Source organism: Miniopterus schreibersii, assembly GCF_964146895.1.
Source record: "Miniopterus schreibersii genome assembly, chromosome: 17".
Classification (NCBI taxonomy): domain Eukaryota; kingdom Metazoa; phylum Chordata; class Mammalia; order Chiroptera; family Miniopteridae; genus Miniopterus; species Miniopterus schreibersii.
In genome coordinates this window covers 16375621-16519799 of record NC_138117.1, presented here as the reverse complement: position 1 = coordinate 16519799, position 144179 = coordinate 16375621, and positions in this window count along the sequence as shown.

The window sequence follows — 144179 nt, the reverse complement described above, 5'->3', positions numbered from 1 at the left end:
TTAGAGTTGTCATGACAATGAAATAAATAACATATGTAAATACGGTGCCTAAATCTAACTAAATATGGCAGATGCTCAGAAAATGTTAGTCCGATTTACTGGGGCCCAGTCATTGAGGAGAAGTGAGCACCATTCCCAGGGGAACATATAGACGTTTGGAATTACATTCGAGGCGGAGTAGTAGGTGACCGGCCTTTAGGGCCGAGAGTACCTCTCTGCCTTGTGTTTAGAAGTTCCCCAAAGTTACTCAGCTGGGACCTTCACAGAGGAAATGTGGATGCAGAGAACTTGTTTAATATTTTTATTCAGGAGGAGAATAGAGAAAACTGTTGATGTATTAGATGTGAGAGGTTGGGGGTAAATTGACATAATTTCTAATTTTTTGCATCTCTTTCTAACTGACTTAGTCCTTCAGCCTTAAAGGGCAAATTAATAACAGTTTAAGTTTGTTTCAGCTCTCTGTCATACTGATTATGCAGTGTGTGAAATTTCTATACTTGTAAATGAGACGATTTTAGGGAGTATGAAAACAGAGCATTCAGGCTCTGAGGAGCCCTGCACCAGGCCAGGATGGGGGAGATGTAACCAGACAGCTGCACGTGTGAGAGGGATTAGCGACTTCAGTTGACTGCCAGCCCAACATGAGTCACCAGTGCATCGAGGCTGCCAAGAGAATAATTTGATCCTGGGCTGAATTAACAGGACTACAGTGTCCAGACCAAAGGGAGTGATCCTCCTGCTGTCTCGACATGAATCAGACCACACCTAATCTACTGCAACTCTTGGTCACCCCAAGTACCCCATTTCTTTATGGTGTATGAAGAGGGGTTTGCTGTATTACAGAAATGGATTGTCTAATGTTTGTATTAAAAAACTTAATTCTTTACCTTATCTCTATTCTAGAATTAACCACACATATTGTACTGTTATTTTATATGTGGATGTCTGTATCTTTGAAGGCTAAGAACATGTCTTTGTATTTTGTATCTGGTTCTACCTTTTCAAGAAAATAGATAAGCTTCTAGAAGCAGTGCCTACTGTATTGAGCTTAAACATTGTAGCCAAACAGACCTGAATGCAAATCCTTTTTAAATTATTATGAATTAAAAAAATTAGGCAGTCTCTCTGCTCTTCTAATGCCCAGTTCTATATTTGGAGGTGAGAGTGTTTTTCTTCATAAGGCTCTGTACCCCCAACCTAACGGACACAAACCCATAGACATATACCATTTCTATATTTTTCACACACAAAACAGTAAGCATGGCCCAACTGGTGTGGTTCAGCAGTTGAGCATTGACCTAGGATCCAGGAGATCATAGTTCGATTCCCAGTCAGGGCACAAGCCTGGTTTTCAGGCCTGATTCCCAGCAGGGGGCACGCAGGGGGCAGCAGATCAATGACTCTCTTTCTTCACTGATGTTTCTCTATCTCCCTCTGAAATCAATAACAATATATTTTTAAAAAACAGTAAGCATGGAATCCTGGGAGTTATGTCTCCATAATAAAGGAATTTTGGAAGCTAGCTAGGTAAGGAACAGGGTGATGCAGAGATGAAGATCCCTGATGTCTAGTAAGATAACACAGGCAGAGTGGTAATCAGGTACTAAAGATAAGAGAAAATCCCTTTTCAAATCAGCTGACTTAGAGCAGATGAATTTATGCCTAGAAATGGGTTCAACTATAAAACTTTCAAATTATCCCCCCAACCATCCCTTTCTACGCCAGCTATTAATCTGAACCCAAGATTGAACTAACAGCCAGATGAGCAGTGCAAGAAGCCAAGGGCAATTCACACGGAGATTTGCTGGCAAATGCCATGTCTGGATATATCTCTCCTTCTTTCAAAATCAATAAAAAACAAAAAACCAGTCTCAACACCAGAAACCATGGGGCCAATAAACATAGGAAAGATTATGTTATTCTGAACACTCAGAAGAAAGGTCTACCTCTAAAATGTATTTTATATAGGAAGCAAAGGAAATTTTAAAATAAAATCTGAAAACGAGATGTGACAGATTCTGTAAAGAAATTGGAGCAAAAATTCTAGAGCAATAACATCTGAGAGAAAGAAATAACAGAATGAGAAAAAAGACCCCCCACTTAGATAATAAAGGAAACAAAGTGAAATATGCAAAGAAAATAAGGACAATTATATTAAAACACAATATAAACAGTAGAGAGTAAAAGAAATATTCAGGAATTTTGTTTGATCAGAGCGGTTCTGACCAGGGTAAATCAGTGATGAGGGAGACAAATGTAAGAAAACCTCATTAAAGGAAGAAAAAATAATTTTTAAAAAAGGAGAAAAATGATAAAAGTGAAGATGATGGCCATGGAGGACATTGGAGACTCAGAATTACAGATATTCACACAGAAGGTAACAGAATGATCTTAAGTGAGTTGAAATAATTATAATACAATTAAAGAAAATTTTATTTTACTGATAAAGTTTTTCCAAAACACCTCCATAAGCCTGCATTAGATGTCTAAGAAAATTAGATGTACCTGTTTCCTTGGGATGTAGATTTATTGCAGCAGCAAGTGAACAAAAATGCTATGGTAGCTTTACTTTGTATGGTAGATGATTTATAATATTTCAAATTTCTGTGTTTATTTCCATTTTTTATACTTTAATCTTCACTATAATTCTTTTTGTTTGGAAAGTCAACCCTCAGCAACTCCCCAACCTTACTGGTATATACATCCTCATATATTTTGCCAAAGAAAAACTTGGCACTAAAAAATACCAACAATAACAAAGTATGCCAAAAAAAAAATCAGTCTTTCTGTGTTAGGTGCTTTAGAAGAAATGAACATAATTCCAATGATGACTTTCCACATGAGAAAATGTATAAGAAAAGAAGAAAATACCTATAAAAAGTAACATGTGTCACTCTGAGTCTGGGCTCTTCTTCTGTTGTTTCTTTGCTCTACCAATCATTGCACAAATACTACTCTGTTTATTTTTTTATTTCTATAATTTTTTTGCTGATTATATATACATATATATGTATATATGTACATATATATGACTTCATAACCAGTAATATCTCTAAACTCTCATGAATTATATTTTGTAGATTACTTTGTGTGTTCTAAATAGATTATTATATTATCTGTGACAACTGCACTTTTGTATCCTTCCAATTCTTATAATTTTATTTATTTTTCTTCTTTTGTGAAATGGGTAGGACCTGAAGTAGAAGATTAAATTAAAAGTGATAGTATGCTTCTAATGTATCATCATTAAATAAAATATTTGCTCTAAAATTGTGCTACTCTGAAAAAATAAAGTAACATCCAAAAATCAGTGATGCAGCCAGACAGTGTTTTGAGAGGCCGGTGAAGGGGAAGGTTGAAAGGAGATTTGGATCGGGGCAGAGCTTGGTTTCCTGCTCAGGCTGAGCAGGGATTGCTCACGCAGGCCCGCCAGGACTGAGAGATAAGCTAAGCGAGATAAAGTGGGACCAGGTCTGCGTGGGTCCCACTGGTTCCTAGACAGGATGTTTCTCTTTCTAGGAAAGGTCTGGAGATAAATGTTAAGACTGAGCCCTTACAGTTCACAAAGAGATTTCAGAATATTATCTAAGTTTATACTACTAACTAAAAATTAGTAAGGACGTACTGACACAGTGGTTAAAAGAAGAAATCCACTTGGAAGGTCAAGGACAACCCAGTAGAACAGCTAATGTTTATGCAAGGTTTGCGGCATGCCAAATGCTGTTCCGAGAACATCGTATGTACTGACTCATTCATTTCACCTTCTCAACAATTTTATGTGTGTACTATTAGCATTCCTAATGTAGGGGAGAGGAAGTTGAAGTAAGGAACTTGTCCAAACTTTCCAGCTTTTACGTAACAGACAGGAGATTGCGCCCCGGAACGGAGGCACTCCATGCAGGGGAAAGTAGGAAAAAACCTTGAACCTTGAAATTGTTCTCTAAGAGAACCTTGAAATTGTTCTTTAAGAGAACCTTGAAATTGTTCTCTTTAAAGAGAAGTCACGTTCTCAGCCTCAAAGGGAGACAGCTCTAGACAATAGGTAGGAGATGGTGCCTCCTCCAGGGCTGGGAGAAATCAGAGGACTCTCGAGTGCTACCAGGGACAGAGCAGTGAGGGGTCTAGTATTTCTCAGGGAGGAGTCTAGACTAGCCAGGTTCAAAGAAACTTGAAGGCAAGAAAGTCTCTCTGTTATTTTTCATCAAGTCTGGTTTGTCTGCTATAATTTTTACAGCTTTGTCTGGTTTTCTATAAAAATAATTTTATAACTGCTTACATGTGGGTTGTGGAGGCATAGCTTTTATTGTCCTTGGTGTGTTTCTGCATTCTCTTTAATACTACAGTGACAATGTAGTGCTTCTGTAAATAGAAAGAAAAACATCTTTTTAAAAATAAGCAGTTGAATTATGTGAAGCAAATGAGAAAACAAAAATTATGCATAGGAAAAACAAAATATGCATTTATAAAACTTTTTTTCTACTTTTTCTATATGATGTAAGTTTTCCATAAAGAGCATATATTACACTTATAATAGCAAAAAAGTAGATGTTTTTATATCAAATATTTTTATTTAAGCTTCAGATGAATCACTATTTCCAAAATGCCCCCTCCCCCCATTTAGACACGAACTTCCTGCACTCTGCATAGATAGGTAGACTATAAGTGAGACACATGCACTTTAATCTATGTCAATATGTCCTTTGAACCTAGTCAGCATTAATGGGTTTTGTCAGCTGGTGCGCCTTCCTTTTTTAATATTCACAGCACTCTTGTGTGCACACACACACACACACACACTCACCTGCATGGGCTTTATTGATCACAGTCTGCTTATAGATTGATCAGTGGATTCGAAATAAGGGAGCAACGCTTTCTTATTGCCTTTTCACATTAGAACTAGATTTTTTTCTCAACACCGAATATAAATATCTTTAAACATACTGGAAAGCTAAAAGATTTTTACAGTGAATATCCATAGACCCGCCTCTTAGTGTTAATAATTAGCACTGTGCTATTCCTGCTGTATCACACAGCTGTCCATCTATCCATCCAACAATCGATCATATTTATTTGATGCATGTCAAAGTTAGTCGCAGACGTCAGTACATTTTCCCCTAAATACTTCAGCAGGCATATCAATGTAACTAATTTTTAGGTTTTTTGTGTCTTTTTTAAATTGAGACTTCTTAAAAAATAAGTTCGAGGGAAAGGTAGAGATTTTCCATATACAGTGGTTTCTCGGTTTTTCAACGTCTCCGTTGACGAAAATTTGGGGTTACGAACGCCCTAAACCCAGAGGAAATGCTTCAGTTTTCGAACCTGCCTCTGAGGTCGAACATGCCCCACGGCCTCTGCTGAGGGCAACATCCTGAGGCCCAGCTGTCGGCTGTGGATCCCTCGTTTTTCGAATGGTTCAGAACTCGAATGGTCTTCCAGAACGGGTTACGTTAGAAAATCGAGGGACCACTGTACCCCCTGACACCCCCCTACCCCTCCCACATCGCCATATGCCAGCCTTCCCCGTATGGACACCCCCTGCCTGAGTGGCACATTTGTTACAACTGATGAACCTACGTTGACACATCGTAATACAACGTCTGTAGCTTAGGTTACAGTTCACTCTTGCTGTTGTACATTTTATGGGTTTGGAGAAATGTTACGGGGACATGTACCCAACATTATAGCATCACAGAGAGTATTTTCTCTGCCCTAAAATCTTCTGTGCTCTGTCTACTCATCCCTCCCTTCCCCAAGCCCTGGAAACACTAATCTTTTTACTATCTCCATAGTTTTGCCTTTTCTGGAATCACACTATGTAGTATGTGGCCTTGTGGGATGGCTTCTTTCACTTAGTAATTATGTATAAGGTCTCTGCATTTTTGTCTGGCTTAATAGCTCATTTTTTTAGGCACGAACAATATTCCATTGTGTGGCTGTGTTACAGCTTGTTTATCTGTTCACCTACTGAAGGATATCGTGGTTGACACCAAGTTTTTAGCAATTATGAATAAAGCTGTTATAAATATCCATGTGCAGGTTTTCAGGTTTTTGTGCAGATATGTTTTCAACTTCCGTGGCTGAATACTAAGGAATTGCCTCTGGACCACATGGCCGGAATATTTTGAGATTTGTGAGAAACCACCAGTCTTTAAAAGTGGCTGTACCATTTTGCATTTTTGCTAACAATGAATGGGGGCCTATTGCTCCACATCCTTGCCAACATTGGCTTTGTCAGTGTTCCAGATTTTGTTCATTCTAATAAATGAACTTTTAGAAAAAGATAATGCATGCTTTCTCTAAAGCACAAATTTAAAAATTAGAGGAAAAGGTCTATTTCCTGGCCATGTATTCCAATTTAGACTCATTAAATATTGTAATTTTAAATAAATTTTTGCTTCCTAGTTTTGATTGACATCCATATACCTGTATAATAGTAACTCTTTGCCCCTGCGGTAAAAGAAATTCCTGAATTATTCCAGAATTCCAGACAAAGCACTCCTGGTCATAGACAGCTTTCTACACGACAGGGTAAGGGATGCAAGGGGAAACCAGCCTATAAATGCAGGTCTCACACCTCTGAGACACATCCAGGATGCCCTACGCCTCTTACTGCAACTCCCAGACATTTCCTTCCAGACCCTGGAGTCAGTATGTTACCAGGATGTACTGAGTTGTATTAAACTGTTTGGAAAAAACCCCCACAAAAAAACAAGTGGAAGGCACAGAGGTTTTTAATAAATTGGGGGAACATGATGCAAAATTTTTTTGAAACAAAAGATTTTTAGCAAAATCAAACCACTGACTAAGATTAAAATTAAGGAGAAAAAATTATGGGCCAAGATGCTCAGAAGAAGCTTCATGAGGCAGGATGTATATAACCTGGAAGGGAAGCAGGATTCAGACAATAGAAGGGAAGAAAGGGAAGGACATTTTTGGCAGCATCCACAATGTAAACAATGATGCTATTTGGGGGAAAGCAGGTGTACTTCGTGGCTAGAGTGGAGTCCTTTGTCTTTTTTTTTTAGATACCATAATCCCTTAAGCTCCCATTAAGCTCTTTCCCATCAGAAAGTCTCAGGTCACCATCATTCTAGTATTTCCTTGGCCCTCTGATTAATCTCATGCTTGTTTTCCCATTGATCTGAGATTGCATTTATACCTTTACCTTTTAGTCAGCTCTGGGCACAGCTCATGTTATTTAAGTTGGTAGCATTTTATTTTATTGAACAACATGGTGGGCATTTATAACATTAGAAAAATCACTGTACAACATGATAATTGTTGACACTGCCGCATCCTTTTGGTCTATGAAAATGTTAGGTCTCCTGGATAAAAGACTTCAGCTGGGTGTAGTTAAAAGTACACTGAACTGGGAGTCAGAAAACCTGTATCCTCTACTTATTTTTGCAACTAATTCATATGAGACCATGGTCAAATCACTTAAATTTTCTCCGTGGTTGTAATGTAAAAGTGGTCAGAAGGGGCTCTCTATAAAATAGCTTCAAGCCCCAGACTGAAATGTCATCATTAAAGACTTGTTGGGAGTGAGACTGGAAGCCTAGAAATGTTTTCAGCTTTTAAGACTTGCCTTAGGAAGCAAATTTTCCTTTGTGGGGAATGTGGTAGATGATAAAAGCAAATGATTGAATTTCTGAAGATGATTGAGGTCATGAAAGAACTCCCTAATAGGAGCCTCAAATCTGTGTATGTCTATGTTTGTGTGTGTGAGTGCACGCATTGGCATTGGAGGGAGATTTATATCAGGATGTGGCAATTAAGAAAATACATCTAGTGTGTTTTTCCATGCTAGTTTTTTGAAAAATCATACATATAACACAAAACAAATAAAACAGAACAACCACCATAAAGAACTGCAAAAGACAACTAGTAGGATTTAGCAAAAAAATAAAAATAAAAATGCAATGCCTCTTTAACTTAGTACCTACACAACACTCTCCCACATCTGTAGCAAGAATCTTGAATAATGAGAACCAATATTGGAAACAAAAGCTAGGAGTATCTGTGAGAAAAACATCAGTACCGATCAGCTGACATCAATTGAGCACTTACATGCCAGGACATTTGCTAGGTGTTGAGGTGGACCTATGAAAAAGGACACTGATCTTGAGGCTCTCTAAAATTTGCTTTTGGCTCTGAAATTCTATGAAAACAAAGACCTCTCTTTAGAATTTCACTTCTGGGCTGAGTTTTCTCAGATGTTAAATGAAATACAAATAGGCCACTACCTGAAGGCCTCCTCCAGAAAATCTCAGTTGGGCTGTTTCCCTGGTGGAGAAGAGGAGACGACAAAGTTGGCTTTGGAAGATGTATTGGGAGTGTTAGTAATGGAAAAGTAAACGTCCTCAAGAATTCAGGCCTTGGGAGGCTTTGTGAGGTGGTTACCGACTGCTTGTGGAAAAAAATCAAGGCCTCTCCTAAGTTCTACATCACACATGAAAAATAGAGACATTGCTTTATTATTAGCAGGAGCAGTTCTTGTCACCACTCAAAGCTAACATGATAAATAGGACTTTTTTGGTTTTCTTTTCCTTTTTCATTGCTTCTTTTGAAGCAAATTCTAACTTTGTGGGGTTTTTTAAAATATATTTTTATTGATTTTTTTGGAGAGAAAGGAAGAAAGAGGGAAAGAGAGAAACATCGATGAGAGAAACATGTGTCAGCTGCTTCCTGTACACCCCCTATTGGGGATCGAGCCCCCAAACCTGGCATGTGCCGTGACTGGGAATCAAACCGGTGACCTCTCGGTGCACAGGACTATGCTCACCCAATTGAGCCACACCAGCCAGGGCACAATTTTTAACTTTGAATACAATGTCCTGTCTTATCACACAAACACACAAAGTGTGCTGACCACCAAAACAGTTCCAAATGAGATCCAGTTAAAAAGTCTTTGTGTCAGTTAAGAAGCTTCCAGAGTAGGAGGGCTCTGTAAAAGACCCTTGACAATAATATACCTTGGGTTTAAAATAATCAACTGTGGCATGCTGTATCTGTTGCTTCCCAATAGAAATAGCTCATACCAGCTGTTTCTTTCCACTCCCATCAGCCCTAAATGAGTAAATATGAGACAAACGGCTGGCTGTTTGGTCATCTTGTTGGCATCTAGATTCTACATTGGTCTCTCTCAGTTAGAAAAATATTTGGTGTATCCTGGTTCAACCTGCCGCACTCGTATTTACAGTCCGAAAACACAGTCCTCTTTCTTAAAATATCCTGAAATGAGTAGTGCAAAAAGGCCAGAAATACCATGGGCCAAGGGTTAACACAGACTCCAGCTTTTGTTCACTGTGCACTCAGCTTTCTTCCTTGGCAGTTCTTAACCCTCTCCCCAAGCCATGGCCTTACCAGCACCTACCTGCCAGCAGATCTGTGACCTACGGTGTGTGTGTTTCATTTCACAGACACCGGGGAAGTTTAGGTGAACTTGGAGGGGCTTTGCTTAATGGGGAAGAGAAGATTCCAGACTCTTCTCCACAGGCCTCTGCTTTGAAGTTGACAGCCTGTCCGGAATAGAGTGTATGGCATTTACAGTCTCTCCTGACAGTTGCAGCCTCTGAGAAAATAAATAAACCTCATGTGGGCACTTTCTTCCCTCCTTATCTGCTGCCAGCAAGGGCTGTTTAGTGGGGCTCACATTTGTGGTCGCATGAGTCTGTGGAAAACCCTGCCGTCTGGCTAGAGAGCGGGATGGTTGTTTACGTTACGACGGAAGACAGGATAGGATCATTCAAATAAACTCCCTGATTTCCTGTCACTTCCTTTCTTTATCTAGTGTGGCTTACACGTCTCCACAAAAAGGACCCTTCGGGCTGGCTGCTCTGTCTGGTTCTGTCATCTGGATCAATTCTTTCCTCTAAAACAAATAATTAGAGTGTAGCGAGCCCTCCTCTTCTAATTTTAAACTTCTTTGGTGGACTCTGTAAATTCATGCGCTTAAGGAGGAAATAGCTCCTTGTTACTGAGGCTATTACAATCATTTAGGAACCCAGGCCTTATTTGCCACTGGAATAATTTTTTGAAATAAAAAAAGTATAACTCCAATGATACTTTAAGCCTCAAGAATCCCAAGTATATTATGACAATGGATAGAACGGTTATAATGACAAAATAAAACACTATTTTTCTAGCAGAGAAATGAAGTAACACCTCTTTCCTTCTACTCCAAACCGGGAGCCATTCTTAGGCTTTTTTACAGGTTGCATTGTGTGTGTCCATTAGTATACTTACTTGTGTGTGCTTGTGTATGCATGTGCTGTGTCTCAGCACTCTATCTGCATGTCTCTCATCAGTGCCCTTCCCTAAGGAGCTCAATGCTGTTCCCAGCCTACCCCCACCTGGCATGATTCTTCTATGATTGGAATGACAGCTGTAACCCATGGTACACAGGCACAAGTAGAATAACCTCTCTCTTCTAGATGTGTTCTGCTCTTCCTACTTACTTTCCTGGATGGTGACATCCTGTCTACCCAAGGCTAAGATCACCATACTCACCAGCAGAGTGTACTTTTCACTGCTGGCTGCATCCTTTGTTGGTTTCCATAGTTTCCCATTCTGGCTTATTTTAGCATCTTTCTCCTTCTCAACAGTGCTTTTCTTGAGAGTCTATCTTGCTCTTATCTGATCCTGGGAGAGTTCAAACTATAATTGTTAGAGGAGTTTAGAGAAGGCAGTGGTCAGGGAGGAGAAGGTGTCAGGGAGGCCTGGAACTTGAGTCGAACCTTGAAGTATGAGTGGGATTTTTTGTATTCTTCCAAATCCCCAGGTTTTTCAAAACCCATCAGGTTACAGCCCTGTAGAACGTTAGAGCTAAAGGAAACTATGTGGTCCTGATAAAAATCATCCTCCATGTCAGATGGCACGATTTTAAAAAGTATCTAGTTTAGAATAAATCTATGAAAGAAGAGATGCTCTCCCCATGCTGGCGGCGGTGAGCTGCTGGAACATATCTTTGGGCAGAGCTGACACATCGCACAGCTCAGGTATCATTGTCACGTGCCCAGGTAAGGGGACCTGCCTAGAGTTGGGCCATGCCAACTCTTCAAGACCACACACAGAGGTCCTCCTGCAGGGGCACCTGGTGCCTCTCCAGTTTATGACAAGGAAGCGGGCCTGTGTGTCAGAGAATCCCTGCTTCTCCTGGGCAATGAACAGATATAAAACTGTGACATTTGTAGACGGATCTGTTTGGCTTCTGTTTCCTGTATCCTTGTTTTGTCCGCTTTCTTGACTCCAAATCTTCCTTTTCTCCCCCATATCCTAGCTGGTATATCTTCAGCAACCACCTAAGATATCTATTTTTTCCCCACATCTTTTTATCTCCAGACTAATCTTGAGTGTTCTAAATATTCTTGGCCATGCAGAGATTGTTCTGTTTTGTTTTGTTCAACATTGTAATCCTAGGATGAAGAACTGGGTGCTATCTAGTAAATATTAAATATTTACTTAATAAATGACTGATGTTAACTTCCTTTCTCTCTGGTTCTCCAGTTTCTTGGTTAGAAATAGATGTGATAATGGTGAACCAGGTCTTACTTTCTATGACATCCTAGACTGAGGATTGTTTTTTCTCCACTCTAACAAGAATTCCCACATTTCTAGCTTCTTTTAACTGGTTCCACTTTCTAAAGAAGAATCTCTGGAAGTGAAATCTTGAAATTTGAATATATATATATATATTTCCTAGGTGAACTTTATATAAAAATTTATAAAAATTTTATAATGATTGAATAGAAAGATGGCAGAAATAGAAACTGGAATTAAAGCATAGTAATTAACATAGAATATATGGTAAACCATAAAATATGTTGAAAAAATATGCAACAGAGAGGTGTCTTTATAGTTTAGTAGAGCTTACTTTAACTAAAGATAAAATATGATAAAATATGAGCACTTTGAAAATATTAAAAAGGCCATATCTCTTCAAGGTACAAATAATAACCAATTCACTGCCAGAGACTTTCTTATCTGAGGGGGAATGTTTGCAGTATTAAGTGGGAGAAACCCTGTAGAACTGCTGATTTTAATATCTAAATAATATTTTCACAGCACCCCCTAGACCAAAAGAAATACCTAAAAGTTCCCTTTATCAGTTAGTCAGATCCAAGCAACTTAAGTATTTCTGTCTTAACAACTTAGCAGCCACTTGAAAGAAAAATAATGCCTACATTGAATTAAAAAATATTTTTATTTCATTCTTAAATGGTCACAATGGCATACTAATGAGGTATGTGCACTTGTCAGGCGTGGCACAACTTCTCAAAGCTGGGATTCAGATTGGACACCCTCACCCGCATCTCCTGTCCCACACTGAGTTTTTGCTCAGTGTTTGCTCTTTATATATATAGCAACCATGGGAAACCCAGCTTTGCAAATTTATGAAGTCATTGAAATGAATATAGTATAATCTAATGGAAAAGCTGAATTTTCTGGAGCTAGAGTTTTGGTTGGTTATTTTTTTAGTGTCTGACAGATATACAATATCACTGTGTTTCCCTTGAAGTTTTAAAATACATCATTGGACTCCTATAAGCTTGTTGGGACACCTCAGGACACCTCCATGCATACTTTAGAAGCTCCAGGTCTAAATCATGATTGCAATTTAATCAATCTAGACAAAGCTAAATAAATTAAAACTTTTTTCCTGCAGTGCAATAGTTCTAGGACTTACACAAGTTCCTTAACATCTCCAAGTCTCACTTTTCACATTCCTATAATGAGAACAATAATACAACGCTCCGGCTATTTGTCCAGTGTCCAATAAGTCAAATGTCAGCTGGTTTTATTATTATTCTTCCGAATGACAGAACTAAGAAAAGGTATACGTGTAGTGCATAAGAGGGAGTGATTCATTCTCCCTGAGGTAGTCTGGGCAACTACAAAAGTAGTGACGCCCAGTAGAATTTCAAAGGACAAAGAAAAAAATGTTTAGCTGAACAGATTCTGGAAGGACATTGTAAGCAGAGGTGATGTATTCAGAGAAGTGGCTGGAAAACAAGTCCAAGAACGGAGTGTGGCAAGACTTGTTTTTTGTTTGTTCTAAACTTTGTGTTGAAATATGCTGTTTCATATATATATATATATGAAAGTAAAAAAATAAATTGTAAATATACCAATGTATGAGTTTTCATAAGTTGAACACACTTGTGTAGCCAGCCCCAAGATCAAGAAAAAAATGATTAGAACCACAGAAGCTCCCCCTCCAAGTGGTTCTCCTGAGGGAGGGCAGTAGATTCATTTTATACGAATTAAATGACACCATAGATTTAGTTTGCTCGTTTTTGAACTTTGTATAAGTGAAATCACAATATCTGTGACTTTCTCGGTCAGGTTTATTTTCTACATCACTTTGTGAGTTTTCCTATATTGTTAAAATGAGTTGTAATTTGTTTGCTTTCATGCTGGATCCTATTATTCCGTTGGGTAATTGCACGGAATTTTCCCCATTCTACCGTTGATGGCGTTTGGGTAGTTCAAATTCAGGACGATTACAAATAGTGGGATTAACATGGTATAAATCTTTTAGTGAACATAGACCTGCATTTCATTTGTGTCTGCATACCCTGGAATGGAATTAGTGCTATACTTACATTCATCTTTAGTAAGTAAACTATATTTGCTTTTTTTGTGTGTGTGGGGGGGGGTGTCTATATGCCTTGGAGTGGGATTACTTGTATACCTTTTTTCTTTTTTTAAATTTTTATTGATTTCGGAGAGAGGAAGGGAGAGTGGGAGAGAGAAACATCAGTGATGGGAGTCATTGCTCGGCTGCCTCCTGCACGCCCCCTACTGGGGATCCAGCCCGAAACCCGGGCCTGTGCCCTGACTGGGAGTCGAACCTCAGTCTCCTGGATCTTAGGTGAATGCTCAACCCCTGAGCCACGCCGGCCAGGCATTTGTATACCTATTTTCAACCCCAGTAAATGCTAGCAAATGGTTTTCCAATGTGGTTCTACCAATTTACACCCCTACCAGCAATGTATGAGAGTTTCCCTTATCACATTTGTGTGCTTTGCAGTTTTCATCTTAGCCTAAATTTTTTTCCCCAGTCACATTTTTCTGCTTTATTAGATATGAATCATTATATGCCTGTGACTTAGGAAGTTGAGGGGACATGTCACTGGACAGTGATTAAAACACATGAATCTAACCTAAATTTTTAGTGGATGTGTGGTGCAGTGTTCTGCATTTACAGTGCTTGCCATCTGTCCTGGGCAGCACAGCCTCTGTGCCTGAGTTTGGTTGCTTGTGAAACAGGGATAATATGAGCACTGTATTTTTGAGAAATAAATGCAATAATCCATGCAAAGTTTTTGGTGCAGTGCTGGGCACAGCGTACACCATCACAAATGTTACAATCCACTCATCATCATCATCACCATCATCATCATCATCGCCATCATCGTTGTTATCAGGAAGGATTGTTGAGCATTCAGCAGAGAGAAAGCAGTTTCCTAGGCAAAGGCAGCAAGGCAGAAGAGCCCTCTGTGTTGGAAAAACAGTGAGAACTTTCCTCTCTCACTCCAGGGATGTTTAGTCAGGCGGGGGGAGGGGGGAGACAGAAATGTTTGACTAGCAACTCACTCAATTGTTCCATTTCAAAAAGAGGGTGATTAAGTGCCCATTTCATTGAGTAGATTATGCATCCCGACTGGGAAGCAAATAGTCAGTTATTTAAAACAGTCTGCGTCATGGGTGCCTCTTTCATGAGAATGAAGTCTGAACAGTGGCTCACTGTGCAGAGGACAGGCCTGCTTTCTGTCTGACCAGCGGGCCTTTTTCTTCCTTTCCTTTCCAGATAAATAAGCATTATTGGGAAACCCATGGAGAGCACCGTTTCTTTGTAGATTAGAATATTTCCGCGTCCCTTAGCATCGAGAGTGGCCGGGGCTGCTTCCGACGGCAACCTCTTGTCTCCCTGGATTTCGCCGGAGCAGCGCGCAGAGGCTTCCAGGGCGAAGCCGGATTCGGCCCAGCTGTGCTGAGCCGCCCAGCAGCAAGCTCGTGCTCTCCAGAGCAGTTTCCCCAAATTGTGGTTGGGTGGGCTTAGCATTTTCAAACTCGCTGTTTTGTTTCATGTGTTGGCCCTGTGCTTTTAGGAGGAATGGACTCTCGAGCTCACTTCTCCCGCCTCCCTTCTGGTCTCTGGCTTGTGAGCCCTGAGAGTGAATGGTGGCTCTGGCTGGAAGGGCGGCTTCGTGTAGGAAGCTTGGGGGCCAGTGTTGCAGCAAACATCTGCACAGATCTTTCCTTGCTTCAGGATATTGTGACCAATCATCTGGCCCCCTACCAACTGGCTGGCCTCTTATTCTGTGCATAGTGTAACACAGCTGTTGAAGGTTGTTTCCACTGAAGCCAGAAAGAAATCCTCATCTGTGGGAAGACAGGAAAGTGATGATGAGCTTGGGGAAAGGACTTTTTTTCTTTTCCTATTAGCCTAGGACCTTGGTATCCCCAGTGTGGCCTCCAAAGAAAGAGAGTGGGTACATTACAGTGCAGTGTCTCAAAGTAAAAGGTTTGGGCTCCAACCACCGCTCTTCTGCCAATCAACTGTGTGGCCTTGGGCAAGTTACATAACCAGTCGTAGCTTATTTCGTCATCTGCAAAATTGGAACAGTCCTGGCTTCAGATGGCTGATGGAAAGGCTTCAGTGAGGTAATGCAAGTAAAGCACACAGTGGCTGGCATAGAGCTAGAGTTCAATAACCAATGTCTATTATATTTTATGTTATCTTTCCCCACCTTCCCCCTGTCTGGCCAACTATCTTGCATTTTTGGCCACAGCTGTTTCTTTTCCACCAAGTCTTACTAGGTACTTCTTCTGACCTATCCAGTAGCAACTTCCACTGTCTTTATTGTAGCCTTTTTTATGCCATATTATAAATGTAATTGTATATTTGGTGTGTGTTTTTTTCTCTAAACGAGCCCAAGAGTACCTCGTTTGTCATTGTATCTCTGTGTATTGTTTATCACAATGGATATCAAATTGTAAACAGTCAATAAATATTAAATTTTATTATTATTAGACACAACATTATCTGCCAATAAAAAGATAAAAAGAAAGCAGACTTTCCTAGATCTTTTCCAGTACCAGCAGACCCCGCATTGCGCCCATTTAACCTGCACAGCAGGGTATATTAGGATGATATTTGCACCTGATGTTCCTGGACTTCTGCACTCCCTCGAGTCTACTGGTGGGTACTTCATCCTGGCCATCTCAGTATTTGACTGCCCAAAGTTATGGCCTATTGACTCAATCAACTATTGCTGTATAACGCTACCAAATATTCCGTGGCTTAAAAAGTCATGGATTATTATAGCTCACACAAGTCTAAGTTGGCTGTCCTAATCACTAGTGCTTAGCAGTTGTCTGGCATAGAGTAAAAAATAAATGTTTATTGAAATGAATCAATGATACTTGAAATGTGTTTATGAAGCTAGGCTCCCCCCAAACAGTGAGCTCACCAAGAGGGTGAATAACTTATCCTGGTTTGCTGAAGCCTTCCCGGGTTTTGGCGCCAAAATCCTGTGTTCTGAGAACTTTCTTCCTCTCAGTCCTGGGCAAGCTGAGATTGCTGGTCACCCTAATTTCTAAGAGCTCTGTTAGTCCAAACTCACAAACCCAAATGCGTTCAGAGACTGTCAGATAATGACAATGAGAAGTAGGTAACCTGGCTGAAGGTAAACTGGAAACCCTCCAGAAAGTATTCAAACGTGAACAAAACCTGTCAAGGACCGAATTAGCTTGATGGCCAGCATTGCAGCCTGTGACATGGCAGTGCCTGGCCAAAGATAACAGAAGAAGGACCAGGGACAATTCCACTTTATATTCAGCCATTTAAAAAAAATCACAACCATTAATTTTGAGATTACTAAGAGTTTGTTTAACATCTCTGAGCTTCTGTTCTCATATATATGAAATTAATACTTTAAAGTAGCTGCTGGATATACAGAATTGTGGGAATTAAATTAGATCTAAAACACAGAGTATTAATATTTCTTATGTTTTCAAAAAATAATATATGTAGCAGAAGGTACGTTGAACTGGGAATTTGAAATCTGGTTTTCCCTCTAGCTGTGTAGTCTTGAGGAATTCCTTTAAAATCTTCAGGTCTCAGTTTTCTCATCAGGTTGACAACTAATTGCAAGGGTGCATTATATTATTAGGATCTGATTACCTGAAGAGTGCTTTTTGGAAGGAAAGTTGGTGCTAAGGATTAAGAACTCAAGTTTAGGGACCAGAGAAACCCAGGCTCTGATCCTGGCTCTGTGACCTGATAGATGTGTAACTTTCAGCAAATTACTTAACCTCTTCCTGACTAAACTTCCTACAAATACGGGGATTTTAATTATGCTCATCTCATGTGGTTGTTGACATCAAGAGAACCAAATAAAATAATCTATGTAAAGAGATTATCATAGAAAATGAAAATAAATATTAGTTTATTGCTATTGCTAAAATTCCCGTGATTATTTAACATGTACAAATAATCAAAGTCTAGTTAAATCATATTTTCGGTTTTGAAAAGAGAATGCTTATCAGTTTTGAATTCAAACTCTTTCCCTCAGTTTCCTGTACCTTAGGCAAAAGGAAAATTTAACTTTTTTAAATGCAATGTTTTCAATCATCCCAGACTGTATACAAAACTCCAGGGTCCCAGAAATGAACTTGTCCCTCAGCTTTTTAAAAATCCACAGCCTCAGTCTCTCTTGCAGTTACAGGAATTCCTTTTCTAGGACTTTAGCTCCTTTTCCCCTGAGCAGTTCTCTTCTCTTCCATGCACTAAAAAGAAAAAAGAAAAAAATCTTCCCAAGACTGTCCTCCACCCAGTTCCCCTCTGAGTCCCTTCCTCTCTTCACTTACAAGTCAGAACTGGCAACTCAATTTTGAAATAAAATCTGAGATTAAACGTTAATCTCTAAATGCTGCCAATTTCCTGGTAATGGAACTAATAGGCATTTCAGCTCAGCTTTTAATTTTTAAAAACTTGTTTCCCTTCTTCCAGAACTGATGTTTTCAAACACATTAAAATTGAATTTAATTTGGCATTTAAAGTAACTTAAAGGGTATTGTGCATGCGTGTGTGCATGTGTGTGAGCTTGTGAGTGCATTAGTGTGTATTAGGGATTTCCTACAAGTCTACTTCGAGACAACATTTTAAGTTTCTTTTGAAGGCACTTAAGTGGTTCCAGCTGCTTAAGACTCAGAGCTGCAGAGAGACCTTTCCATTTTAGGTGACCTTCAAATGAAGTTCGCTAATGGAGCAAATTTGTCTTCACCCTCCACAGGAGTTTGTTAAGAGACCAGCCATGTGTGCCCTGTGTAATGGACAAATCAGCACCAAATTAAACTACTTTCATTACTGTGAGCTAATTATGTAGGAACAGAGATGGACTTATTATGCAAGTGTCTTTGGGCATGTGAAGGCCAAATGACATTGTTTGGACAAAAGCTTTGCAGTACTTGGATGGAGACAGTGGGTGGATGATTATATTATCACAGGATATATGATGGGCAGCGGTGCCAGGCTCAAAACAACTGTTCCATAGCTATCATCACCATGGTCACATTGCAAGTACAAAATTGTCCATCAAAACCTTGTATTTGCCCAGTCAGTGTGAGCATTGACCTATGAACCAGGAGGTCATGGTTCGATTCCCTGTCAGGGCACGGGCCTGGGTTTCGGGCTCCATCCCCAGTAGGGGGCATGCAGGAGGCAGCCAATAAGTGACTCTCATCATTGATCTTTCTATCTCTCTATCCCTCTCCCTTCCTCTCTCTGAAATCAATAAAAACATATTAAAAAACACAACATCTTGCATTTGAAATGTCATTTGGTGTTATTCATATTAATTGGGATTTGATTGATTTTAGGGGGCTTTATTCTGATTTAATTTGTAAATTAATTTTGGTTTTGCAATTAGAAAAGAACTACAAGCATAGAAAATATATATCTAGTTTTATATTTGTACATGTTTATATAACATAACAAAAATATTTAAATCAACAGTGGGGTTTCAAAATACTTCTTTCTTCTATGTCTCATCATATCAGACATCACTTAAGTTTTAGAAACTGGTGTGAAGTGTCACTGAAAGAGCTAAAGAGGAAAGTAGTTATGGATGAGCAGAGAACAGAACAGTGAGTAAGGGCATGGGCTTTGGTGTCAGCTGTACTTGAATTACAGTCCCCCTTCTACGCTAAACAAATCATGGGACTTTACTTTTCTAATCCTTTGTTTTTCCCAGTTAAAATGGAAACAACAACAGTAATTATCTTCTATTGTTGATCTAATGATTCATTGAGATAACCCTTATAAAGTGCTTCACCTTTTAGGAGGCAGTATGGGGATATAGTGAAGGATGTGGACTCTGGAGGGAGATGATCTGGGCTTCAATTATGGCAATGCCACTTGCTAACCACATGGAAAGTTACTTGACCTCCTTGCACCTTAGTTTTCTCATCTGCAAAACAGGAATAATAATAGTGCCGATCTCATGGGTTGCTTATAAGGAAAACTGAGTCAACTAATGCAAAGCATATGGGGCATGGCATTAGTAAGCACACTATAAATGTTTCCTATTACTATTAGCACAGTGTTTGATATATAGGCCTTGATAAAGGTTAGCTGATTCTAGGGCAGGATTTAGCTTCGTTTTGGGACCAGACCAAAAGCCATTCACTTTGGAGGGATTAGGACTATGATCATATGAAATGATCATCCAGGCTGGAAAATTAGACATTAAAGGGAATCAAGCCTGAATTAATGAGCAGTGAGAATACAGATATGGCTGACAAGTAAAAGATAGGTCCACGGACATTGAAAAGATAAAAGTTGGACATAAAGTCTAAGGTAATTTTGAATGGAAGAGAGTGAGCTTCAGATTTGCCCATAGTGGAGTCTCCTAGAGGAGTCATCTCAAGAAAAGAGAATTGCCCGGCCGGGCGTGGCTCAGCGGGGTTGAACGTTGACCTGGGATCCAGGCGATGGGGTTCGATTCCTGGTCAGGGCACATGCCTGGCTTGCAGGCTCGATCAATGACTCTCTCATCATTGATGTTTCTATCTCTCTCTCTCCCTCTCCTTTCCTTTCTCTGAAATCAATAAAGATATATTAAAAAAAAAAGAAAAAGAGAATCAAGGAAACCACGTTTTAGGAAGAATGGCTCTCTGAGTGCCTCTCCTTCTGGTTGTCCCACTCTAGCTCATATACAGTCATGTCAATATTTTTGGAGAGAAGAGTGCTAGGGGGAACAACTGAAAAGCACTATTCACAGGGAATTTTGAAAGTCAATGGGCCATGCCTTGGTATCCATGTAGAAGAACAGCCAGTGACTGAAAGCAAGAACGATGTACACTTTGGTACCTTGGGGACTTCAGCAGAAGATGACGATGCCCATATCTTGAGGCAAAGGAAACAGATTCATTAGGAAGAGATTAATGTAAATGAGGGGAAATATCAAATATCACATCCTATCTGACTGAATTTGTTCATGAGTATATCAGAGATACTACCCCAGGACTCTCAGAACTACCAGGAGTAGACTCTCCTGGTGGTTGACCTTCTGCATTGCAGGAAACCCGATTGGGTAACTCTCAGGAGTTATTTCTAGCAACTAAACCAGAAGAGTGAATGAGTGAATAAAGACACAGAAAGGTGAGGTTAGAGAGAGAATGTTGCAACTCCCCATTCTAGATTATGAAAAAGAAGTGCAAGCTTTCCAGATAAGCACTGCCACTAGACTAGCTTTTATAGCCATTTAAAGGCCCTTTATTGACTCCTGATCCTCCAGATTCTTCAGACATAGTGGCGGGTAAAGAGCTATATCCCTACACTTAATGAGGAGACTGTATACTCAGTTACCAGATTTGATTTCTCAGGGTTTTGCTGATTTTATTTTCTTTCAGAGCCCTGAGATGATCTTTGTTTTATTCTCCCCCCTGGGTCCTCTCTCCTGGAGAAAAGATGAGGTCCTGAAAACTATGTAATTGATGGAAAATTAACAGGATTATATCAAACTGAAAGGTAAAGTTGACAAGGGAATAAACTAGTTTCTGTTCATCACATTAGGGACAATTAGTTACACCACGAGCTTAAAGCCAAAACAGTGATATATTGTTCTTAGGTGCTTTCTCTTCTAGGACCATTAAAAGGTAATCAAAACAGGAGTCCCAAATGACCTAAAATAAGTTAATACCTGTAAATTAAATGAATAAGCCATTAAGTTAAGAACAGTAATATCTAACTGGTATATCCACTTCTACTAATTGCAGCCTCCTTTTATTGAGGGCCTACTGTGTTCTGGGCATTGTTTATCAGCTCATAGATTATTTACAACAGCCCTAAGAGCTATGTCTTCTTAGTCTTGATTAACAATGAAGTAACTGTGGCTAGGAGAGTTTTATTGAAAAAATATTTCTTGAGCAGCTGATCTCTGTCTGTTACTGAGGATACTGATCTGAAAAAGACAAAGACAGCCTCTGCCTTTATGGAGTTTTTCTATCAAAGTTGGGTCATAACATCTCCAATGGTATACAGTCAATAAGTGGCAGAACCAGGAGTTAGAACTTCAAGATCTGGGTTAATACTTTCAGTGAAAAAATTTAGGCAAGACTAATAAGAGGAACTTGACTTTGTGTTGCCTTTATTTTCCCTTTTTATTTTTTCTTTCCCAGAATGTTTATTTCAGTTTTATTGAGGGTGTTTTCCAGATGATTTTCTTTCCCTCCCCCTGGCAAGTTGCTGTCATGAGTCACAAGCAAATCTTTTACAAAAGTAACTGCCAATGGCTGGTGGTTCCACCCTTGTTCATCTCTGATTGGCTGGTCTCATGGGTCCCTTTAGACCAGCAAAGAACAATGCCTTGAGCCAAACTTCCAGAACATTCTGAAAGCATCACCTTCAATGTAGATTGTGGCTAAGCCTGAGAAAGGTATAGGAGTATCGCATGGAGACCTAACGTGCTTCATGCAGCAACTGGCTGCAGTTGGCACAATGCTGGGGGAGAGGAGAGACCACCACTGTTCAGCTGCCCAGGAACCGGGGGAGGGTTGTTCATAAATAGCTGGTTGAAATTCCAGGCTCAAAGAGCTCCTTACCCAAACAACAACAAAGGCACTAATAAGCATTTACTCACCTAGAGCATTTGCCATTTGTGAGGATTTTCCACGTCCTCTATGTAATTTAATCTTCAAAACAACTCTGATGTAACAGATAAGTCTTCATTAATCACTTGTACAAAGTTCTAACTTCAAGCTTAGAAAGGCCTACCATTTTCCCCAAGATTAAAAAAATTATAAAAACCAGAAGTTTTCTTAAACTGAGGTCTTCTAGTTAAGGCTATTGTCTTTTCACTAGTGCAGTGGTTTTTGAAAGGTGGTTCCTGGACCAGCAGTATGAACATCATTTGGAAATGTGTTAGAAATGTAATTTCTCCAACCCCTTCAAAAACCCACTGGTCGGAAATTCGGAAACAGTGGGCCAGCATTCTGTTTCACCAAGCTTTTCAGGTGTATCAGATCACCTCCAAATCTGAGAACTACCCTAATGCTTGCCTCCCAAAGGAGGCTTGACATTTCTGACTCATCAGAGGCTATAAATTCAGAAGGCCTGAGATAAGTGTTGGATGGGTCAATTATACCTGACTGAAAGAAATAACCAATACATTGCCCAGCCAGGCATGGCTCAGCGGTTGAGCATCGATCCAGGAGATTGAGGTTCGATTCCCAGTCAGGGCACATGCCCAGGTAGCAGGCTTGATCCCCAGTCGGGGGCGTGCAAGAGGCAGCCGATCAATGACAACTCTCTCATCATTGATGTTTCTATCTCTCTCTCTCTCCCTCTCCCTTCCTCTCTCTGAAATCAATAAAGATATACTAAAAAAGAAATAACCAACATATTTATATAAAAAGTAATGTACAATAAGTAGTTCCCCCTTGTCCGTGGTTTCATTTTCTGCAGTTTTAGTTATCTGCAGTCAACTATGGTCCAGAAATATTAAATGGAAAATTATAAAAATAAACAATTCATAAGTTTTAAATTGCATGCCTTTCTGAGTAGCATGTTGAAATCTCCCGCCATCCCACTCCATCCTGTTTGGGACATGAATCATCCTTCTTCCTGCGAATCCACACTGTGCATACAGTACAAGATATTTTGAAAGAAAGACCACATTCACGTAACTTTTATTACAGTATATTGTTGTAACTGTTGTATTTTATTATTATTTTTGTTAATCTCTTACTGTGCCTAATTTATAAATTAAGCTTTATTATAGGTATGTAGGTATAGGAAAAAATAGTAGACATATATAGCGTTTGGTACTATCCACAGCTTTAGACATCCACTGGAGGGGTCTTGGATTGCATCCCCCACAGTTAACAGGGGAAGCACTATATATAGTAGATGATCCCTAAAGGATTCAAAACCAAGTGGCAGCACTATCTAATATAAAATTAACCAATAGATTTGAATTCAAGTTCAAAATCTGACCTTTCGTTTATAGTTATCTGGAGTATGATGCTGAGAAGTTTTGGGGTCACACCAGGAAAAAGATCTGTGATTAATTAGCAAATATGCACAGTCAGGGGAGTGGGGCCCACATATGTGTCACACTTAGTCTCAGGAAAGGGGATATTAGGTGTGTATGTTAATCTCAGCTCAGCCCTTCCATTTCTGGATGACCACGGGCAAACCAACAGTAATAAAAGCTGGTAGCAGTTTGTACTTTTACATGCATCTTCTGACTTGATCCATCTAAGAGCTCTGGGAGGGGCAGAGTCAAGATTATTATTCTCATTTGATAGGTGAGGAAAACTGAGACTGAAAATATGAGGTTTTCCCAATGCCTGCTAATAAGTTTGCAGGTGTAAAATTCGAATCCTGTTTTGTATTTTTGGTTCTTCCTACCAAACTCGATGCCTCCTTTCAGTTACTGGTGTTTCAATGTCCTTATTTGCAAACAGAACTTAAAATACTTTTCCTCTATACTTCGCAGCAAGCTACTCATTTAAATATTCTGAAAATTGGAAGTGTTTGAAATATACATAAGATTTCACGTACTTACATAGTTCAGCATTTTCTATGCCAGGTACAACAGGCTTGGAGGCAGAGATACTAAAGCAAAGAGAATGTTTTGATTAGAGTGAAGCAGTAGTTTTCAAAAGAGGTCATTTTGCCTCCAGGGAGACGTTTGGAAATGTCTGGGTCCATTTCTGGCTGTCACAACTTGGGTGGAGTGTTGTTACTGGCATCTAAGGGTGCTGTAAGTGTTCTACAATGCTTACATTATGCCTAACGTCCACAACATAACACACAAAGCATAATGCTTAATGCCCACAACAAAGAATTATCTGGCTCAAGATGTCAATATGACAAGATGCCAAGGCTGAGAACCGGGATTAGAGTAAACGAGAAACACACTGTTTAATTAGAGTTTTATTGTTGTTAGAGAAAGTCTATGCTTTCTCCATGAACAGAAAAGAGTTCTGTTTTGTTGCTCCCCAAACCTGGTTTCCGCTGTTCCCAGTCAGTAAGGTCCCCGGCAGTGCTCTGCGTCTTCATACCCCAAGTCTTTCCCTTACCACCTGTGTGACTTGTAACTTAGTTCAAATAGGGCTAATCAGATCAACTTCATAAAGTTAAACTGAAGATTAAATGAGATGCATAGAAACACTTAAAACAGTCTCTGACTTATAGTAAGAGCTTAATAAATATCAATAAACTTTTTTTAAAAAGTAGTTTTGGCCTACAATGCTGCCTCTACCACATCTCCCTGTGTTCATCGTGGTTTCTCTCCACTAATATAAGAATTGATTCTTTAAATCCAGTGTATTAAAAGCTCAATATTAATTTTAAAAGCCTAGTGTCATGTGAGCATTTAACAATTAATTACATTCAATAACTATAAATACGTGTTCAATTTGACAACATAAAAGTTTTAAAATTTCATTTACTTAAAAAGAACATCTATATGCAGAGCATATTTTCATGATTATCCACATCCTTAGTTCCCTTTCCTGTAAGAAAAGAACTGATACATTTGCCATGTGGCATTAATAAGAAAGGAAGAGAAAAACACAGTTCCCTTTCATAATCAGGAACAAATCACACTCTTTGCCTTTGACAATTGCCTCCCACTTCCCAAACTAGGAAGAACTGAAGAAAGCCGAGGTATAAATGTCATTTAAGTAGACTATGAAATCCTAAATCTGCTGTTTTCCCTCCATTTTTTTCTCTCCTGGTATTTCTCCAGTGGTGTGGCTCCGAAGCTGCCCACCTATCACTCAAGAAGTGGGTGGGACTGTGGGGATGGGGTACTACCCTGACTTGGGGTAAGAGCTGGTGAAAATGAGATTTTTAAATTATGGGTTTGTATGTATACATGTATCGCTATCTGATTCAAACATTAAATTCTTTGGGTTGTGATATTATTTCATTATACTAGCTTCTGACATCTGTTCAAAAGCATGTTTTCAAAATATCACTGTTGATTGGGTAGTACTGAGGAAGTGTCCTAAACTATGTTTGCCACTTTCCCTCATTACCATAATCTTATATCTACCCTATGTACACTTTACAGAAGAAAATTTGCCTCAAATCTGTCTGCTGATACAGAATATATTGAATAAATATGAGAAAATATTAAGCTTTGAATAGGAATTAAATGGAATGAGGTAAAGGGAGAAGGAGCCAGGCTTACGACATATGACTTATGGGACACTCATTGCTAGCCCCATTTTACAGATGAGCAAACTGAGACCTGGTAAGATGAGAAGACATATGCAACATCATACAGTGGCAGGGGCAGAACTGAGGCCCAGGTCGCTCAACTTGTAATATAGGGTTTGTGTTCACTCTTTACCACTACTGGTATTATGGTGATGGGTTGTTTCTGTGCATAAGGTCCCAATCAATATGATTCAGACATTCCCACTTTTTTTTTGGCCTTACTCCCAAAGGCCAAAAAATTTGCCATCAAACCCATAAACGTGGAGCCCTGGCTGGGTGGCTCAGTTGTTGGAGCATTGTCCTGTACACCAAAATGTTGTGGGCTTGATTCCCTCAGGGCACATAGCTAGGTTGTGGGTTCAGTCTCCAGTTGGGGCACATACAGGAGGCAGCTGATCGATGTTTCTCTCTCACATTGATGTTTCTCTCTCACTCTCCCTCTCGCTCTCAAAATCAATAAACATGTCATCAGGTATAGATTAAAAAACACACAAAACTACTAATGTGGAGGTCTACCTGTCAAGGAGCCAGAGAACACTGATATTTCAGTGAACTGCAGAAACTGGACAGGAAATGCACCAACCCTGTTATTTCAGAAAAAATGGAATCAGAGATAGAAGATATAGAAAGTACTAGGAGAGTCTTATACTCTTACACTTACATACTTATTTGCACATGTGTCTGGTGTGCACATGCACATGTATGTGTAAGTGCTTACTTGGAATTGTAGGATTGGGCTTTCTCATGTTGAAGGGCCTAGCGGGAATGGTATTAGTCATTTCCTTGTCAGCAAATGGAGATTTATGTTCGTTGGTTCATTCTCAGATTTTGGTGTCGGAATGTCTATTTTTTGGAATTTTACATGTGGGAAATTTCAGTAAGGGTGGGGAAGGATCACATTCAATCGATTTTTAAAGAGGGAAAATTTCTCTCTCTCTTCCTCTTTTTTTTTTTTTTTAAAGCTTCTTCAAGTTTTGCTAAGTTCTTTTTCTTGTAACTTTGGGTGGAGATCAAACTGCCAAATGGGAGTGACAAGGAGCAGGAGACTGTCACCATCTTTGAGCTGCCCAAACATCTGGCTAATTGTGCAAAACCTGCTCACACTTAACCATAAGGCTTCAGCAGAAAGCCCTGGGATGAGAAAACTTTCATCTAACATGTGGACGCTTACTTTCCAGGAAGCTAATGGCTCAGGTTCAAATTAAGTAATAGAACCACCCTGCGTTATTACATCTTTCAAGGAAGGGAGAAAGCCAGCAGTTGGTCTCTTTGCTGAGCTTTGAAGACAGTAATTCTTGATTATTCAAAACCTGTCTTCCCTACTCACAGCAACAACTGAAGTGGAATACAGTAGTAAACAGTAAATAGTACATTTGTGTGGACTATTTAGGTGATTGGTTAAAGAGTCTATGCACAGTCAGAAGCGTCAGGAGCAAACGCCTCCTCCAGTACCCATTCTTGCCCCCTGTTGCAATTTGTTGAGTATTAGTACATCCAAGCATTTTACAAATATTCCCTTGTTTAATACAACAACCATACAAAATAGATAGTATTACCTTTATTCTATCCATGAGGAAATTGAGACTCAAAGTAGTTAAATTTTGGGGGTGACATATTACTACTGATTATCTAACCGAGCAGGTCCATCTGATACCTTGACCTGAGATTTTCAAAACATTAGACCAAGTGAACCAGATCCAAGGTATATAAAAAAGAAATGCTGGGTTTCAGAAGAAAGACCTCTCCTGCTCTGAAATATTATTTTATCTATTCACTTTTGTATTTAATTAATTTCTCCCTAATGACATAACCTCTCATTGACAACATTCTGTCCAGACTCATCAGAAGTTCATCACTGATTCTCAGACCCTAGCCTCGCCCTTATTGCCCATCACCAAATTTTCTGTGTTGACAGTACCACCACTCTAACAGATCCTCACGCTGGAAATCCTGGCTCACTGTTTCCTTTTGTCACCAGGTTCAATGAATTACCATGGCCCATTCCCATTTGATCCTACCCTCCCCTGTTTCCGCCACCTGAGTCTGGACCCACATTTTCTCAAACCTGAATTACTGCACCAGCTCACTTCTGGCCCATTTGATGCCAACTCCCCTAAACCTAAAACATTAAGTGATTCCTGAAGGTGTTTTGTAAACTATAAAGACTAGAAAAGTATTATCTATGTTCTTTTGTGCTATGAACTTCCTCTGCTCAGATACTTGTAAAGAGTTCCCATGACTGTCCAAGCTCCTGCTAATTTATTCTATCCTTGTTTTATTTTTAAAAAGCATTTAGTAAGCTTTCATTAAAACACAAAGTATTCAGAAGAAATAAAAGAAATCCCATGGTTTCACTGCCCAGAACACATCTATTGACTTGGGGTAAATCAAAGCAACACATAAGGGTATATAATATCTTAGGAGCTTGCAATGTGGTGGGCACTATTTTTAGTGGCTTAGGTACATTTATTCTTAATCCTTCTAACAAGCCTATGAATAAAGTATTATTATTATTATTTTTTAATGTCTTTATTGATTTGAGAGAGAGGAAGGGAGAGAGAGAGAGAAACATCAGTGACTATAGAGTCGTCATTGATCGGCTGCCCCCTGCATGCCCTCAACTGGGGATGGAGCCTGCAACCCAGGCATGTGCTCTGACCAGGACTCGAACCACAATCTCTTGGATCATAGGTCGATGATGAGCAACCGCTGAGCCACGAAGGCTGGGCTAAGGTACTATTATTATCCCCACTTTACAGTTGTGGAAACTGGCACAGAGGTAACTAACTTACCTTACTTGTACCGCAATTCAAACTGGAGCAGACTGGTACCAAAGGCTGTACTTTTAAACACCGTGCTATATACTCCCATAGCTAGAAACTTCACACTGAACAGAAAAAGTATAAGGCAGAAAGGGAACACATTCTCCTTTCCCCAGAGCCCCTCTTCTTGAAGGAAATTACTATTGAAATTTTCTTATATATGCTTCCAGAAAAAAAAAATCATGCCCATTCCAACTTATAAATAACCTATTACTTTTACACAAAATGGAGCATAACATTTACTTTATGTGCACCTTAACTTTGTTATGTAATAATTTATCTGGTAAATATTTTCATTAGATTATTTATTTTAACAGCTAAATAGGACTCCTTTGTGTGTCCACACCAACATTTATTAGGCCAGCTCTTCAGCAATGGGTATATTAGCTTCTCTAAGCTTTGCTATTACAGCTAAAGTTACAGAGAACATCTTTGAATATAAATACAATTGCACATTTTACTGGTATATTGGTAGGGTAAATTTAAAACAGTGGAAATATTGGATTAAACATTACTATACATTGTAGGTAGATGTTGCCAAATTGCCCTCCAAAAAGGTTGTACTATTTACATTCCCCAAAATAATATGAGAAAGCCTGTTTTCCATATTCCCATACACTGTTAGCACTAGATTTTATCAGACACTAATTTTTCCCCCTACTGTGTCAGGTTAAAATTCCACTGACTTCCAAATTTTTTCTGATGCCAATCAGCCTCTATCCCTTTTCTCACTCCCCGGGCTCCACTATGACTTCGTTTATTGGATTGTTAGGATGGTCCTTGTGGTAGGCTGCATAATAACCCCCAAAGATATCTAAGCCCTAATCCTTAGAACCTCTGAATGTTACTTTAAATGGCAAAAAGGGCTTAAGTTAAGGATCTTCACGTGGGACGACTATCCTGGATTATTCCAGTGGGCCCTAAATGTAATCACAAGTGTCCTCTCATGAGAGAGAAGCAGAGAGAAGCAAGAAGTTGAAGTGATGTGTCAGGAATGCAAGAGGAGAGCAGGGAGCTTGTAGAAGCTGGAAAAAGGAAGGAAACGGATTCTCCACGAGAGCCTCCATAAGGACCAGCCCTGCCAACGTCTTGACTTCAGCCTGGTGAAACTGATTTTGGACTTTGTCTTTAAAGCTAAAGAGAGTAAATTTGCATCATTTCAAGCCACCGAGTTGTAGTAATGTGTTACAGCAACCATAAAAACTAATAAAGTCCTTCTTTCTCTTTGAACCATTTAAAATCCTTGAGAATTTGTGTTACACCTTTCTTAGGGTCTTTTCTAGATACAGGCATACTTAGGAGATATTGAGAGTTTGGTTTCAGATCACCCCAATAAAGCAAATATTGCAATAAAGTGAGTCACAGTGTATTTTTTGGTTTTCCAGTGTGTATGTTTACACTATACTGCAGTCTATTAAGTGTGCAATAGCATTTTGTCTAAAGCACAATGTACGTGACTTAATTAAAAATACTTGATTGTTACAAAATGGAGTCAATGGGCTGCTGGGTTGGGGAAAGAACTTAGAAAAGCAAGAGTAGAGGCAAGGAGAGCTGTTAGGAGACCATTACAGCCATCCTGGGGACAGGGGGTGGTGGCTCACACTAGCATGCTGCTAGTGTGGATAGTGAGAAGACAGTAGATTTGCGATATACCTCGGAGAGAAAGCCAACAGGATTTGTGAGTCAAGGATATTCCAAGGTGTTCAGGGAGAGCAGTTGGATGGATGGAGTTACCATCAACTGATGTGGGAACCACTCAGAAGGAGATGGCAAGATGAGGAAGAGTTCAGATCGGGGTATGGGGTGATTTATTTAGTATGGTACTCTGTTCTCAGTTACCAAAGAGTTTACTTTTTGTGTGTGACAAAAGGTAGACAAAGAAAGGGACACAAAGATAGACAGGCAGATAGGAAAGTGGACAAATTTAAGAAGAAAGGAAAGTAGTAGCTAACCAACTAATTGTTTATGAATCGGTTAGAGGATTTGTGCATACGATAGATAAATGAACAAGATCTATAAAACAATATGGCTCTAAATTTTAGTTTGAGGCTCTATGTTAGCTGATGTTTTAATCTGAGTATCACTTTATAATGCCAAAGGATATCACAGATCCTGCTCCACAACATTAACACAATAGATTTGTCACTTTAAAATTAGTTGATTGGCAAAGAATATACTGAAGAAAAGCTGCTATGAAGCCAATTCCTTTTTAAATGAACCTGTATTCATTTAACTGTGTCTATAAATTTTAAAAAGCATTTTACATGTAGGAGCCTTCCTACAATCTAGTCATAATGTTTGATACACAGGTAGAATCACCCACCTCTTCAATGTCTCATGTTACACGTATGTGTTTTTTATCCAAAATCCACAGACTGGAATTTATAAGTGAATGTTTGTCTAAAAAAGGTTCTAAAATGAAAGGTGTTCCAGAGAAAGTCAATTAAGAATTAGCCAAAGCAAACAGTCATTCTGTACAGCTAACCAAAATCAACAGCCGTGAGGAAAGTGTGTGTAGCTCGATAAGTTTTAGCAGCCTCCTTCTGTCTTCAAAGACACCTACTTTGGATGAAAGTTTTATTTGTCATTGTGAAATACAGTGTTTCAGCAAAAGTCCTGTAGGCCAAGACTAGGTTGAGGTTCTAGGATCTCTCACTATGCAATGGAAAAACAGGGAAATTATAAAAGGAACTATAGCATGGTTGGATAGGTTATTTGACCATATCCTGATTGGATGGCTCCTCTAACAGACATAATAAACAAGTCCAGTGGATTATTGTTCTCTGCAAAAAATACTATAAATTATGCCTCCATGTTCCTCATTTGTATCCTTTCAGCTTTATCTTTTTGCCTTCAGAAAGCCTTCCTTTGTCAATTTACCATTTCCTATTCTTGACATTCAACATCTTCCTAGTACACTTTTCTAAAGCCCTTGTTCTTGGCCCAAACAGTACCGGACAGAGGGGATAAAAAAAAAAAAAATAGTGCATTGTCCCAACACTCAAGGCCCAGTAGACGCACAAAGGAGAGATGGTTCCTTTCTACCTGGAAGACTGGGATTTGGGAAAGGTTTCATGCAGAAGGTGGTGCTTAGGTTAGTAGGTACTTAGAGCATAGATATTTATGAAGTGAATGAAACAGAAGGAGAAACTATAACTAACATTTATAATCACAATAACTTGGCATCTTTTAAAAAATATTGAATTTATTGGGATGACACTGGTTAATAAAGTTATATAGGTTTCAGGTGTGCAATTCTATAGCACATCATCTGTATACTGTATTGTGTATTCACCAACCCAAGTCAAGTCTCCTTCTATCACCATTTATACCCCTGTAGCCTCTTCTATCTCCCTTCAACACCCTTTCCCTCTGGCAATCACCAAACTCTTTGTTGTCTATGTCTATAATTTTTTTTTCTTTGCTTAATCCCTTTACCTTTTTTCACCCAGCCCCCCAGGCATGTTAAGGCTTAACCTGTAAGCTAAGGGGAGCTGTTTAAAAGTTTAGAGTAATGGAACCTTACACTCAGATTTGGTGTTCAAAAATGTCACTCTGAAGCAGTGTAGTGGGTGACCTGGAGAGAGTCAAGACTACAGGCAAGGAGATAACTGCCATATTTTAGGGAATTATGAATGCCTGGGCTGAGAAAGTCACTGTGGAGAGAGGTAAGAGAATGTTAAGCCACACTTACCGCCCTGGCTGGTGTGGCTCAGGTGGTTGAGCCAGAGGTCGAAGGGTTCAATTCCCTGGTCAGGGCACATGACCGGGTTAGACTCAATTCCCAGTAGGGGGCATGCAGGAGGCAGCCAATCATGTTTCTCAATCCCTCTTTCTTCCTCTCTCTCGAAAATCAATAAAAACATATTTTTTAAAAAAGCACTTACCCTCCAATTAAATATTAGGAGAAAATGGAGAGTTATTTAAAATGACTCCTGTTTTGAGTGAATGGATAAATGGTTATATCATCAGTCTACCTAGGGAGCACAGGAGATGAACCATACTTCACAAGAAAGATGACTTCATTTGGGGGTAAGAACTTTAAAAATATGTTTTAAGTACATGCTATATGACAGACACTCATTCAAGCAATCAATATCTGTTCCATAATAAATGTGTGAACAGGATCCTGCTCCACAGAGAAGCCTGACAGTGATGGTGTCCATGTGGAAGTGTTCAGAAAGCACGCATCTGTGCAGGGCTGCCAGGGAATCGTGAGGGGAGCCTTGGCCCCAGTTCCCTGCCTGTGAGTCAGCGTCAGGTCCTACGTGGCCATTGACATGATTGGAGGGAACGAGAATTCCCAGGAAGAAGTGAGTGAGCACAGAGGCTTGGGGCATGGCGACACGTAAACAAATGATAATAATGAACTGTTGAGATTCCGGCATGGACGGCCATGCCTAAACTGCTGTGGAGAGCATGAGAAAAGAGTCATTGCCTGAGCCTCTATTCGTCGGTGAAGGCTTTATCAGAGAGGAAGTGTTTGCACAGACGAGTAGAAGTTTCTGGGTGCCCAAGAGGAAAAGAGATTTCTAGGCAGAAGGATCCACTTCACAAAGGAGGGAGAGGGCACCTTGGGGACAGTGGGGGTGGAGAGGGTCAGGGGGTTGTTTCGCTGTGGAGGGGTGGGTGGTGTGTGAGAGAGGGAGCTGAAGTCATGAAATAACCGAGGGCCAGTCCAGGCACAAATGGACAAACCTCTGCTATTGAACACACATCGCTCAAGTGCCTGGCTTTGTCCTGCATGCCAAAGCGACTTTGTGTTTGTTATGTGACTTTATGCTTCTTTCTTTCTTCCATGTTTTGTTTTCTTTAATGTATTTTATTGATTTCAGAGAGAGGAAGGGAGAGGGAGAGAGAGAGAAACATCAATGATGAGAGTCATTGATTGGCTGCCTCCTGTACGCCCCCTGCTGGGGATCGAGCCTGAAACCAGGGCACATGCCCTGACTAAGAATTGAACCGAGATCGCCCGGATCCTAGGTTGATGCTTAATCACTGAGCCACGCCAGCTGCCCCCCCCACCTTCTTTTAAATGTTGCCTCCCAGGTGATCTAAGTGCTCTTTGAGGGCAGCTTTCTTTTCATCCCTCACCCCCCTTTCCCTCATGCCTTACAGCCTCCTTGCCCTCAGTTTGATTTCAGAGGCTGATCTAAAAAGAAAAGGAAATATTATTTCTCGGATTTAAAGACACTCATAGACTTGGCAGTCCCACCACAAATTACCAAAGATGAGTAGATGGTTTCTGTGGGATTTTGGGTGCAATTCTTTTAGATAAAGAACACTCTTGTTTGGCTAACTAGTCACATAGGACAAATCCTGGCAGTGAAAGGAGCCTCAGCTTTAACTTTCTTCTAACTCAGGATGAGTCAAATAGCAGAGATATAATGAAAGGCAGTGACATTTAAAAAAAAAAATTGATTTTAGAGAGAGGAAGGGAGAGAGAGAGAGAGAAACATCAATGTGAGAGAGAAACATCAATCGGTTTCCTCCAGCACAGATAGAACCCACAACCTGGGTAGGTGCCCTGACCAGGAATCAAACCTGCCACCATTTGGTGTACGGGACAATACTCCAACCAACTGAGCCACACCGGCCAGGGCGGCACTGACATTTAAGAGTTAAATTTGGCTAGCGATGTGACCTAGGAGTGTGTGTGTGTGTGTGTGTGTGTGTGTCTGTCTGTCTGTCTGTCTGTCTTTATGACATTGACATGCTCAGGTAGTGATACTAATGAGAATACACTGCTAAAGAAACAGAGTAAAAACTTTTCACATTTAAATCTCTAATCGTTAATAAAAAGAAGGCTGGGAGAGGCTGGTAAGTTTTACCTCATAAAGCAATTACCCTAACTTTGGCACAGACAGTCCAGAAATTATTCACCACCCAGCCATGAAGCTGGGATTGTTAGTCTTACAAAGAAATCCTCCTGCCTTACCTCACCAACAGCAGCTCTAGCTACCTAACAAGTCCTTTCTCAGCCATCACCATGCCTTGCCATTTCCTCATACATGAAAAAGGAGACACTGGTCAATTTTCATAATTGTGCAGTTTTGTGGCAATGACATTGCAACCCCTCCACCACTTCACTAAACAATCAGAAAATGTCACTCCAAATAGCTAAATACCCCTTTCCTACTGTCCACTCTTCCCCCTCCCCCATAAATGCTTGTCTTAAATTTGCATTATTTAGGAAGATATATAGATCAAGGCAACATTTTACAGGTAAAGAAACTGAGACCAAGACAGATGCAAGGAATTACTCAAGGTCACCAGTCTGTGGCAGAACTGCACAGACCCAGGGCCTCATTCCATGGCATTTCCCTTCCTGTAGGTTCATTCCTTCTGCCTGAGCAGGAAGTTAGGGCTGCATGTAACTGTTCCCAAATAAGACCAGTTTACATATCTGTCTATAGATAGTCTCATCTCTCACAGCCCCATCCTCTCAAACTTCCCCCTTTTTCTTCCATGTAAAATTACATACCTCTAGGTTATGCCCTTTTCAGGGAATGCAGATAAGTCAGATTCAGGGTGGGAAGGCAGATGGGTGGGTAAATACGGTCTGAGAAGAAGAGGAAACAGATTTGACCATGCCAACTTTCCCACGTGGAAGTTATTATTACAGATGATAAGAGTCTCCTCTGAGGCAGAAAGTGGCCTGGGAATGCGGGAGGGAGAAGAGGGGAAGAGGCGTCAGGTTATCAGTGATTTTAAGTTCCCCTTCCCCGGTGAAGTTTGCATTTTGAAAATGCTAGTTCGTTGTCAGTAGGATGCTCACAGGGCCTTTTTTCTTTACTGTGGCATAAAACAAGCCAAAGACAGATATATGAAAGTGAACTGGACAGGGCTTGTCTCATTTTGGCTCAGCCAACTCCCTCTGGCTTCCCCCCTTTGCAGCTGGAGAAAGATGCCAAATGTATGTTTTCTTAAATGCCAAGGAGCAGCAATTTGCACAGTGTCTCTCCTATGTTAAAGTTATCCACTCTACGCTGTAAATAGGGAGGGGAAAATATCCTAGAAATTAGGAGCTGGCTGCCGGAGGATATCTCCTGGGAACTTTTCCTTAATGAGCAGAAATTGTAAGAATTGTGCACTAGACCAGAAACAGGTTACTGCAGTTCTACCACTAACTTTGCAACACTATTGCCTGAGGGATGGTTTAGGATGGACATCTCCATGGAATGGGAAGCTAGATCTTCTGTTCCCATCTGCCTCTGAAGCTGCCCGGGGTCATCACCCTGCTGCTATGCTAGCTTGCTGAATGTAGCATATCTCAGACACTCCAGTGACAGGAAATTCACTACATACTGAAGCGGTTCACAACACCTAGTGACATTTTTGACTGTCAGAAGTTCCCCATTAGGTTCAGCCAAAATTTGTCCTCTGGGTTCTTCTTACTGTTCCTTATTTTTCCAGGGAGATTTTCTTCTGGAATTTAGAGCCCATGTGTTTGGACTGAGGAAGATCTGCTGTGATGTACAGTTCCACTGTACACCTCCAACAATACACCTCCAACAATAATGAAAGTGAGAACAGTATTTAACTTTCTCTGAGAGTCACTTAATGATGTCCTTTGAAGGCTGCATGTTATATAGCTAGGTAGTAAATAAAAATTTTTTTTTTGGAAATTCTGATCTTTCACAGGTTTTCTGAATTCTGAATGTGTAATGTAGGAATTCTCAGTTAAATTTTCAGAGGGGGAATTAAGATCTTTCCTCGTCCATAACATATTCCACCATGTCTACTATATATCCCAATAAAGATGTACAGTTATGAAGTTGTTGCCAATATGCTACATTTCTTTCTTGCATGGTGCCTCAGGGTATTTGCATCAAGTAAATAGGCAGCTATGCTTAATTTGAAAAATCAGCTTTTTTGAAGTATAACTGACATACAACGACTCACCCAAGGTTAAAGTGTACAATCTGATAATTTTTGACATGCCTACACCCATGAAACCATTCCCACAATCAAGATAGCTTCCTCACCTCCCTCTGCAATCCTTCCTAAATACACCTCCACCCCTACCCTCAGCAGCCACTGCTCTGCCTTTTGTCGCTATCAATTGGTTTTCATTTTCTAAAATTCTGTACAAATAGGATTATACCATATGCATTATTTTTGGTCTGGCTTCTGTAATTCAGTATAAATATTTTAAGATGCATCCATGTTTATTGCTAAGTAGTGTTTTAATGCGTGGATATACCATTCACCTATTAGTGGACAACTGCAGGGTTTCCACTTTGGGGCTCTTACAAATAAAGCTACTATGAGTGTTCGGGTACAATCTTTGTGTACACATATATCTTCATTTCCCCTTAGTAGAGATCAAAGAATGGAAAGACTGAGCAATAGTGTAGAAATATTACTTATTCATTGACTGAGTAGTCAGTGCACCTTAATCACATCACCAAACTCAGTGGCAGCTTCACAATGCCTCAGTGACTTAACATTATGAGACACTTAAAACTTGTTGAATAAATGAATCAATTCACTTCTGGATAATTTGAATCTCATCTTCTTTGTTCCAATCAAAAGCTCAATAAAATACATTTAACTGTTTATAAAGAAGACTCAAAGCAGTTAACAAATTTACCTTCCATTCAAAGCTTGCAAACGGCAAAGGTGAGATTCAAAGCTACTTTAATTTGTCGGTAGAACTCCCTCCCCGTCTCTCCAGGCCTTTCATGCTTCACTGAGGTTTATGCAGGAGGTGTAATTTTTGTCAGTCTTTAATAGCTGGGCAGTATTAGTAAGAGCAAAGAAGAAATGCCAAACATGTGGAAATATGAAATTGTGAGATGTGTTTGGGAAACTCTAAAAGGACTAGCCTGACAATAGTGAAGGCCTGGGGGGGGGGGGCACAGTGTGGGGGAGGCCGTTGATGGGGGAGAAAAAGACAGACATCTGTAATAATTTCAACACTAAACATACGCCTTTAAAAAGTGAATGTCATAAAGGAATCTTGTTTAATCACTTGAGATAATCCATGTAAATCACTCAGCATAAATTATGACACAAATGAAAAAGTGCTCATGAAAAAAGAAAAGAAAAGAATTAGCCTGAAAAAGTGAAGATTTCTGTAGGTAAGTAGTGGGCCTTCAGGCTGGGACCAGCATCCCAGGTGTAGGAGTTGTCACCTTTTCCTCTGGGAAGGAGAGAGCTGCTACAGCTTCCTGAGCTCACACAAGATCCCTGAAGCAATTCGGTCAGTGGTCTGGATGGACAGAGGAAGGGTGATTAGTCAAGTATCCATTGAAATAACCTGATTATGTGCAAGTGAGAATTTGAAAATGAGATGGCAAAAATAATGGAAAGGGAGGTGTTCATGTAAGACGCACTCAAAGGAAAAATGATCTATATTCTGTAACTAATTAGGTATCATTAATTCTTGAATATTTTTCCTAACTTGTTCTTCTCTTATGGGGAATAAGCCCTATTTTATCCCAAGGGTTGAACCATAATTTTCTCTGTTAAGTTAAAGAGAAAGGATTGGCTGATGTGTCTTTATTAGTAGTTACAGTCTTGTTAGCATAAACAGATCTTTTTAGCTGATTACAGCCTGGTAGTTTTCTTTGGCTCATTCAAATAGAGATATAAATATAGGATGGCTGAAAGATGAAACTGGATGTAAGTAAGCTCCAAATCATTCCCTGAAAGATGCTGCTAAAAATTTACATTAGATGGATGTATTGACATTTTCTCCTTTGCTCCCCAAAGAACTGCTCATCAAATTTCAGTTGTTTGAGGGTCCTCCATTGTTTGGTACCAGTGATTTAAGGTTTAGCAACATGAAGTTGATGTTTAAAATGTGCGGTTCATGTTTAAACTTGAATTTTGGTTGGAAGGAGGGACTTCAGAAAACACTAGTGTGTAACTAACTGAAACTCAGCCTTCAAGGAAAAGAATACGAAACTGAAAGGCTGTGAAGCTGGGAAAGTCTTAAGAAGAATCTCTGGATAGAGGTTTATAATATTATCTTTCCCTAAGGACCCAAGAAATGGAAAATAAATTAGTTTTTCTATGAGTAGCTTTTGGCAAAGCACCATAAATGCACTTCATTAAAAATATCTCAGTGCCTCAAACCCACAGGCTGGAATATGTAATACATATGTTGAGGGGCTAATGGGGGCTTATGTGAGAGTGATCCCTGGGAGACCCCATGAGAAAGATACTCATGGAAACAGACCTTCCCGCTTTCTTACATGGGCCTTAAAAATTCAGTGAAAGAGTCATTTAACTGCCATGATGCTGGTTCTATTTGTTACTGTTTCTTTCTGTGCCTTCATTTCTCCCCCTTGAATGAAGGGAAATACTCCCTTTATCAGCCGAGTCATGGGTGTTCTTGGTTTCTGCACCACATTACGATCTTGGAGGCTGGAATTCTGGGTCTGTGCCAGACAGGGTGGGTATGGTTAAGGAGCAGTCTGGGTGGGGAGAGAATCATTATTGAGTAGCTGTCATGTCAGAGACCATGAGTTAAATGCTGTTACACAATCGATCTCTTCATTTTCTCAATAATCCAAGGATAAGGGAACAGTGTAACAGTGTGAAAGCTGCCCCATCTAGTAGGCCAAAGATTTGAAGTCTGAGGCCAACAGATGGAAGCAGAAGCTGTTGGTGCCCATCCGTACCCCTCCATCTGTGAGCAAGCCAGCCATTGCCCTGCCTGAGATGTGATAGCACCAAGGTAAGCAAGAGTCCCAGACAGCCCCCTCCGCACATGAAGCAGACAGCTGATGATGGCTGATGGAGAATAGTGTAAAAATACTTTGCCTCCAGTACCTTCTGCATGGGAGGGCTCTGAGCCTCATATATTATTGATTCTCAAAGGTGTCTGGTGGGATAAGGCCCCTGCTATGCACAGTGGTAATACACACTTTATTGGTTATCTTCTCTGTCATATTTCCCCATCCCACTATGAATATTTCTTGCAATCGTGTTTCACATCAATTGTCTGGCTCATGATAACTTTCTGGGGAAACCAAAACTAGGAAACACTCCAAAGCCAAACTGAATTCTCAAGGGCAATGAAAATAACCTGTTAGACACGTTTACGTGCACTGCCTTTCAGCATCCTTTCATTTTCCTTTCTCCTTCTGGATGCCTCTGTCTCCATCCTTCGGGTGACCATGCATCTTCCTCGTGCCAGCTGCCTCCCCCTTTCTCATTTCTCTCTCAGACAAACAAAACCCTGACTTGTCTCAACGAGGTACTGGGGACATTCCAATCCCACCAAAGCAAGTCAACTTCAGACATGAGTGATAGCTTTCCACTCTGCCAAATAAATTTGTATTTCAAAACAACCTTTTATGCAAATGGATCTCTAATGAATGCTGGATCAGGGATTCAAAAGAAATGAAGACCTTCAGGCTTTGTGAAATATAATGGTTAAGGAAACTGAGAAGGAAGGAGGGAATTTCCTGAAGCTGGACCAGACATTGCCAGGAAAAGAACATGGTCTGAGCCCTGCAACACAAATAAGACTGAACTGGGCTGTCAAGAGAGGGCAGGGTATTTCCAGCAGAAAGACTATTTCTGAACTTAATTTTAAAAATAACTTTACACTTATCTAAGGGTTTCAAAGGTAGGACAGAGAGTTTCTGTGCATCCAGGTTCCCCTATAGTCAATATCTTCTTTTTTCCATAGTACATTTATCAAAACTAAGAAATTAATAAAAGCACAGTACCACTCACTGACTAAAGACTATTCAGATTTCAACAGTTTTTTCAATAATGTCCCTTTTTTTCTGTTCCAGGGCACAATCCAAGGTACCACATTGCATTTAATGATTGTTTCTCCTTAGAGTCCTTCAGGCTAGGGCAATTTCAGTGTTTCAGAAAGACCCTTGAACTTTCACAATTCAAGCAATTGTAGGTGCTTCCATATTACAAAACCCATTTTATAGATAAGAAAACTGGGGTTTAGAAATAAGAAGTGAATGTTGAAGGTCACACATAACTGGAACTAAGACTAAGCCATGCCTGGCCAGGCAACCATGTGTGGGCCGCTCCACCAGGCCACATTCCTACCACTTCTTCGCCTCATTTTTACTCTTTCCCCACCCCCTCTCTTATCGTTTCTCTCTTAATCTTTTCCTCTGTCTGTTCACTTTCTCCCTGTCTAGGACCTCTCTCCTACCATGTGTAGGATGGAAAGGCTATGCAGAAGATGAAATAATGTCTCCTAGTTTATCAAGTCTGTGGCGTAGCCTGAAGTCATTCTCGTCGATCCTCAAGCAGACTGGATGAACAGAAACCCTGGGAAAAGGATGGCAGGACTGGGAGCTTTGCTTTTCATTGCAACTAAAAAGAAGACATTTTCTCAGACCAGTGGAGGCCTCAGGCCGGATGACTTTCAATCATCAAAAGCTTTCTTTCACTATTGGTCACATATCTCCTTTTTTCTCAAGCTCTTGTGCCTTTATTAATTTTGGCCCGGAGTTTTCTTTCTCTAGGTGGGTAAAAATCAAGGAATTGCTGCTCCCCACCTGGAGTGCTAGACTGTAACTATGTCCTGGAGGAGAATGGCTCATTTCCAAGGTGACCATCGGCAGCCAAGCATTGTAATGCATGTGGCTTTTTACCATGGGAGAATATAAATCATGCTTCACACCTGGCCCTGTCTGTTTATTAGGAGTTATTTGCAAAGCACTCTGCTTACCCTTGCATTCTGCAGTTAATAACACTTTCTTTCCTGGAACAAATTTCCCCTAAAGCTGAGATTATAGAGGGTCCTTATGAGCTTAATTCATGAATGCAGCTCAGAGACAAAACCTGATCCACGTAACTAATGCTGAAAAGGCTATTGACGCAATGTTAAAAGAACTTAGAGACCTCCACTCCGAGCCTCAAAAACTATGGTCAGAAACTATACGGTGTCCATGCAACTGGAAGAGAGGCAATATCTCAGCATGGGGTACAGATGACATCACTTTTTGCGCCTGGGGTGTCTTCTTCCAATTTTTCATTCTCTCCTCCCTAGCCTGTGATAGACATGTAACAAGATGCTGACAGAAAATAAGAGACAGGGATGGGGGTGTGTTGGAGAAAAGCGGTGGTGATAAGAAGCAGACCTTCTACTGAGAATTAGCCCCTAGTATTAATCCAGCCAAATTCCTTCATTGAGAGAAGAGAAAACTAAGGTTTTAAGAAGGTACTGACTTATGCAAAGGTAATACTCATTAGAGGCAGAGGCAGAACCAGAACTAGGGTTTTCGGTCTGCAGAATTTATTGCTGCCTTCCAGGAACTGTGCTACTACAATATATAAGAAGTTGTTGTCTCCTTTGAGCTTAGTTCAGTGAGGTCCAAAACTGGGCACTTACCAAAGACTAGTAGAGGAAGTATGGCAGTCTTTATAATATTAGTATCTTACTTTCTTCCCAAGTTAAAGCATATATTAGTATCCCTATGCTGCAGGAAGGTAAAGTGTTTTTACCCTAGGCTATACCAATAGTTAACATGACCAGGTCTTATAAATTGAAGCACAGTGCTCATATCACTAAAATATGGTCTCTCCAATGCACCATCTAAGTATCTTTATGTCTAAGTTTCACAAGGGAAACAAAGTTGTCTGCCTGAGTCACTGCTGTATATCTAATATCAAAAACTAGTACTGTAGCCCCCCCATAGCACTGTCCTTTGTAGATCATGTCATAGTACGGCTTCCACAAGGTTTGTGTGCCTATTTAATCAGTGTGTAACTCTATCAGTGTGCATTAAAGGTCTTAAGTCCTTGGATGAAATTTGCTTTGCTCTTCCTTGTATGTCTAACTCAGAGCAGAATGCCTGATCTGTTGTATGCACACAATATAATTTGGTAAGATGACCATGGACTAGGGTGGCAAAAAGAACATCAAATTTCAAGAACATCAAATTTCAAGACAGAAGACCTGTATTTTAAATCCAGCTTTAACCAAAGTTATACATCCATGGGTCAGTAAATTAGCATTTCAATGTTCAGAGTTCTCATCCAAAGAAAACCACAATAGTAACAGCCAGTCAACAGATATTTTTCTGTATTCACTTCTGTGGGTCAGGTCCTAGGCTAAGAGCTGGAGACAGGGCTTCAAAAGGACAGAACATGCCTTAGCCTCAAGGATTAGTCTTACTGATTATTTTTCAGGAAGTTTGTGAAGATTAAATGAGACCTTCCATTCATTTAACAAATATTTTTTGAGTACCTACTATGTTCTAGGCACTGGGGATATAGTAGGGAATTTAATCAAGTCCCTACCCTCATGGGGCTTATGTGTTAGTGGAAGAAGCAAGCAGGCAGGAAAATAAATAAATTATAAAATAAGTTAAATATGGCCCTTCTTTCAAGAAATGGAATCCCTTTCTCACCGTTTGTGACTTGATTAATAGAATATAGCAGTTCCGTTGGAGTTTAAAAGCCTGGACCTCAAGGAGCTTCACCACCCTCTTGAAACAGTGCTCTGAGCCAGTCACGTAAGGCAGCCGCTGTAGCCTCCTGGAGGATGGGAGGCTGCATAGAGGACAACTAATGTGTCCCGCTGACATCTAGCGTCAAATGCCAGACATGTGAGTGAGGCCGCCTCCTGGCCAAATTGATCCCCCCAACTGAATGTCGCTGCTTGAATGAGCCCAAGCAAACCAACAGAATCATGAACAATCCATCGTTGTTCCCAGTCAGCAAGCTTTGGGGTGGTTTGTTATGCAGCAATAGCCAACACACAGCATGACATACTGAGCTCCGGGTAATCACAGGGAGGAGCGTGGGGACGACAGGGCCAGCAAGGGAGACTTGCTATTTCATACAGACGGTTAGAGAGGTCCCACAGAGAAGAGCTTTTCGAGCAGAGGGAACAGCAAAGGCGAGGGCGCCGAGGCAAGAACATCGTGCACAGAGTATGGGGAACTGCAAGGATGTCCACACATCTGCAGTAAAGTGTGTGTGTGAGAGAGAGAGGGAGGGAGGGAGAGAGAGAAGCCATCAGAATATGGGGGCCAGAATGTATAGGATCCTGCAGCCCATTGTAAGGACTCTGGCTTTTATTCTGCCTGAACTAGGAGGGGTTAGTATCTGTCTAGGACTCTGCAAGAAATTCAGGTACACGAGACTTGACAATATGGCCTCTGCTCGATATATCTAGGGGCAGGAGAACAAAGTTACCCCAGTCCTTTGTGGAAAGTACGTGAAGAAGCTTCTGAAAGTGCTATAGAGCAGAGGTCAGAGCAACTAACCCTTCCTGAGCTTGTCAGAGCAGCTTGTCAATAAAAGGGACTTTGGAGCTGATGGTGAGTGAGAGGTAAGAAAAACTTGTTGAGTCAAAAAGAGAACATTTTAGCTGGAAAAAAATTCCTGTGAAAAGGAAGCAGGGCCTGGGTCAAGCGGTCAAGACAATGGGGGAGAGAAGAGCATTAGGTAAAAATGTGTACTGTAGTAGATGATTAAGGAACAATGCTCTGTGATGAAACATCCTTGGCTCTAAAAGTTCCTGTTTTGGACCTAAGCTCTAGGAGAAACAGGAAATTGTCTCTCCTGTTCACCAGTCCATCCCCAGTGCTCGCCACACAATATAACACTTATAAGGCACTCAATTACTGCTGGTGAGCCAACTGAACAAATTGGTTTAACTATGTTAGTATCTTTTCCAAACTTACTAGCTTACAAATCCCCCCACCCTCATCAATAATGCTGCTAGCATAACTTAAAACATATTTGGATGAGCAAATTGGAAGAATGCTGTTGGAATACCGGGTTTTAGGTAAGGTAGAGTATGGGTGATAAGATGGAGAGCTGAGTTGGGTCACATTGAAAAGTTAATGGTCTTAGGTTTTATACTATGTGTAAATGAGAACCTTTTTTTTCTTAAGAAAAAGCAGCAGAAATATATGATGCATTTTTTTTTTCTTTTGAAGATAACCACTGGAATGTATTTTCAGGAAATGGAAATGGAGACCTGGGCACTCTCTAGAAGTTACCAATTCATCTCAAGGATGAGTTTATGAAGGTATAAACTCATAAGGGTATTGAGGCTGAGCATAATTTTGAAGTTCTGAGTTTTTATATAATACATATAAAAGTATTAGAAACATAGAAACATAGGATAAATATGTTTTAGTAAAAAGGGTAATTTAATAGCTAGTGTCAGAATCCGATGCATATATTGCCTTGCAGATCTTTATATGTAGCCACAAAATACATTAATTTCCTACTTTCAGCATCATTTTATTTGACCTTGGGCAATGCACATAAACTTTCCTGGGTGTCAGCAGCCTCAATCATCAAGTAGTATTAGTAAAAGCCAGATTATAAGAGTTTAAGGCAAAGCAATAGCCGAGGGGGCTAAATTGGACCTCCAAACTTTTTGTTTGTTTTCTGTTTGAAGATTATGGATGTGTGTGTGTGTGTTTGCATGTGTGTTTCTAATTCAATTATATGTTATCATTTTAAAATAAAAGAGCATTTTCATATAAAATTTAGATTCTAAATTTAGATTCTTAGGTTCTCTTAAAATATCAGAAGTACCAATGCTGAGCCAGCATTCTCAACAAGGAAGCATCCTACCCCCAAATATCTCTTAGTTAGGTCCAGTATAATGGCACAGAGACAGCTTCTGTGGGTACCCAGCCAACAATTAGGGAATATATATCTCTATCTATCTATGTATCTTGAGAAATTTCTTGGAATAAGTCAGGGGTATTTCACAGAATATAAAGGCAGGAAATAAAACTGGGCATCATGAGGGACAAAGCCTAGGGATTACAAAATTAAGAACCACAGTGAGTGTCTTGAATACTCTGTTTTGAGCATCCATCTCGATATGTGCTCTCTCTGTCCATGATTTTATTTCCTGACTTGAAAGGGATAAACCAAGCTAATTAGGATTCTGAGTTTCAATTTCAAATTCTCAAGGAATCTGGCTGGCCCATCTTGGGTCAGGGGTATTCCAGGAGAAGTTTTAAGTTGCCCCAAATTCTCTCACTTAAAACTATCAGGGCAGACCCTTGGGGTGCATAAGTGAAGAGGTTTCATTAAGAAAGGGAATGAGTGTAGGAAGGAGACATTTGGCATCTTTTGTGTATACAAAGATTTTAATACTTAAAAAGAATGTGCATGGTATGATGTTTAGAGCTGAGTTTTATTTCACTGTAAAAACAAATTAGGAAGTGGCCACAATGACTCTTCTCTTCTTGAGTCATTGTGGTTAAGACCTTCTGGGAGTTGAAATGTGTCATAAACTTTTGGAATCCAAGACCTTTCATGTTTCCTTAAATGTGGACATAGGTGAGTTTTATCATTTGTGTGGTTGGTAAAGGAGAGAAGACTATGTGTGTGTGTTTTGCTCTCATCTGGATAGTGCCATTTGGGCTTGTCTGGAAATAAGATCAGATTCTCAGCAGTGGGAATGCTTTTTGCATGTGCATAATCAAGACTTCTGGGAATGCTGCATTTTGTTTATGGAATTCTGACTTTTATCTGACTTTTATGTATATCTCAGTCTCAGACCTATAAAAAAAAAAAAACACATAAGATAAGAAAGACCCAGAGCCAGAATTATCAAACAGTTCCCTGTCTTTGGTGTCATTCTGTAGTAGTGAGAATGTACACTGTCTATTCAGAGGTTTAGCTCCATGGTGCATTTGGCTCAATATTCTCACCTTTGATTTAAAAAGTGAATCAATAAATAAAACCTTGTAATTGAAGGGTATTTGATTCACGTGCATAGTTTCATTTGTACTCAGATAAATCAAGTAGGGTTTCTTAATAATCAATTATAGTCAAGAGGATTGGATTTCTTCTATATCTTTCTAGAATAAGAAATGGTGTCTCTTATTCAAGCAAATGATCTAAACTTCTTCCTGTAAACTGGTGAGTGTGACTTTTATGTGGGTTCTTCATTTGGTGAGACAAATAATTCTGTCCACAAAGGGCAATGTGAAATTAAACAAACCATATAAATATGTGAAACACCCTTCATGAAACCCAATAATGTAATTCTATCCCTATGGAATTAAAGGCAGACAAATGGAATCACATAAACATCCCTGGAAAATGAGTAAAGAAGATATTTCCATTTCCACTCTTGGTGTCAATGCCCAACTTAAGTCAAAGTTGTGTGAGAATATTCTAGAAAAGCTATAAAAAATATCCCAAGGCATATAGTGTTTCCCAATAACAAGCAGTCTGTTTTCTGATCCCTGTTTAAGAAGACTGATGATCATCATTTAGGGTAGTGCTAAACACTTCTAGTGATAAAATTAGCTTGTTCATCCTTTGCTATTTGACCAGACAGTTTCTATGAATGAAATCACCAGACCCTAAGGTGAACCTCAGGTTTTCAAAATTGAGATGCAACTGTAGGACTGCAAAGCCTATTGAAGCACCTCCCCCGACTCTTCATCCACCATCAATAGAGCATTCTTTCCACAGATTCCTAAATCTACAATTAACTTAATCATGAAGCCCAAGGCTAACTTGGTATCTAATATGCTCCTTTTCTTTTTAAAAGTAGGTTTTTTCCAAAAATATACGACTTTAAGTGGCTTGAGCTGAATCCTATTTGACTTGTCATGATAATTTTTCCAGAGCATTTTTAGCTTGATCATGTTTATTACACTAAAAGACAACTAATTCACCAGTTGTGCAGAAATGGGGTAGAGAGATTAAAAATAATTTCTACTGGTTTTAAATATAGCTTTTCCCAGAAGTCATTGTGAGAAGAAGTCTATAAATACTTTATTATTATTATTATTATTTTATTGATTTTAGAGAGAGAGGAAGGGATGGGGGGAGAGAGAGAGAGAGAAACATAGATGTGAGAGAGAAACATCAATCAGCTGCATCTTGCACACCCTCTACTAGGGACTGAGCACTGCAACCCAGGCACGTGCCCTAACTGGCAATTGAACCACCGACTCCCTGGTGCGTGAAATGATGCTCAACCAACTGAGCCACACCCACTGGGTTATAAATTCTTTAGTAGTTAAAATTTCAATCAAGGAGGAGACCTCTCCTCTTACTACTATAATTTCTGTGCTGTAGTTATTTATATGAACAAACACAGTGAACAAAATTGAAGGTCAAAATAATTTTAGCAAGAACTTATTACATTTAACAAAAGTATATACAATTTTACACTAAGATTTTATCAATTAATTACCTAAATTAGCACAAACTCATCTCAGTTAATATGTCAATTAATTAATTAATTGTATTAATCAACAAAAGATAGGTACTGAAAATATATAGAGGAAAATAACATAGTCCTTGGTGGTGTGGAATTATTATAATCAGGTCTGTTATGACATAGGTAAGAACAAAGTGAAATTTTGGGAAGAGCATGAGACTGAGAAGATAATGGACAGATGTCTAAGAAAGCATTGCTTATGAAGAAACTAATGATGTGGTCATTCTTAGTTGGATATTTTAAGGAAATTCCTCTAGTTTTCTCCCATCTATGGCCACTTAACACTGTACAATGGTAAAGAGTCTGAATTAGACCTCAGAAAGCCTAGACCATAGCCTTGGCTCCACTGGGACCTGGCTCTTTGTCCTTGAGAAAAATTACTCTGCTTTACCACCCTTGCAAGTTGCTATGGAGGTCAAGCGGGAAACCATTTTGAAGGCACTTCTAATTCATTTCTCACTCCAGTCTCTCACTTCTTATTTCACTGGGGTGTGTTTTTGATACTAGCATATTCACTGTGTGTCAGAGGAAGAGTAGCTGTACTAAGTCTCTATGGCTTCCCCTGGATTCCTAGGCTACCAATCAGCACCAATTCCCACACCTAAGCAATAATTTGAGAGCATTCATTCCTGAACTGGAAGCGAAGTCATTACAAAGTGGAGGGGTAGGGTTTGGGGGATCTCTGTGAGTTAAGGTTAGTTCCCAGGGTTTAAGGTCCACAATCACAGAAAACTCTCAGTTATAAACAGAGGATGGTTCTCGTTTTATTTAGCTCAAGTGCAACCCAAAAGGGACACATGGACTCTAAACAGATCTTTAAGAGTTAAAAAAAAAAAAAGATTTTCCTAGTACTTCATCCAAAGACTTGCTTCCCAGCCTGTTCTCTCTCCACACCCATAAAGAAAAAAAATCTAGGTCTTATGATTTATGTATTCCATGTAATTTAAACTCTGATTAAAGCCATCCATCTGATTTGCAGTCATAAATTTATTGTAAGTCAGCTAGCAGCTTACATGGGAGAGGTGGAAACTTCAATCTGAAACTCAGATGAATGACTGTTTGCAATCAGGGATGCTCATAGATATTCATTTATACAATGTAACCAAAGCCATTAAATTCAAAAGAAAGGCTGTTTTATAGTCCATTTTTTATCATTTTAGATACCCATTTTAATATCATTCTACTACCTACTGAGGTGGAGGTGAAGGAAGAAATAATCACTAAGCAAAATGGCAAAAGTCTTTATGAACAAGAAATTAGCAAACACACTTTCAATATTGTTCTTTGCTTTTCTGCAGAGCAATAGTGAGAAAGTTATTGCTTTTTATTTTTTTTGGAATGGAATTTATACGTGATGAATCAGCCTATTACTAAGGTTTCGTAGACGTTTTGGATGGAATGCAGGGAAATTCTGATAGGATATGATTTTTTAACTTACCAGCAGTGTTATTTTACTTTTCTGGTGAACCTAACTTCATTTGTGTAGGGACTTGCCAAACGCTACTCTTTTATGGGACTTAAGACAGTTACATCAATGCTTCAATGACTCTGACACCCTTGCACCTGTTTCAGTGCCTTTTTAAAAAATTTCTCCCAGTTGTGTTCAAACCACTAACACAGAGAGCTTGCTTCTTGGGCACTGTTCTATAGACAGCCAAAAGCACAATCTTTTGAATATCTTAACTATGACTTTCTTCAATAATGGGAGATGATTATGGCCAGGATGTTTTACAGTATTTTTATGATTGATAACTCTTTGAGTTCTTGAGTTTGTCATACCTTATTTACGATGACTTCTTTATGGAAAATGTTTTGCTGAGCTGAGAATATCCAAAGTAAAACATAAAAATAAACTCATCAAATACCCTGTCACTGAAAAGATGATAACAGATGTTTCTCATCCCCAGATAACTCTGGGGAGGCAAACTGAAGGGTTTCCCATGTTTCCCAGATGCTGCGTGATATGTCTGGGTTCCCAGGATTCATCCAAATGAAGACACATGAGATTGGCAAATAGGAATTCCCCAACTGAGAGACTCAGGGTAGGGGAATAGGGCTACTCAGGAAAACAGGGTTTCCATCTGGAATTCTAAGATATCCATGTGATGTTCTGTATTTTACTAGGTCACTCTTTCTACATTTTCAGTGTCCAGTAAAGGAGCCAGAAGAGATCCATCACCTGCTCTTATTTTCCTCTTTTCCTTTAAAATTTGGCTAAATATTTTAGAAATAATAAGAAAGGAGGGGAAAAGTGGCCAAGAGAACAAGAGGTGATATCCAAAGCCAAGGGGCTGAATTACTCAGGATTCCTTAGTCTTTTTCACATTGGTTCCATCCCTACCCAATCCCAATCAATATTGTACCTGTATGCAATCAGATTGAAAACACAAATACAAGAATGTTGTCCCCTTAATTCTCAACTGTGCTCATATCATTGTATGATTCCTACTGGGGGCATGTTCCTATATGTAAAAAGATAACATTATTGAATCTGTTATATATCCCTGTGTTTCAAATGTTTTATATGGATTAACTCATTTAACACTTACAAGAGCCCTATGAAGTAGATATTATTAATTTTTCAATTAAGGAATTTAAGTTGTAGAGGTTAAGTTATGTATTCATTCACATTGCTAATAATTGGAGGCATTAAGTTTTTAAATCGATTTTCTAATCTCAGAGGCCAGGCTCTGAAGCTCTATGCTGTCCTGCCTGCTTTTGGATTGATAACACATCTTCATACATTTTCTGTGGAATGAATCAAGATAGGACTATATTACTTGCAAGTACAAGAAACCCAAGCATGGCCTCTCCAATGCCTAAGTTCTGCCATGAGTGAATTCAGTCATCTTAACAACAAAAAACACGTACTTTTCTGAACCTTGGATTCATCATCTGTAAATATGAGGTCAGGGTTGGGGACTAGAAAAACCTGTAAGTCCCTTCTAGCTCTCTGATTTTAAGTTTCTTGGGTCATGTATTATAGGAAATCTAGATAACTCCATATGCTGATGGTTACCCATAAACACCTTTTAATGATGTTGTGAAGGCCACAGCTGCACTTTACCAATGCAGCAAAAGAATGGTGTATGTAAGACCGGTTGCTATTTTTGGTTGAGCCTTTTACATCATCATCTGCACAAAATGAAGAAATAGAAAATGAGCATTAAAAACCATTACATCATCCGTCAAGGAAATTTGGATCATTGATGTAACCTAAAAAGAACTTTCCACTAGCACAAGGTTGTCATAGAGACTATATTCTCTAAACAGCCACTTCTCAGCTACTGTGGTCAAGAGCTGTGATTTTATATTTATCTCATTTAAGGGTCTTGGTTGGAGCCCAAAGAACCACTGAAAAAGATTGTTCTCTTGTGGAAGCACTTAGAATTGCCCTCAGTGGAACACCATGGAAGAACCAGGTCTGTACAAACCTGCTACTCTGTTAATTACAGTGCATTTCATAGATTATAGTTTTCCTCTTCGACTGGTCCCCAGACCTAGTTGAAGTTGAATTGGTTAGAAAAAAAGAACAACACACACAATGAAGTTATAGATGCCGTCATACTGACTCACAGTTAAGATAGTTCACAGAACCCGTATCTGCAAAAAGAGTCTTTTCTCAACATAGCTCATGAGGACTCATTTCTGATCCTTAACAGAATAACTAAGGTAGTTCCTTTTTTTTGTAATTTCTTAGTTCAATCCAGAACTTTTTCTGTAAATTCAGGATTGCTCTCTGAGGTTCCTTCCAGATAAAATCTCTCTCTTAGGCATTCTTTTTCTTTGACCCAATTCAGTTCTAAACTCTCAGGGATGGAGAAGGGAAGAGCAGGAAGACTCTCATGCCAGCTGGCAGCAGTTGCTTCATGGTGGGCCACACACTGGTCTAATGAGAGTGGGATTCAATTCCTGCTCTTGTCTGTTTTGTGTTATGGAGCATGATGCCCAGTGGCTGCTCTCCCTGGCTGTGTTGGGGCTATTTCAGTTTCCACACAGATTTCTTAAGCTTGTTGATCTGCTTCAGACTTTTCAGCTATGGAGCCAGCCAGTAATACTCTCCACACCCATTTAGGGAGACCTCATCTCTCTTGATTATGTGACTTCCAGGGCCCGTGATCCAAGCCTTTCTATCAATATACACTTATCTCTTTGGCAAGCTGGCTCTGGCTTGTAGGTACTTGTGGTGTTTCTAGATATACTGAGCTTCTTTTTCTTCTCTGCCCTCTCTCATATCCTAGGGCCCCAGGACACATCTCCCAGGCTCTTCTCATCATACTCCATCTGTTGAGAAAAATCTCAGCCTCTTCTACACTCTGGATCCTCCCAACTTGAAGATATGAGTTAGGTGCCTTTCCACCCAAGAATATCATCTTTCAAAGCTCTCCTCCCTTTTACTAATAAAGTTTTTTTCCTATAACATGGAGTTATGTGTACTCCATCTGGGGCAGGGACTGTCAGGAAGTGATGGGGTGAAGGAGAGGAGGGATTTTGGAGAAGGCCCAGCTCTCCTGGTTTGTCATATCTTTTTTATTTTTCCCCCAGGAATTCATGGCATTTATGATAGTTGAAAAAGAAAACACACTGTTTGATGCTTGAAGTTATTAGACTGCACAAACTCAAAGTGGTGTGGGAATGATTCTTCACATTCCCCATGTTTCCTTCCACGCGGGGGAAGCTCTGTTTGTGTAACATCCCTGATCTCTCTCCTGCCGTCGTATCTAGTTCTCTTTAGAGAAGAGAGCTCCTTCTTGGTTAGTGGGCATACGCAGCTCACTGCACCCTTTTTTCTTCCTTGGAGGTATCCTCCTACAGAGAACCTGGGTTATTTATTGTGTGTTCCCTGCCTTCTCCCAGAGGGAAAGCTGTGGTTTTCCAGAATGTTCTGTACCTGGATAGGCATGCCTGCCTTAATTCTAGGCTCGGTATTGGTGAATTCATTTTCCCAAATGTATTAGCCACTTTATCCCATCCCATATGAGCTTTCTCAGTAATAAAGGTAATCTTTTGCTGTCCATCTGTCTTATTTAATTGGTTCAGAACTTGGTTAAAGAAGAAAGTTATTACTGGCTCTAACTTCAACAAATATTTTATATATCATCCTTTCCCACTGTTAATGTTCTTTCCCCTCACTCTCAAATTTGACCAAGAGGGTGAGAAATTTAGGTTAAATTCTGGCTGTGCCACATATAAGTAGTGTAACCACAGAAAGTGATTTACTCTCTGAGCTTTAGTTCCATCATCTGTAAAGTTAGCATGTTAAGAATTCCTTCTCAAATATACGAAGGGCATTCATTGGGACCACACATATGAATGGGTCTCAGTAGCTACTTCCTCCCCTAATTGTCAGTTTGTGGCCACGATGAGACATCAGGTAACTTTTTCATTTCTTTTGAAGGACTTAGTGAGCAAGAACTACGTTCACATTAAACCATTTTTATTTTTCCAAACCATTTTCAGTAAGATGCAAAGGTAAATACTGACATACAAGTACTTTCAGCGCTCAGGCTGTTTATTCTAAAGACAATTTATAGTTGGGCATATTTCTAAGGGCATCCAATTCAGGAGCTTTTGTTTCTTTACTGAGGTATTTCCTCATTTTTAAAAGACTGGGATGTAGATTTATAATATTCCAACACGACACCTCCCAGACAGAAACCAGCAAGAAAAAATACTGAATAAGTTGTCTGAGGACTCAATCCAAATTCTTGCTGATTTTTAGAAACCTGAATATGCTTCTTCCTCCTCAGTCTGAAGCAGAGACCATGTGGACGGAAGAGGTTTATAAGAAAAATACAGCTAGAGAATTTGGGTCACAGTGCACTCAAATGCTGTGTGTGTGCTCGGCAATGCTACACCCTGATTTACCCTGAGCGGGTCCCGGTCTCTTTCCTAATAAACAAGCACAAATCAATCACCAAGACAGAAAGAAATGCAAAAAGTGGTAAAGTGTTCCGGATAAAAGGAAACTTGAAGAAATAAGAAAAATACGTTATTGAGAGATTCTCTAAAGAAACAACTTTTGATAAATTATCTGCTACTGTATTAGCTACTTAGCTTTCCTGGGATAAGTCATTCAAATGGTCTCAAGAGTTCTCTAGCAGCCAGGCCAGTCTGGCAATGAATTACATCTGGGCAGCAGTTTACTTTCTGCTTTACATATTCAACTGAATTAGCCTACTCTACTTCCATGTACAGTATTTATTTTTATACACGTAATCTGAATTAAGAAATTAAAATAGAAAATAAAAAGCAATCATCATCTTTATCATCATCATCTTACTATCCCCGTATAACTACTGTTTTTAGTTTGTTCACTTTGTTCCTGACTTTATGATTTACACCTGAAAAATCTTTATGACTCCATAGAAACAAACACACACACAAGCACATAAAGTTACTTCTATAGGTACAAGAGTGGAATCATAAATGCACTGTCCTGTGACCTGCTTTTGCACTTAACAATATTTGAGATGATTTTTAATATCATTTCATTCAGATTTATATCATTAGTTTAGTGATTCCATTGTTGCCTTTTTTGAATGTACCTTAATTTATTTGGCCAATTTAGACTGTTTCTAGTTTTAACTGGAATTGAGAATGCTGAGTTAAACATCCTTTTGTACACATCTTTGTGTAAATACTTGCCCAATTCATTATTTGAGGGAAATTCTTGGAAGTGAAATTAATAGGTGAAAGGAAATGCTTATTTTTATAGCTTTTCATACCTGTTGCCAAATTGCCCTCCAGAGAGATTGTACTAATTAATACTTCTAACAGCAGTTTGAGAGCAGCTATTTCCCCCAAGTTCTTGCCAAAACTGGATTTTCTCTTTATTTTTAATTTCTTAAAATCTGATGCATTCCTTTTAAAAATATTCTTTAAACAAACTCCAGCAAGTGACCACTATAATCTACACTCTTAATTACAGGGAACTAGCAAAGTGTCCCATGAGAATTGTTTTGGAAGTATTAAAAATGGATGAGTATGCAAATTGATCCCCAAATCTTTTGTATTAGTTATATCTTACAAGAAAGTGTCTTGTGTGAACCTCCCCAAAGAAAATTCTGTTTTGGACTGCAGGGATATTCTGAATCAAAACATTAGTTCTGTATGCTAAAGCAAAGCAAAGTAACGTCAAAGAGTCTAACTATTTCACATCCTGCATGACAACCTCTAGTTAAAGATTCATATCACTGTTTGAATGCCACGTGAAAAATTTGTGATTGGGATTATATTAGCCATGATTTATAGCAATATTGTGGAAATAAATTTGGACTTGAAATTGAGAGAGACATGTATCTCTACATCACTGATTCAAATGGTGAAATTGTATCTGACATTCAAGCAATATAAGTAGATTTAAAGTACCAGTAAGAAGCAGAAACTGTTAATCTGGTGCCAAGATACTAGAAACATAATTCTGACTCTGATCTGCTCATGTATCTGCCCGTGATATGGCTAAAGGATGAATGAGACATTTGAAACCTACTTTTCTTGGAAGATGACTAAGAAAAAAAAAAAAGAAGTGTAAAAATGCCTGCAGATGTCTCTAGCATGTTAATCTTATGAAAACATGCAGTTTAATAGTAAACACTGTAAACACCTACATTTGTAAAGTCTATGCTACAATATTCTAACACCGTAAACGATGCCTTTTATACATTTTAATCTTTCACCAAATCACTTCACTGAACTAATGTTTTTGCTTTCTTTATAAAAAAAATATTTTTATTGATTTCAGAGGAAGAAGAAGAAGAGACAGAAACATCAATCATCAATGATGAGAGTCACTGATTGGCTGCCTCCTGCATGTCCCCTGCTGGGGATCGAGCCCGCCACCCGGGCATGTGCCCTGACTGGGAACCGAACCTTGATCTCCTGGATCCTAGGCCGATGCTCAACTGCTGAACCACACTTGCTGGGCTTTGCTTTCAAATTTGATACAGCATACTATAGAATCCTACAAAGACAATCGCTATGATCATGTCACACTTACTTTTTTTCCACAATGGAAATGAACTGAAATCACCATAGCAGAAATATACATGGGAGAGGCTGGAGGCCGGCACATGCTGTGCTGGGAGTGGCTGCTGGGCCACTTGACCCAGCAGCTAGCAATGACGCATCCCTGTTTGCAAGTCCACGTGTGAGAACATAAATCATTAGTTTCCATTTGAAACAACATAAGGAACCTCCTCTCTGGCTCTTGTAGTTTAAAAGAAAACACACAGTTATGATGTAGTGACTTGCCAGCTAAAGTACATTTTTTCATTTATCAAATCGTTAGTCATTGCAATCCAAAGGGCTTGGATTGTTCAGCCGCTTAAGTCATTCAGTTTCCCCTCCCTGCTCCTCCTTGTTCAAAGCCACCCCTCCCTTCCCCCTCACCTGACCCATTGCCCTGTTCCCTGAGGGCTGGCTGGCTGGGTACTGCCTCCCAGTTCCCCTGTCTAATGGAATCCCTGCTCATTTGATTTCTGATGATCCTGCCAAACTTGAATGTTAGAGGAATTCCTATCTTCAGAACTATCTCTCCATTGTGGTCAGAATGATCAGAAGAAATAGATCCATTAAGGAAAATAACTCACCCCCAGTCACTCTTGACTTTAGGGAGATTCTTCATTTCTACCCCTTGTGGTAGATTTATGACTAAAATGACCTCAGTTGTTCACATCTCCCTGTAGCCACAGCCTTTGCAGTGAGGTTGTGGACTCCTCACTTCAATAGGTGGAATTGGGATGGAATAAAGGACCCAAATAAAGGATTTATTTGTATGTCAAAAATGAGAGGGTAATCTTTTCTGAAGAGAGAGAGAGAGAGAGAGAGAGATGAATGAAGCTAGAAAGGACATGTGCTATGAAGGGGGAAGGCAAATTTAAAAAACAGTATTGACTTTGTCACTTCACTACTTATAACTTTCCATCTTCTTGGATGGGTTTGGAGATTGGTGGGGGTGGCTGCTATGGATTACAGGAGTGATATGAGCCTGGAACAGAAGGTTTGTGGGGAATTAAAACTTAGATTCAAATACAATGAAATATGTGCCTTCTTTTTATATAGCAGAAACATTCCTTTGCAGTAGTTCTGCGATGTGGACAGGACTATTGGATTGTACAGAATAGGAAGCTAACTAATGGGCCAAGCGATTACTCCAGGTCACACTGCTAGTTAGTGACAGTGCAGTCATTTGAATTTGATGTCCTGATTCCAAGGCCTTTATTTTTATGGCACCAGAGTCCTGTGTTGCACTTTGATGAGCTACTACATTCTTGTTGGGGTGTCACCAAGTCACTAATATAGACTATGCAATGGGCACTGTGGACAGTAACAAGTACTAGTACCAGATATGTGCCCTGCCCTCACTTTGCTAAGGCCACTTTTACATAATGGAAGGAGACCGCGACTAGGGTTAAAAACAAAAGCAAATGAGACACATTGCAGTTCGAGTCCTGGTTCAGACACTTACCTTTTACTTGGTATTGCCTTCCAAATACCCTCACTGGCAAATGGAGATGATCCCTTGGTTCTATAACTCTTGGTATAGCCCAAAAGCCAAAAAAGAGTGTGTGAATTAAATAAGAGAGTAGCTAAGAAAGCATCACATGCAAATTAACTGAATTCTGCCTACTGTTTTCCTTTGTTATGTACTTTCCTATTCTATGAAGTTTTCTTGAACTCCGCATTTCTCTCAGACCCACTTTTTCAACCCCAGGTAATTCCAACGGCTCGTTCTTTACTGTCTTTGCTGTACCTAGTACCTGTTTCAATCAAAACACCTAAAAATCTTGATCTCAGTTACATAGAAGGGAGAGGATGTTGCCAATCCATCCCTATGTCCCCAGCACTTAGTGCAAAGCTTGGAAGACACAGATATTCAATAAACGTAGTAGAATAAATACATAAATATACACATGTAAAGTATACCGTCCTGTCCTCTTTTCTCAGCCTTCTCTCTGGACACAGAGTGAAACCTGGGCGCCGTCCCTGTGCCCTGACACATCCTTTCCCGGGAACACACATCAACAGAACTCGCTTTCGACCTGTTGTTCTGCCGCCCCCCATTAACCTCCTGACTGATGGCCCAACTGTTACAGAGTCACATTTGCCCCTGTGTACATTTACCTTGCGAGCTCAAGGAAGGCGGAAACCCCTCCTGCCTCCCAGTACAAATACAGATACTATTACAGAGGAGGCTATTTTTTAAATCATGTCTCGGTCCAACCGACTATGTGCAGCAGCTCACACGTGAGTGCTGGTTATCTGCAAATAGACTTATCGACCCCGTCCAAATGGGAATAGATGTTTAAAGCTATTCAAAACTAGACTTACCGGCTTTGCCTTTAGGTGCAGAGCATAAACAAACCCTGCTCAACCAGTGTTAACTCAGTCCCAGCCACTGGGTTAAAGCCCAGACGTGTCCCTCTGTCTGATTCACTACCGGACTTCGGCTAAAGTGTGTGCACCAGTATCATTTGGTCCAATTGCAGACAGATATATTTGTCGATAAATAGGCTGGCTTTTACACATAGGCTTTCATGTAGAGGCACAGAACGTTGAAAAATTAAATTTTTTTGTTGGTGCATTTTATATGAATTTGATTTAAAAATTTTAAATAAAGTGACATAGATGCTAATAGAACTTCATTTTATTTGGAACAAAAAGAGTGAACATATAAGGGATTTAAAATTGGTGGATCCGTGACTTAAGAGAAATATGCAGAGAAAATGGCCATTCGTGTACAGCGTTTCTTTTGTATTATTTTGAATTTTGGATATCGTGATGTTTTTGGAAATATATCCCATTCATAATATATGATGGCTCTGTGTGTGCGCGTGTGTGTATGCATGTATGTGTGTATGTTCTCAAAAAAAGCCTCTATTTACTATTGAAAGCAAAATAAAAATGTTAATAAATATAAGGTGTCCCCCAAAATGTATACACACAGCTTTGAATAATTATAAAGGCCGTGTTTATTAAAAGATTTCATTTTGAAATTGAGCTATCAGCTATTAAAGTATATATACATTTTTGGGGGGACACCCTATATTTTTCACAGTACCTAGCGAGCTTACTACTAGAGAGAAAAGAGAAGCAATTAGGAGTAGATACATGCAGCCAAACATTCTAATAGAAATTCCCTTCCATTCCATAGTAATAATCAGTATATATTTTCATGAGAAAATACATGATTAGTTTCTAAAACTCAAAGGTTAGCAACAGCTGAACACTTGCTAAATTAAGAAAACATATAGGCTGTTCCCTGGTAATAAGTTTCAATACTTAATGATGCAGTCAGGGTGTTTTCATGTGTTGGAAATATGAAGATCAGGGAAGACTAAAGACCTTGCGAAACTCAAGCACTTTTTGCCTCTACCTCCAGCAATTAGTTTGAACAGCATTTAAGAAGACACATGGCTTACGAGAAAACATGTATTTTCACTCTTCACCTTGTGGACTTTACTTGTGTATAGATGACTGAGTATGTCATGATTTATAAATGGTACAGCTCACACACAATTAAACGAGGAAACTGGCCTCTGCTGTATTTAAAGAGAGATTTGTGGCTGCTTAGCCCTGAGTCATCAGAAGAACCTCCAAGCTGCCTCTACTCTTTTCATGCTACACGGGATGAGCATGGATCCCTACATATTGAAAGTGCTATCTTAGATTTAAAGATTAAAAACTGGCAAGTTTGCTCTAATATCTACGAAGCAGTATGATGCAGATTAAATGCTTGGACGTTGATATTGTGCATGCTTTGTGTTCAGCCATGACTGTCACTTATAACTATGTGACAATGAAAATTACTTAACCTCTCTGTGCTTCAGTCTTCTTGTGTCAGCGTTAAGAGGACAGGGCCTGGCAGGGAGCAAACCGATAGCCAGTAGTAACCATGGTTATTAGTGCTCTGCTATTTTTCTTTTCCTTTTTATCTGGCCTTAATTAATTGAACACAAGGTACAAGAATAAAGTCACTACAGTTGCCTGCCTCTTAAGAACTTACTTCTTAATACTTCAGAATAATCTTTAGGTGCAAATTCAGACAAGCTCCCTTTTTTGGCTTCTAAACATTTTCCCTGATTGGCAGCACTGCCAAAAAGAAATGGAGCTTCTACAAAGGACAGGGATGGAGGCACGTCAGAACAGTGTTTCTACTTGTAGGTGTAAGTCATAACTTCTATGTGGATTTCATTAGCTTGAGAGTCTATACTTAAAAGAGCAAATATGTTAGAAAAAACATTGTATTTTCTTAGTATCCTACAGGCTCCTGCATTTACTCGTTTATTTTTACCTCTTATTTCCTTAATTATTTTCTGAATGTTATAGGGGTTGAAGAAATATATTTTGCAAGGGTTTGAATCTAGTTAGTTGGCCATCAAAGTCATGCTCATCTTAGAGACTATGAACCTTGTAACTGAAAAAAAAAAGAAAAAAAGATTTATCCAGAGTTGCACAACTGATGACAAACTTGAGCGCACCTTTTACTAGTTAGGATTCAGTTGTAGGAAACAGAAACCACTTTCATTATTTTAAACAGAAAAATATTGAATCATGATAGCAACTACAATGTATTATGTATTCCCCGTGTACCAGGCTCTGCTCTGAGTGTGTTATGTATATGTACCGATGTATTCCTTACAACAGTCCTAGCAGTTAGTAATTTCCTCACCTTACAGATGAAAAACCTGAGGTTGAGAGATTTGCCTAGAGTAATACAACTACCGATTAGCTGAGTGAGGATTTCAACCTAAGTGTTCTGGTCCCAGAGTGTACACGCCTAACTACAATGCTCTCTTGCCTTTTAGTACAAGGAATAAATATTCGCCAAATTCTTGAAAGAATTAGAAAAGCTGTGCCTCCAGGATGGACTTCTAGGATAACGCTGCGGGACTGACCTGCCAAGGAGACGGCTAGCTCTAGCACACACAGGAGCTGGAGAATTGGAAATAATGTGCGCCTTCAGGATACAATGTTCTCTGTCAGTAGGCAGGTAACCACTTCTAGAATTATCTTCCCAGCTATGCTATGTCTACTATATAACACAAGCAAAATGGGTGTCTAGACTCCTGCTGCCTCTCTGCATACTTAATTCCAGTTAGAGTTCAGTTTCATTGCCAATCACTGCACCCAATTGGCAGGACTGAAATCACATCTGGAGGCCAGCTTTGCAGCCTAGAAAACACACCCAGAGGAGGGTGGAAAAGACGTCAAGCAACCCAATTAAAAGTGTCATGGGAATATTTTAATAGAAGAATTTCTCCCTCATATCAGCATTTCCTCATTGTTCATATGGAGTATTGCTTCAAATCAAATAATGAGTATGCTTATGAAACAGAAAAAAATTATGTGATTGAAATAAAATGCTTTATTGCTGTTTCCTTTCCTTTCAAGTTTCAGTGGCAGATAACAGAGAAAGATTTTTTAGTCTTGTAACAGAAGGGCTTAGTAGCTATGAAGGCCACAGAATAACAATAGATTTTCTGCCTTTTTGGAGCTCTCTTGACAGATTGACAACTTTTGGGTGTAAGAACTCGGCAAATAAGACAAACTAAGAGGAAGGTGAGAAAAAGATGAATGGCTTAAAGGGTAAATATTACCAAAGCTCTTCAACTATGTTCTTGTCAAATGAAATGCGATGGGTTTCTGCTAAAAATCTAGTTTTCAAAATGTGGTATGCATTACCCTATCTAGAAAGCTTTTAAAAATGCAGATCACTTGGTCCCATGGAAGATTTAAAGAATTATAATCTCCAAGAATTTGGGCCCAAGAATCTTCATTTTTAAAGCACCTCAAATTTTTTTTTTTTTTTTTTAATATATCTTTATTGATTTCAGAGAGCGGAAGGGAGGGGAGAGAGAGAGAAACATCAATGATGAGAGAGTCATTGATCGGCTGCCTCCTGCAGGCCCCCTGCTAGGGATGGAGCCCGCAACCCGGGCATGTGCCCTGACCGGGAATTGAACCTCATCTCCTGGATCCTAGGTCGATGCTCAACCGCTGAGCCACTCCGGCCGGGCAAGCACCTCAAATCTTTAATATAACACTTCCTTTGCATGGGAAACAATTCATCAGATACTCCACTGTTAAAAGTAACTTCACATTTTCAGAGGTGGTGTTAGAGGGAGTAAGAATAGTACACAAACCCACTTCTTTTAAATATATTTAAAATATGGAAAATAGAGTAAATATGGAAAATATGGAAAATAGAGTAAATATGGAAAATAGAAGTAGAATGTGAACAAGTGGGGAGTGAGCTTATCTAATAATTAGACATTATTCAGGTTTTGTAACTTTACTCAAAAGCAGCACTCTCAAATAATGCTTTTCAACTTGTTTTTTTCTCCTCGCACCAGGATAAAATTGTTTCCCCCTAGGGAAGCAACAATAACCTTTCTAGGGCTCCTCTTCTGCACATGTGTCCTTCAACGGGGCTTTGGTTTTGGTTTTTGGTTTTTTAAATTTCATTCTCACCCTCATGGAGGTAAATGTTTGATTCTGAGTTCTCAATGGCAAAGACACACAAACCAACCAAACCCAAACAGCGCTTTTTAAACCAGAGGCATCCCTTCTGGAGCACAGTGGGTCATTCATCCTTCCCAGCCCTCACTGAAAATCTTCTTCACTCAGATGCCGCAGAGCCCTACAGTCCAGGGAACAGGCAGCCAAGATTGTGAGTCTAGAAGAAATCAGGAGAGACGACACAAAGGAAAAATAGTGGAGAATCATTATGAATATCTCCTCTTCAATATCTCAAAAGCCTTCTACACCTAATGTGTCCCAAACTTAACTTATGGTTTCCTAATACCCCTGAGTTTGTTCCCTATATCACATCCCTGTATCAACAAAGGGTCCATCCTACATCCAGCTGCATGAGCCAGAAGCCTCAGGATCGCTGTCAACACCTTTCTCTCTTTTCCCACACCCGCAGCCGCTCACTGCCAAGTCCATTGGCTTTCATATCTCATGCGTCTCTTCTGTATTTGCATTTTTCTTCTCTTATCTGGAGCAAAACTTGACTCTAAGCTATGAGCATCTTCTACATACACGTGAGTAAGCAGAATCCTGACTGGTTTCATTGCATCCTTTCCTTGCCTCCCTCCTGTAAATTATTGGTATACAAAAACAAATGTGTGAGCCCCTTAGAAGTGTGGACACAGTCATTTCTGAGGATGATTTATGGGGACTCTTTGAAGAGAAGGTACTAAAGGGCCGGGGCTCAGGAAGCCCAGGTTCTAATCATTAAACTGCCAAGCACTTGCGCCAAGAGGGACATTATCTAGTGAAATTCCTTCATATTACAAGCGAAGGAAGTGAGATTTAGAGAGGATCGAGCCATTCCCCAGCTCGCACAACACTCTTATGACCACCATCTAAGTCCTCTTTAGCAGTAAAGCATTTTCTTCAATGTGTCATGAGCAGGAAATGAATCCTTACCTTCCCATTTACTCTGACCACCATCTCCAAGAAGCAGACTATGGCAGTCCACAAAAATGCATTTCCTTTATTTTCTGTTCCAAAATTTTCTTTCTTTTTCACAGAGGATCAAGTTTATGATCAAGTGTGAGCTAACACAAGGCTTTTGGGCTACATTAAAAACCAAACAAACAAAAAAAGCATGTCCAACAGGATGTGTCTCTGTAACAGAGCCCATTCAATGAGGGCCAAATTGACCCACTGGCAATTTTCATGACAAATGTCTCACCTTACACCTTCCTCTAGACCCCAGAAAATATGTTTTAATAACATGTGCAATTTCTGCCACACCAGGAGCTGAGAGATGCTGCTCTCTTCACTCCTTCAGCAGAGATCTCCCACCGAGATCTAGAAAGTGACTCCAGCTTCCTGGAGGGCTTACTCTCCTTGACTTGAATGTATTGGCCTCATGTGTACAACAGCTTGAAAACATTACAGAGGCAACCAGCCAGGAAGGTGTCCCAAAGACATATTCCAGCTTTAGATGACAGTGACAAAAGACCCGGAATGCCCCATGGAGACAATCACCTGCCAAACTCTACTTCTTAAGTGGGAGTCAAAGTTCAAGCCCTCCTGCATTATGTAAGCAGGTCAGATTGCAAAATTCCAACTTCACAAGTTCCAAGCTCAGAAGTTGGGGGTTGTATTAACTGTTCAGAGTGATACAGTATTATGAACTCGTATACTTCAGGCCAAACTCTATGTACATCTTGGGTGACAGTTCTATCTACTGCAATGGCTCCAAACAGGGTGATTTTACTGCCTTGAGAATATCTGGCAATGCCAGAGGTATTTTAGAGGCCAGGGATGCTGCTAAACATCATACAATGCACAGGATAGCTCTCTACAATAAAGAATTGTCTGGTTCAAAATGTCTATACAGATAGTGTTGAGAAGCTCTGATCAGAATTAACCAGACCAACAATAGACAAGATAATTCAATGGATTTGTTAGAAGGCCTATGTTCATATCTCTATTTCAGATGGATGAATGTGGACAAGTTTTTGTTGTTGTTTTTTTTACCCCCTCTTCCTTAGACGCTTTATTCGTGAAATAGAAATAATAATACCTGTATATCCCTGACACATGGGAACTCTCTATAAATGTTAGAAATTCTAATTATTAATCCAAACTTGTCTTTCCTGCTCAGCTTTTATTGTTTCCTGACAATGAAAATAATTCATCATTTGGTCCTTTGTTATATACTGAGGTTTGAGTGCATTATCTCAGTGTCCCATACCAGTTCTTAGAATTAGAACTTATTATGTCCATTACTTAGAAAAGGGAACTGAGTAACAAAGACACTGAATGATTTAACCCGAATCTGTGGAATTAATAGCCAGCATTTGAACATGTTTGTGCATTAAAGTCTATTCTCTTATCCACCCTACAAGGTGGGTAGAGCCCACATTTTTGAGGTGTCCTTTTACTGGACACTTTGTACCGGTTTGTCTGTCTTCCTCACTGGCCTGTGAGATACTTGGGGAAGGAACAGTATCTCTGGCATGTACATTCTTGTGCTCTGTGTATCACACCTTGAGGTACAGCATCATCCTGGGAAGTGGCAGTCACAGCTGGCAGCCAATGAAGGGTCTGGGGATTCAGAACCCCGAATACCTCTCTTTCTATCAGAAACAGAAGCAACAATCCTGTAATCCAATTTACATATTTGGACAAATATTCTGGTGGCATTATAGGGTTAATTGTACTAAAAGACAAGTACCACAGACTGGGATAATTAAAATTAGAGGAGTGTCAAAAACAAGTGGAATCCATGACAACAAAGGCCATTAAGCAAGGTGCCAACAAATCTTGTGGCAACAAACATGTGGAGAAATATAGCATGCAAATGCTTTAGAAGCACAATTAACATTTTAGTTCATATTGTGGACAACAGACGTCACTCTATTCCAGTGTCTCATTTTCTTAAAAGATTAATTCTAAACCTCCTGTCTCACTGTTATGAGAAGAGGGGAAAAAAGCTACAGATTAAGAGAAAATATTTGAAAATCATATATATGATAAAGAGCTTAAATCCAGAACATTAAAAACTCTCAAAACTCAACATTGAGAGCAAACAACCCAATAAGAAAACAAGTGAGCGAGCCCAGCAGGGCGTGACTCAGCGGCTGAGCATTGACCTAGCATCCAGGAGATCGAGGTTCAATTCCCGGTCAGGGCACATGCCCAGGTTGTGGGCTCGATCCCCAGTTGGGGGCGTGCAGGAGGCAGCCGATCAATGACTCTCTCATCATTGATGTTTCTCTCTCTCTCCTTTCCTCTCTCTGAAATCAACAAAGATACATTAAAAACACACACACAATAACACATACACACACAAGTGAAATTCGAACAGAAAATTCACTGAAGATGGAAACAAGCTACTTAAAGATGTTCAACATCATTAGTTATTTATAGTGATCAGTGACTTCTGGGGAAGGGAAGGAATTAGGGATTATAAGGGGTCACAAGGAAATGTTGGGAAGGGATAGATATGTTCCTGATCTTGATGGTGGTGATAAGCTCACGGGCATATACATATGTCAAAACTTATTAAATCATACACTTTAAATACATGTAGTTTAATGTATGCTACTTATATCTCAATAAAGCAGTTAAAAAGAAATCTGTACTTAACTATTAAATGTAATTATTATACACATGCACATGTGTATTTAATGTAACATGTATCGATATACAGATTGCCTATCTCTGACATGTGGGAAAAATCGCTTTCGTTTCTGCCTTCACTTCTTTAGAAGAAACTTTTCTGAGTCAAATTTTTCATAGGAGAGACTTTGGTGTCTCTTGCAATGCTATTGGCAAAGACTGTTGATACACATTTTTGGATTGGACTTGACATCTTGTTGAAATCTGTTGAAACCTGAAGACTAATGCAAACTTCAGGCATTTTCTTATTTACTTTAATCAGATACAAACAGCCTGCAGCAAAGTCATGACATAGCTTCATGACTTGTTAGCAGAAGTAGAAACCAATGACATAAAGCACCTGTGTGCACCCATGGGCCAGTGGCTAGTACGCTCACACCTCATGTTGTCTCCATCGGATCACATATTTGCTAAAATAAAAATGCTCATTCTTTAAGCAAAGTATTATCAAACAACCATGTGGATTAACTGAGAGAAGTTTCAACATAATTAGAATCAGAACATCAATATCCAGTAGATGGGATAAAACCCTGGGCTTGCAAAACCTAAAAATATGATCAAGAAAAAAATACACATAAAATGTGCCCAATTTTGCTAATACAAATAATATATGTACTAATATATTTTACTAATACCAATATATTGTTATATAGAAATACTAATATATAACACTAATATTAGTACATATTATGAACACCAATAATACACATTATTATTAGTATATAATAATATAGTAAGTATATTATATCATGTTACTATTTATATTTTAAGTATTATATCACTTTATATATTAATTATTAATACTAATAAATATAAGTAATTATTATATTAATTATATAATAATAATGATTATGATAGTAGTAACAATACCTACCATCCTACCATTACTATTTATGGTATTATCCCTTTTATTTTATAAATGAGAAACTGTGGCTTAAAAAGATACATAACTCTTCCCCAAATACACAACTAGTAAGTGGTGGAGCTAGAATACAAACCGAAGTACTCTGATTTTAGAGCCCATTGCTTTTATCTTCAATACTAACTTAATGTGTCTCCTCATCAAATCTGCATTTCAGTGCATTTAAATATGCTGAATTCAAAGTGAAATTTAAAAAGTAATACAGCATCCCTAATGCCAGGTACTACTTTTTTTACATTGGTCAGAAGGGAAAATTGAGTTTTGTATTAGTGATGGAAAGTAACATTAGCTGTTGAACATTCAATCTCTCCTGCCCAGAAATCAGTCCCATAGCTTCATCTGACTTCAAGGCATATAGAAATTGTAGTCTATCTGTTTCAAGAAAGAAAATAAAGCAGGGTTCGGTGACCACATAATGTCTCTGCCACAAGTGCCTATTCTATGTTCACGTAGAATTGGTTGGAGGACAATCAGCTGCCATCAAGGAGGACTACAGCAATAAGTTTCAAAGTGTGCCCTGAGGGTCACAGAAACAGAAGCCCTGGCATAAGGGATGGTAATCTGCACCTTTAAATTAGCACCCTGTGAGATTCTCCATGCACACTGAAGGTGAAGAACTACTGTACTGTCCTAAAAGTTATCCAGACCCAGGCCAGCAAGAATGTGGCTAAGGAGTGAGGCTGTTTATGCCTGCCATGAACGTTTAGGCCACCATGATTTGTTCCCAACCCAAACTATAGTCAGCAGAGGCAAGTGTTGTCAGGAGGCCCTCTTGTTCATGAAAATGCAGAATCAGTATATGAAATATTACAAGAACCTTACAGGAAATGAGAGTGATGAGTATCCCCTTAAATTTCATGCCCTAGGTAATAAATGCCTATATTCATATCCGCTCCAGATTATCTGAATCCGCTCCTGATCTTTATCTTCAGTTTATGGATTCATTCATTCATGCATGTATTATGCATTTATTCAGCAAATTATCTATCATCTATCTATCATCTATCATCATCTATCTATCTATCATCTATCTATCTATCATCTATCTATCTATCTATCTATCTATCATCTATCTATCTATCTATCATCTATCTATCTATCATCATCTATCATCTATCTATCTATCTATCTATCTATCTATCTATCTATCTATCATCATCTATCATCTATCTATCTATCATCTATCTATCTATCTATCTATCATCTATCATCTATCTATCTATCTATCATCTATCTATCTATCATCATCTATCTATCATCTATTTATCATCTATCATCATCTATCATCTAGCTAGCTATCATCTGTCTATCTATCATCTATCTGTCATCTATCTATCATCTATCATCATCTATCATCTAGCTATCTAGCTATCATCTATCAACAGGCAGTGTGATTTGAAATTGTACACAAGTTTAAACTTACATCACCTGTGTCTTCTTTATAGGATCCTGTGTCTATATTTATCATGTCATTTGAAGATAATGGGCAGGTATCTTTGAATAATTTTCTAGGTGCCATAAAATGTCTATACTATGGTTAAGGATTCAGACAAAAATACAAGTATATAGACTAATCAAATAATTATTAAAAAATGCTAAATGTTAAGTGATGGATGCTGAGATAGAAAGTTAGGAATGAGATCTAGTTTAGGTCGTGTGGTCATGAAAGACTTCTCTGAGAATAAGTTTAAGAAGAGACATCTAAGCAGAGACTTGAAAAATGAGAAGGTAAATTATTTATAAAAAGTATGGGCAAGAATGTGTAGAAAGTGAGAAATGGAGATTTGAAAGTACAGAAATGAAGATGATCCAGGCAAGTTTGATGGTTGGAAAATGGGCCCATGTGCCTTGAACTGGGTGAGCCAAAGCAGAACTTGGTGAGCTGCAACAGATGTGGTTAGAAAGTTTGGAGGAAGGGGCAGATCATGAAGGACTCTAAAGACAATTGCCAGGTCTTCTGGTTTTATTTCAAATGAAAAGAAAATTACAGACAGGCTTTAAGCCAGAGAGTGGCATAATGCAATTTATTTTTCAAAGATTAATGCTTTTGCCGATTGTCTAGTTAGTGACTCAACTTCCTAAATTTATTCTTAGGAATTTTCTATGAACTCTAGTTTCCACACCACATGGCTCTTTCCCCTTTTGGTTACTTCCCTTAGAATATCTTCTGTAGCAGGGTCCTGCATGAGCCAGTCTTGAGATTCAGATATGTCGATATTAAGACTGAGGGTCTTCCGGATATCTATGGTTTGACCACCTGAGAAGAGAAAGCCTGAAGGGATATGGTTGAGAGACAATGATTCAGATTACAGATAGATGGTGGGGTCACACGGAGTCTGGAAGAGGTCAGAATGATTCCTGTTGCCTGGCGCAACATCATGCCCCAGGTAGGAAACTCTGGAGTGAAGGGTGGTAGTAGGAGCTGAGTGAACTTTTTAAGGGGAGCTCAGTGTGTAACAGGAAGGCACCACTAACTCAGGCTAACTGTGCAGCTAGCTGACAAAATGTGCAGAGAGCTGAGTCAGAAGCACATCTAGGTTTTGTGAGGCTGGAATTTTACGCAATAGAAGCACACCATTTCAAGAAAAAATACACATAATCAGTACAAAATAAGAAGAAAAGTGGCTATGAGAAAAAGAGCCACGGTAAGTCACAACATGTAAAAAGCTGACAAATGCTATAAGCATTACCAAGAAATTCAAAAAATTATATTTTGATTCATTTTCTGACACCTATATAATTCTACTTTTCTATACTTTTTGGCTACATATTCTTCAATCACCAGTGATTCATAGGACACTTTTGTGATAATTTTTATAGGGCAAATAGAAAAATAGCTTAGGCTTTGCTGTAATCTCTGATCACAATTAGCTCTTTACTGTTAGCAGGATACATAAAACATGTGACTCCATTTACAAACATGCTAGCTCATTGTAGTATTTGGGGGGGATGCCCTTACAAACACAGAATAATAATAAATTCTACTTCTTGTGATTTACATCAACAAGACAAAAAAAAGTATGGTACATTTTACAATTATCTATGCTATATCATTGGGTATGATTTTGACAGAAAAGAACTTCTATTTTCTCTAGGTTAATTTGAAAACGAGGTCCTCTGGCTTAAAATTTTGCACATTTTAAAAATGGTAGAATTTTCCAGAATTAGCTACTGGCTCATATATTTCAAAATTGTTTCTTCCTCCCCTCTAACCATATAATTCTAGTTCTGGATGCCAGAGGAGCCATTTGTATCACATTAAGTCATCTGGCCTTGAACTTCATATCACAATGCTTGGGTCAGCCAGTACATGGGGCAGTCGAGGTATTTCTCAAAGCCATTCCTATACTGGGTGGCTAGAAATATATTAATTATATATTAATTATAGCACAGAAGTAACTACAAAAATAGAATGCATCTATTCTACTAAATACAAACTAAAGTGTCATCCAAATCAACTTTTTGTTGCTGATCTCCCAAATACCCTCAGCCACTCAAACACCACTATACAAAGGGGTAGGAAGAAAAAGAGAACAGCCTAAGTTAACTGCAGTTTAAATATATGCTGCTAATATTATAAAATATAGAATCATGTGAACACATTGCTAGGACCCTTTAATAGTGTCCCAAAGTTCATCTGTCTCTGGGTGGGAGAGAAATGCATTGTCTCCCTTTCTGCATATAATAGATGATTTTTCGGTCCTACGAAGCCTTAAGAGAGTAAAACATTTGGAATCTCCAGGATGTCACAACCTTGGGAGAGTTGGGAAATAGTAGTCTTGATACAGTTAGTAGCATTTCTCAGAAGTCACAAGCAATGAAGAGGATGCCGTACCACCCTAAAATGGTAACTTCGTTGGCTGGAGGCGCATCTCATTGTGAAGGGAGGGGGGGTGAAGACAGGGATTACCATAGAAATGCATGAATCATGGGAAGATTGTAAGCAGAGCTGAGACTCCTCCCAGGGGCTTTCCCAGAAATTATTGGGGAGTGGGTCTTTTCCCCAAACAATAAAATATATTTCTATTAATGCCACTAAATGTATGCAGTAATTGGGTAATGCTTATTTTATTTCAAAATCCCAGAACTAATCTACACCATGTACCAAAGGGATTTAGACAATGCTGAGTGTCAGGATATCTCATTCACAACCTCACATTAATGTTGTGCTGTGACCCAGATGCTGTGCTCTGGATCCAATCATCTCCTAGGAGGCAACTAGGCACCTGTCCAATGTTGGCCTTGGCCAAATATCAAACTAACACCCAAACAAAGGACGTGTACTTGTAGTCTTATATATGATCCAGTCCTCATTCTCAGACATCAAAACTGCAAGAACTGCTGCTTGTTGTTACAGACCCAAGAAGCATTGTGAGGTCAAGTGTGTCCCATCTGAATCTCCTGGGAAAAATACTAGTTACAGCCCTCACCTAGAGAGACCTCTCTCCCCCATTCTTTCCTGTCAACAAAACTTAGTTCTGCTCAATCTCTGTCCCTAAAAATGCAACTTATTTCATGCCTTGAAAATGATCCTTCAAAAATTGTATTCCTCCAACCAAATTTGGATTGCCCTATGATTGTTTACCTGTCCTGTACTAGTCATTCTGTCATTGTCTAACCCCATTGTTTTTAGCCACTTGCCATTTCATTGGGCTAAGGATCATCCAACTTAAGGATATATATGCAGAGCATAAGCCCCCTCCATCACCAAAATTCTAATGGATTATGAGAAGGCAAATAAGGGTGAGGAAACATCATAGCAGAGAATTTTTTCCTTTGTATAGAATTTTTGTTTCATATTTTCTTTCCCACCAGGCAGTCTTGGTTTAACATATAATATGGGCCAGTCTCTTTACCTATATCATATCATTTGATTGTCAGGACAACCCTGCTAAATAACATTATAACACTTGTTTCAAAAATGCAAAAGCAAATGCTCAGTGATACTAACAAGAAAAAATTACCTAGTAGGATAATACTCGTGGAGATGGGATTCTAATCCAGATCTGCTGCCTCCAGGGCTCCAAAAAAATCCTTTGGATTTCCTTCAGAGAGAATGCAGTCCTGGTCAGTGTTAGAATTGCTTGTTTTTTATGTTGGCCAATGGCAACAACAACAAAAATAAAAATTTTAAAGAAATTTCTACTGAAAATCAAGCATATCAATAAATAATATGCCTGAGCCATATACTATCAGCCTTATGCTGCATTCTTCCCCATTTCTTTAAAGAGATCTTTCAAAAGCAGAAGAGATATATGAAATAATAAAATTTCTACAAATATATTCAATTTTTATCTACCATTTACTTCTTAAAGTCTTTCAGAGTACTCTATGCACTTTAAAAATACTTCTCATAGCAACCTTATGAAATAATCTGATTCATTATACAAAAAAAAGAACTGAGGTTTGGAAAGGTTAAGTGGCTTGTGCAAGGTAGGGAGCCTGATGAAACTTACTACAGCTTCACCTCACACCTCTCACTTTCTGCCCTGGGCCTTCCCTGACACCATGGTGTGGTTCCTCTCTCTGAGCCACCAGGCATCATATCTTGTCATGTGAGTGAACTATCTCCCTGTGTGGCAACCCCTGACCAATGTGAAATGGTAACCTGTGAGTAAATGCCTGCCTCCTCCATCTCTCCGGAAACCATTCAGAGGATCATTTCACACAGGCCTTTGGGGCATGTGTGTGTGTGTGTGTGTGTGTGTGTGTGTGTGTGTGTGTGTGTGTGTTGGGGGATGGGTTGCCACTTGAAGATGGCAGTGATTCAAGCTCCTAGGAATAAGTGATTCAAGCTTCTGGGACTTCATAACGGGGTAAAAGTTTCCATGCCCACCCTGTGAGAGTCCCTTATTTTTGGTGCCAATATGTTTCTTATTCCATCTCGTGTATAACATGGTGCTAAGTAAAGCAGAACAGCAGAGAAATAAAACCCTTTGGATCACATATCACACAGATGGGATCTTGTTTGCCTTGGCCTAATATAACCTAAGTTAGTTGCCTCCAGTAAGAAATTAACCCAATCCCAAAAAGTGTGATGCGTGAGAAATCAGCACACATGGGCTCTAATTCAACGTCTACGTTTTGTAAGTTCTATGACCCTAAGAAAGAGACTAAACCACTTTAAGCCCCAAATATCTTATTGCACAAGTGGGAGATATTACTTTATGATTTCTAGAATCTTTCATAGAAAATTAAAATTCTGATTCTCAATGCTTTTTGACAGTTACTAACACTGAATGAATTATTTGGAGCATATGATGAAAATTGATTCAAGATTATTAAACATTTTATAATCTATTTTATTTGAAACAGATGTAATAAAACTTTTGTTCATGGATTCACAAATAATTTTAAAATTAAAAAAATAAATTTATTATACTTAAAATGTAAAAATAATCTAACCACTATTCACATGGTGGTCAGGCTACAGTTTGAAAAATACTTTTTATAACAACATCCCTGTAACATGATTCTCACAAAACTCTTAGAGTATTAATACTATTGACAATTCTCATTTGAGCAACAAGGAAGTAAATTTGAAGAGGCTCTGCAATGTCCTTTCAGCTACATGGTAAATAACTAGTGGACATAAAGTTTTCCATTAAAGAATGTATCTTTCTAAAACTGGTTCTTCACTACAACTTCAAAAACAACAAAACACTGAAGATGAGAGATTTTTAAAAGTTTATATAGAAGAAGACATATCAATGTGTTGGGGATACCTTCTGGTTTTGTAGAAATGTCCATTCTTCTTACATATATAGTAAAATCCTTGAGGTCCCAGATAAGTGTCTCAGGTAACTTTCTGTGTTCTCACTCTGGGACTTACACACAGTAAGTGCAAAGTTATTAATCTCCTGATACATGGATGATTGTGTGATAAACAGGGACTGAGAACAAAGATCAAATTTATTTCCTCTAGGATTCTTTCTTTGACACCCTAGCCCCAGGCAGGGTAAGATGCTTCTCTGCTCTAATAATGTCAAGAGCATTAGGACATCTGTCATGGAACATTGGAATTTCTCTATGTGGCCATGTCTTGATGGCCTGTGAACTATATAAAAGGAAGCACCAAGTTATAATCATCTTTTTATCCTGTGCCCCTAGCATGTGGTAGATACAAAAAATATGTCTTGAATCAAAAAATGAATAAAAGAAATAATTTAAAAGAGAGAGAACAATTTTGGTATTTATTAATGCTGTAGTTTTATTTGAAGCTGGAAAGAGGAGTGAGATAAAAACACAAGAAATAAACCCTTGGGGATGCTCACAGTTGGCGGTAGAATGGAGAAGGGAGGTATAATAGAAGAATCTCTAAAGATCAATGGGAAGAACCAGAAAAACATGAGATCACATAAATAAGGAGGAAAATGGCACACCACTCTGTGGTCTTTCCATTATGATGTATTTATTACATTTCATAGAAAATTTACATTTGGCTGAATACGTAGAGTCCCTCCTTAAGTTGCCATTCAACTTCAATTTGGGCTGTATAGTTATAACTGCAACCTCAGAGAACCAAAAACAAGTGAGGCTCTGAAAACATGGGACTTTGGGTCTAGAATTTCTAATCCTTGCTGTGTGGGCTGGAGCCAATTAGCCTGAATGTGCCTCAATTTTGCTTGCATGGTGAAAACCTCACCATCTCTCTCATTGGGTTGCTGTACGCATTCACTCATAAAACATTATGATAAAGCCCTCTGCAAATATGAAGTGTTATTGAAATGTAGAGTAACACACTGGACATCTTTGTTTTCCATCAGACATCCCAAGAGGCATTTCTTTCCTTCCAGAACATGTACACTCAATGAAGTGTCCATCTGGCAAGCCAGACTCTGCCAAGAGTGGAAAGGCAAATTATTAAAAGGTAAACAGCTGAGTGCTAGTGTGCAAGGTGGTAATAGACTTGTAGTCCTGCCTGAATACTGGTTAAGAATAGGGATTAAGATGCCCTAGAATGTGCAACATACATGATATTTTCCCCAGGGAAAATGAAGGCAGGGAAAATTTCTGGCTACCTGGGCCCCTCTGCCTTCCCTCCAAAAACATTACACTTGGCTAATGGAGTTGTAACTTTGTTTTGATTTCCTGAGTGGTCTTGAGTTACCTAATATCTGGCTTGCTTCCCTATATGGCTGCTTCTTAGATCTCCCCAGTAAAATCATACTTAAACCATTTTCATTAGGAACTGAGTACTACATGATCATAAAGTACCTCATGAAACGCCTTGATTAGTAGAGATCAAAGGCCGACCTTCATTAGCGTTGCCTTCTTTCTGCTCCTACTTTGCCTTTGTGTTAAACTGCATTAACCTGACTAACCTCAGCTCTCCAAAGTTTGTACAATCTGGAAAAGATAACTTTGCCTGAGGAGTCTGGCTTTTCTTTGGAGCACGTGCCTTACAGGTTTTCTGTTGCCCGAGGCATAGTCAACAAGCTCCTATTCGGTCAATGCCATGGAGAGAAACAGCCCCTACTCTGAAAGTAGCATCACTGTGATTGGTTCTGCAGTGTCCCAGAGGGTTGAAAAAGACTTGGATTAACACCATGGCCAAAGGTTATAGCCTATGAGCCTGGCTTTTCTCACCAAATGGAGTCATTCCAAACTCACTCAAGTGTCAAATCTGTTAACAAATCTGTCCACCATACTGTGCTGGTAAGAGGTGGTTTTCGTTCAGGCAGACCTGAGTTTCAATTCTGGCTCCTTTACCTCTGTAAGCTTCAGGTTTCTCATGTAAATTTGGGATATTAGTGATGACTTCACAGAGATGTTAAGAATAAATGGGATAGCTCTGGCTGGTGCTCTCAGTGGTTAGAATGTCAGCCCACACGCTGAAGGGTTGCGGGTTCAATTCCCTGTCAAGGCATGTACCTGGGTTGCAGGTTCTATCCCTGGCCATGCCCGGGGTGCATGCAGGAAGCAACCAATTGATGTGTTTCTCTCACATCAATGAATGTCTCTGTCTATCTGTCTGTCTATCTGCCTCTCTCTCTCTCTCTCCCTCCCTCCTGTGGTTTGATAGGGATTAGACAAAGTGATCAGGAAGAAATATTAAGGCCATGTTCTTGAAAACTCTTTTCTCAAATGAGGCATAATTATCTAACTTGTACATAGTCACACTATTTTTGTCGAGTGCTGCGTAAGACATCTTAGAACACCTAGCACAGTGGTTGCACATGGAAAGAAAACACTGAATGTGCCCTTACAGTTCTAGAAAGGTGAAGGGCTAATGCAAAACTGTGAAATACTAATTATTTTCTGGAAAGTGTTTCCAGTTGCTCGGCCCCAGCAGCCTCCAATTTTCTTTTGGAAAGGTTTCCCAGGGAGGAATGGAAGATGTCGATATTTTAAATATATAGGTTTTATACTTGATGAATGGAAGCCAAGCTCGTTACATCTTTAGAGGTGACGTCTTGAAATGCAGAGGTAAAAGCATTACTAATTTCTGTGAGATTTCATTTTCTCCATTGGAGCCTCCCAGAGGCTGTATCCCACAAGGTTTATATCCCATATTACCCCCACTGGATATATCTCTAGTTATCATCTGGGGAAGTGGAAATCGAAGGGATAAGGGTTGGACTTCATTTCAGTTTCCCCAGAAGTATCTTTGGTGCAGTGGAATTGAGAGGTAAAGATAGTAAAGCTCAGTTGTCCTGCCTACTAATAAAACGGCAGTGCCACCTCACATACAGGGCATTAAACACTACAGGGATTACACACACTGCATATGAAAGTGACTTTGGAATTAAGATCAAATGTAGGTTAAGAAACAACACTGCATCACCTTTTCAAGTTTTTGTATGATGTAAAAGTGACAAAGATATTCTTTCTGAATATGTAGAATTAACCATGTTGGAGTGGGATGGTTTTCATGTATGGCTCACTTCAGTGACTGAGAAAAAGGGAACCATGAGTATGAATGACTATTACTTCACTCATTTAAGGGGACAGTCGATGACTAATATTCCTCTGGCATGCTCTCCACTTACAAAGCACTTTCTCTAACTTGATCGTCTGCCATCTTCAACCACACCCAGATGAAGGCATCCTCCAAGTAATCATCATAAATTGGGGAGTTGATATTTAAACCAGGTGTCCTAAACTCTAACTCATCTGCTTTCTGCCCTTCTAAGCCATCTTCCATAAAGTTGTGCTACATGTTCTCTCTCTCAGAAGGAAAAAATGCACTTTACACTTAACATTGCTCCCAAGTTCCTCCACATTCAGGGACAAGGAGCCCTAAACTTCCTCAAACATTATTGCAAAACATTAAGAGCATGGGGGCCTCTGGACTTAAATGCATCTTTATCACTTACCAGTTCTGTAAATGTTATGCAGAATCTCCAAGCTGCAGTGTCCTCATCTGAAAAATAAAAATAACAGTGCCCTTCTCATGAGGTTATTTTAAAGATTAACTAACAAAATATATATTAAGAACTTGTCATGATACTTGTTTGTAGCACTAATAATACACTTTTACTCTTCAGACCCTCTTTTAAGTGTTTTATATATTGTCAACTAATAGTCTCACATAATAACCCTATGAATTAAATATTATTTCATTCACATTTGACAGATGTGAAAACTACTACAGAGCAGAGAGACTGAGTTATCTAAAGTTACAAAGCTGGTAAGTGATGGAGGTGAAATTTGAACCCAGATTTGTGGGCCCAAACATCTATGTGCCAGAGGCTGTGCTTATTAGAAGGATCTATATTACTTCTCCATGTTTGCTAGCTCGTAGTATAGTAACTGGAGAAAGGGATTCTGCTATTAACCTCCGTGTCTTGCCACCCCATCTTAGCTCTTTCCTGGAATACTGAAAGACTACACAAATCTTTTACTCTGCTTATAGTCTTAATGCCATCTAATCCATTTTCCACATTGCAGCTAGCATGATATTTAATATAACCACTCCTCTTCACCATTACAATCTTTCTAAGGTTATTTTTCACACTCAAAACATTGCCATGATCTGAGCCCTGCTTTTCTTTTCAACATCATTCCTTCTACTTCCTCCCAAATTTGACATTCTAGGAGTCCACCCTATCTGTAGTTTCCTGAATATACCATCCAGTTTTATTATACTCTGAAGTGTTTTTTCCTGTTGATTTGACCATATTTCTATGAATGGCTAAATCCCTTACATTCTTCAAAACTCATTCAAAACTCATTTTGAACATCCTTTATACAGGAAGTCTTTTCTGATATCCTTACTTGTACTTTCTGAATTCTAGATTGTAGTCACATTTACTAAGCAAGAAGGTATTCTGATTCTGGAAAGAAAAAAACAAGCACCTAAGGATAGCGGTAATATCAATTACTATGCAGAACTGTGACATGGGGGGTTGTACAGCAGAGTCACTTTGGGCAAAGACCAAATAGCAACTGAACCAAATATTATTGCCAAGTTTCTTACTGGAACAATGGCAATGCTGAGTGAATTCAGCTCTGGTTGTGTTCATGTATCAAGAAATCTTTGTATAATAAATACTTAGTGATTAGCAAAACTCAGCATATGTTTTCCCAAGACCTCCCCACCTCTTCTTTCTCCCTCCCAACTCCAGCCCCTTGTTATTAAGCTCATGTTTGTCAAGAAAAGTTTGGCCTCTATGAATATGATTTGTTTACATTTGACTCATCAGAAATGTTTTGTAAGAGAAGTTAACGTCCAAGAAGGCTCTTGAGCCTTTTTTTGTGGATCATTAAGACATTTTCCCTGAGTATTGAAAGACTATTTCTGGCCAAATCTGTGTAAATGAGAACTTCAAATGACTGAAGACTGTGAAAGGGATCAAAATATATTCGTGAACATGCTGGCATGTGCTCTCTTATCCTAAAGTTATATATCTATTCACGAGAAAGGTTTTCAATTTCTCCTTGAAGGTAAATTTCAGGAAGTGGGTAGTTGCACAACATGACCCAAGAAACCCTTCTTAAAATATTACATAGTTCCGCGCTCCCCCACCCCTACTGGGATTTCTTTGTCCTTGATGTCTCACTAAGATTTCAAAATCAGAAGGCACCACCTCCCAGACAACAACTACTCTGAGTTAAGGGTTTCTTTCAGAATGACCTTTGGCTTCCTGCCAGCTAAGGTAGAGCAGGGCCCTTCCCGCCAAGCCACCTGGCCCCTTGTTTCCTGGCTATCCCAGGTAGTCAGGCCCAGTCTGTGGAAGAGCAAGCAAGCTTCAGAAAAGATAATGCAATCCATGTGTCACAGAATAAATGTCTCTGTTTTTACTGCATGGCTGTAAGTCATTTATTCAAAGGTTCCAAATTATATTTTAAAAGTTCAACAAATAGTTCATTGTACAACGGACTTGGGAACTTAATTAGAAACTTCAGTCCTTCTCTCATTTTATGTAATATTATAATGGCCCTTTTCTTCTGTTATCCAAATACTGTAGCTATTTTATCTTATAAGATGTCTCGCGCAGTACACTACAAAAGGAGTGTGACTATGTACAAGTTAGATAATTATGGCCTCATTTGAGAAAAGAGTTTTCAAGAACACATCCTTACTATTTCTCCCTGATCACTTTGTCTAATCCCTACCAAACCACAGGGTGTTCTAACTTTAAAACCTACCACAAAGGCAACAAAGCCCTCACCTGGTTACTAAACACTCTTGGAGGCTCCCCTTTTGGAAACTTATTTTTGCTCTCTACCATTGTAAGGCACTAGAGGAAACTCATCTCCTCAAAGCCAGAGAACAGAAATGGAATGGAATCACCGCTTTGAATGTGTTGACCCCATAACATCCTGGTTTATCATTCCTACACCCTGTTACACTCTTGCACTGCTCAGCAACCCTGAGAGAAGGAAAGAGATGGTCACAGATTGATTCTTTGCCTCTAAATATCTGGATGAGAGCTAGAAACTCAGTTACCTAATGTCAAACAGCTGGACATGTGAATACATCTTGGTGTTTCCTTTCTTTATTCCATTTGCAGCCAGATGTTTGGCATCACATGGACAACACCTAATGTTTCTAAAAAGATTTTCAAAAATATTACGACTCTTCAGATTGGGAAGATGGGAAAACAGAGACCTAGAAAGAACTAAAGCCTATAAAATCACAAAAGATTTAAATAAATTAAATACAAACTCATTCATGAAATCTCAGAATACTAGAAACATCCTTTGAAATTTGAGGGAGACTATATAAGCCACAAACCAAAGGACAACTGAGTTAAGAATAAACATATGGAGCTTGTTACACCAGAGGTAGGGAATAAAGATCCACATACTGCCTCAAAAATGTGTATATACATTCACCAATGATCGACAGAGTTATCAAAGGAAACAAAAATATTTTGGATACACTGCTAACTTTTGACATTGGTGTTGTGGAAGACAATTCTGATTTTCAGTACACATTCTTTGGAGTAACTGTCTGTATCCATACACTGGGTTGGATGAAATCCAATCTGGCAATTGTTACTTGCGTGGTAGCTGCTTATAATTATTTGTTGAATGAATATTAATAAGTATAGTGCTTTCAAGTACATAAACTCTTACACATGCATTCTCATTTCATCCTTTTATAATCCTTTGATACTGAAAAGGAAGAAATATCCCAAGAGAACTGAGGCAGAGGTAGCCTGGGGAGAGAAGGGCAATGGTAAAGTAATCACAGTTTGGGGCTCTGGAGTGAGAAAGTGTCTAGAACCCTGGCTCTATAAATCACAGGCTTTATCATCTCAGACAAGTTACTTAAAATATCCAAACTTTAATCTCCCTGTAGGTAACATGAAAATAGTGAAAAGTCTACCTCATTGGGTTTCTGTGAGAATTAATGCAATATCCCACATAAAGTGTATAATCTAGTGTATGGCACATAGTAAATATTCAATAAATATAAGCTACTTTAGAGATAAGAAAATTTATTTGCGAAGATATTAAGTAGTCTAATTATCCTACAAAACATGGCTTGTTAATTATAGTGCGGATGATCAAACAGAATTCTTCAGATTCTGAGCACTGTGTGCTTTCCATGTGCATGGCATATGCTATTTGGCCAAAGACAAAAGACTAGACTGAGTTGGACAAGAAGAAAGAAGCCTAGCATTTGGTATCTGTACATTTCTCCGTACAATGACAACAATGAACTCTATAACTCATTAAGTATTGTATATTTTAAATGGACTTTGTTTGCTTTATGATAAAAATATCCAATTTATTTTTGATTGATGACAGTTAACCATATGTTTGAATTTGTGAGCTCACCACAATCATCTTGGCCATGATTGCCATTTGTTAAATAGATTCTCCCTACACTTTTATGTAACAACAAATATTTGCATTTATATGAGATGGCTTATGGCTAGAAGAAGATTAGACAAAATGATCTGAAGGAAACATTGCAGAAGTGCTCCTTCACATCAAATGAGGACAAGTGTAGCATGACAATTAATTAGTGTTCTTTCCAAGATGCCTTACAAAATAAGCCAGCCAGTGTGTTTGAATAATGGAAGAAAAAATCTTCTAGAACATTCTTTTCAATAGGACAGGGTGGGGCAAAAGTAGGTTTAGAATTGTGAGTGTGCAAAACACAGTTTGTTCTTGTATTATTATTTATGAATTATTGTATTATTTTCCATATGAACAACTGTAGGCCTACTTTTGCCCCACCCTGTATATAATCATCCAAAAATATTTCATCTACAACATGATTATTTGCATTGCAGGGTAGAATGTGTTTAGCCTCAATTGATTTCATATTTCCCTCTCTTTGCATACTGTAAATCAGGTTATTACACAGCATGGGCCATGTTGGTCCCAGTTGCTTATCTTAGCATCACTGCACCGCCTCCTTTAAACAACTGCCACTGGGAACATGTATCTTGCGGTGTAAAAATAAGGGCTGGCTTAGAAATTACATAGTTCTGGTTAAACCCTAGTCCTGAACTTTCTGGCCTTGTGAACCTGAGCAATGCGCTGCCCCTCTGTCACTGTTTTCCATTTGTAAAATGCGAATGTAAATACTCACCTTAATGACCTGTTGCCTGCTCTGCTTGGGCAGCTTTTGCCAGCACCTACTCTGATCCACCCTTCCCCAAACTACCTCCCACTGGCTCCAGGAAGACTCCCTTACTGGATATTCTTCCAGGCCCCAGCCTCTTACTCCGCTATAAGTTGCAAGGGCTGGGGGAGACTAGAAGCGCTCTGGCCTTATTAACACTGTGTATAAAGCAAGGTAGGCTTGTTGAAAGCAGCGTGAAACACTATAAACTCAGCAAGTATGATCTCCATCTGTAGCACCACATTTTTAGGAGTTAAAAATAATTTTAAATAAAAGAAATAAGAAATGAAAACCTGAATGTCCCTCTACTGCTACAAGATCGAGTAGGGAATTTAGTTTATAGGTGAGTTCAAGAAAGGATTCTATCTTCTTTGAGCTATTTAAACCATTTAGCTCTCACTCCCTCCTCCTCTGTGCAATTTGTTCATTTGGCTGTTTGGGTGCTTATCTCTGTGCAAGTCCTCTAAGACACCCCTCCCTCCCTTTCTCTTTTTCTTCCCTTCCCTCACTCTCTCTCTGCCCTTCTTTCCACCCTCTCTCCTTCCTTGCCCTCTCGTTTCCTCTCTTTTTCTGTCTCATGAATTGCAGTCTGAGCCTGTGAAAGGCAGGTCCAATGTTTGGTTCTTTGTTTTGTGTCCTGCAATTTTGCAGAGATTAGGTCATATGCTAAGTGCTCAATCACTATCTGCTCCTTTGAATTGATCACTGTAAACAAACTCCCTGCCGCTGGTACGGACCAGAGCCTTTTCCATCAGTACTTCTTAAAAACCACACAGAGCACGGAGAAATTAGAACAGAGTAAATAATCTAACCTAAAAGGTTGTGAAGCCCCATGACACGCCCAGAATGCAACAGTCCAAATATGAATTCAGTCCTTGGCTTAGTTTTCATGTCTCTGTTGGCTTCAGAACTGACCTTGAGTCATAGGCCAGACTGTGATACAAATAAAACAATATTTTGGTTTTCTTACATTTTCTTTTAGTGCTATACACTAAAATTCAGACGCCTCACCAATGGATCACTGAAAAAGACATAATATCATCTCATGGTAAAAAAAATTTTAAATAAATATATAAATACATAAATAAACAATAGTACTTTAAAAAAATAAAACGCTCCAGGGTCTTAGCAGACCCTCCTAAGAGCGTCAATGAAACCCACATTCTAACACCTCTTACCCTCAGATTTATATTGCAGAAAAGGGACAATGAACATCATTTAGGTTAGTCAGAGGGTTTTAGTACACATGGCCTAAGGAGGTATCAAGAAACAGTGTTTTAATAGGAAAAAAATTACAAAAAAGATATGCATAGTTATTTTGTAGAAGTTTATTATATATATGTATATATGTACATATGTATATATCCCTACATTATTCGTAATAAAAATAATAAAACTGACAAATTGGACACACATTGTCAGTCCGTGTATTCAAGTGTATGTATTATCTTATTTAACCCTCAAATTTATGAGATAGAAGACTGAGTCTTAAGAACATTAAATAAATTGTCAAAGCTGTGAACACATTAAGTAGCCAGGTCGATATTCAAATCCAGAAAGTCTAACTTCAGAGCCCCCAGCCTTAATCACTACAACCTATTTAGTAGATATTATGGTATTTTACCCAAATTATTTTAAAATCGAGATGCAACTTTAGGAAATTCACTGTATACATGAATAATAGTTACTTTTAAACATCCAACTGGACAGACATTAAGACACAGGAGCTCACCTGTTTCTTACAAACACTTTCCAGTGAATGGTAGCCAAAAGCTGAAGAAACCTTGATTTTAGTACTTGGGCAGAAATAGCCTTGCCGGTCAATCCTTTCCCCATGTTCAACTACCCATGCTTCCTCTTATACCTCTCCCAACTCTTCACATAAAAATAATTCACCTAGGCTAATATCCAGGGCCAGATCGAGACTTTAGGAAACTTAAATACCGAAAGATTATGATACACAATAAAATGAAAATAATGCTAAACTGGAATACTAAAATTAATATACAGGTAAAATAATAGTTTTATTTCAAAGCTTTTCTACTTAAAGCTTTTAGGATTAATGTATTGTAATAGCTCTTACCATTTGAAGGAGGTTCCCATCTCTGGTTTCTATAGCAGTGTCCTCAAAAGTGGGGCGCGTGCACCCATGGAACGCTTAAGATGTTCCTTTGGGCTGAAGGAGGAAAATATTAGAACTTGTGTGTATTTTTAAACATGTCAATTGTTTTACAAATATTTAAAGCATAGATGGACATGGGAGGCCTCACTTAATGCACTTAACAGATGGTCACATACTATTCAAGAGAGAAAAGCAAAAGTTTCAAAATGTGGAAGGATTGGCAGTGGAACTTTCATTCATTTTTCTTTTTTGTAGTATTGCTATCATTTGTCGTTTAGTCTTACCTGTTTAAGTAAATGTATCAGTTATATCATCTTGTTTTTAATAATCTAAGACTAATAAAATAAGTAAGTGCCTTAAAATATTCCTATTAAGAAATTTCAAATTGAAGGTAATGTTAAGAATGCAAGCACAACAAAAATACGACCAGAAGCTAAAATACATTCCCTCATTAAGAAAAAAGGTTTTCAGTTTTATATAAAACATAAAAATATCCTTTTCTAATTATCTTTTCCCATTTAAATCTATATCTTTGTTAAGTCATTTTTCTGCAATCATAGCTCCTAAACCCAGTTTTGAAACAAATTAAATTTAGAACCAGATCTTTGAATTTCTGTAAAGATAGTGTGTTAAGCTAATATTTTATAAAATATTAAGCTTATTAATTTGCCTTGATCTCACTAAATTAATCAAAACACATTAATAATATATTAATAATAACAATAATAAGTATTATCATCACTGAAACAATGCTAGGTGTTTACTTCCTTATTTTTTTTCCTGGACACATATTAAGGCTTTATTTCCCATTTCTGGTCTCATTCTCCTAAAGATCAATGTCATTTGACTGAATTCTGGCCCATGATGTGTAACTTGAAGAGTTGTGCATTACTTCTGAGCGTGGTTCTTAAATGTCCTTGTGCAATCTTTTAGATTTTACTTTCCCCTTTCTAGGTGACTATGGAGACCACCTATTGCAGCATGAGATGGACTTAGCCTGGTTAAGTGAGGAAAAATTACTGATGCAAGCACACTGTGCTTTGATGTGAGCAAGAAATAAACCTGATTGAGATAAGCCAATAAGAACCATTATTACAGGTGAGGATACAGTATGACACAGACTGATGTAACTAATAATAACCATTATTTACCATAATAAAAATTATTTACATAATTTTATTTCATCTTTATGTCACAATTTTTAAATTTCTAATTTTATGTATGTCTCATATATTCATAATATATTTCCACAGAGGTCCAAATATATATATGTTTGGGTTGTATGGTAAAGATATTTTTTCTTGATGGAGAAGTAATCAAAAACAGTTGGAGATAATTTAACTTAAAATATATGCTTATTAATACATTTTCACCACCAGCTATTTAACTATCAATGGTATACCCTTAGACTTATTCTCACAAAACTGATCCATGTATCAAGGCCTCAAAAGACAAAAAAATTAATATCAGTTGCATCCTACTTCCACATATCTGTTCCATTCTTCATGCAACTTTAGTTGATACAGGGCACTGTACCCAAAGCAATGATTTTGTAAAGTAGAGAGTGTCAGTATACACCAAAGAATGAAACCAGATTGTATACATAGCTAAAGAGAATATCCTCTAAAACATGCATTTTCTTGAGGTTCTGTAATATATAATAAGCATTATTTCTGAGAAATGAGGACAGAAATAATTAAGTTTCATAAGAGGAAAAAAGTTGAAAACAAATAAATGGAAATTTTCATCTGGGAAATATATATATCTCTCCACATACATAAACAGATGCACACATATATAAAGTGTGTGTATGCTTATACATACATTTGCTATTTATTTTGTAGCATCGGATTATTTTCTTAAATCCTAGGAACTATTTTACAACTCAAACTGAAAGTAACTAGAGGTAAAATGGAAATGAACCTTAGCTGCAAGGAAAGATGAGGGTCTGGGGTCTCATTTTCCTGTGTTAAATTAAGATCACATGTTTGTTTCAATGGTTTGACAACATTTTTTTGTCCTTTCAGGTACCAAAGCCAAAGACAGTCCATTTTCTAGCTCTTAACACCTTTCAAGGATAGCTGGTAAGCTCACAGAGAATGTCTGCTCAAGGGCTCTCTTTAGAACGTATTCATTTTGAGAAGTTTGTGGCTCTTAAAAGTCTGGGATAAAAGCAGTAGAAAGAGTGGCCTTTGAAATCTTTGAAACTATTGACAGTGTTGACAGCTATAAGCTCTCGGGGACCTCCTAGTCACAATAACATCTACTGAGCGAACTCTTGGCCACATCTCAGTAGAAGCTCTCACCGTGTCATCTGATCAAAAGCTTGACCTTTTAGGTCACTTTGTGAGAGTTTCAAATATGCTTTTAAAAAGGCAAGGCCAACATTTCAACACAACTAAAGCTAGATGAAAGTGTTTGGGGTAAGAGATGGCTCCCTCTCAACTTCAAGGAAACCTACAATATTAGTGCTTTTCCCTCATTATTTCTCAAAACAGTGGAGCTATGAACTGAGTATCCATGTTCCCTCAAAATTCCTGTGTTGAAGCCCTAATCTCCCATGTGATGGAATTTAGAACTGGGCCTTTGGGAGGAAATTAGTTCCATGAGGGTGAAGGTCTCACAAATGGGATTAGTGCCATAAGAAGAGACACAAAAGAGATAATATAACAATAAAGTGTCCTTCTGCAAATCAAGAAGAGGGCTCTGACCAGACATATTGAATCTGCTGCCACCTTGATCTTGAGCTTTCCAGACTCCAGAAATACTACTGTTTAAGCCACCCAGTGGTATTTTGTTATAGCAGCTAACTAGTACAAGTGGTGATTAAAGAACCAAGCACTCTTAACATAGCAAGTTACTTGGATACAACATTTGTTACACATGTCCTAAGTCCATAGCACAGCATTATGAAATTAGTTTTGCAACTCTATGTCATCTTTACTTTTGTGGCAAGAGGAACTATAAATCTCCTCTCATCTCTCTTGGTCAGTGAGGTTTTTATGCATTAGAGAGATGACATTTTCAGAGGATGTCATGTATTATTAGTCAATGTAGAAATCCTTGTAACATATAATGTGTGTCAAAGCAGGGAAGGGACAAATGCCCTCTTGGCAAAATAAGGTCATTGTTATTCACCCATAAGAATCAGTAACAAAGTTTTCACAGTAGAGAGCACATGATTTTTTATGTCACTGGATTATTTGAGAGGATTTATGCTGTTTCAGGAGGAAGTGACTAGATGTGTTTGATTTTAGGTACCTTCTAAAATACCAGATGTAGCCCCCAGTGCATGCTTCCCTCATCTCATCCTTACTTCCATATAAGTCAGCAGGAACCAGAAACCACTGAAATCAGATTCCATCCTTGACCCTTATGGAACAATTATGATTAGGCCAGGGACAGAGAGCCAAGGGAGCCAGTGACCTCTAAGGCCATGGCATTTTTCAAGACACAAAAATGGATATAGAGATAGACCAAAATCTCTAAGGAGGAGAAGAGATAGTCACATGGCTTACAGAGTGCAATTTCTATTTCCTACCCTAAAGATTCGACTGCTGGGAAAAAAAAAAATGGTTAGGGTGTGTGTGCTAGTTGTTTGGGCTGCCACAGTGGAATACCACAGACTATTTTTTTTTTTTAATGTATAACTTTTTTTCAATTACAGTTTACTTTCAGATTATTTTCTATTGGATTCAGGTGTACAGCTTAGTGGTTAGGCAGTCATATACTTTACATAGTGTACCCCTCGATATTCCCAGTATCCAACTGGCACCATATGTAGTTATTACAATATTATTGACTATATTCCTTATGCTTTATTTTACATCCCCATGATTATTTTGTAACTAACAATTGGTACTTTATAGACACAGAGAGCAGACTGGTGGTTGCCAGAGGGAAGGGGGTTGGAGAAAGAGGTGAAGGGATTAAGAAGCACAATACCACAGACTATGAAACAACAGAAATTATTTTCTTATAATTCTCGAGGTTGGAAGCCCAAGATCAAGGTGCCAGCAAGATTGTTTTTTGGGTGAGACCTTTCTTCTTGGCTCAAAAGGTTCACTTCTCACTTTGTCCTCACATGGTCTTGCCTCTGTGTGTGCAGGTGGAGAGAGAAGTCTCTGATGAGTCTTCCTTTTCTTTTATGGGCATTAGTCCTATAGGATTAGAGCCCCACCCTTACAAGCCCATTTAAAATTAATGACTTCTTTAGAGGCCCTATCTCCAAATATGATCACATCGGGGGTAGGGCTTCAACATATGAATTTTGAGGTGGGTACAATTCATGACAGTCGATGTAATGCTTTAAAAAACAAAAACCTTATGGAATTAAAGGGTAGAACAGCAAAGGAAGCCAGGGGTTAAGTTATTGCAAATACATCTATCTTGTAAGATCCTGAGTAATTACATTGGCTCAACTTAATTCTAAACTTCCAATGGCCAAGGCAAAGAGGTGAACAACACCAGTTATAGAACCCAGGATTCAAATAAACACTCATCTGCTGCTCAGGGGAAACAAAGCTTTTCTTAAAGTCAAGGCCTGGAAGATATTTCCCCCATTGCAATTACAGTTCTAGCAAAAGACAGTTTCATAACATTGTGTCCTATGGCATCCGTCACTGCTAGCTGGGAGAATAAAGGCAAATCGAGCATGTAGTAAAAGTTTTCTTATGAAAAGTCTGCACAATGTGGACCAAATGCATAACTATTTGGTGACACTTTTAATAATCTAAGTCCAACAATCATTATTCATATATCCAATATAAGCAATGATGAGTAGTATAGAATTAATTTCCGTTTTCTGACCTTTGCTTATTGGAAAGGTATACTACTGTATGTATTTTTCACCAAGAGAGAAAAAAAATCAAAATTTCCAAATATGGGTACAAAGAGACTTTTTTGTCCTATGTCTGTTCTTCATCTAAATGCTCAATGTTATTTTTATTTTACAAACTTGGGAGGGCAGTTTGAAGACTTTAGAGCAGCTTGTTTCCTGAATGAGAATTAAACTCCTTCAGGGTAGTTATTTATCTGATTCTTCCTTAGACTTGTAAAGAATAGGCGCGTGCTCTGCGCACACAGAGATAGCAGGACCCAGCAGAGCAGGATTGGGCGTTGGGTTAGATTCTATCCCTCACTCTGCTCACCCACTCACTAGCCATCTGATTACTGGCCCTTTATTTAACTCTCCCAAGATAAAATTCTTATTCTAAGAACTTGCTGGTGTGTGTGAGAGAGTGGCGTTAGATCATTGGCTACTAGTGGCTACCTGTGACCCAAGGGATTTCGAGCAAACAGTTGATCCAACTTACATGGGTTTGAGGTTTTAGTGTTCTTGGTCTTGTTTGCAGAGACCTTTTTCAGAGACGTTTAGCTTTTGCTACCTTTAAGAAAATGCATTGAGAAGATCAAGGGAAGGATCACTTTTAAGCTGAGTGCAAAACCCAAAGCTCACTTAGATATCCCTGGCTTATCCCACTACTGGATAGACTTATGTTCTTGGGCAAAGACAACTGTTTTTCCTGGCTCTCTTCCTCAAATATGCAGACAAATCCTCGATGGCAGCAACAGTTAGAGAAGAGTTTAGAGCCAACTCCGTTCAAGGGAAGCTGGTAATTCAAGTCCTGTTTCCAGGTGCCAAATTGTATAGTTGGTCCAATATTGGTGGGGGTGGGGGTGGGGGTAGGGGAGGTGAGCATCCAAGGGCTGCTATTGATCATTGTGAGTGATTTTACTCTTTTTTTGAATCAAAGTTGTTTGTTGCAGCACTTAGTGTAGGGTTTGTCCAGAGTAATTTTGAAAAAATAATAAATAGGGATTTTTGTTTGTTTGTTTATTTGTTTAAGACCCACTTTTACAGACTTGGCATTACAGCCACCAACATACAAAAAGAGGGATTCTGTTCAATGTACTGAAGGGGCTGCTGGAAAAAGTGCAAAGACATTAAAATGGAAAAAAAAAAAAAAGGTGGAGGAAGGGATAAAACGGTATATGTTATACGTGAACTGGTAGAACTAACTGATTGTTAATGGTGATTTTTTGAAAAACATTGGTTTGTGTTTTGGGGAGCCAGTCTTGCTCTTCCAGCCTTGACCTTGACAATCCTCCCCTCCCCCACTGCCATTTCAGCTGTTGTTGCCCATTGTAGCTGTGAGGGTTCTGCAATATTAGGTTAAATATTTTATGGTAGCTTAAGATTGGATTTGTTTCTTTCTGTGACTATTATGTTGTCATGGCAAAAGTCTTATGTAATATGAGAACCATAATTTTCATTTCACAAAGAAAATAATGATTCTTCAAGCTGACTTAAAGAGCTCAACAATTTCAATGAATAGTGAAAAACCTGTACTTATGTAAACCTTGAATATACTTGAATCCATACTTCTAAGGAAGTATGGATAAGTGGTCATTAATCAATGTCCTGTGTTACAACGTGCTCCCATCTCCCCGGCATTTGTCATGGAAGCACTTGTTCTTTTTTTCATGTCACTAGCTCTTTTAGCAGCATGGAGATCATTTCATTAAGAAATTCAGAACTTTCACCAGAATTCATGGAAAAAACACATTCCTTCATGCCCTGGTTTTGAAATTTCTTACTAAATCCGAGTCTTTGGAATTTCCATAACTTAAGCCACCGTTTTAAAAGAAACTTAGTATACTCCTTGATATTCAACCTCTTTGCTTTCTGAACAAATGCAAAAGCAATGTTTTGGGTGACAATTTCTCTCAGTTGGAATTTATAGATATTTTTGCTAAAAGTACTGACTACAAATGTAAAACAAACAAACAAACAAACAAACAGAAGAGGATTGCTCTATTACACCTGGGATAACACGGTTCAAATGAATTTTGCCTCTTTCTTGTTTGGAGTATACAGTCTTCCAAAAGCTGGACCTATTTTTTGAAGAACAATTCATTTTCCCCCACAATTCTACGGGTTGAAGGGTAGGTCTACTGGTCTTGCCTAGACTCTCTGGGCTTCTGCAATCAGATAGCAGGTGAAGACTGAGCTGGGAGACCCAAGATGGTTTCATCCGCACATCTGGGAGTTGGTGCTGCCCGTCAGATGGGGAACCTCGGTTCTCCTCACCGGGACCTCACAGATTGGTGGTTGTCCTTCTGCTTGTCCTGCTCCCCCATTTCTCCCTTCATTCTTTTGTAGCCCCTTATTGCTCAGGGTGGTTGGAATATCTTTTTAACTTTTCCAGTTTAATACTCATGTGAAGGATGTGGACGTCTCGTGCCTTTTCAGTCTTTTTTTCTCACACTATGCTAGGTCTATGCGATTTTCTTAGCTCTTTGTTTATCATCATCATCACCATCATCATCATTATTTCCACTTATTTTTACAGCTTCTATCACCTTTAGGACCAGTTTATATTTCTGGCCCGTGTCTATTCATACTTTGGTGTGAATCTGTAAAACAGACAAACATGGCAAATTTTCCATCACCGGGTTCTTAATTTGCACAGTCCTGATTTATGCACAGTAATCCTTTGCAAAGGACGTTTTTTAATTCTTTGCCATTTAAAGGATCTTCCTCTTTCCCATTTTTGTTTCTTTTTAAATATCAAGCATATTTTTTCTATTTTATTTTACAATATGTACTTCTTGATGTCAACTAAAAACATCTTACAGTTTTTCTGTCTTCTTTCTATATTTTTCCTCTCTCAGTAGGGAAATAAGATCCAGAGGTCCAGTCCAAAAACAACACACTGGGTCCAAGTGAACAAAGGCTCTTCAAAGCTCCTGCCAATGAGCCACACTTTCTGCTGCTGGTCACTTAAGCACTTTGACACCCACCTGGGGCTATTGTCACAGGTGTCTATTCTATACTCCATTCAACTTCAGATGGTGTCCAGGACTGAATGCAATCAACATACTAAGAAACAAAAGAGAAAGTGTATTATATGTATCATCACGGAAGCCATACTTTAAATTATTTTGGCTTAGGAAGAATGAGAGCTGCAAAGCATTTTTTAGAAAGATCGTGCCCCTGAATGGCAAATATCACAAAAACCTCAAGTCATTAAATAATAAATAGAAATGTTAATCACTGCATGAGAATCCTCTTATTTTAAGCAATATTACCCTTAATGACAAGTAAAGACAATATGAAAGAGAATTACCTCTTTGAATTAACTATAGTGAGACGTGACTTATATGATTATCTTACCTTGAACATTTTTGCCGCTGTTTATTTTTAAATTTTTATTGGATGATCTTCCATTATCTCTTGAATATAATTTATTCCTCAGTTCTCAATCCAATCTTTTGTCTTATTTTATGATTAAAATGGCACGAGGAGTTAAATATAGTGCTTTTTCCTTCAAGGTCAGAATAAATTGAGAACAAGAAATCAGGAGAAATAAAAAAAAAAAAATACTTCATTTTGGTCTATTGCTTGGAAATAGCAAAAGAACTTCATCTGTCCAGGGAAATTGCTAAATTCTTACTGTCATTTATGTTTATTATTTCCAAGTGACTTTTCCCAAGAAGAACTCTGGGATCTTATAACAATTTTTGTATTTTCTAAGCAAAAAAAAAAAAAAAAAAGATAAATAAATTCAAATGTGTTAGAAAAACAAGGAGATATTAAGAATATAGGAGAAAAAAATAAACCAAAATAAGCAAGACAAATGAGTTTGAAACTCGGTTGAGTAGTGACTGAGGTTGGACACTGTCCTGTGGGGACAGCTGAGGCTCTGAGTAGATGGGCTCTCCAAGGTTACTTAGCTTCTAAATCGAGAACAAAACCCTGTGTCTCCTGGGGGTTAACTGAACCCTCTCCACCCAAGACCACACTGCCTCCTTGGAATTTACGTGACACTTTCATCTTCAACACTGGCACACTTCTGAAGTCCAGGGCTGCCTCCATGTCCTGGGTTCGGTGGGTGGTCAGTATTATTTTACAGAAAGAAAAACAAAGGAGTTAAGTGACTTACAAATGTCAAACATAACTTCAGAGGGCTGCTCTTGAAACTCGGGGCAAATCTTTTTATCCAGATATTCTCGAGAAAAACTGATTCTTATTTATCTTGAAGAATAAAAATCATTTTGAGGGTAAATAGAGGTAAAAAAAGCTATGTTCTACATTTAGGAAGGATTAGAAAACAAGCAAGCAAAATATGACTTTGCTAATAATTTCTCTAATTTAAAACGTGTGGGGCCATGAAATATATTTTTTCCCACGTTTTTGAAATTTCTTGATGGATGAGACACTTACATGGGGAAATTTACCTCTGACACTCATCATTTCTATGACATCTACTCTGGCCTACGGAGTGTAGAGTTAAGGAGAAGATACGCTACTTCTCCCATAAGAAAATTGGAAAGATCTTAGCTTTGAGCTGTTGTATTTCCAGATGGTTGAAATCGAAAGCAGACGTCCCCTCCTTGCCTGTTCAGCCAAAGTTTTATGCAGCAGTAAATAAACTCTCATTTGCTTGTGCCACATTTTATTGCAGAGCACGGAAGGACTGAGGCAACCAGTTTCTCAGAGAATGATCCTCTCCTCAATGAACTTTGAAGGTTAGGTCCGGTTTTGATCTTAACATAAAAATACATAGCTCACAACTTTAACTTTCAGAATACTATAGAATTCTGTTGTTTCTTTGGTTTTATTGGTTTTTCCCATAAGACTTTTCTAAAACTTGCAGAAAATGCCCTAAATTTCTATTTCCATCGACTGAGGCAGAAGAGCAAAATGCTGTTCCTTTCCTTTAACCTTTAAATGGTAAACTTGTTTTTATGTAAGTAAAAGCTCAGTACATTCATTTTATTGCATACACAACAACAAATGATGTTAGGACACATAATATCCTTGGAAAGCTAAATTAGACTTTAAAAATGCTGATTTTCTCACTGATGGGTGCGTGACCATAAAGGAAACAATTGACAAATGGGTTGGGCAGTGGTTACTTAGTTTACAAATAGAATTTCAATTTATTTTCTGGCCATAATTTCCATCCCATTTTCGGTACAAATGGCATTTCAGCCATGATCTCTGCTGGACGTGGTTTCTAGCTCTTCCCCAATATATTGAGCTAAGAGCATATGTCCTTTTTACTGAGAGGAATGAACAGAACCAGCTTGTCAAACACCCAGTGTTTGTGAAATCTGGTTCCAGAATATGACGAAATCTAGTTGTCGTGTCTTATTATGGGTTCAATCCCTACTAACCTATTTTCGAGATTACAAAAATAGTGTAATATTGTTGCAGAATGATCTCGATGCTTTTATTTTTCACTCTATGCCTGCTGAAAGAGAATCACTGTTTTCTCAATCTTCACATGTATGAAATATGTATATTATCAGGACTGTCGATTTCCCCAGATTTTCAGAATTGAGGTGCTCAATCTGAAGTGAACCAAGAACTCAGCAAGTGCCTGAGGCGTGCGGTCGGAAAGAACATTGGTTATACTCACTGGGGTGTAGCTATAAAGCTTCTCCAGCAGGCCAGTTGGGGAGAAATGGGGATGGGGAGGGACTGCAATCTTGGGGGAGAAGACAGAACACGTTGACTTCTCTGATTCATTTCTGCAAACACTTGCCGAGTGTCAGTGGTGTACTAGGCACTGCCCGGGCACCTCTTATGGACTGAAAGTTTGTGCCCCCTAAAAATTCATATGTTGATATCCTGCCCCTCAAGATGGTAGCATGAGGAGCTGGGGCCTTTAGGAGCTGATTAGATCATGAGGTAAATCCCTATGAATGGGATTAGGACCTTACAAAGGAAGCTCCAGAGAGACTTCTCTCCTCTTCTACCAGGTAAGACACAGTGAAAAGATGCCATCTCTAAATTAGGAAGTAGGTCCTCATCAGACACCGCATCTGCCTGTGCCTTGGTCTTGGACTTCCAGGCTCCAGAATTGTGAGAAGTGAATTTCTGTTGTTCATAATCCACCCAGTCTATGGTATTTTCTTATAGTGGCCTGAACAGACTAAAACAGCACCTCTATTCAATGATTAAAAAATGGTATAGTACTCATCCAGGGAATGAACACCCCAGTGTGGTTTACTTTTATATCATCTTAACTTGCGCCTGAGTGGAGTTCCCAGAAGAGGTGGTTCTTAAAAGGTGAGTGAGCCAGGAGAAAGGTGGAAAAGGGTTCGAGTGGAGAAGGCAACCTGAACAAAGGCACAGAGTTATGAACCGTGGGCTATGCCTAGGAGACTAGAGACTACAGGCAATTTTAATTACTAAAGCACAAAATCTACAGGCAAAGATAGAAGAAATAACTGAAGAGGAAAGCTGGTCATAGCACTTAGCAAATGCCTGAGAATGTCTTGTTAATGGACAACTATTTCTTGATATATGAGTGAATGACCCAACTGAAAATAGTAGTAATAAGCTTAGAGCAAGGGATAGGCTTTAAAAATATTCAAGAGGTAAAAATACCAGGACCTGCCAACCACATTTGAAAATGACACCTGGGTACCTGTATTTAGATCATTTGCAGCTCCAGGACTAGTCACGGCATAGCCTTAAGAATGTGAACTCAGGACTACTCTTAGTTCAGATCCCAGCACCGGGCTTTCCTAGCCATGTGCCCCTTGGCAAGTGACTTAATACATCTGCGATTCAGTCTGCTCAATTGCAAAATGGGAATGAATGTGATACATGCCTCATCATGTAGTTCTGGGACTTACAGGAGTTAATTCTTATAAAGCACTTAGAACCAAGCCTGGCAGACAGCCTATGTGCAATGAAAAGCTCAGATTAAATTCTTATTAAGTCATTAGTCAGTAGAGACTGTTTCTTTGCAGAGACGTGAAATGGCTTTGAAATCTCAGCAATACTTTTCTTTTGCACTCCACTCTTTCTCTGAAAAATCTCACTCTTTTTTAACAAATGGCAAGTCAGAAGGCCCCAATTAGGTGATGAGCTAAAATTCACAGATTGTGGGCACCAGAACTGGGTTCAGAGCTGGGATGCTTTGATCCTTCATAGCGTTTTCTTCTGAATTTGTGTAAGGGAGAACTCACTGCTGGCCTTGTATGGTGATAAAGAGCTTAAAAGTCAACTTTTAACTACTTATAATAACATATGTTTTGGTAAAGGGCATTGGGACCCAAGGCCCAGCCAGTGCAGACTTGCCTAGTCTCACCTGATGCCAATGCCAAAAGCTTCAGGGAAAGTTCTTCAAACATGAGTTTTTGTTATAGTCCATTTAAGCTCTGTCTTCCACAAATTTAGCTAAAATACTTTTGTGCCCAAAATGAATCTTCTTTCACCATGAGTTCCTCCTTTATTTGAGATTCCAGATTAACTAGCTTTCTGTCTGCTTATATTTTCCTCAACTAAGAGAGTTTTGTGCTCACCCTACACTATTTTTTATATTGCTCCTATTGTGGAGCATTAGCAAAAACAGAACTAAAATACTGGGGAAATAAATATGAAGGTAAAGAGAATGAGAGCATAGGAGTGAAGATTTGGCTTTTCAGCTTTGGGAGAAAGAAAAGAAATTAAATAAAAACAACCCTGAGCCTTAGAAAGGCCTTTGAGCGCCTGTCTGTGGCGATGAGCAGGGGTGTGAGAGTAGAGAGCCTGACAGGGTGAGGCACTGTGCTCGGTGACTCTCCGGAATGTGCCCAGCAAGGAGCTGGAATTGGTAGAAGGAATTTACCAACTCAGTTCTGGCCACTGGGCTAAATCAAGGTTCTCCAAAGCTTTGTCCATCAAAAGTTACTTGAATTTCTAGGGGCAGTAAAGGAAGGATTTAAATAGGATGCCAAAGATAAGAGTCCAAGCTTCTTAAAACATCTGAAGCGAAGTGAATATATGGACACGGAATCAAGCCCTAGAGAGCAGACGTGCCCCTTGGGAGAACCCATGCTCTGCTGTGGCCTGTGGAGCAGGGCTAGTGCCTGAAGGGTTATTATCTGTCTGCTGGAGAACAGACATTGAGAATGAGCTCTAAGGACCTTGTGCCACAGTTGGGGAGTGATTTTATGTCTGTTTCATTTGATTATAAAAATATGGACATAATATGTATTTTTGGATTTTTGATAGCTTTTTTGTTTTATGTCTTTCTTTGTTCATTTTTTATTTTATTTTATGTTTCTAGAGATTCATTCTTTTATTTTATTTTACAACAATATCAGTCAAGGATGGATTGAGGAAGGAAAAACAATTAACTACACTTTCCCATGGATAGTTTGAGAAGTACTGTATTAGAATGAGTGTTTTTTCCTACAAAGTAAAGCAAACTTACAACCATCACATTAAAACCGTGAAGGAAGCAAATAAAAAGTGTCTACCAAGCAAGACAAGGTAAATGGAGCTTAATTTCACATTGTTAAGTATTCCTATTTTAAGATACGCAAAATTGACAATCTTATTAAGTAATATGATGAATTTATTCTTTTTACTTTGATATATATGCAATTTATGTTGTAAAGACTTTGGTAGTTACATTTATATCTCCATCTCCTAGTTATAAGTTGACATTGATATCATATAATTATTAACAGCAATTTCTTTTGCAGTAAAACTTTTTGGGAATATAGCCCCTCAGCCGGGAAGAATATATAGCATTTTATTTTTATTTTCAATCTGTACATTATCTCGGAGCAGAGGATCCACATGTTAATCAACTGTAAGGTAGTACACTAAATGCACTTGTTTTTCCTGAATTTACTTGCTTCAAAAAGTAAATTTTTACATTAAAGAAAAATTTGTCTTAATCTTTTCCAATGCTCTCAATTGCAGCGAACGTTTATTTTGCTTCTCTTTAGGAATTTTGAGGGAAGAAGGCATAGTGTTAAGTGATTTATTTAAAAAGAAAAATAAACATATAGAAAATGCTTAACCTTATTCTTATTAAAGAATCTAAAATACTGTTATTTTCTAATATTAGCAGTATTGAAATTAGGCTTGGGGAGGCAGGACCACTCTGGCATATTCAGGGTGATATGCCCAGCCAAAAACAACCCCCCCACACACACCACACAAATCCATTTAGATCATGCTCCCAGAATGAGGAACCCTGGGGTTCCCTGCCCCAAAGGCCAGAGCCTGCTTCCAAGCCCATGTGGTCATCTTCCCTGAGTGACAGTGACTGTGTTGCTAGTGTGAGCAATCTTAGGCCCAAGAGGAGGTCAAAGGCATCTGCGGAGGTACTTGCAAACAGGGATTTGAAGTACAATCTGAGGTGTCCCCATGCCTGAGAGTCCCTGAAGGTAAGATACTCAGCTGTGGGGTGAGAGGAGGGCCCTGACCCTACAGGAGTGCCTGTATGGTTGGAGAAACCTCTCTGAACAATCTTAGTGAACCATACATTGGCACAACCTCTTTTAAGGGACAGTTGGCAATACCAGTAAATGCTTTAAATTCACACCTCTTCTTTGAGGACTTTATTTCAGAAGAATACTCTGAATAACGTGCCAATTTATGTATTCAAAAATTATTGAATAATCTCCTCTATTCCAGACACTATTTTAGGTGCCAGAGATACATCAGTAAACAAGAAAATTGTTTTTAATTTCATCTCTCTTAAGGAGATTACAGCTTAGTGGGGAAAGGAGAGCACAAACAAGTAAATTTAAAAAGTCTAATCAGATAAATGTATAATAATATAAAGGGAATAAAAATGAAAATTGGCAGACATTAACTAGAGACATTACATGTGTATATGAATACATACATAGATATATTTATTATAATAATGTTACAGTAACAAAAACTAATGGGAAACAACTAAAATGTCTGTTAATATGGGATTGGTTGAAAAAACTAATGTATTGCTAGGTAAATAATGTTAATCATATAGCTGTTAAAAAATGAGGTAGAAATTTCTATATATGCTGATAAGGTAATATCTCCAACACAGAGGAAAAATCACAGAATATTGTATATTGTCTGTTGTGCATTATGCATAATATGCTTCATTTATTTCAAATAAACAAAAGAGCATATATGTATATGTCTGTACAAGTACACACACATGTGCATGCACTCGTGTGAGCACCTGTGCTTGCATACCTGCTGGGACATTTCTGAACAACCAGAGCAAGAAGAGTTAACAGTGGCTTCTTTAGCCAAATGGAGTGGGACATACATTACTCATGAAAAATCCTTTTGTCCTGTTTTAACTTTTTACCCTGTGCATTTATTACTTTTTAAACAAATGGTTGTTTTAAAGTCCCAAATTGGTTTAAAAAGGAAGTGCTTTAGTGTGGACTAAGTGAAATTCCAGCCAGAGCATGCGCTCTGGTTGCAGAAAATAAAGTGCTCCCTGTGGTTGAGGGAGGTGTGAGTAAGGCAGAGAGACCAGGCGGTTGATGTCGCTGAGCCCTCAGTGAACACATTTCCAGAGATCCCGCTAAAATGGGGGAAGCAGCTGAATGAGCATTTTTACAAGAGGAGTGTGTGCTGTCAGACAACGGAGAAGAAACGAATCACCTGAGGTTTCAGGCTGGGAATCGGGACCATTGCACCGAGAGGTCATGGTGTGGTGCTGAGAATGTTTGGCAGCTTCAGGGCTGCTCACACTGTCTGCTTAACAAACTGGGAACTGGGAACATAAAACACGGACAGGAGCTCTGGCTCCTAGGTGCTGGGTTAGAATGGGCGAGGCAGCAGCCCGGGGAGGGTCCTTGGATTAGGAGCACAGAACTAGGAATCCCGCTGCAGGGAGCATCCAAACACAATGCTGCAAAGGAAGCTGAGACCCTCCCTCTAGAGAGAAGCAGAAGGAAGCTAGGCAGAGGGCATGAAAGATGCCAGGACAGAGCCCCAGGTGCAGCATGGGGGACAGGCGGAAGGCCTGGAGTAGATCCCTGGGGATCTGGGAACCTGAACGTTTGCTTGTGGCCTTCTGCTGGTGTAGATGAGACCATATATTAGGGACTGTGTTTCAGCACCAGCATAGGAGCTGGAGCACCTTTCACTTCCGCAATTCAAGGTTGTGACACTGTCTCGACTTGATACTCTAAGTCAGGGGAAAAGCAGAAGAGCCCTTGGATGCCACCTGAGAGGATCTGGGCACCTGCTCAAGGAGAAAAGATGGTATGAAATAAGAAATATGGACTCTGAAGTCAGATTTCTAGGGATCAGCCACTTCCCAGTTTGAGACCTTAGTTGGGCAAGCTCTGTAACCTCTGTAACCTCAGTTTGTTCATCTGTAAAATGGAATAATAATATGTATACAAAGGCTCAATAAATGTGATGATTTATGATAACGATATAGCAGCAGAGCACAGACCAGGCAGTGTATGCATGACATCGCTGCATTTGACGTCAGCTTCAAGGTGAAGTCTGTTGGTCTCCATTCCTCAGTGATCAGTAGGAGCAGAAAATGCTGAAAATGTGGGAGAGGGACAAAAGGAGGAAGCCAGCTGGAGTTCTAGCAACCTAGCCATCTAGCCAGTGGAAATGAGCCATAGGATTATTGTTCTTAGCTCTTCCCAGCCCACCCTACCCTCCATGCTCTTGTATCCCCAAACCTGCTACATAATAATTCTCATGAATGTGGGGATTTCTTGCATAATATCTTTATCATCCACAGCTATAGGAGCAGAAAACTAGCTGTGGGGTTTATCACAATTAATCTTATTAACTAGGTTTTCTACTTCCTTTGTTTCCTGCTCCCAACTCCTTTAGAGCCAATACTGGGAATTTTATACCAGGAAATTGCAGCTGTGTTCACATGCCATGAAGCTTCAGTTACAGGAGGGCTCCTATAGCCCCATGAGTTCAGTAATCTAACATTCATGCACATTAATCCTTACCTTATACTGGAGGGAACTCAAACTTTCTTCCTGTCTGCATGTTCAGTGAGTGCTCTCTGGGGTGATGGGAAGGTACTAAGGAGGGAAGTTTTCTCATTGTACCCAGTAGTTGGGCCAAATTTCCTAGAGAGTTTCAATTCATTGTATATTTGTTTTCTACTGTTGCTGGAACAAATTACCACACACTTACAGCCTTAAAAGAATTCAGACTTATTATCTCAATGTCTGAAGTTCAAATTCTGAGCATACCATGGGTCATCTGGTTCCTTGCTTAGATTCAGAGTCTTGCTGGATGATACCAAGGTATCACCAGGGCTGTGCTTATATCTGGAAGTTCTGTGGATAAATCCATTTCCCAACTCATTCAGGTTATTGAAAGAATTGTTTCACATAGTTGTAGGATTGAGGCCCCAATTCCTTGCTGATTGTCAACTGAATGTCATCCTCATCATTTAGAAGCTACCTACATACTTTGGCTCATGGTCCCTTATCACCATCTTCAAAGCCAGCAATGGTGAATCAAGTCAAGTTTCAAATCCCTCTGATTTTCCCTTATGCCATATATCTCTGCTTGATCTTCAGTTTCACAGCTCACATATTTTAATTTTGTCAGCTCTTAGTATATTCAAGGTCCAACAAACTAGCAAGAGACTCAAACAGAGACATAACTAGGTTTCAACTCCAACTAAATGCTGGTGGCTGTGTTTGCATGGTATGTACAGAAGGATATCAAGAGTATGATGAATTTCAGCAATACCTACCCTGTAAGAGATAGTTAGTGATGTTTTCTATGTGTCCTTGAGTGGATCTAGAGGTGGTGGGTAGATAAGGTCTTGGCATGTGTGTCATGCATTTTACAGGACAGCACCTAATATATAACCTCTCATGTCCACAAATTTCTCTTAAATAGACTCAAATGTTTGTGCCCAAAGAGCTCTGAATTCTATTTTACACTGAAGATCCTTAGAAAATTAAATCACAATGAGAAAGTTGCTCCAGTGAGCTGAACAACTATAGCTGTTCTCTTGTATCTCACTGTTAGACTGTTTAGCCTTTCTTTCTTTTATCACTGTTTATGCAATGGTTCCAGGATGCTAATATAACCAGCTGGCCAATGCTGTATCTTGACATCTTGATTGGAACTTTGGTATCCCAAGACCCCATTCTTGGAGTCACACCTGAAATTTATGCTCTTCTCTTTATTTTCTCCTTTATTTTATGCTCTTCTCCAAAAGACCACTCCCTGGTTCCCATGCTTTGAGTTTTCTGGGTCTTTAAATATGTTGCTCAGTCATCTATAATGCTCTTTGTGAGATTTCCACTTGTTAATTCCTTCAAAAACTCATCTCAAATGTCACCTATTCAGAAAAACTTGGTGCAGATCATAGCAATGATAGTTAATATATTTTAGATAAAAACTAGATCAGACATAATACTTTTACATGGACCTCAGAATTTAACTCTTTTAATAAGTCTATAAGGCACATATTATTATATCCATTTTTAAGATGATGAAACAGACAACATAACTCATTTTCTAAAGTAAGTCCAATTACTAAAGCAAAGTCAGATTGCTGGTTGGTTCAAACATGAATGCCTATTCTGAATTGTGTTGTGAAGCTAAAATGCTGCACGTCTATGACTCCTTACTCTTAAATTCAGTCATTCCTTCATGGAACCATCTCAAGTTCATTCCCTACACAATCCTTTCTTAATTCCCCCATGTAGATCATCTCTAGATTTGAAATGTCATTTTCTGTTATTTGCTCCACTCCTGGGACCCCTGTCATTTCTTTTCTTGCATTATTTTCTCTTATTTTCTATGTTCCCTGGTGGGCCACTTATGACATTTCTGAGGTCTGGGGCTAGGTCTCATTGACTCTGTGTGCTTAAAGGACACAGAATTCTGACCAATAAATGTCTGATAAATAACCAAACACTTGATCAACACATCTCTAAGTGGGTTTTTAAAGAGCCTGACATAAGAATGATTCTGCTTATATTAAGAGAGTGAAAGGAAAGATGATTTAAGTCATTATTTAGTTACCTTTAATCCCTCTAATTGAAGCTTTAGCTTTGAAGTTAAATTCCAAAATGATTAAAAGTGCATTACTGACCTCACACACCATTCCAGCTGTACGGCAATGCTTACCCAGAGGGAGTATCAACCTTCCGAAGGTTAAAGCTAATGTTGGAGGGAGGAGCACGAGCATTTGTGGTGCCAGAAGATGTAGGCCTTGGGGATCTGCATAAAACAACCCACCCCTTTCTTCACACAGTGATGTTACCACTTGCTAATCAGTCAACAACTGGCCCCTGTGACAGAGTTTCTTCTGTGGATTTACACACCATATAAGCAGGCCCACTGGTGGACTTTCCTTTTACTAAATACCACCCATCTCCATGAAACTGTTTCTCTTTGAAAACTGGAAATCACTGCAGTCCTAAAGATGGGGAAATAAGATAATGCTGCAATTTCCTTGTTATAATTTGAGACAAGATTGAGAAAACAATTTGTGCCCATGAATTGTTTCAAAACCCTTTTGATACTATATACGTATACATATCAGATATATTCAGGTGTTTGTTTTTTAAATATATGCATAGTAATTTATGAGATGCTCCTAAACTCATGCAAATAAGAGGAGTCCCAGCTATAAGTGACACAAACTTGAAGAAATTGTAATCTTGTGTAGTGATACGGTCAACAGATAGTGTCAATTAATTTAGTGGTTCAACAATATTACCAAGGACTCAGGGTCCTAACATCTCTCTGATTTCCCATTTTTAGTATCATAGATTTTGCCCTCAGGCAGTGTGTCCACAAAGTAAATGCCACAATTTCCAGTGTCAGGTCATCACACAACCAAGTCAGGAAGGAAGAAGGAAAGAAGAGGGCATGTCTTGTACACATGTTCCTTTTTAAAGGCAGTGAATGTTTTCTATAAATCTGCAGTGAACATCTCTCACTACTCATTAGCCAGGAGAAATAATGATAATGATTAGAAGATTAATCAAGATTTATCTCCAAAAACAAAAGAGAATTTCTATCTCTCCTAAACTATATATCTGTTCTATACCTGAATAAACCTTGCTTCTGTTAATAAGAAAAAGAGGAGTGAGCTACAGTATCTGCCACCTAGTGCCAGGGTGGGGCAAAAGTAGGTTTACAGTTGTGAGTATACCAGAGTTTATTCTTGTATAATTATTTATTAATTATTGTATTATTTTCCATATGAACATGTGACCGCTTTTGACCAATGAAATTTAAGTATATGTGATGTGTCCTACTTTTGAGCAGAGGGCTGTAATTACTACAGTAAGCTAGGGCTCTCTTAGCCTTCCTTGGCAATGTGTGGTAGCTGAAATGGGGGAATAAACCTGAGCCATCTGATTAAAGACAGCTTCCTCGGGGGGTCTTCCAGATATACAGCAGAAAATGAGTGAGTGAGAAATAAACCTCTGATGTTTTAAGCCACAAAGATTGCATTTTCACAATTTATCAGCTTAATCTGATTGCTAGAGCTGGTCAAGTAGGATTATATCCCTTTTTTTATGATGTGACTTAGCACAAAAATTATGTAACTTACTCAGTTCTACTTTCTATTCTATACCCACTCCAATGTAGCCCTTTCTACCTTTCTTTTCAGTAACTATAATAAAAGTAATCTCATCTACTTAAGGGAAAAGTGTCAGCTAACTAGTGTACTCTGTAGACATCAGATTTCATAAACATTTATTAAACTTAGTATGTTCTAAGGACATCATATCTCTATATATGTTATACATCAACTTCACAAAAAATATCTGTGGGGAGGGAGATACTGATATTACCATTTCATAGAAGAAGAATCTAATTCATAGGGTAGTTAAATAAGATCTTCAAGACTACCCAGCTAGCAAATGATAGAAATGAAAGATAAATCCAGGTTGCTTGGTTCTAAATTCATTATACTTTTCACAATGTTGCTCTATAGGCTTAGAAAATTAATTTAATTAAAGAAAGTAGGTCCAAATGCTATACTCTTTTAAAAGATGTGATGGTTGAGAATAAATAATATTAACAAGTTTAGGCAAATATGTTCAAAATTGGAATGCATGTACTAGTTAGTGGTGCTTCCAGCTCCCCACTTAGCCATTGAGATGGTGTCAGAAGAAACCTAGTAAGTCATCCTGACTGTCACTATTACCCACTGATAGTGAGTCACGTACCTTTGCAGCATCAGTGGGAGCCATGTGGGTATCAGGACTTCACACCCCTAATCAGCAGTAATGAGGAATCCTCCTTTCTGTGTATGAGGCTGAGTGAAGAATCTGGATTTCTATTTCCATCTGGAAGTAATAATGTGTCCCCCATCCCCTCCCCGCTTCTGGAGCTGGGACAATATCAGAAGGTACCAAACAAAACAGAAGGTTTAAATGAGATCCAGTCTCAAAACATAATATGAAAATTTTCAGATTTCAATTAAAAATTACTTAGCAGACTAAGAACCAAGGGGATCTTAAGCTGGATTTAAAAAAGGACAATTAATAGTGCCAACTTAGAGATGACACAGATGTTAGAATTATGTGACAAAGATTTTAAAGCAATCATTATAAGAATGCTCTATAAGCAATTAAGTTAAATCATTATAAGCAATTATAAACATGCTTGAGACAAATTTAAAAAAATTAATCCCTCAGCCAAAACAAAATAGATTAAAGAGGAACAAAAGGGACACATTAGAACTGAAGTATACAATAACCAAAATAAAAATATCAGTGTCTGGGTTCAACAACACAACAGAAGAAACAGAGAAAAGGAATTGGGGAACTGGAAGATAGAACAATAGAAATTACCCAATCTGAACAACAGAGAGAAAATAGAAAAAAATAAAATGACCAGAGCCCGAGGAACTTGTGGGACTGTAACAAAATATGTAATATTCGCATCACTGGAGTCTCAACAGGAAGGGAAAAAGAGAGTACAACTGAAAAAGTACCCAAAGAAATAATGACTGAAAACTTCCCAAACTTCATAAGAGACAAATCTACACACTCAAGAAGCAAACTCCGTAAAAGATCAACCCAAAGAAATCCATGCCTAGACACATTGTAATTAAACCTCTGAAACTAAAGAGAAAAATCTTGAAAGTAGTCACAGGAAAGTGGCACCTTTCCTGTAGGGTAGAAATAATTAGGATGACAGTCAATTTCTCATCAGAAACCTTGGAGGTCACAAAAAAGCAGTCCAATATTTTTTAAGGGATGAAAAATCCTAGATGCAGAGACTAATGACTAAATTATCCTGATATGACCTGAACAGATTTGCACTGGAAATAGTTAAGGATCATGGAAATTAGCGTATTGTCTTGCTGTGCAAATTGCTATTAAGTGTGCGATATCCATTGTTTTTCAAAATCTCCTGTTCGAAATAATCTTGGCAATATTACAAGCTTAGCAAAGTCCTTTACGTAGGTAAATACAAAGTAAATTATGACCTGTTACTGTTTAAATGATGACAGATTTTGAATCCATGGTCTCACTGAAATTCATTGTATTGTCCTAAGAATTTTGTGCTACCTTAGGGAAACAAAAGTTAATATTTTACCTTGGAAGGATAAGAATTTTCTTGGTGAATGATAAAGCAAAAAGTTAACAGTTTTAAAATTGTACTCATTTGAACTTATGAAGAACAATTCCAGTGAATTTTAATGATGAAAATTTTGTGATATATTAAGTATCAGGAAGAAAAAAGTTGCACAATTCCTTCCATAGCATATTCTGACAATTTCATATCCCCTTTTTTCTGGGAACAATGGCTTGTTTCATATCTCACTTTCACATCAGTTTCACAAGCATGAAAGGGCATGTTTGTGGGAAATGACATTTCAACGCTGGGATAAAAGGAAGAGAGTATTTATGAAGAAAAATATGATTCATCTCAGAGGCATAGTTCTGTCTGATGCCCAGTTAGAGTTAAAATATATAATTTATTTCTTCATTCAGTAAATATTTACTGAGAGCTTACCATGTGCCCAGCTCTCTATTTATCATCAAAGTTGCTTCGGTGAGCTATGCAGAAAAAATTCCTCCTCTCACAGCTCTTACATTTTATGGAAAGGACTCAGATTATAAACAGAGAAAACGCTAAGGTAATTTTGGAAAATGGGAAGTGCAATATAGAAGATATAAGTGGGTAATACAATAGAAAGTAACTAATGGAGAGAGAGGAAGTTACTGAAAGTCAAGGAGGTACTATGGTCTGACTACAGGAATTTAAATATGTCTTTATTGGTTTCAGAGAGAGGAAGGGGGAGAGAGAGCGAGAAACACCACTGATGAGAGTCATCGATCGGCTGCCTCCTGCACGCCCTCGGTGCCCTGACAGGGAATCGGACCTCGATCCCCTGGATCCTAGGTCGATGCTCAACCGCTGAGCCACACCGGCTGGGCCTGACTATAGGAATTTAGATCTAGGCTCTGTGCCTTAAAAGTCCTGCATATCATAACACACACACACACACACACACACACACATTTGTTACAAAACACAGGTGCTCTTGTCACTTCCAGTCTCTCAATGGCACACTGTGGGCTTTAACCTTAAACGCCTACCCTCGTGACTAATGGCATTCAGATCCCAGGAAAAGGCTTCTTCACCTCCCCTTGCCTTTCCTTCTCAAAAATGACAGTAAAGATTTAGGATTGTCTACTGTTGATTTCAGAAGTAAAAACTTTTGTATTCATGGAGGGTTTAAGTAGCTGACTTGCTTAGGTAAAAAAAAAAAGGGGGGGGACAAATTATTCTCAGTTAAAACAAAAGCATAAATTCTTACACAGGAAGTAATTATTTCCCAGTGCTATAATAAATCCACTTTCTTGTTATTTGCTTTCTAATTTTTGTTTCTAGAGGCATTTGCAAGTCACGATGGTATTTACAATATATAACATATATGTATATTCTGTACAATATCCATGTATGTATATATAGATATACACTCATTCATATATGTGTCTTTATCTATAGCTAGCTGTATCTATATATAGTAGGTCTAGTTGTAATATACATAAAGTCTTTACCAGTTTTTCACTTTAAGATCTAAATAATCTTTGAACTCTAGCATTAAAAAACTTGTATTTTTATTGTTATTAATACTTATTTAAATATATAACTTTAATATTTATTTAATGTGTACATTTATTTAAAGATATAAATGTATATATAAAATTATATTTAAATATTATATACATTTTATTTTAAATTGATAGTCATTAGCTGTCAGTTGCCTTTTATTCTTTATAATTTTAATAGGTAATTTTAAATAGTTAAAATTTTTGAAGAACTTTTTGAAAACATGATACTATATTTATTTTTATATTCAAATTTATAATTTTTGACAAAATATATGCAAATATTACATATTTCAAATATTTTTAAATATTGTATACTTCCAACCTATTAAATTTTATTTTCGATCCTTTTGATCATTAATTGTGAATACATTTCAAATTGTGCAAACATTGATTGCAATGATATAATGATATAATAAATGATACTGCTAAAGTGAAGGCAAGAAAATGAAATTATTATATAAGAATCTGTAAACTATGTATATCTTTATTCTATTATTCCTCTAAATATCACCAGTCCTTCAACCAGAATATTAAGACATGTGCAGTAATAATTATATTAGATTCAGCTATATGATATTTTGCCCACCTGCAATCACATGAACCCTGCAACTTACTTTCTTTGTTATAAGGATGTGTTTGGAGGATATAACATGATATAACATATTTTTGTTAGCTTGTCAGCTGGTCATTTCATATGTATGCCTGCTAGTTTGAGTCATATCTATCTTAAAATTAGATTGTAGATTCAGTGAGGGCAGAAAAGTCTGATTTTTCTCTTCATTTTCAACATCTATCCCGGTGCTCAGGACACAGGAGACATTCAATAAATACTTCATAAATGATTATACAAAATAATTAATTAGCTTAACAGTGAGTTTCTTGGTAAAATAGGCAAAGTTGTTAAAAAGATATAGGCTTAGAAAATGTCCATTTCTAAAAGAAGCTTAAGCCCTGGTTGGTGTGGCTCAGTTGGTTGGAGGGTGTCCCATACATTAAAAGGTGGCAGGTTTGATTCCCTGTCAAGGAACATACCCAAGTTTCTCGTACGATACCCAATATCAGGGTGCATGCAGGAGGCAACCAATCAGTGTTTCTCTCTCTCCCTCGCCTCCCTAAAATCAATCAATCAATCAATCAATCAACTAAAAGAAGCTTAAGAATTGCCTAGAATAAATATTATAAAGTACTTAACGTAATATTTAAATTATTTTTTCATGGAAAATCAGTTAAGCCAGAATAATAAAATGAGAATTAGAAAGTATAAAGTATTTGTGTGAACAATATTTAGCATTAAAATATAATGCGATTTTAGCCCTAGCTGGTTTAGTTCAGTGGTTAGAGCGTTGGCACGGACTGAAGGGTCTCAGGTTCAGTTCTGGCCAAGGGCATGTACCTCAGTTGCAGGCTTGATCCCTGGCCCTGGTGGGGCATGTGTGAGAGGCAACCAATCAATGTGTCTCTCACATCGATGTTTCTCTCTCTCTCTCTCCCGCCCCCCCTTCCTCTCCTTTCCACTCTCTGAAAAGCAATGGAAAAAATATCCTCTGGTGAAGATTAAAAAAATAATAATAAAATAAAAATATAATGTAATTTAAAAAAAGATTTACAAGGTGCTAAAGCTATCTTCAAGAGTAAAATTCTTATTATTTTCTAGAAATTAGCATGGCAACTCAAGGGGGTTAGATGTAAATCAAACAAAATCATCTTTCTGTGATTCAATATTGGACGAGTTATTGGAATCTGTGACCAAAATACATCTGTGGATACAAACACAAGCTCAGTCTTATTCTTTTCCTTGGGCCAGCCAAGCACTGCTTATAAATCACCCAGAAGAAGCAATAATGGGGTATGTCTTTTCTGAGGAGCCACTGTTCCTAATGAATTTTCCTAGTTAGCCCTTAAAATATCTATGAAGCAGATTCCTGTATTTTTCTATTTTAAAAATGAAGCAACTGCCATTTCAGTTATTCTGAAGTAGACACACAGCCCAAATGAGGTATGTATAGCACCATTACCAAAATATCTCCTACAGAACATAAGTAACAGGAGAGAGGTTAACTGGCATTTCTGTAAAAAAAAAAAAAAAAATTAGCTTGGATCATTAATAAAATGTTTTCTTAAAAAGCCCTTTTTCTTATTGTGGGACTTATCAGAGATTAATTCAATCAGTGGTCCTCCAAAAAGAGTTAACTAACACGTAGAATTTACTTGGCCTCTTGAAATATTAATATATTTCAAGAAGTATTTCAAGAAAGTCTGTGGTTTGTGGAACACCTTTGGGGAAATTGTGCTATTATAATGTATGTGGTTTTAGACCATAAACAAAGTGGCAGTATTCTTTTTCACCTAGAGTGTCCTTTCTCTCCCTCTAGCATATTTGGAAAAGGCACTGGGGGAGAGGAGATTGTTTGAAGTCTAAATTTTCAGCTTGACTCTGTATACACTAAGTTCTATAATTTTCTAAATTATTTTGTCTGTCTGAAGTTCATATTGTTTAAAAGACTCTGAGCTTATTGGTTAGTTACCAATGGGGATAAAGTTTCAGTTAAGCAAGATGAATAAATTTTAGAGGACTGATGTACAACATATACCTACAGTAAACAATACTGTATTGAACATTTAAAACTTTGTTAGGAGGGAAATGTATATAAAAAGACACAGTAAGTGTCCCAACTAGTCATTACTATTATTATGCATAGCTATGCATATGTGGCTCCAAAACTTGTCTTATAAAGGCTCTTTTTATATATAAATAAAATATAGAGAATTGAGATATTTATTCCAAAATGTCAAGCAAGACTTTTTTGAGAATAATTAGAAAAACATGTTAAAACATTTTTTTACAGTTTATTTTAGTCATTGTTTTTATTATTTATTATTATCAGGGTTTATTAACCTGGGTTAAAGAAGCTCATTACTGGATAGGTTTTAGAAAATCCATGACTCCTAAATCATAAAGTTAATTTTATCCGCATGTAGCTGTACCCATTTTCCTGCTGAATAAAGTTCCATGACCTTTTTTCAGATTCTTTACCCCTGAAATTTAGTAATTTCTTACCTATATATCTGTCTCTGTTATTTCTTTTGACATAGGTTACCCAGCAAGACAGGTTTGTCCTCTATAGATGAAATCATAGCAGGGAGATTTTCAAGTGTCAGAATTCCCAGATTTCTTTGCATAGCCATATAAACATTTAGGTTCCACCGCTGGGTCATCGTTGGCTGTATAGAAGAAGGTAGGATTCATTTTTCAAGTACTTAAATGTCGGGGTGTAATCAAATAGCCTGAGCAAGTGCGTGTGCACACTCCCACGCCTATGTGCTGAAGAGTGATCGGATAATGTTACCATCTACTTGATCTGTGCTAAAAAAAACACTGAAGCTGAAGCTTAAAAAGGGTAAATAGAAGAAGAAAAGAGTTTAAGAGGAAAAGTCATTAATTAAATAGTTAAGGGTATAATAAGGCTATTATCTTTATTGCCCATCACCTGGGGCATTAGCAAAGTACATGCAGGAAAAAATGGGAATAGTATTCATTTCAAACTCTGATTTTATGCCAGACGGTGTTGCTCAGACATATCACCAGCCTCTCAAGATCTCCCTTATTCTTCGTGGGTTTGATTCTGGGGGAGAGTAATTACCAGACTCCTTGGACAGCAGTGCTCTCTTAAGTTGGCCCAAGGGAGACACGCGTGTGCGATTGCAGCGATCAGTAGTCAGTTGAGCCACGGCAGACAGTGTGCAGGGGTGTGTTTCATGGCTCCCCAATTCCTCTGAGAATCTGCCACCTCAGTGCTACGGGAAACTGAGACCATTGGTGGTAAATTCCATGCTATCCTTGAACTTCCACAAAGTGGTCTATCACTGCTCCAGACTAACAACAGGTATATGAGTCTAAAACCGTTTGTTAAACAGCATTTTACTTCAGATACCCAGAATGGTTTCTAGCTTCCAGAACAAATTCTAATTATTATAGATAGCATGATAAAAATAACAATAAAGTGAGTAGAGTGAGCATAATCCTAAACTGGAAGCCTAGAACCCTGGGCTTTTGCTTTAATTTTCCCATTAACCTGCTGGGTAACTTTGGGCATATCATTTTTCCCTGTAGGGCTCAGTTTACTCATCCATGATTTCAGATGATTTCAGTGGTAAATTTTTTCCAAACCTTTAAGGAAGAGATTACACTAATCTTACACACCTGTACAGGTGATGAAAGAAAGAAGGAACATTTCTCAATGAATCTTAAAGAGAACATGACAAGAGATAAAAATTACAGCCTAATCTCTCTCTCATGAACATAGATGCAAAAACCCTAAACAAAATTTTAGCAACTGAAATCCAGTGAAATGGATAGTCTATCATAGCACACTTAGGTTCATGGCATAAAAGCAGTAGTGATTTAACGTTTGAAAATAAATTAAGGTGTCTTATTACATTATAGAAGAAAGGAAAGAAAACACACAATTATTTCAATGAATGTAAAAAAATGACAAAAAGGTTATAATCTTTTATGATAAAAACTCAGAAAGCTCAAGATAGATGGTAGCACGCTTATTCTGTTAAATAAGAAAAAACACAGCAAACATTACATTTTATAGCAAAATTTGAACAACTCTCACTGAACTTGTGAGCAAGACAGGAACTGTTTTCACTGCTTGCATATGACATTGTATGCAGGGCATGTAGCCAACGCAATGCCCCTGGCGAAAGCCCTATGTGCTGAGAAAATGGCTGAGTGCTGCTATTTTGTGTTAAAAATGAGGTAAAATACTGAGAAATAACTGATTTAATTTAACTGTTGGAAGAAAGTATATTAGGGTTGTAAGGTGACAAAAATTATTTCCCTGATCACTTTTACGATAAAAAAAAAAAGAGATATATTATCTTTATAGCATGAACTTAATGTTAAGTAAAACTCTCAAATTTACAGTTTTAAATAAACACTCTAAAATTGTTTTTAGAAAGATTGATATAAGTCACAAAAGTGAAGGCAAAAACTAAGACCTGAATAACAAATAGAACAATAATCTGGGAGAAGAGCCACCTGTATTAATAGAGTCACTTAGAAGACACAATTATCCAGTTAGTCCTACACTCCAGAACAGCAACTCACAGTGCCTCGGGAGTGGAAATTTAAGGCGGAGTTTAGGGCAAAGTTGATAGTAGAGGTAGAAGGGAAGCTTCAACTTTTGGAAACCTGTATCCCTTACCTTAGCTTTAAAGAAGTGTGCATTTCAGGCAACCTACATTTAATCAAGAATAATACAGTAAAAGCCTTGATAGTGACGTTGTTGATAAATGCTAAAGAATTTTAAGATGAAAATATAATAAACATTTTGGTTAGAAAAAGAATAGATACTTGAAAAATCTAAGAATAAAATAAAAAAGGGAAAATTTACCTGTAATTTTATTCTCAGTGACAACTATCGTGATCACTATTCCCTTCTGACAGTTTTTAAACCCACTTGGGATTACTATGAGCTTTATTATCAGTTAACTTAAAAAGGGAGATGATTTTGGTTGTGAATTTTTCCTTTTTTTAAATAAATCTACAACATGAGGAAAGAGATACTAACTGGTGAAAACCAAGAAAAATCTCCAGCATCAGACAGCAAAGTTAAGACAGTTTTAACTACACTAAAGAAGGGTGAAACTGTTGAATGGAAGTCAATATTATTTTCTTGGGAATTTAATTTGTTTTTATTTTAGGTACTTCTAATTTTTAATATTCAGCTCGAATATATCCTCATTTAGAAAGCTCCAAACTCCTCTTTTTTTCCATAGATAGAATTTCTCCCTTTCTTTCGAACTCTTATGGTATCCTAAAAAGAATTCTATTAAAATTTCTGTGATCCGCCTGGCCGGGTGTGGCTCAGCCGTTGAGCGTCGACCTGGGATCCAGGCGATAGGGGTTCGATTCCCGGTCAGGGCACATGCCCGGGTTGCGGGCTCGATCAATGACTCTCCTCATTGATACTTCTATCTCTCTCTCCCTCTCCTTTCCTTTCTCTGAAATCAATAAAGATATATATTTAAAAAATAAAAAAATAAAAAAAAATAAAAATTCTGTGATCCTTCATTGTACTTTCTGTCCTTCACGTGGCAGCTTAAGTGCCATCCCTCAGGGAAAATTCCCGAACACCCATGATGCGGCAAAGCCTTCCTCACTAGACTTTGCTTTCATAGTAGTAACACCGGTGTATTTATGTAAACCACCCTAGAAACTATAAGGAGAGGGGCTGGGTCATCGCTTTTGATGGTTTTGTCCCTTTAAACTGAGCTCAGTGCCTGACTCATAGCACACATTCAAAATGATGTTTGAAGAGAAGGAAGGAAGGAAGGAAGGAAGGAAGGAAGGAAGGAAGGAAGGAAGGAAGGAAGGGAGGGAGGGAGGGAGGGAGGGAGGGAGGGAGGGAGGGAGGGAGGGAGGGAGGGAGGGAGGGAGGAGGGAGGGGGGGAGGGAGGGAGGGAGGGAGGGAGGGAGGGAGGGGGGGGAAGAGAAGGGGGCAGGGGGGAGGGGGGAGGCTTTGAATGGAGTTTTCCTCCAAAGAAGTAGGTTGAGTGCTTGATGTTGGGAAGGAGACAAAGGTCTTATTGACTACGGCTAGATGGAGAAAACAAGCCACCCAATAACAAGCGAGCTTATCAAAGGTATGAAATAATCTTGTATTCCTCTCCCATTCAAAAAAAAAAAAAAAATGCATTGCAGCTGCTTTTTAAAGACATTTACGGTACATACATCCACCCCCTGCTGACTTTGGCAGTTTTGCCCCCCACACATCTCAATCTGTCTTTGTGCAAAAAGTCTGTTCTTGTCTTTCAGAATAGGTCATTCATGTTTACAAAAGTTGCCCTTGCCTTTATTTTTTATTCCTTAAAATTTTAATGTCTGGGATCCAATCTGCTTACTTGCACGTCACTGGGGACCCAGCTGTGGGTGGGTGAGGCTGAACAATAGGATTTTGAAGCCTCACAGGCAAAAAAGGTGAAGCATCTAGGGAAGGAAGAGGTATGGATTTCATATTGGTGAGAAAACACCACCAATATTGATGTTTCTTTTTGCTTGTAAGATGGGAGATATAAAGGTGGTGAAAATAGTTCTGCCAGTTTATCTTCAAATGGGTAATTGGGAGGCTGGTAGGAATTTTCAAACATAATATAACAAAATCAAGAAACAAAAAAGTTCCTTTTCATCTGCACAGAGGCTCTGTTGAAGCTGAAATACTTGTGGGATATTAGGAATGAAGACTGTCAGCATGCGCTCTGCCCAGGCTTGCCTGGTTTATGGCTCCCACCTCGCGGCCATCATTACTGCCCAGTAAAAGAGCCTCTTTGTCCCTGGAGCATTGCCTTTCAAAGACAAGAAACATCCCCAAGCGTCCTCTCACTTTGACATATAGGTCATGGCATTCAGAGAATAATGCCATGGATCGCCCAAGTGCCAGTTCCTTGAATCACTGGGACATGAAACTATTTAGTAAGGGTTCAGCTAAGCCTTGCTGCTCCTATGAATTTTCTTCCTGAATGAAAAGTCATTTTTAAGTGAAAATGACCTGAGTTCTTTAGTGGCTTGAAATGCAAGGCTTGTAAACAAATAAAAGGCCAGAAAGGGAGTAGAGGGTGGGAGGAGGGAAATACAGGAGATGGAGAGAGAGGAACATGTCATCTAAAAATCTTCCTAAAACCTTTATTAGTGACACATGTGTGTGTGTGTGTGTGTGTGTGTGTGTGTGTGTGTGTGTGTGTTGAAATCCACAAGAGGAATGCTAATCCTCTAATTCAGAGCCGAAATGATCCTGATCTTGAAATGAGCACATTTCCTGATGTTTTGGTAGGTGGAGAAAGACAAGACTGACACGGCTGTCCCTCCCTCTGCCAGAAGTCCCCCTGCACCTCCAGTCTGGAGTCTGATCCTAGAGAGGACTGATGGGTTCCTGGCACAGCTCTGGAATGTAGTGGTTGATTTCTTAGAGGTAAGGGTGCAGTAACCAGGACTCTTTCAAAGCAATTCATTTTTAAGCACAGCTTAGTTGTTCACAGTTGTTAAAACTGTGGCATTTAAGGACACAATTCTCTTTCTGGATGTGTGATGTAGCAAACACTAAGTGCCAGTTATTGCTCTAAAATAGTCAGTTCTCTCCCAAGCCTTATAAGGTGAGGTATTCTTGTTACCTCTGTTTAACAAGTTGGCATGACTTGTCAGTGGCAGATCAAGTATTCCAATCTAGCCACTCTGTCTTCATAGCTTGTTTTGTTTTTTTAAAATTTTTACGTTTGTATTGATTTCAGGGAGAGGAAGAGAGATGGAGAGAGAAACTTCAATGATGAGTGAGAGTCACCGCCCAGCTGCCTCCTGCATGCCCCCTACTCGGGATTAAGCCTGCAACCCGGGATGTGCCCTGAATGGGAATTGAACTGTGACCTCCTGGTTCATAGGTAGATGCTCAACCCCTGAGCCACACTGGCTGGGCTTCATAGCTTGTTTTAACAAATAAGCCATAATAAAGCTTGCCACGTTTTCTACTTCATTTTTCCTTATTTATGTCATTATAATCACTCTTGAAACTACACTGTATCTTCTATTTATAGGCAAAGAGTACAGATATTTAAATAACCTGTCACCTCTTGTCCTAAATTTAAGTAGCATTCATTCATTCATTCATTCATGCATGTATGCATGCATTGATGAATTCATTCATCTATAGGTCAAATGTCTTTTTGTGGAGCAGGTGTGACTTACATGTTTTTCAAGTTCAGGTGTTTAAACGTGAAGAGTGGGAGAAAGAATAAAGTTACATTTAAATAAGTATAGTGTTAAATGGATTCTAATCTCGGAATGGAGGAGAGGACTAGGTTGGTAGGTGTAAGAGGGCGTAACCATTCTGGGTTTAAATGAATAGGCCTTCTCTCTCTAATATTGATGAGTCTCCCAAGTTGTGGCTTTCATAGACCCACTGAGGGTGGAGCAAAGATGATTTTGGTTGGAGGAATGACTCTACTCTTACTCTGCTTAGTCCCACAGGCAGGGAGAGGGTCATATCTTGCTCTCAGAAATATTCGCCTCCAAGGATGAAATACTGCCATGTGCGGCAACATAGATGGGTGTTGAGAGTATTGTGCTAAGGGAAATAAGTCAGATGGAAAAAGGACAACACTCATATGATTTTACTCACATGTGGGATATAAAACAAAAGGCAACAAGTGACCAAACAAAACAAACCAACTCGTAGACACAGATAACAGTGTGGTCATTACCGGAGGGAAAGGGGGCTGGTGGCAGAGGCTGGAGATAGTAAAGGGGGTCGAACGCATGGTGACAGAAGGAGACTAAACTTCAGGTGGCGAGCACACATAGACAGATGAGGCATCACAGAATTGTACACTCAAGACTTACGTAATGTTACTAACCAATGTCACCCCAATACATTTAATTTAAGAAAAGAAATATTCTCCTCCACTGAAGCATGAACCAGAATAACTGTGGTGTCGGGCTGGGGTGGGGTGCCTGGGGGTTCTCCCATTCCTTAGAAGGCATGGACACTTCCATGCAAAAGGAACAGCACACTGCGTGGCCAATATGCATAAATGTATATCTTGCTTGCTGCTCAATTAACTAATTTCTCTATGCCACTGCCTACTGCCCTTACAGGCTATTCCTTTCCAGATAATGTCTCACTTCTCCATTTTTCTCTTGGCCCTTTTCCTTCCAAATTCAGCAATTTTCTTAGACAGGGCTTTCTGCTTTCTTTCTTGGCTCTGCGTTTTTACCAGTGACCCCCTAGGCGGTACCTCTCCTGGCTCAGTCTGATCCATGACCTCTCCTCCCTGACTCTGCAATAACTTCATTCATATCCCTGTCTTACAGGTGGCATCCAGATAGTAAAAATCTGGGTAAAGGAAGACCAAAATATGCTGAGTATTTCAAAATTTCTTTAAAATTAATAATACAGACAGTACCCTTTTATACTTTTTCATTAAAAATACTTAACAAATGTTGGGCAACTACTATGTCTCAGGTACTGTGCAAGGCTCTAGGAAAAAATGCAGGACAGGTAGATGTTCTGGTTGATGGTGAGTTTAAAAATGAATGTATTTGATCACTTGCATTATCTGATTACTAACAACAACTTTAAAAAAATATTTTACCAAGGATTGCTGCTGTGTGAATGACAACAAATTTAATAGGCAAAGTTCATGGCAGTTTTTATTTCTTTTAGTTATTGTAGAAAAACAATGTAAAATCCTTGCAAGTCTTTGGACTCTCAAACCAACAGATGACTTGCTCCTTACCCCCCACATAGCAAAACCTTACATTAAATGCTCTTTAAATGCCTAACACAAAGTTTCTATTTAAAGTTTGTTTAGTACAGTTAAATTTTAACCAAATCTAATTTTGTAAACAAAATTAAGCACTAAGTAGTTGTTTTAGAATTATATTTTTATTCCTAACATAACTGTTATTTGCTAAAATAACATAAAAATAGAAACATACCTAGATTTGCCTTATAAACTATTTGTTTTCCCTTACACAATTTCTTAAAAGAAACAAATGGAAAAAATCTAGGTCATGAGATGTGAAATGTTTAATTCTTTAACATTAGAAGCATTTTCTTATTTTGGAAGACTGTAGTTATCAGATAGGTTTAATAGGGATAGTCTAAGATTTCTTAGAAATTTTCACTGAACCTAGTTTTTCAGCTTGGGGAGAGGTCTGGGCCACCCTTGGTGTTAATTGACTTTTTAATTGCTTTATCCACAGCATGGATCAAGGTGTCATGCATGTAGTAGTTGCCCTAGAAGCTAGCTCCCTTCTCTGCCTTCCAGTTAAAGCAGAAACTGGTGATGTTATACTTGCATATCTCACAATACCATATGAAACACCGTTATCTAAACAGGCTATTAAAGTATTTTTTTCTTTTTCCAAATATATACCTGTGTGGGACCAGATTTTTTCTTTTATATACTTTAACCAAAACAACACACTGCAACAGATTGAATATAGAAGCAGATAATAGAATCGAGCTCTCTTTTCTTAAACTAGGAATTAAAGAGATCTGCAGAAATGTAAAACAGTGCTACTCTTTTCAGTAAAACACTTTTTTATCTTGGAAAATATATTAATTATTGATAAAAATAGATTATTTATGTTCACATATAATAAATTTATTATTTAAAATAAATTGATAAAAATATTGAATAATAGGAAATATCAATAAATATAATACACATGAACAAAAGGTCTTTGGTATCTTCAATATTATTAAGAATGTAAGAGTTCTGAATAAAAATTTTGAGAATCACTGATAAATGAAATGATGACATAATTTTTATCATACTCATATACTTATTAAATAAATATGGAAAACCTGAGCTCATATTTTGCCTTAGAGAGCAAAAAAAATTATTTTAATTATTTTTCTTTCTAATGTCTTTATTACCTAATATTATTTAATATATTTCCATTCTTTCTAATATCACTGTCAGCCATCTTAATCTAATTAAGAAACTATAAATATAAACAAACACAGTAGGATTTTGTCTTATTTTAATCTTTATATGTAAAAAAAACAGTACAAAGAATCTGTATTTAATGACAATAGTTTAGTTGGTTGTATTTAAGAGGAAATTAGGGACATTTCAGGATCCTATATATTTATTAATCCACTATGTGGTATAAAATATCACTGAGACATCAGTGAGTTAAAATTGCAAAACATGAGCAGGAGTAGAAAAATCTACTCACCATCATTTTTAACGGGAAACCCTCATATGAACAATTTGCTGGCAAAACTAAAACAAAAGGGATAAGATTAAAACACATACTATTTGTTTTTCTGCTTTAAGTTCTATGCAAGTAATGAAATAGCACCATCCAGTCACAGAAATGGAGTTGAGAAAAAAGGGCTTTGGTGGAGGGAGATTTAAAAGTACTGGAATTACAATAGAGGAAATGTAAGGAACTGTAAAACCAGCCAATAAAACTTGCTGAGAAGTCCTGTTTGTCCTATAAACCCAGTAAAATGTAGTGAGGAACCACCTGACATTAAAAAATCATGAATATATTCTGGTTTCGCATACACATGAGCACATCCAAAAAGTCCTCCACCTTCTCTATTTGTTTACTTATTTATTTAGGATGTATTTGCACTCTCTCCCTCTAAATACATACCACAAAATTAATAAGTTAAATATAGTTCAAAATAGAAAAATGAAATATAGCAGGAGCCTATCTGTGTTAAAGGACACAGAAGACACCAGGATTCTAGAACTTAGGTCATCCGTCTACATTATTATAATATATATTGATAACAATTAACACTGGGCAGTCAATATGTTTCAAGTGCTTTGTATATGTTGTCATGTTTCATTCTCACAGCTGACTTAAGCATCAGGTTCAATTAGTCCCATTTCACAGATGAAACAAGAACGGAAAGGTCTTGCAGCATGCTCAAGGTTGCACAGCTAGTCAGCGGTGGTTTGAGCTTTTAGTCACCATACAATAACTGCTCATTAGGATCAAATATCTGTAGAGGGAGCTGGGGTGCAGTAGTGGGTGATACCAGGACCCTGACCTCAGGGAGCTTACAGTCTTCTGTACTAGCCAGTTAACTAAATAACTAGTTCAATTCAGACCACAATTAGTCTTATAATCAAATTATAAATAATGAGCTTTAGGGGTACAGGAACTAGAGTAAATAACTCTTTAAAGCAGACTCTATGTTTAATGCATGTAGCTTTAATACCCAGCATCAATGCTGACCAGATGGCAGGGATATCGGGGAATATTCACATAAGTAGACATTTGAATTTGGCCTTCATGAATCAATACCATTTCCCCGGAGAATGAATGGAAGAGACCATTTCATTTGGACACTAAGTAATATTGATAAAAATGCACATCACTGCTATTAATAACCAAGTCCTGTTCACCGGGTCCTTGCTCTATGCCCAGAGGTGCACCAAGCTCATCTGGGACTCATCACGAGACAGGTAAGTACTATCATCCCCCTTCATTAATAGACAGCAAGACGGGCTTGTAACTTGCAGAATTTATTGCAGCTATTAATAATTCACAGTACAGGCTGTCTGAGTCTGGCATCCCTGTTCTTAGCCATAACAATAATGCATTCTTTCAGGATGCCAATTTTTCCTCTGGTCTCTTCTTCCCCTCTCTACCCCCAAACCTAAACCCCCAGGTCTCACCACCAGGTGAATGAAGTCTCTGGGCATGCACCAGCCTGGCAAGTACCAACCGTCTCTCTCTTGCTAGCTGTACTTGATTTTTACATATCGGTTACACTTCATCTTGGCTCCCCACAGCCCTCCAACTGCAGTAGCGAGAATGGAAGCGAGGATGGGGGAAGTCCGGTGGTGGCAGGAGAAGAGCTGTTTTGTAACTGGAAGCCAAACAAGTCACTTAGCTTTGAAGGCACAAGAAAGGCTGCATTTAGATACCAGGCAAGAAAGATCAAAGCTGGAGAGGACAAGCATGCCTGTTGTCTGCACCAGGCAGCAAGTTAGCAGAAGGGAGCCCCACATCCTTTACTGCAAAGCAGATGCAATACATCTGAGAGGTTACCATAAACCAAATAAATACTGCCTCGGAACCTTCCCTTGAAGTCTCATGGCAACAAAAGCACGGGGCCTGCACCTGAAACAGAGAAGGGCACGCTCCCCCTGCAGCTGGCACATGGCCTTCTGCCCCAGACTGCTTATGTCTTAGACGAACACTGAGCATGTACTAATAAAATCACCCCAAAGCACAAAACCGCTTTATAGATGTCTGAAAGAACAAAAAATTGATTTGATTTAAAGCATTCTCTGGGAAGTGACATACAATGACCTCCTTGCAAATCGCAAAGGTTTCAGGTTGGTAGAGGGCAATTAAGATAGATATAAAGTAATTGCTCTACTTAAGCGAAGCCTTGGCTCCCGCGAATGACCACAGGAAAAGGAAGGGTGCTTTCACTCTTCACATCGGGCACTTCCTGAGCGAAGAGGTACAAACAGACACATGGGGTACCTACTCCTTGGCAAATACTATTTTAGGGGTTTCATATACATAATTGTATCTGATTGCTATCACAATCCTGTGAATTTAGAATTATTAGATCTATAGATGGGAGAACATATTTTTCCCTCAAGGTCATAGAGTAAATGGCAGAACTGGTGTGTAAATAAATGCCTTCCTTCAAAAAAATACCAGACTTTATTTTTAAAGTTACCTTGCAATGAATTCTACCAGCTAGGAAGCTTAAACCCCACTTAGGGAAATTTATGAAAGTGGCACAAAAGCGATTAACTTTACGAGTGAAATATTTCGTTAAATTTCAAAGAAAAAGAGAGGTTTAAGATCCTAATAATTAAGGACTGGTAATAAGCACAGCATATTGAAGAAAAAGACTTTAATCCTTAAACTTCATTTTATTTTATTTAAAAAAAATTTATTGAGATATGATTGACATATAACATTATATTAGTTTCAGGTGTACAACATAATGATTTGATATATGTATATATTGCAGAAGGATCACAATAAGTCTAGTTAACACCCTTCACTGCAAAAAGTTACGTTTCTTTTTTTATTTGTCAATTACACTTGACTTCCAATATTATTTTATATTAGTTTCAGGTGCACAGCATAGTGGTTGGACATTTATGTAATTTATAAAGTGATCCCCTGATCAATCTAGTACCCACCTGGCACCATATTACTGGCTATATTCCCTATGCTGTTAAACTTAATTTTTAAATACAATTTTGAGTGCACACTAGAGTGACCAACTCATCCTGCCTGCCCAAGACTGTCGCAGTCAGACATTTTGCTGTGTTGGAGACACCTGGTAAGTAGCAATAGTCTTTGCTACTCGATAATTGCTACAGGTAACAGAAATTTATAAAATGAAATCCAGTGGTGATTAGAGTGAATTAACAAGGGGACTTGCATTGCCTTGGGTGTTTAGGGACAGTTTCCTGTGAAAGTGACATAAGTGGAAATATGAAGGATGAATAGACATTCATCAGATATAAAGGGAATTGGGGTGTGGATATTCCAAGCAGGGGAGAAGCATGTAGAAAGACAGGATGGCAGAAGGGACAGGACCTTGGTACACAGGAACGATTGGGGAAATGAGTTTCATGAGGACAGATTACAAAGCAAAGTGCAGGTGACAGTCACAGGTTGATGGGGAAGAAAACCGAAGATTTGTAAACTGAGTAAAAGATTTTGGTTTTTATCCAAAGAACCAAGAGAAGCCTTTAAAGGGCTTGAGGAGAGTGAAGGGAAGGGGTGAAGAGTGGGGCAGACATATTCCCATTTCTGCTGTGAAAAGGTCGTTGCACTAAGGAGAGCAAAGTGGGTGAGAGAACATCCAGCAGTCGATGGCTGAGGGCCCGTGGGGAGGCGACACTGGCGGAACTGGTGGCCCAGCAGAGGCCGAAAGAAGAGGGAGATCGTGTCGATTTCCAGATGGAAAGATTGACCGCTCTTGGTGAAACACTGGATGTTCAAGGGAAGTAGAGGAAAATGTCTAAGGTGATGCCTGTTTTGCTGGCTCCTGTAAATGGGTGGGTGGTAGAAACTCATATTAGGTTTAGTTTTACTGTCCAATCATTTCTGTTAGCTGTTTCAATAAAGACGTTCTCGTTTTTGTAATAACATCGGACAATGCATGGCCCTTCCCCCTGACAAAGAATCTGTAGTCCTTGCTGCACTTGACCTGGTGCCTTAATGGTATAGAGGTGACCTAGGAGGTGGAGAGAATTGAAATGCTCAAACGTCTAGTGTATAACTCACAGCACACAGCACACATGTGTGATAAGCAACACACAAGAAGATAATTAACTTCCAAGTTCCCTCAAGCTGAAGATGAGCCAAAGGCAGATCCATGCGAGTGAAAAATATTTAGAACTAATTTATTTTAAACTATCGTCATGACTTTATGAGTGCTAGGAATTAGTCAAGGACAGGTTTTTTACGAGAATCAACAAAATGACTGCAGATCTTGCTCATTAGATTCTGCCAGTCTGAGTAAAATGATCTCAAGCAGCCTCTAAAAGCAGTTGATGATGCTCACCCTCCAGGTTTTCCTCTCATCAGCAGTATCATTATTAAAACAGTTAAAGCCACTTTAAAGTGACTTTTGCATCCTCTCATGATCCCATTGCCTGAAACACTTAGCTTATAATATCAAATAATAATAGGTAACCATGCATAAATAATATACCCTATTATGTATATTATATACTAATGTAACATAATATATTATGATAATATATGTAGTGTTTGACATATTATAATATATTTTAAATAATGTATAATACATAGTATGTAAGGCAGTTTATACATTATATAACATAACACAAGATATATAATTATACATATTATGCTTTAATATATTAAAATAAGTAATACTCCTAATATATGCCATATTTTATAGTTTAAAAAGTCATTTTACATATAGTTCCTTATTGAGTCTTTACTGTGATGTAAGTTTCACTTGCTTCTAATAGCAGAGAGGAATTACTGGCTGGGACAGATGGTTATAGTGAGTTTGAGAGCAGAGGATACATGACGTAATATCTCTGTAATGTATAATACATAGTATGTAATAGAGAATACATCACCTATGATATAGCACACGCTATATATATAGCTTCATATATATTCTCTCACCGAGTCTGCCCTGGGATGAAAGTATTACTGTGCCCTTCCAACAGCGGAGGAAATGAGGTGATTCAATCAATGTGACCAAGTTTACTCAGCTAAGTTATTGGGCAGATTTAGGACTCACAAGCAGCTTTTTAGAAATGCAATTCCAGCATTCTTCCTACCACATCCCAGCTGCCTTAGATAATTGGCTGGCTTTTGCTTTATAATTTTTAACCAGCTCCCAAAAGACAGAGTTACTTATAGGAATATGCATGACATTATCTGATTAAAAATGACTCAACTAATGACATCCAGAAGCAATCAAGAAAACACTGACTATGGCTCACATGTCAGATTCTGAATGGGGATATTAAAAAGCCCAGTAAGCATTTATGTGTCTTTGGCAAGAGCCAGACTCTCAGGGCTGAGCTGCATCATGAACAAGTGGTTTTCGTCATTCTTTCCTCTTCGAGTAATGCAAGGAGCAGCCTTGCACTCTGGGCTCCAGAACCTCCACTGTCTTTGCAGATGGGATGTGAGGAAGCAAGTGTCCTGGCCTGACAGCCAGGCAGGGTATACTCTCCGCTGGAAGCAAAGGTCATTAAGGCTTAATGACCTCCAAGGAGCCCACCCACCCAGAGGAACAAAGACTCCTCTGGGTTCCAGGGACAGATGAGAGCAGATGAATGGTGTGAGCATGTGCAAAGGGTTCCTGTGTAGGGAGGTGGGGGGTGGGGATGGTGGTGGTGACATCATTCTCTGACTTCATAGTTTAAGCACAGCTAACCCCAAGAAAGCTAAGAGGTAAGTCAAACATATAGGGAACCCATGGGCAGTGCAGAAGAAAAAACAAATTTTTTAACCCTGGTTCTTGTTCTCTCACATCTGGTGCACACTCCTAATAGAACCAAAAAGAAAACAAAACCAAAGCAAATACACACACACTCACTCACACACATACACACACCTACATATGCGTGTGTGTGTGTGTCTCTGTGCACCTTTTTTCTTATGTTTTCCTGACCTCTAACATTGCAGATAATTCATTTCTTTGTAAAAAAACTATTGTAAAGAACTTTCACTGATGTCAATAATTAACCTTTTTAAGATTATTGAGGAGACTGAGTAAAAATTACCCATAAGAAGGATAAATTACATCTAATTATGGCCCTTCCTCTAGTTCTGCCGACTCCATTCTATCTTCTCCATTCACGCGCGTGCACACACACACACACACACACGCACAGAGTTTAGCTTTATTTAGGTCCAAAAAAGGAGGGGAATCAATATGATCTGCCTGACCAATTTGTATCTGAATTTTATATATATGATCTCATTTATCGCTCCACTAAGTTTGACAGGAAAGGGTTACTAATCACATTTTACAGATGAGGAAAGATAAGTGCTTGAGGAAGATAAGGGACCTGCACAGGGCTTCATGTGGAACAGATGTCTCGTCTGGCTCCAAAGCCATTGGGCCACACTGCTGTCTCGCATGAACTGGTTCAGGCCTGACATTTCTCCATAGCCCCAAAACAGAAAACGGAAGATACCTCATTTTTAAAAATTGTTTTGAACTAACAATGTTTTTCCTTAATTTCTTCTTCTTCTTGACTCTTAAGGATACAGATAATTCATTTCTTTGGAAAATGGACAACAATGTAAAGAATTTTCACTGATAGAAAATAGCAGAGATTAACTTTCTAAAAGGCTACTGAGAGGATTGAGGGAAAAATTCCTATAAAATAGAGACATTGCATCCAATTTTGACACCTCCTGGGGGCCTCCCCTGACTCCATTCTACCTTCTATGTCAGTAGTTCTGGAGGTACAATCCTGAGACCTGCAACACCAGCAGCAGCTGAGATCTTGTTATAAATGCAGATCATGATGTCCCATCCCAGACCTACTGGATCATAATCCCTGGAGGTGGGCCCAGCCACCTAAGTTTCAACCAGCCCTCCAGGTGATTCAGATGCCACTAAAGTGTGAGAACCACTGAAGCACTCAATTGTCTGAGTGTTCTTTCTAAAATACAGATCTATATTATGTCCCTGCTCAAGATTTGTGTCTGGCTATCCATTTCTGATAGAAGAATTCTGAGCTCTTTAAGTGGTGTTTCTTCTTTCTCAGACACAAGCCTTCACCACCACCACATGCAGTTATAAGACCACTATGTCTGTGGAAAGTCTAACTGTTCTGTTCAGAATGCCTTTCACTCCTGGATCTGTCACCTAGAAAATGACTTTGAACTCACATTAGAACATAAGCATCACCACCTCTATGAAGACTGCTCTGAATTCACTAATCAAACAGTCCTTGTTCCAGACCTCCATTATATTTCTTACTATTTTGGGTTATTTTTATAGGTTCTCCAATTTATTACTTGAGTTCTTTTGAGGTCAGAGAAGACAAGATCCCAGTGTCATTAAGAGAAAGTGACAAACTCCCCAGGAATGGCATCAATTGTCACTTAGCAGTGACATCTGTCAAGAGAGAAGACAGCTGAGACAGAGACTAGTAAAAGCCCAAGAGTCCAGATCTCTGTTCGAGACAGACCCTCTAGTTGCAAGAAGTGCAGCTAGCTGACAGCTTCCGTATTGCTTTCAGAACCACTTACCTTTTGAGACAAGAGCACCCTCTTCCCGGGCAGCCCCTTGCAATGACTCAATACAGCAGGGGTCCTGGGGCCTGGTTATTTCTGCCCAACATGAGACCTTTCTAATGATCAGCTTCTCCTCCAGAGCTTGCCGTTGGTTGGCAGAGCCTGTCAGATCTGCATCACAGTCTTCCTGTCGCGCCCCGCCTCCTCCCATCTTTCCTTTCACAGGTACCACACCAGCAGCCTGAAGGCCTTCCCTGCTCAGTCCTGTTACTCTTTACTGGAGGTGGGTTGTTACCCTTTCAAAAAGTTCTAGGTTTCATTCTATCCAGAATGAAACGGCTTTATTGGAGAGAAAAATAGAACCTGAGCTCTTTAGCCTGCAAGTCAGCATACTTCATAAGTATGCTTATGTTCCCAAAGGCTATTAGAGTGATTCAGTGCCTGTGCTCAGCTCTGTCTACATCTCAAGCATGTGACGAAGCTACTTCAATACATGTATCTTTTTGGTCACAATAGTTGCAGAGTTATCTGTCTTTGATTCATTATTACATTTACTGTTCATCAATTATTTTTTACTTATTATATATCTCCTTATATTTTATAAGTATTTTTTCTGCATAAATATCTTATCTCACCAATAAAATATTAGTTATTAAGGAAAGATATATTTTTTATTCCAGGGGGAAACAGCATCTAGGAAATGCTTCAAAAGTCATCTATCAGAGAAAGACAAGTATTGTATGATCTCACTTAGGTGTGGAATCTAAAAAAAACCAACCACCTCAGACCTCAGACTTGTGGTCACCAGAAGTGGAAGGTGGCAGAGGGGGAGTTAGAGGAAGGTGGTCAAAAAGGACAAAGTTCCACTTAGAAAATAAATAAGTGCTAGAGATGTAATGGAGAGCAGGGCTGTTAACGCTGCTATACGATGCATGGGAAAGTTAAGAGAGTAAATCCAAATAGTTTTTATCAGAAGGAGAAAAATTTCTTCTTTCTTTTCTTTTTATTATATTTCTGTAAGATGGTGGGGATTAGCTGAACCTATTATGGCAATCATCTCACGATATATGTAAATCAAAAAAAAATCAGACCATCATGCTGTACAACTTAAACTTATACAGTGGTATGTGTTCATTATTTCTTAATAAAACTGGAAAAAATTATTAAAGGAGCTGTCAGCTGATCCTGGAAGTTCTTTTGGCACTAAAACAAGTTATTTCAGGAAAGTTATAAATGAATAAATCAGGGACAAATTCAAATAATGTCATTTTGGAAGTATATAAATATTGTGCCCACTCTGCTCTTATTGAAATCAAAGACATTTCGAGCAGTGAGAGACAATGGAGAGTGGACTTTAGCCACGTTGGTAATGGATAACTATCTGATCTCTACCAGTGACCAACAATGAACTCTGAGGTGAGTTAGAGCTAACTACTCCACCTACAGCCTTGCTACCAGTTACCATGAAATGAGATCTCAGTCTAATTCTGCTATACCTACAAACAAAACACATATAAAAGAATGGTTAGAAAGCAAAAACAAAAGTTGTTCTTACCACCTGTTTTTTTGGCTCGAGGAAGTCTCAGCTCACTGTCTTTTTAGATACTGTTTTATAAATTGCAAGAAAAGTTCACTTGAAACAGACAGAGCAATATTCTAGAAGCAGACACAGCAACTTTCCAGAGCCAGGATTCTGTCACCATCATGGCTGAATCAAACCATCAGAATCCTCTAGCCTCCAAGGCTGGACACAGGGGTCTTTGGGGACTTAGATTAGAACATCTTTCCAAGGGTGTAGGCTATAAACACTTCCTGAATTCTTATTGTTCATGCGTGTGTGGAAAGTCTCTTCTAAATATTTTTTTGCCAATACATACACATTGAATGTTTTAAAATTCTCTAACAAGGACCCATTTTAAATATTAATTATCCTTGTCAACAATCCACTATTTTCACTAATAAATGACCCATTTCTGACAGCGAGTATATTAATTATCAAAGTAACAATGATTGATTGGATGCTGATTAGCACAACATGGGTGATCTCTGGACTGTGCATTCTTTATTAAATACTAGAAGCATTTGGGTTACAGGCTAAACTAAATAATGTACATGGTTTCCCACATAGTATCTGCTGAAGCATTTTAAAATAATTTAAAGATATCATAATCTAAACCTTAGAGAACATATCTTCTAGTGTTTTTTCTAACTGGGTTCCCTAGAGCCCTAGTTTCAGCTCCTCACACCCACCCACTAGGGAGACACTATATCCTTAAAAGAAAGTTACTCTTTTTCTTGTGTGTCCATGTAAGGTTTCATCTGAAGGATAGAAAGGATTGCTTTAAAAAATGTTAGAATGAATTACTCTAATACTCCTGTCCTGCTCTTTCTCAATGATAAACCTGTGACCCAGAAGGTACGGAAATAAAATATGAGATATATTATTTAGTGGGAGAGATAGGCCCAAATAGCATTTATAATAGGACAAATGATAATATACCAGCCTGAAGAAGCCAACTGGTGTGTCTTTGCTGTTTTTACCCATCTTAAAGTTATGTACATTTACATCATCAGCTCAATCATTGGAACCGGCCCTGGATGACCACCAAGTCAAATTATGTGTTTACAAGAATCAATTATCTGTCAAAATCTTTGGTGCTTATAAAGAAAATGATCTTTCAAGAAAACAAGGTGGTAGCTATCTGGCAAGAGTCAAGTTGAGACCATATCAACTCTTGATGCCATTGCAATTCAAGCTTGATCAAGAGCCCTTGACATCTAGATAGGTTAGGGGAACATGAATGCTCTGGCTCCGCCTTGCTCCCTTTGGTCAAGGGTTCTTAAAAGTCTGCTTTGGTGGATACATGAGAATGGAAACCACTGACAGTTTCCCTACTTTCTTTGTGTCATGGGAGTTTCCTACATGGAGAGAGATGGGGAAAGCCACAGGCATGGGCAGATAGCAGTGTACATGTCTTCACACTATGTGCCTTCTCATTCCCACTTCTCAATCAGCAGGCACTGCTACCAGGTGTGCTCTAAATGACTTGCAATATAGGAGCAAAGAAGTACCTCAGCATATAAAATTTGGGAACCCTGAACCACATGGCTAACTTTCTATTTAAAGAAGAGTTCTTAATTTCTCCTAAGTTCTGTTTTTGAGGACTAGTATAACCCTGAGCTGTCTCCCAAGAACAATGCTCATGTGTTTCAAATTTTACAAACTAATCACAGAGATTATGGCCTCTCTAAAGTTCACCCACAAACAGTCCTCTTTTCCTTATGTGACCTTAGTCTAGAGAGAAGGTGGCCTGAGGTTACATGTCCACGAGGAATGCAGCTGTCTTGTGTTAAGTGAATTCATCCTATAGATTAAAACTGAAGATGATACTTGAGCCAAAAAATAAAAGAAATACGATGGCTGAACCATTGAAGAGTCTCTATTAGGAGCTTCTTTCTCCCACTTCCCATAGTGTTCCTCCGAAAAACTACAAAGACTAAGGAACACACCCAATTACACCTCATTTATTGTTTCCTTGAGCTAACGCGCAGGCCTACTTTGGTATAAGCAAAGCTATTCTGATAATATAAAGTAAACCAAGTGAAGTTATAGAGCTAGTCGAATCATTCAAACAATATATTTATTTCTAGGTTTCCTTTTGAGTTTGTCACAAGCTTTCTCAAATTTAAAAAAACGTATTCCCAAAAAGGATTGTACTTACGCTGCTTTACAAGGGTGACACTATTTTTGTATTATTGTGTAATGTTGATAACTTTAGGAACCCTAAGTCAACTCACTTTCTTGTTGCCAATTTAGATTTAAAGAGCTGTGCTGTGGATGCTTGAGGCCTCTAACACATACCCGGCCGTATTGTTTTGTGCTTCCACCGCTGCGATGAAGTGGGTGCAGGAGGGAGCGGGTGAAAGTGGAAAAGGTCACGGAAATAATGATGAATCCGCCTCACCCCCAGCTACATCCGTGTCTTAAAAAGCCTCGTTCCAAAGCGGATTGGGTTGCCTCTGACTTGCAGAGGACAAATAAACAAACAGAAATGTGTTTCCAAGCTGTACACATTTAATTGCGGCTCAATAGAACACGTTAATTTGAATCAAGACAAAAACATATTTTAGTGATTAAAAAAAGTTGAACCTGGGAAACTGCCCAAAGTATTCCTTTGAAAGAAGTATTCTACTGAAGTCTAAATTGTATAAACACACCCTGTGATTGTCACCAGTTGGGGACCTTGGAAAACCCTTAATGCCAAGCATGAGTAGGCATTTTGGCATTGCATGCCACCTACTTGTTCCAAGCGATTTCACAAACTCCAAAAGGCCAGGCTACAAAAAGCATAGCACATACTGTGCTTGTTCTCATTGCCATCTATCCCTTTAGATATTCCTCTGAGCTCAAACCCATCGCACCTGCTGGATGTAGCAGGAAGAGCTAAGGAACAGACAAGCTGTAGCTCATCTCGTCAGAGACACAGGTCCTTCTGCATCTCAAAGTCATTATGTAATCAGGTTTATCAAACAATTTCCTCCTAAAAATACAATTGATTTGAATGGTTTTACCAACTTAAAAAAATTAATGTAATTCCAGGACCCCAAAATCTGTCTTAACTAACACTCTATTCCAGTGTGGGGATAGTCTATGCACCACTCATTTCACCCTGGTGTGTTAAATGTATCCCATCATTATGATGGCTAGTCCTTTACCAGAACAAATAAAGATCCTAATTCTCAGTTCCCATAAGTATACATGAGCGATGCTCTTGAAGCCTGTCTGTAGTTATAGACAACAACTACAAGAGGACAATACAGCAATCTACAAAACCTCAGATTCATCTGATTTTACTGAACTGACCTCATAATTAAGCTCAGATACTATTATTAATGTTTACTATGATTATTAATATTTACTAAACTAGATAAGCTGTTTCATTCTTCGTCATCACTGGCCTGGCATAAATGATAAAGGAAACCATTCTGTGACTTATATGAAAATATGATTGTTAAGTAAACTTTTTAATTCATCTAATCTTGATTTTTTTACTTTGGTTATGTGTTGTTTCCTTCTCTTCTGTGATGAGATAAAATAGTACAATTTCAGGACTTCATAGTCTCTGTCTTTTATAGAACAAGAGTCTAAAGACTTGAAAAGTTCAAATAATTATCTGAGGTCACACCCTTAATTAGTGGAACAGCCAAGGTCAGGAATTAGGTCTCCTGATTCCCAGTCTAGAATTCTTTCTACATATCCAGATACTAAACTATACTTTACATATTCTTAATTACTGCGATTCTCCATTACATAAAACTCTCAAAGACCTGACCACATCCAACAACAGTATTATTACACAGAGGGAAGTGTTTTCTTACATATTGAAACTCTTTTTATCTCTGCAAATGAAATACTTGTTAAGCTAAAAACATGACCCTGGCAGACTGGTAGAAGCAAACATTACAAGAGATGGTTGAAAAGCCTACTTACTGCATTAGATTAGGGCTGCACAAGTGAGGAATGAGGCATATGTACCTTTAATGAAGAAAAAATTGTTTTTTACCCACAAGTTCCAAGTTAGCATATTCTAATAACTGGAGTGTGAAAATCTTGGAAATTTGGGAGGGGATGGAACAGCGGGGAGAAAGGACAGCTCATTTCCGAATCACAACTTCTCCTTGGATGCAACTGGGTGACTGCAGTCAATGAAGAACATTCATCAGCAGTTACTGCTTTGCATGAACGGTTCCTCCATCTCCAGTGGAAACTGCACTATTTCAAGCATCTTATCCCTCCTTTTGCTAAACTCTCCCTCCTATATTTATATGATTACTGAATGGAGGGCAGGGTGTCTTCCAAAGAAGCATCCTTAACTAGAAATTTTCTAGACGATATTGCTGCCTGCATCATCTTTTGCTTTTTTTTTTCTTTTGCTTAACAAAGAAAAGGAGAATAGGCAGGGCCCAACTTGCTTTTTAAAGTGTGGTTCCATGACATTGGGGCTCTTTCCTAACAATAAGAGCTAGGATGTCCATTCATCCTATAAAGATGCCTCATACTAGACAACTGTTTTGCTTTTGCTGAGCTTTGTCATTGGGAGCACAGTATTTACAGGATCCTATTATAAGCTAAATAGGCTCACACTGAGAAAACAGTTATTGCTTAATGAAAATAATATGCTATAACCAAGATTATATTAACATCTGACAAGGAGACCTCCCTTGTACTAAAATGTGGCTGCTCCAATAAAAGCATATGCAGATTCAAACCTATGTCTCTGCTTTTACTCATGGGCAGTATATATAACATAACTTTTCTTTATAAGTTTTATCTGAATTCAAGAGAAAAGCATCTAACAATCTATGAAAATGGTCCCTAGTTTGGTAAAATGCATAGTCCTTGGGTTTTAGTGGCAGACAGACCTGGCTGAGGATTTGAGCTGTGCCACCAAATTGCTGTATCATCTCGTAAAAATTGCTTAACCTCTATAAGGCTCAATTTTCTCATTTTATAAGTGGAACAAATATGCATGCCACATGATATCTTTATGAGATTTCAAGACAGTATCAAGCACCTAGTTCAATCCAGAAAAAGGTATTAAATGTGGTATCATGGTTAACAGCATAGGTATAGGACTCAATCTCAGTTCAAAGCTTTGCTTCACCATTTCTGTGTCTAAGTCTTTGCTCTTATAAATTGGGCATAATAGTCAGAGCCACTGGATAGGATTTTTAGAAAGATTAAATAAGATGATATACATATAGGATTTAGAATAAAGTTTAGTACATAAGTACCCCATTCATTAACTCAGCAAGTGTTTATTGAGCACCTACTATCTGACAGATATGCCTTTTGAAGAGCTGAAGATCCAAAGTGAACTACATGGTCAAAAATAGCCTCATGAGCTTAATAATTTCCCAGAAAGAGATACAATAAACAAAATAAACAAGCAAGATCACTACCACTATTTTAAAATAGTGAAAATATGCTAAGGAGATTTTCAAAGAGCAGGGAAATGGAAGTAGGGTTGAAAGCGTAGATAGGGTAGTCAGGAAGCGCTCACTAAAAAGATGTCATATGAGGAAAGACCTGGACATTGAAAGTTATGATTATTGTTATTGTTTTCCTTCCTCCCTTTCTTACTCAGTAATTTATGACAGAATTCAAAGAGCAGGAGGTAAAGAAGGAAACCTATACCAGCCATGGGTTAGAAAGAAAATAGAAACCCTTCAAGCTGGAAGGCACTTAATTCAGGGAATTAGGTGCTTACAAGAGATATGAAGAAGTGACATTTAAGAGAAACTACTGTTTTCTTTCAGGAAATTGGGATATTACAGAAATTGCTGGAAACCGATGATCTCAGCTACGTATAGCAGCAAAATAGTAATTTTCAAGGGGTCTCATTAAAGCCACTGACAAAACCTCCTACTTTTCTACTACCAAAGCTCGGGAACCTGCCTGCCCATAAGGGAGGAGTTATATTCATTTCCATTTCCTTTCTGCCTTCAAAACCTCATGCAACTATGTCTCATTAAAGGAATTTAAACCAGGAGAATGAGAGTGATGGCGATGGATTCTGGGAAATGTAGTTCCTAGGCTTCCAGCCTGTGAGACAAAGGATGGCATTAAGTGAAGTCGGGGTAAGTATCAGGTATTGTGATAATTCTTTATATTCATTTAGTTGACACAAACCATTCATTAGTAATAGTAGTACCTTATCTTTCCCATTTCAGGGATGAGAAAACCGGAACTTGGATGGACTATTTTTTGTCCAAAGTCACACACCAAATAAGCTGCAGAACTATTTTTTATTCTTAGGAAGTATGATGCCAGAACCTGCATTGTTAACCACTCTGCTTTTATTTACCTCCGTTTTTACCCCTGGAGAAAAGGGTGAAGACTGAGGTTAATGATATAATGGTCTAGAGAATATCATAGCTAACATTATTTGTAACTGCCTTTGTTTGAAACAAGTTAGGGGAATAGCAATTTAAAGAGAACAAGAGCTAATTTTGAGGGCTACCACGAAAGAGGCAGAATTCTGTAAATATTGCTAAGAAAAGGTGAAGAGATACACAGGAACATCCTGCCATGCTATTTCCACAAATATTTTGAATAATTTCTATTTCTATTTTTCGCCAGTACCCGTTTACCAGAGTGAAGACCACAGAGAATTTAAGTATCAGAATGTGGAAGAAATCTTAGCAATCTATTTGCCCCGGGTGGGGAAATGAGACCACCAAGACCATTAAAATGAAAAGATTTCTCCAAGTTCACACATAGGCAGCCTTGGAGTTAAGAACGTCTTCTTCTAGACCATGTTTCTGAGCCTGTAGCTTTAGTTACGTAGTATCTACGCATTTTTGTGTGTCTGCTGGTTAAAACAGTAAAGTGGAAATCTTATTTGCTATTCTTGGCTCATCTGCAAACTTGCTGGCAGCTATGTCATGTCTCATTCACTTCATCCAAGGTTTCCAGAAACTCCACGATACCATATGTGGAACAGGAGTCTCCTTAATCTGCATTCAGAATATTAAAGGGCCTGGACTATGAGTTAATTTGTGTAAAGTACGTTGGCATTTTTGGATTAAATCCATCATATGAGCAAAGAAAAGGGGACAATCTTCCTTTTCTGGATCACCAACCAATATTTTGAAGAATGTCAGACTCTAAAATGTTAATGTTCCACTTTGAAACCTCACAGACAATTCTGGAATGATTTCAATACCCATGAAATTTCAAAAGTAATCAGAAAGGGAGCTTGCCTCCCAAATCTTCCTGTGTAAAAGTAGAAGCATTTTAAAATCACTTTTGGAATATTGCTATCCTGAGGAAACAGCTGGCCATACTCCCCGTTTAACTATGTATTCCCACGCCATCCTTGGAAAACTAAATACTGTCATTTACTACAGCCGTATTGGATTAATATTTATTATTCAAAGAAGAACAAAAAACCGGCGAATCATTTTTCCTCTTTGAGAAGCACTATCTTCCTTAAGATTTATGGGTGGGAATGCATTTGTGTGTTTTGTTTTGTTTACTAATGTTTGTAAATCTCCAATGACTGAATAGATTTATTCTGTTAGTTAACTCCGCATTGTTTATTGCACTTCCGAATTAAATATTTTATTTCCTTTAGAGAACACCACTTATCACTATGAGAAAGAAAAAAAAAAACACATTTTTTTTTTCTCTCTGTCCTATTCAGGGACCCAGAAACAAATGATTTTATACAATGTAAAACTTAGCAAATGCTCACACTGAGAAATACAGTAAAATTCTTAACTAGTCTGTTCTCCTTGACAGGTTGCATCATTAGAAATACCCAAACTTTCAACAAACTGTAATTGAAAAGAAGAGAATGATATTTTGCTCTCAAATACAAATGGCTTTTGCTAACCTCTCCTAAAACAACTCAGAGAATTCAATTTATTATAATTAACTTTCTCCCAAAAAATGTACATGAATCAACTGATGAACAGTCTACAGCTTTGGGGCTCCATCTGGACTTTCTGTATCCAATCTAATTTTTCTCCAGCTCATTCTTTATAGTACTGATATAAAATTATAATATGTCATTTTCCTCCCTCCCTCTTATATTCCTGGCATCCCACTCTTTGCCAGACATACAATAGTTCATTAATATGTGATTAAAAATCGAAAGAAAGGGAGGGAGGGAGGAAGAAAGGAAGAAAAGGGAAAAATGACAATTGGAAAGTCATATTTTAAAAATGTTTTTAGAAAGACAAGCTACATTGTTTCATCTTGAAAATCCCAAGAAAACAGTTGTTTCTGAAATGAGTAAATATCAAGTTGAGCAAAAATAAACTGTATGTCTGAGACACCCATAGGGGTGAGGGAGAGGGAAGGAGAAGGGAGGGTTGTTGTGAGCCTACTGGCCTTTGCCACGTGGCAACAGACCCCGTCACCCAGACGGTCCTGAGCATTTCAGCCCAGGCAGGGACCATTTCAATGTTTCTTTGCCGTAGGAAAAAGAGTGACTATTACTCCAAAATATCATGAAAATGAAAAAAAATCCCCCAAACCTTAACTAATCCAATAATTCTGATTGATATAAAACTGCTCCTCTGGGCCTTTCACTTATGTCTTTACTTTTAAAAGTTAGCTGGTAAATTGGGGCATTTCAACTGCAAGAAAAGTGCCCAGTTCTAGATTTTAGCACCTGGAAAAGCTAGAGGAACCTTCAAAGAAACTGGGATGAAGCTGGTTCGTTGCCTGAGCTGATTTTTGTACCAAGGTGATACCCTACCCAGAGCTGCAGTCCCCTCCACCAGGGAGGGTTGGCGGGACAGGAAGCTCCGAGTGACAGCACGTCAGGCTGTGATGCTGCATTCCCATGAGCGGACAAACAGGATTTACAATTTTTTCCCCCCAAACATGGTAAGCATGGAATAAGTAAATAAGTCTGAGATTTGATTGCAAAGCAACACCCATTCTCTTTTAATGTCTTTCTTTTCCCACTGCTCTTCGTGTCCCAGCACAGAAAGACCAGACGTGCAGTGACTCACCAGCAGTGCGAGGCGACAGTTTTCCTTATCTGGAAATAGTATACACATTTCTAAGACACATTTCCAATTGAGCCAAACCCATCGGAAACCACCCTGCTTAAAAATGGCACCTTTCTTCTTATTTTAAAATTTTCCCTTTGACTTAATGTACCTCAAAGTGGAAGTATTTTTTTAAAAAGCAATTTGGCAATTAGTGAAGGAAAAAGTTATTTCAATTCTGAAAAGTCAACCCAGTTTTCTCCAACATATTGTATACCTTTAAGTCCTTAGTTTTCTCTATGGAGTCTCTACACACATTTCGGGATGTTTTCCAGATGACCATGAAGTACCGTTTTTTAAATTGCTTTCGTTTTCCTGGTGATATACCCTATGAAGATCATTAAATAAATACTCAGATAAAAATGACTCATAATCCCATTAGCTAGAAATAACGTTATTCTTGGATTTTTTTATATGTTTTAATATAGTTCATATATATCATTTCACCCTTATTATTTTACCCTGAGTAATTTACATATTATAAAAATGTCTTCAAAAGCATTTTTATTGCTAACTAATGTTGGATTGGTCAGTAGTTTCCAATATTTTTACTATTGTAAATTTCACAGTCATAAGTTTCTGTATATTTCTCAAGCACAGTAGCAAATGAGAAATTATCAAAAAATACATATTTTGAGGCATTTGATTCCTATTTCTAAATAGCCTTTAAAAAGATTATAACATTGACTTTCTCATATGCAATATTAAGAGCAACCTCTCTCACTACAATTTGAAGGGCATCAGGCATTATTTATTTTAGCTTTCAAATTTCATGAGCGCAATCGGTTGTTCTTATTGTTCAATTTGGCATTTTTGATTACCAGGGTTGTTGAAATTTTATGTGTATCACACACACACATGTTCCTACTTCTCAATGTTCACCAACTTGCATATGTACATGGGTGTGTCCCTTATATGACAATTTTATTTATCTTTCTGGGCCTGCCCCTACAGTTTATATTTCTCTGAATGTAATCATAATTTTGATTTGGTTGAGAACTCCACCCTGGCTTTGAACTCAGACTCAGATATTCCAGAAAAACCCTTCCCGAGAATCAGGTTTCCTGACACCACTCCTTAGAATCAAATCTATTTGGGCTCCTCTGCTCTCAGGTATGAGCAGCATTAATTCTGAATGTGTTATGAAAAAGGAATGCTGGCTTTATGGAGCCATTGAGGGGGAAGCCTGAGTTTATTAAGTAATTATTCCCCAAGGAGATGGCAGCCAATACCAAGAGAGAGAATGAAATCACTCTCATTTCCTACTGGCCTTCTGAGTCAGCTCACTCTGTTCTTTCGAGAGGCAGCAGAAAAAAGGACTGGAGCATCCTGAAAGGCTTCATTTTATAACTGTACGTCCCCATGTTTATCACTAAGTATGAGATCAGAAGACATATGGACTGATTTAGGAACAATATTTTAAGGAATTATTAAGATGATTCAGAGTAAGTACAGTGGATAAACACAAAGACATGAAAATTGGGATCACTAGTAATTTGGTAATGTTTTGGACAGAGCTACAGTTAGGAGTCTACACTGAGACACCAGAGAAGAAGCAAAATGTGTTTCAGAAGAGCAAAAGGCATGGTATCAGCAAATAAACAAAGAACAACAGCAAAAAACCCACAGCTGTCAACACATGCCCCCAAAGACTCCACTGTCCTAACTCAACACCAATGGACTGGAAAGAATCAATGTCAGCCGTCACCTTATGTCAGTGTTATTCTAACACCTCTTCCTTACAACAGTCACACCCCTGCCCAGTGCTGGCAGTGTCGAACCCACTTTCTGCTGCAGGTCCTGTGGTGGCCCCCCCTTCAAGGAAAAAGTCTCACAGTCCCCCGCCTCCACCACAGCAGCAAGAGAGTAAAGCACAACAGGCGCTCTTTCCAAATCCGGGATTGTTCTTTGACCTCCACCCTCACTTGCCAAACCATTCTCAATGATAAATTGATAGTAAATGGTAAATAATCATGCGAAATACCCATCATTTATTTTCATTCTATGACTATAACAGCAAGCATTAACATATACAGTCCACTAAGCATTATGATAAACATTTTTCAAAATGTACAAATATATTCTCACCACCTAGAAGGCAGATTCCATTACTGTTACAATTATTATAACTAGCTACCATTTATTGCATGTTCGTTTTGTTCTAGACACTGAGTTGAAAGTGTTATAATATTTATAATCTTCTCAACAACTCTACATGATAGGTATTAAAGTCATTTTATGAATAATGAAACAGATTCAAAGAGGTTAATTAAATTAAATATGAAGCACATATATACTACAATAGTTAACATCTAGAAAAGGCCCAATAATATTAACTAGCTTATTATTAGCATAGATATTTTATTATTAATATAAATTTTGATGTTATGGGACATGTTCTTTGGATGGAAATTTGGGTTGGAAGACATAACATACACAAAAATAAATGTTTGTACTTTCATGCTCCATTTTCTTAATAATCTAATATTATTAATCTTAATAATATTAAATAATAGTAATATAATATTATTACTATGTATATGCAATATATTCAGCATATTATATAGTATATTAATTCTATATTAATACTATATGGTATACTAAAAATAACACTACTATTAATATCACTATATGCTATAACAATAGTAATACTACTAATAAAAGAGCTTGAGTATACTGTGTGTCAAACTTGGATTAAGACCTTGTTTGAATGTACCTTGTTTTAACCTTAAAAAATTCTGTGCAACAAATTCTTATGATACTCCCTGTCTCCCAGATATAGAAATCAAAGGTAAGAGAAATGAAGTGACTTCAAAGCTGAACGGTTCACATGAAGAGGGCCAGGATCTGAACTGAGGCCATCTGAGTTAAAAGCTCTAGTTCATAATCATCATGCACTTGAGAACTGGGAGGAATCTTATAAATCATTTTTTATTTAACCCATTATTTTACATATGAAGAAATGGTGACAGAAATAAATCGCTCACAAGTACCTAGCATTTATTGGCCAAGCTAAAATTTGGTAGGAATAGTCTTATTGTTTGCTTAATATGCAGTCACTGTGCAAACATTATCTTCCTTAAAGCCCCAATATCTATGTAAGGTGGGCTCCCATATAATCCCCTCTGTACCTTAAAGGAAACTGAAATTCAGAGGGGTTAAGCAACTTGTCCAAGGCCACAAGAAAAGTTGGGCTGGGGACACAAGCAGCCTGGCTCCTGAACCTCGGCCCTTAACCACTATTTCCTTATGGGGTCAGCCATCTCTCAACCCAGCATCCTTTCCAGGTCACCACAACGGTTTCCTTTCTTCCCAACAAGCAACAGTATGCTGGAGCCACATCAGACCAAATTGCAAAAGCCAATTTTAAAATTTTCAAAGTGGTCAAACATAGTCATTATTATTATTATTATTATTATTAATCTATCTTTATTGTTGAAAGTATTACAGATGTCCCCTTCCCTGCCATTGACCCCCTCCTTACCCCCCACCACGTCTTCACCGCACTCTTGTCTGTGTCCATGGGCTCTAAATATATGTATATAAGTTCTTTGGTTAATCTCTTCCCACCCACCCCTCCCTGCTTCTCTCTGAGATTCATCAGTCTGTTCCATGCTTCTATATCTTTGGATCTTTTTTGTTCATCAGTTTATTTTGTTCATTAGATTCCATATATGAATGAAATCATGTGATACTTGTCCTTCTCTGCCTGGCTTATTTCACTTAGCATAATATTTTCCAGGTCCCTCCACACTGTCCCAAAGGGTATGAGATCCTTCTTTACAGCTGCATAGTATTCCATTGTGTAGTCATTATTAAACATTAAATTTTATAAATATCCAACTAAATAAATTAAAGATAAAAGTAAATCCTTTGGTACCTTTGTGACCCATTTTATTTGTAATGCTAATAATATTAACAGTGAGAAAATTAAAAATACAATTAATAAATAATATGAATAATACCAATATCATTAATAATATTGCTACTGTTAATACTATATGCTTTATTATCACTATATCATATTACCACATTTTCAAATCCTAATGATTTTACTATGTTTTACTGTCATGTAGGCTCTTGAGATTACGTCTATTATATCTATATGGTGGGAATACTATATAATACTGTGCTATGACACATCTTTTCCCAACTCTGCCTTTTACGATGTCATGTTGGTAGCTTAAAATTGGCTACAATAGTACTGTTTACACCACAAAAATGTGCAAATGTTACAAATCACTGCATTTATTCACGTATACACCAGTACCACAGCCAAGGGTCTTCAGTATTAAAATAGAAGTGACCTAATTTTTTCCTAAGTAATTTAGGCTATATGAGGAAATATCAAGTTTATGTTATACTTATCCAAAAATATATATATTTAAAATTAATCATATGGGTGATACTAGTGACACCTTGTGAATATAAACACTTCAAAGTGATAGTCCCTAGAGAATTTTCCCTGATATTCAAGTTAAAAGGCTTTAAAACATCTCCATGAAATTTGTCTCTCTGCCTTTCTACCTCCTGTAAGCAACTTTGTATAAGACAAAGGGTGGAAGATAAAACCTTCTAAATTCCTATAATATATTATATATAGTGTGGGCCATCTGATCAACCATTACTGTTTCCAGTGGTAGTTTCCACTCTTAAGCTGGACAAAATATGAAAGGTGATGCCAAGCCTACAGGCCAGAGGAAAAATCGAATCAGATGTGAGAGGTACTTAGCCTAAGAGATGCAAACCAGTCCATGTGATCCCAGACTGCCTGGCTTGGTACTGTGATGCTTGGTAATTTTGCCTTGTGGGTCACTGGTTCAACTTGGCTTATGTTAAAAGGAGATGAAAGCTGCTGGCAGCAGAAGGTGATTTAATGTCCGGAGTGAAATGAAGCAGCTATCTCAGCTCAATTCTGCATGGATTCCTGTTTCTCCCATAACAGTTGACAGTTGTTAGCACCCTTGTTGACAGCTTCTGCAGAAAGGCCAAGATCATAGTATGCCCAGAGATTAAAATCGCATCTCACCTTGGTGGTCCCTGCAGCACAGACCTGGGAGTGGGAGATCTTGTTCTACCATTTGGTCTCATTAGAGAACTTTAATTTCCAGCAGCAGTATGCTTCTTTCTCAAGAAGACTGAAGTCAAAAGTTCAAAGGAGCACTAGAAGGAAACCAAAAATATTTGTAAAGCCTCTTTGCTCTGTCATTTCCCTTTCGATTTTAGATAGGAAAACACAACATTTCTAAGGTCACAGGCTTAAATCAAATTCTTTAGGAGCCCTTTTCAGTAGGGAAAGTTTTTGAACAGCTGACTTCTGTTTGAATTTGTAGGAGTTATTTTGAAATCATTAAGTTGAAAAGAATAAATTATAGTGTGGAATTTTAGATCTCATATTAGTAAAAAAAGTATAGCTGAGCAAAGGGATCTGTCTCAGCTATTTAAAATATTTAGATCTCTGGAAGAAAGACTAGGTGGTGTCACAGAATCAAAGACTGGGAACTGTAAAGGACAATAGTGTAAGGGGCAAAGAGGCTTGACATTAGTCCCAAGTCTACCATTTAAGGGTACTATGACCTTCCAGAAGATAGGCATGTTGAAAACAGACAGGACTAGGACTTCCATCTCAGACACCAACCCCCAGCAAATACCAAGGGATGACTGTAGTTAAATTTGGGGAGAGTCAGAAGTCATATATGGACTTTTGACTGCCCATGGGTCAGGACCCATAACCCTCATGTTATTCAAGGGTCAACTGTATATGGTTTTCTTTATTTGTGTGTGGAGTTCAGTCTTCTGTGGTCATTAGTGACTTGCAGGATCAAGAAATAAGCAGAACAAGTCAAGAAAACCACTTGAAGACTTATTTATAAAGCTTATTTATTTCTACCTGGGCACATTGCCTGTTACTCTTGGCCAAGGTACTTAATATTTTAGACACTTCATCTATACTTTGGGAAACTTGTTTTATAATATATCTGAAGATACTTTGACCTAGAATTATGTACTATTTGAGATTTTTACACAAATAGAGGAATGGTGTGGATTGCATGCTGTGGTAGACAATGGAGTAAACTACCTCATGACTACCTCATGACAAGGAGTTCTTTGCCTAATACAGATTCTGCAAAGTATAAAACTGTAAGAATCAATGAGGATTTAACTCCTGTTTCTTGATGTTGTTTGCTTTTTTGCATATAACAAGAATACATTTTTCTTTTAATTTTAGACATTTAATTTTTTTAATTAAAAAATATAATTAAATATAAAAATATAAAAGTAGTACATGAATGAGGGAATCTAAAGCATCTAAATTCAAATGATTAATCCCCACAGAAATAAGTCTACACTCCCAAAAGCCATTATTAAGAATTTTGTATCACTTCATAGATTTTTTTCTTTGCTTATTTAAATACATATGCATATATGTAGGGATCATTGGCTTTGTTTTTCTTACAAGTACAAAATTGTATTAAATTTTTACAATATCTTATATTTATTTTATTTATTTTTGTTAATCCTTATCCCAGTATATTTTTTTCCATTGAT